Raw genomic sequence first — 144,179 nt, 5'->3', positions numbered from 1 at the left:
TTCTGCCTTGCTTCCAACATTAGAATCATATCTTAAGCAATTGACTGTTTCATGGCCCCTCCTTGCATCAATCATATCTTTCGATGGATAATTCGTCGAACGAGGTCGAAGATATGATCACTGTGCTACAGTGGAACTGCCGTAGTCTAGTGCCTAAACTAGACTCGTTCAAATTTTTACTTCACAATTCTGACTGTGATATATTTGCTCTCTGTGAAACATGGCTTTCTTCCGATAAAGAACTCAACTTCCACGATTTTAACATTATACGCCTGGATAGAGACGATTCTTATGGAGGAGTACTTTTAGGGATCAAAAAGTGCTACCCTTTCTACAAAATTTCCCTTCCAGCTCTATCCGGCGTCGAAATCGTTGCTTGCCAAATAAATGTGAAGAACAAAGATCTTTGCATAGCTTCAGTATACGTTCCACCAAGAACCTCCATTAGCCGTAGTCAACTCTGGAATCTAGTTTCGATTCTTCCATCCCCAGTATTAATTCTGGGTGATATGAACTCCCATGGTACTGGGTGGGGCGATCTATATGACGACAATAGAGCGGCTATTTTTTACGATTTATGTGACGATTTCAATTTGACTATTTTGAACACTGGTGAAGCGACACGTATAGCAAAACCTCCGGCTCGAGAAAGCCGACTCGACCTATCTTTGTGTTCAAGATCGCTATCGTTGGATTGTCAGTGGAAGGTTATCAATGATCCCCATGGTAGCGATCATTTGCCAATCATCATTTCAATAAAGTGTGGCCCTCACTCTGCAGAACCATCTCGGGTTCCATTTGATCTTACAAGGAACATCGACTGGCAGAAATATGCAACGGCGGTGACAATCGGTGTCGAATCAATAGATGCGCTTCCACCATTGGAAGAATATCGATTCCTAGCCGATTTGATTTACAAAAGCTCACTGGAAGCACAAAAAAGAAAAGTTCCAAGTGCACCCTTTAAAAGGAGACCAGCCACACCTGGTTGGGACGAAGAATGCACAAAATTGTATGTAGAAAAATCTGATGCTTTCAAAGCTTTTCGTAGACACAAAACCTCCACATACTTCGAGGAATATTCAAAGCTTGAGACAAAGCTGAAACAATTAATCAAACAAAAAAACGCGGTTATTGGCGCAATTTCGTCGAGGGACTCTCACGAGAAACCTCAATGAACACCTTGTGGAGGGTGGCTCGCAACATGCGTAACCGCTCATCTTTCAATGAGAGTGAAGAATACTCCAACCGATGGATATTCGATTTCGCTAAAAAGGTCTGTCCGGACTCAGTTCCAGCACAAAATATTCTTCGAGAAGCGTCTCCTAGCGGCGGCTCTCTGGATAGACCATTCTCAATGCTGGATTTCTCTATGGCTCTTCTTTCATCGAACAACTCCTCACCGGGAAGCGATATGATTAAATTCAATCTTCTGAAAAATCTCCCAGATATCGCTAAAAGACGCTTGCTAGATTTATTCAATTCCTTGCTAGAAAACAACATTGTACCGCCTGAATGGAGACAGGTCAAATTAATAGCCATTAAAAAACCTGGCAAATCAGCGTCTGACCATAACTCATACCGTCCGATTGCTATGCTTTCGTGCATTAGGAAATTGTTGGAGAAAATGATCCTTCGGAGACTCGATCACTGGGTCGAATCAAATAACTTGCTATCAAATACACAGTTTGGGTTCCGCAAGAGCAAAGGAACAAACGATTGTCTAGCGCTGCTTTCCACAGATATTCAACTGGCCTTTGCACACAAGGAGCAATTGGCTTCAGTATTCTTGGACATTAAGGGGGCTTTTGATTCAGTTTCCATTGAAATTCTGTCAGACAATCTGCACAGATGTGGACTTTCTGGAATTTTAAATAATTTCTTGTACAATTTGTTGTCAGAAAAGCAAATGAACTTTTCCCTTGGACAACTGACAACTTCCAGAATTAGTTACATGGGCCTGCCCCAAGGCTCATGTCTCAGCCCTCTTCTTTATAACTTTTACGTCAAAGATATCGACAACTGTTTGGCAGAACAATGCACGCTAAGACAACTTGCAGATGACGGTGTGGTTTCCGTAAGAGGTCCACATGCCGTGGACTTGCAAGGACCATTGCAAAATTCCTTAGATAATTTGTCTTCTTGGGCTATGAATCTAGGGATCGAATTCTCGCCGCAGAAAACTGAACTGGTAGTGTAAGCGGTACCCAGCCCAAATGCAGCTTAATCAGCATTACCCAATCATTGTCTTTCAAGTACCTTGGGGTCTGGTTTGATTCAAAGTGCACTTGGAATGCCCATATTACGTATTTGAAGCAAAAATGTTAGCAGAGGATCAACTTTCTCCGTTCAATTTGCGGCACATGGTGGGGTGCTCATCCGGGAGACCTCATAACGCTTTTTAAAACAACTATTCTCTCTGTTCTAGAGTACGGCGCTTTCTGCTTTCTCTCGGCAAGAAAAAGTCACCTAATAAAATTGGAACGAATTCAATATCGTTGTCTGCGTATTGCTCTAGGCTGTATGCACTCAACGCATAACATGAGTCTCGAGGTTCTGGCAGGAGTAACACCCCTCCAGAACCGTTTCTGGGAGCTCTCTCTCAGAATACTAATCAAATGCGGAGTGACGAACACACTTATAATTGCTAATTTTGAAGAAATTCTTGGGCTGAATCTCGATTTATGAGAATCTACCACCACTACATATCATCAGATATGTGTCTTCCTTGTTATACTCCAGACCGTGTTCACTTCACCAATCGCAGTTCCTCAATTGAATATGATCTGACCATGAAACAAGCAACTCATGGGATTCCCGATCAACTTCGACCTATTATTATTCCGCGTATTTTTACTGAAAAGTACCAACAAGTCAATTGCATGAAAAGATATTTTACAGACGGGTCCCGTCTCAATGGATCCACTGGCTTCGGTGTCTTCAATGAAAACTCTAGCGCCTTCCGCAAACTTCAGGAACCTTGTTCCGTTTTTGTTGCTGAGCTGGCAGCAATCAACTTCGCATTGGGGATGATTTCCAACATGCCCGCAGACCATTACTTCATCTTCTCGGATAGTCTCAGTTCCATTGAGGCTATTCGGTCGATGAAACCAAGTAGGCACTCATCTTATTTCCTTTCAAAGGTAAGGGAGCAGATGTGTGTGCTGGTCGAAAGATCATATATGATTACCTTTGTATGGGTCCCCTCACATTGCTCAATCCCAGGCAATGAGAAGGCGGACTCTCTCGCAAAGGTGTATGACAGGCAAATTTCACACGATGAATTTTAACATTTAGTGCGTCAGAGTACCTTTTCGAGTTGGCAAACCGATTGGGACACTGGAAATCTTGGACGGTGGTTACATTCAATTATTCCTAATGTTTATTCGAGAGCGTGGTTTAAAGGCTTGGGCTTAAGTCGTGACTTCATTCGCGTGATGAGTAGACTTATGTCCAACCACTACTCGCTAGATGCTCATCTCAATAGAATAAACCTCGTGGACAGCAACATCTGTCGGTGTGGAAACGGTTACGATGACATCGAACACGCAGTTTGGCAATGTACGGATAATGACGCCGCCAGAGAGCGACTTTTGAATACCCTCGAGGCCCAAGGAAGACAACCCTATGTTCCTATCAGAGACGTGTTGGCAACCCGTGATCTCTGCTATATGCAGTCCGTTTATGTTTTTCTTCAAATTTCTAGTATAAGAATTTAATTCCTTTTGTCTTTTGTCTCTCTTTATTAGTTTTTGTTTGTCTTGTCCCCCCGTCTCGATGAGTCACATCGTCGCCCACTGGTCACCCACCATAGCCGGTCGAACTCCGGACGAAGCTAGAACAGCACTACCGTTCATACTGGCGACAACGCTCTGATGAGACAACGAAACCCTACCCCAAGCTCCTCCCCTGATCCTATCCTTCGAAAATGTACCCTTCTAACCTCGAGTAAGCCGCGAGTAATCGGCCCAACTCCTACTAGACATAGAATTAAGTGAATCTTGTTACACACAGTGAACAATGAATTATCGGCTCCGTAAAGCTAACGCGATTGAGCCTTCCAAATAAATGAACTAGATAAAAAAAAAAAAAAAATTAATTTTTTTTTCCATTTTCGATGCCAGCCACACAAAAAAATCATCGAAAAATAAAAAAATGGAAAAAAAAATATTTATTTTTTTTCCATTTTCGATGCCAGCCACAAAAAAATCATCGAAAAATAAAAATAGGCGAAAATTTTTTTTTTAATTTTTTTTTTCCATTTTCGATGCCAGCCACAAAAAAAAATCATCGAAAAATAAAAAAGGCAAAAAAAAATTCTTGATTTTTTTTCCCTTTTTCGGTGCCAGCCACACAAAAAAATCATCGAAAAATAAAAAAATTGATTTTTTTTTTCATTTTTGATGCCAGCCACACCAAAAAATCATCGAAAAATAAAAGAGGCGAAAATTTTTTTTTAATTTTATTTTTCCATTTTCGATGCCAGCCACAAAAAAAATCATCGAAAAATAAAAAAAGACAAAAAAAAATAAATCTTGAATTTTTTTCCTTTTTTCGGTGCCAGCCACACAAAAAAAAACATCGAAAAATAAAAAAAAGGTGAAAAAAAATTCTTACATATGTTTTCCCATTTTCGATGCCAGCCACACAAAAAAAAATCATCGAAAAATATAAAATGCAAAAAAAAAATTTTAATTTTTTTTTTCCATTTTCGATGCCAGCCACAAAAAAAAAATCATCAAAAAATAAAAAAAAGACCAAAAAAAAAATTCTTAAATTTGTTTTTCCATTTTCGATGCCAGCCACTCAAAAAAATCATCGAAAAATAAAAAAGGCGGAAAAAATTTTTTTTTTTTTTTTTCCATTTACGATGCCAGCCACAAAAAAAAATCATCGAAAAATAAAAAAAGGCGAAAAAAAAAATTCTTAAATTTTATTTTTCCCATTTTCGATTTCCACACCAAAAAATCATCGAAAAATAAAAAAAGGCGAAATTTTTTTTTTTTTTTTTTCCATTTTCGATGCCAGCCACACCAAAAAATCATCGAAAAATAAAAAAAAGGCGAAAAAAAAATTTTAATTTTTTTTTTCCATTTTCGATGCCAGCCATAAAAAAAATCATCGAAAACTAAAAAAGGCAAAAAAATATTCTTGAATTTTTTTCCCTTTTCGGTGCCAGCCACACAAAAAAATCATCGAAAAATAAAAAAATGGATTTTTTTTTTTCATTTTCGATGCCAGCCACAAAAAAAATCATCAAAAAATAAGAAAATGGAAAAAAAAAATTTAAATTTTTTTTTCCATTTTCGAAGCCAGCCACAAAAAAAATCATCGAAAAATAAAAAAGACAAAAAAAAAATTCTTGATTTTTTTTCCCTTTTTCGGTGCCAGCCACACAAAAAAATCATCGAAAAATAAAAAAAAGGCGAAAAAAAAAATCTTAAATTTGTTTTCCCATTTTCGATGCCAGCCAAACAACAAAATCATCGAAAAATAAAAAAGGCGAAAAAAAAAATTATTTTTTTCTGCGAGTAAATAACCTAGCTCTTACGTGAAGAAATGGAAGGTCGAAGGTCACACCTTTGAAACAAATAACTACACCCAGATTGGAGCTTTTCGTAGTTTGAGTGTCTAAGATAAGAGAGAAGCGGACTGGTTGATATTACTCAACTGTCAAAGCCAGAACCAATCGAGCAACGCACGTCTTGATTGAAATGGCAGTGTTGCTAGAAACCACCTAGGCATAGGTTGCCAAGGTCGTTGGTTTTGAATACGTTTTTCTCTTATCCCAAAAACCCTCTCTTCGTAGCACCTTTGGCTTTTGCGTTGCGCTATATAAGTAAAGAACGTCGTACATTCGGTAGTCAAGATGCTGTTTAAACGAGTGGTGCGACAGTCAACATTGCTCAGGTGTTACTATTTCTTCAACTCCGACTTGGACACCTGATGCTCAAAAAATGCTTCCGATTCTGACTCCACATCCCTGGTTGTTGGTTATTTGAGTTGTATTTAATTGAAGGCGTCTGTACAATAGTGCATTTCTTAAAATTCCTACGTACAGTATTTGGAAAACAAATCAATAAATATTTCACCAAACATAATAGGTAACCATCATGGCTAACCCTCCTCAATTCAAATCAATTCCGTCCCGTTACATCATTTACCACCGGAATCACGCGAACGCTGCCAAGTTTGTCACGACTGGGATAAAGTCTGTAGTATCAAAATATGTCCAAACAGAATCATAGTATCTATATGGATAACGCTTATTTATTTTACGTATACCAGATGATTTAGGCTCTCCAAATCGTCCTGCAGTTCAGATGATTTGTTTTACTAGATCAACAAAGACTGGGATAATATCTATAGTATCGAAATATCGATATGGAAAGCCTAGAACATTTGGCATACACGAAAATAGGTTATCATGAACCACATAGACACTTTGAATCTGTTTGGACATGTTTCGATACTACAGATATTGAATTAGTCTTGGGTGATCTAGTAGAAAAATAATCTGATCTCCAGAATGATTTCATAACTTATAACACCTATGGGGCGACCCCGGCGTAGTGGTTAGCATCCATACCTCTCACGCCAAAGTCACGAGTTCAAATCTCACCCCCGGACAAGTCACGAATGACCCAAGAGCGTTAAAGTGGCTATAATAATAATAATAATAAAAAAAAACCTATAACATCTTGTATACGTAGCAAGTCCAGTCCAAGCAAATCAACGCATGCCTACGCATCTACATGTAATTAAACCAGCGAGTGTGGGACACTAGGATACCCTAGGTCAAGGAAATGAACAACACGGCGTTGTATTCCTTCATCGTCTGGAGAAACTTTCCATCGAAGCGAGGGACCACTATAGAAGATAAGTTGGAGGAGCATAGAAAAGTGTACAACTTACAGTTCAAGAAGTTTGCATCAGCTTATGAGGTCGGCCAGAAGGTTTTCAAACGGAATTTGCGTCAATCGTCAATCTGGGAGTTTTTTCAGCCAGCGTTATCCGTCCGGGAAAAAAGACTCCACGTCGTTCTTCTGGGTGATTCCTTAAAAAAAGAAAAGTTTTAGTTTCTGTCTTAAATTGCGCCTAAATCAGAAACAACTTACCGTACTAACACGTGTAGCATTATGGCACGTGTGAAGATGTAGTCCATAGGTCATCAATGTTGTCCAAAGGCTGTGATTCCTTCGTCAGAGAGGATGAATTTTACAGCATCTTATCATCATCGTCATCTCATCAGTCCGGTAGGGTCGTCGTTGATGAAGATGGAATGCTGAAAAAGAGAAAGAGAAAGATATATAATTATTGTTACCGGTAACAGAATTTCAGTCCGGATTGAAAAGGTGCACAAACAAAAGCCAACGACAAGGAAAAGACTAGTGCCTCTAAATAGGAGAGATGGCACCGTCAGCGTTGACGGCAAATAACTCACGAACACTAGCGGACCGTGAGTACTGTGCCACCTATGCATCCTTCCATCTTGATCTTGGAATGAATACGAATCCATCTTCACATTATAGCCACTAGGAATTCCAGCTTCACCGTTAATTATTGTGTAGATTCCAATCGGTACTCACCAGCAAGCACACTTCACAAGTACCACCTAACTTTGTCACACATTTAAGACCCCAACAATCCTGCACCACTGTCCGTTACAATTTTTTCAGTTGATGATGCATCGTTTAAAAAATTGACGTTTCAATGAAGAAAAAAACATGCACGCCTACGTTGATCAAAATTTCGATTTTCACGACTTTCACCCACTGCGCATCCCCTTCCATAGTCGCTACCATAGCAACACCATTAACACCGAATAGGGACTTTTTGGTGAATAAAAAATTCGTTTAGGGACCGTGCTTTCGAGCAAACCAATCGATGTGGCAGAATGCTATCATCGAAGATCTTTTTGTTTATGGAGTTCGAAGGACCACTACCGTGAGCTCGATCGTTGCATTTCAGAGTAGTAGTGATAGGCTTTAGATATAGTACCAATTTTTGTAGAAAAAAAAAAATCAGCTAGATTGATAGGAGCTAGGGCAGGAGCACATATGTGATTGGCAGGGAATGTGGTTGGAGTTTAAAGGTACTGAAAAATCACCCCTAATGATGATTTTGATTGAAACTGAAAATCGGTTTCGATCGAAATTAGTAATAGAGGTGACTTTTCAGTACATTTAACGAGGGCTTATCACATATGTGCTCCTTTTAGCTTGTTAGTTAGCTACCTCAAAATTTACCATTCACTTATAGTAGCTAGCTAGTTAAAAGAGTGGTATCATATTTCCCGGATTTTAATTTCAGATTGGGCCATTGATCAGTTTGACGTTTAAGATAAATCCAAGAAATTAGAACGTAACAACAATAAATTTCAGATGACGACCTTTCGTTTGAGCTTATTGCCAAAACGTCAACCCAATCACGTAAGTTTAACGATAAACCTGGTGCACAATGACAATGCATTAATCTGCGAGTAAATAACCTAGCTCACCTACTCACCAGCAAGCACACTTACGTGAAGAAATGGAAGGTCGAAGGTCACACCTTTGAAACAAATAACTACACCAAGATTGGAGCTTTTCGTAGCTTTAGAGAGTGTCTAGGATAAGAGAGAAGCGGACTGGTTGATTTTACTCAACTGTCAAAGCCAGAACCAATCGAGCAACGCATGTCTTGATTGAAATGGCAGTGTTGCTAGAAACCACCTAGGCATAGGTTGCCAAGGTCGTTGGTTTTGAATATGTTTTTCTCTTATCCCAAAAACCCTCTTTACGTAGCACCTTTGGCTGTTGCGTTGCGCTATATAAGTAAAGAACGTCGTACCTTCGGTAGTCAAGATGCTGTTTAAACGAGTGGTGCGACAGTCAACATTGCTCAGGTGTTACTATTTCTTCGACTCCAACTTGGACACCTGATGCTCAAAAAATGCTTCCGATTCTGACTCCACATCCCTGGTTGTTGGTTATTTAAGTTGTATTTAATTAAAGGCGTCTGTACAATAGTGCATTTCTTAAAATTCCTACGTACAGTATTTGGAAAACAAATCAATAAATATGTCACCAAACATAATAGGTAACCATCATGGCTAACCCTCCTCAATTCAAATCAATTCCGTCCCGTTACATCATTTACCACCGGAATCACGCGAACGGTGCCAAGTTTGTCACGACTGGGATAAAGTCTGTAGTATCAAAATATGTCCAAACAGAATCATAGTATCTATATGGATAATGCTTATTTATTCCCACGTATACCAGATGATTTAGGCTCTCCAAATCGTACTGCAGTTCAGATGATTTGTTTTACTAGATCAACAAAGACTGGGATAATATCTATAGTATCGAAATATCGATATGGAAAGCCTAGAACATTTGGCATACACGAAAATAGGTTGTCATGAGCCACATAGACACTTTGAATCTGTTTGGACATGTTTCGATACTACAGATATTGAATTAGTCTTGGGTGATCTAGTAGAAAAATAATCTGATCTCCATCTATGGGGCGACCCCGGCGTAGTGGTTAGCATCCATACCTCTCACGCCAAAGTCACGAGTTCAAATCTCACCTCCGGACAAGTCACGAATGACCCAAGAGCGTTGAAGTGACTATAATAATAAAAAAAAAACTTCTAACATCTTGTATACGTAGCAAGTCCAGTCCAAGCAAATCAATGCATGCCTACGCATCTACATGTAATTAAACCAGCGAGTGTGGGACACTAGGATACCCTAGGTCAAGGAAATGAACAACACGGCGTTGTATTCCTTCATCGTCTGGAGAGAGATGAAGGTGAACTTTCCATCGAAGCGAGGGACCACTATAGAAGATAAGTTGGAGGAGCATAGAAAAGTGTACAACTTACAGTTCAAGAAGTTTGCATCAGCTTATGAGGTCAGCCAGAAGGTTTTCAAACGGAATTTGCGTCAATCGTCAATCTGGGAGTTTTTTCAGCCAGCGTTATCCGTCCGGGAAAAAAGACTCCACGTCGTTCTTCTGGGTGATTCCTTAAAAAAAAAGAAAAGTTTTAGTTTCTGTCTTAAATTGCGCCTAAATCAGAAACAACTTACCGTACTAACACGTGTAGCATTATGGCACGTGTGAAGATGTAGTCCATAGGTCATCAATGTTGTCCAAAGGCTGTGATTCCTTCGTCAGAGAGGATGAATTTTACAGCATCTTATCATCATCGTCATCTCATCAATCCGGTAGGGTCGACGTTGATGAAGATGGAATGCTGAAAAAGAGAAAGAGAAAGATATATAATTATTGTTACCGGTAACAGAATTTCAGTCTGGATTGAAAAGGTGCACAAACAAAAGCCAACGACAAGGAAAAGACTAGTGCCTCTAAGTAGGAGAGATGGCACCGTCAGCGTTGACGGCAAATAACTCACGAACACTAGCGGACCGTGAGTACTGTGCCACCTATGCATCCTTCCATCTTGATCTTGGAATGAATACGAATCCATCTTCACATTATAGCCACTAGGAATTCCAGCTTCACCGTTAATTATTGTGTAGATTCCAATCGGTACTCACCAGCAAGCACACTACACAAGTACCACCTAACTTTGTCACACATTTAAGACCCCAACAATCCTGCACCACTGTCCGTTACAATTTTTTCAGTTGATGATGCATCGTTTAAAAAATTGACGTTTCAATGAAGAAAAAAACATGCACGCCTACGTTGATCAAAATTTCGATTTTCACGACTTTCACCCACTGCGCATCCCCTTCCATAGTCGCTACCATAGCAACACCATTAACACCGAATAGGGACTTTTTGGTGAATAAAAAATTCGTTTAGGGACCGTGCTTTCGAGCAAACCAATCGATGTGGCAGAATGCTATCATCGAAGATCTTTTTGTTTATGGAGTTCGAAGGACCACTACCGTGAGCTCGATCGTTGCATTTCAGAGTAGTAGTGATATGCTTTAGATATAGTACCAATTTTTGTAGAAAAAAAAAATCAGCTAGATTGATAGGAGCTAGGGCAGGAGCACATATGTGATTGGCGGGAATGTGGTTGGAGTTTAAAGGTACTGAAAAATCACCCCTAATGATGATTTTGATTGAAACTGAAAATCGGTTTCGATCGAAATTAGTAATAGAGGTGACTTTTCAGTACATTTAACGAGGGCTTATCACATATGTGCTCCTTTTAGCTTGTTAGTTAGCTACCTCAAAATTTACCATTCACTTATAGTAGCTAGCTAGTTAAAAGAGTGGTATCATATTTCCCGGATTTTAATTTCAGATTGGGCCATTGATCAGTTTGACGTTTAAGATAAATCCAAGAAATTAGAACGTAACAACAATAAATTTCAGATGACGACCTTTCGTTTGAGCTTATTGCCAAAACGTCAACCCAATCACGTAAGTTTAACGATAAACCTGGTGCACAATGACAATGCATTAATCTGCGAGTAAATAACCTAGCTCTTACGTGAAGAAATGGAAGGTCGAAGGTCACACCTTTGAAACAAATAACTACACCAAGATTGGAGCTTTTCGTAGCTTTAGAGAGTGTCTAGGATAAGAGAGAAGCGGACTGGTTGATTTTACTCAACTGTCAAAGCCAGAACCAATCGAGCAACGCATGTCTTGATTGAAATGGCAGTATTGCTAGAAACCACCTAGGCATAGGTTGCCAAGGTCGTTGGTTTTGAATATGTTTTTCTCTTATCCCAAAAACCCTCTTTACGTAGCACCTTTGGCTGTTGCGTTGCGCTATATAAGTAAAGAACGTCGTACCTTCGGTAGTCAAGATGCTGTTTAAACGAGTGGTGCGACAGTCAACATTGCTCAGGTGTTACTGATGCTCAAAAAATGCTTCCGATTCTGACTCCACATCCCTGGTTGTTGGTTATTTAAGTTGTATTTAATTAAAGGCGTCTGTACAATAGTGCATTTCTTAAAATTCCTACGTACAGTATTTGGAAAACAAATCAATAAATATTTCACCAAACATAATAGGTAACCATCATGGCTAACCCTCCTCAATTCAAATCAATTCCGTCCCGTTACATCATTTACCACCGGAATCACGCGAACGGTGCCAAGTTTGTCACGACTGGGATAAAGTCTGTAGTATCAAAATATGTCCAAACAGAATCATAGTGTCTATATGGATAATGCTTATTTATTCCCACGTATACAAGATGATTTAGGCTCTCCAAATCGTACTGCAGTTCAGATGATTTGTTTTACTAGATCAACAAAGACTGGGATAATATCTATAGTATCGAAATATCGATATGGAAAGCCTAGAACATTTGGCATACACGAAAATAGGTTGTCATGAGCCACATAGACACTTTGAATCTGTTTGGACATGTTTCGATACTACAGATATTGAATTAGTCTTGGGTGATCTAGTAGAAAAATAATCTGATCTCCATCTATGGGGCGACCCCGGCGTAGTGGTTAGCATCCATACCTCTCACGCCAAAGTCACGAGTTCAAATCTCACCTCCGGACAAGTCACGAATGACCCAAGAGCGTTGAAGTGACTATAATAATAATAAAAAAACTTATAACATCTTGTATACGTAGCAAGTCCAGTCCAAGCAAATCAACGCATGCCTACGCATCTACATGTAATTAAACCAGCGAGTGTGGGACACTAGGATACCCTAGGTCAAGGAAATGAACAACACGGCGTTGTATTCCTTCATCGTCTGGAGAGGGATGAAGGTGAACTTTCCATCGAAGCGAGGGACCACTATAGAAGATAAGTTGGAGGAGCATAGAAAAGTGTACAACTTACAGTTCAAGAAGTTTGCATCAGCTTATGAGGTCGGCCAGAAGGTTTTCAAACGGAATTTGCGTCAATCGTCAATCTGGGAGTTTTTTTCAGCCAGCGTTATCCGTCCGGGAAAAAAGACTCCACGTCGTTCTTCTGGGAGATTCCTTAAAAAAAAAAGAAAAGTTTTAGTTTCTGTCTTAAATTGCGCCTAAATCAGAAACAACTTACCGTACTAACACGTGTAGCATTATGGCACGTGTGAAGATGTAGTCCATAGGTCATCAATGTTGTCCAAAGGCTGTGATTCCTTCGTCAGAGAGGATGAATTTTACAGCATCTTATCATCATCGTCATCTCATTAGTCCGGTAGGGTCGTCGTTGATGAAGATGGAATGCTGAAAAAGAGAAAGAGAAAGATATATAATTATTGTTACCGGTAACAGAATTTCAGTCTGGATTGAAAAGGTGCACAAACAAAAGCCAACGACAAGGAAAAGACTAGTGCCTCTAAGTAGGAGAGATGGCACCGTCAGCGTTGACGGCAAATAACTCACGAACACTAGCGGACCGTGAGTACTGTGCCACCTATGCATCCTTCCATCTTGATCTTGGAATGAATACGAATCCATCTTCACATTATAGCCACTAGGAATTCCAGCTTCACCGTTAATTATTGTGTAGATTCCAATCGGTACTCACCAGCAAGCACACTTCACAAGTACCACCTAACTTTGTCACACATTTAAGACCCCAACAATCCTGCACCACTGTCCGTTACAATTTTTTCAGTTGATGATGCATCGTTTAAAAAATTGACGTTTCAATGAAGAAAAAAACATGCACGCCTACGTTGATCAAAATTTCGATTTTCACGACTTTCACCCACTGCGCATCCCCTTCCATAGTCGCTACCATAGCAACACCATTAACACCGAATAGGAACTTTTTGGTGAATAAAAAATTCGTTTAGGGACCGTGCTTTCGAGCAAACCAATCGATGTGGCAGAATGCTATCATCGAAGATCTTTTTGTTTATGGAGTTCGAAGGACCACTACCGTGAGCTCGATCGTTGCATTTCAGAGTAGTAGTGATAGGCTTTAGATATAGTACCAATTTTTGTAGAAAAAAAATCAGCTAGATTGATAGGAGCTAGGGCAGGAGCACATATGTGATTGGCAGGGAATGTGGTTGGAGTTTAAAGGTACTGAAAAATCACCCCTAATGATGATTTTGATTGAAACTGAAAATCGGTTTCGATCGAAATTAGTAATAGAGGTGACTTTTCAGTACATTTAACGAGGGCTTATCACATATGTGCTCCTTTGAGCTTGTTAGTTAGCTACCTCAAAATTTACCATTCACTTATAGTAGCTAGCTAGTTAAAAGAGTGGTATCATATTTCCCGGATTTTAATTTCAGATTGGGCCATTGATCAGTTTGACGTTTAAGATAAATCCAAGAAATTAGAACGTAACAACAATAAATTTCAGATGACGACCTTTCGTTTGAGCTTATTGCCAAAACGTCAACCCAATCACGTAAGTTTAACGATAAACCTGGTGCACAATGACAATGCATTAATCTGCGAGTAAATAACCTAGCTCTTACGTGAAGAAATGGAAGGTCGAAAGTCACACCTTTGAAACAAATAACTACACCAAGATTGGAGCTTTTCGTAGCTTTAGAGAGTGTCTAGGATAAGAGAGAAGCGGACTGGTTGATTTTACTCAACTGTCAAAGCCAGAACCAATCGAGCAACGCATGTCTTGATTGAAATGGCAGTATTGCTAGAAACCACCTAGGCATAGGTTGCCAAGGTCGTTGGTTTTGAATATGTTTTTCTCTTATCCCAAAAACCCTCTTTACGTAGCACCTTTGGCTGTTGCGTTGCGCTATATAAGTAAAGAACGTCGTACCTTCGGTAGTCAAGATGCTGTTTAAACGAGTGGTGCGACAGTCAACATTGCTCAGGTGTTACTGATGCTCAAAAAATGCTTCCGATTCTGACTCCACATCCCTGGTTGTTGGTTATTTAAGTTGTATTTAATTAAAGGCGTCTGTACAATAGTGCATTTCTTAAAATTCCTACGTACAGTATTTGGAAAACAAATCAATAAATATTTCACCAAACATAATAGGTAACCATCATGGCTAACCCTCCTCAATTCAAATCAATTCCGTCCCGTTACATCATTTACCACCGGAATCACGCGAACGGTGCCAAGTTTGTCACGACTGGGATAAAGTCTGTAGTATCAAAATATGTCCAAACAGAATCATAGTGTATATATGGATAATGCTTATTTATTCCCACGTATACCAGATGATTTAGGCTCTCCAAATCGTACTGCAGTTCAGATGATTTGTTTTACTAGATCAACAAAGACTGGGATAATATCTATAGTATCGAAATATCGATATGGAAAGCCTAGAACATTTGGCATACACGAAAATAGGTTGTCATGAGCCACATAGACACTTTGAATCTGTTTGGACATGTTTCGATACTACAGATATTGAATTAGTCTTGTGTGATCTAGTAGAAAAATAATCTGATCTCCATCTATGGGGCGACCCCGGCGTAGTGGTTAGCATCCATACCTCTCACGCCAAAGTCACGAGTTCAAATCTCACCTCCGGACAAGTCACGAATGACCCAAGAGCGTTAAAGTGACTATAATAATAATAAAAAAAACTTCTAACATCTTGTATACGTAGCAAGTCCAGTCCAAGCAAATCAATGCATGCCTACGCATCTACATGTAATTAAACCAGCGAGTGTGGGACACTAGGATACCCTAGGTGAAGGAAATGAACAACACGGCGTTGTATTCCTTCATCGTCTGGAGAGGGATGAAGGTGAACTTTCCATCGAAGCGAGGGACCACTATAGAAGATAAGTTGGAGGAGCATAGAAAAGTGTACAACTTACAGTTCAAGAAGTTTGCATCAGCTTATGAGGTCGGCCAGAAGGTTTTCAAACGGAATTTGCGTCAATCGTCAATCTGGGAGTTTTTTCAGCCAGCGTTATCCGTCCGGGAAAAAAGACTCCACGTCGTTCTTCTGGGTGATTCCTTAAAAAAAAAAGAAAATTTTAGTTTCTGTCTTAAATTGCGCCTAAATCAGAAACAACTTACCGTACTAACACGTGTAGCATTATGGCACGTGTGAAGATGTAGTCCATAGGTCATCAATGTTGTCCAAAGGCTGTGATTCCTTCGTCAGAGAGGATGAATTTTACAGCATCTTATCATCATCGTCATCTCATCAGTCCGGTAGGGTCGTCGTTGATGAAGATGGAATGCTGAAAAAGAGAAAGAGAAAGATATATAATTATTGTTACCGGTAACAGAATTTCAGTCTGGATTGAAAAGGTGCACAAACAAAAGCCAACGACAAGGAAAAGACTAGTGCCTCTAAGTAGGAGAGATGGCACCGTCAGCGTTGACGGCAAATAACTCACGAACACTAGCGGACCGTGAGTACTGTGCCACCTATGAATCCTTCCATCTTGATCTTGTAATGAATACGAATCCATCTTCACATTATAGCCACTAGGAATTCCAGCTTCACCGTTAATTATTGTGTAGATTCCAATCGGTACTCACCAGCAACACATTTAAGACCCCAACAATCCTGCACCACTGTCCGTTACAATTTTTTCAGTTGATGATGCATCGTTTAAAAAATTGACGTTTCAATGAAGAAAAAAACATGCACGCCTACGTTGATCAAAATTTCGATTTTCACGACTTTCACCCACTGCGCATCCCCTTCCATAGTCGCTACCATAGCAACACCATTAACACCGAATAGGGACTTTTTGGTGAATAAAAAATTCGTTTAGGGACCGTGCTTTCGAGCAAACCAATCGATGTGGCAGAATGCTATCATCGAAGATCTTTTTGTTTATGGAGTTCGAAGGACCACTACCGTGAGCTCGATCGTTGCATTTCAGAGTAGTAGTGATAGGCTTTAGATATAGTACCAATTTTTGTAGAAAAAAAAAAATCAGCTAGATTGATAGGAGCTAGGGCAGGAGCACATATGTGATTGGCAGGGAATGTGGTTGGAGTTTAAAGGTACTGAAAAATCACCCCTAATGATGATTTTGATTGAAACTGAAAATCTGTTTCGATCGAAATTAGTAATAGAGGTGACTTTTCAGTACATTTAACGAGGGCTTATCACATATGTGCTCCTTTTAGCTTGTTAGTTAGCTACCTCAAAATTTACCATTCACTTATAGTAGCTAGCTAGTTAAAAGAGTGGTATCATATTTCCCGGATTTTAATTTCAGATTGGGCCATTGATCAGTTTGACGTTTAAGTTAAATCCAAGAAATTAGAACGTAACAACAATAAATTTCAGATGACGACCTTTCGTTTGAGCTTATTGCCAAAACGTCAACCCAATCACGTAAGTTTAACGATAAACCTGGTGCACAATGACAATGCATTAATCTGCGAGTAAATAACCTAGCTCTTACGTGAAGAAATGGAAGGTCGAAAGTCACACCTTTGAAACAAATAACTACACCAAGATTGGAGCTTTTCGTAGTTTTAGAGAGTGTCTAGGATAAGAGAGAAGCGGACTGGTTGATTTTACTCAACTGTCAAAGCCAGAACCAATCGAGCAACGCATGTCTTGATTGAAATGGCAGTGTTGCTAGAAACCACCTAGGCATAGGTTGCCAAGGTCGTTGGTTTTGCATATGTTTTTCTCTTATCCCAAAAACCCTCTTTACGTAGCACCTTTGGCTGTTGCGTTGCGCTATATAAGTAAAGAACGTCGTACCTTCGGTAGTCAAGATGCTGTTTAAACGAGTGGTGCGACAGTCAACATTGCTCAGGTGTTACTATTTCTTCGACTCCAACTTGGACACCTGATGCTCAAAAAATGCTTCCGATTCTGACTCCACATCCCTGGTTGTTGGTTATTTAAGTTGTATTTAATTAAAGGCGTCTGTACAATAGTGCATTTCTTAAAATTCCTACGTACAGTATTTGGAAAACAAATCAATAAATATTTCACCAAACATAATAGGTAACCATCATGGCTAACCCTCCTCAATTCAAATCAATTCCGTCCCGTTACATCATTTACCACCGGAATCACGCGAACGGTGCCAAGTTTGTCACGACTGGGATAAAGTCTGTAGTATCAAAATATGTCCAAACAGAATCATAGTGTCTATATGGATAATGCTTATTTATTCCCACGTATACCAGATGATTTAGGCTCTCCAAATCGTACTGCAGTTCAGATGATTTGTTTTACTAGATCAACAAAGACTGGGATAATATCTATAGTATCGAAATATCGATATGGAAAGCCTAGAACATTTGGCATACACGAAAATAGGTTGTCATGAGCCACATAGACACTTTGAATCTGTTTGGACATGTTTCGATACTACAGATATTGAATTAGTCTTGTGTGATCTAGTAGAAAAATAATCTGATCTCCATCTATGGGGCGACCCCGGCGTAGTGGTTAGCATCCATACCTCTCACGCCAAAGTCACGAGTTCAAATCTCACCTCCGGACAAGTCACGAATGACCCAAGAGCGTTAAAGTGACTATAATAATAATAAAAAAAACTTCTAACATCTTGTATACGTAGCAAGTCCAGTCCAAGCAAATCAATGCATGCCTACGCATCTACATGTAATTAAACCAGCGAGTGTGGGACACTAGGATACCCTAGGTGAAGGAAATGAACAACACGGCGTTGTATTCCTTCATCGTCTGGAGAGGGATGAAGGTGAACTTTCCATCGAAGCGAGGGACCACTATAGAAGATAAGTTGGAGGAGCATAGAAAAGTGTACAACTTACAGTTCAAGAAGTTTGCATCAGCTTATGAGGTCGGCCAGAAGGTTTTCAAACGGAATTTGCGTCAATCGTCAATCTGGGAGTTTTTTCAGCCAGCGTTATCCGTCCGGGAAAAAAGACTCCACGTCGTTCTTCTGGGTGATTCCTTAAAAAAAAAGAAAAATTTTAGTTTCTGTCTTAAATTGCGCCTAAATCAGAAACAACTTACCGTACTAACACGTGTAGCATTATGGCACGTGTGAAGATGTAGTCCATAGGTCATCAATGTTGTCCAAAGGCTGTGATTCCTTCGTCAGTTAGGATAAATTTTACAGCTTCTTATCATCATCGTCATCTCATCAGTCCGGTAGGGTCGTCGTTGATGAAGATGGAATGCTGAAAAAGAGAAAGAGAAAGATATATAATTATTGTTACCGGTAACAGAATTTCAGTCTGGATTGAAAAGGTGCACAAACAAAAGCCAACGACAAGGAAAAGACTAGTGCCTCTAAGTAGGAGAGATGGCACCGTCAGCGTTGACGGCAAATAACTCACGAACACTAGCGGACCGTGAGTACTGTGCCACCTATGAATCCTTCCATCTTGATCTTGTAATGAATACGAATCCATCTTCACATTATAGCCACTAGGAATTCCAGCTTCACCGTTAATTATTGTGTAGATTCCAATCGGTACTCACCAGCAAGCACACTTCACAAGTACCACCTAACTTTGTCACACATTTAAGACCCCAACAATCCTGCACCACTGTCCGTTACAATTTTTTCAGTTGATGATGCATCGTTTAAAAAATTGACGTTTCAATGAAGAAAAAAACATGCACGCCTACGTTGATCAAAATTTCGATTTTCACGACTTTCACCCACTGCGCATCCCCTTCCATAGTCGCTACCATAGCAACACCATTAACACCGAATAGGGACTTTTTGGTGAATAAAAAATTCGTTTAGGGACCGTGCTTTCGAGCAAACCAATCGATGTGGCAGAATGCTATCATCGAAGATCTTTTTGTTTATGGAGTTCGAAGGACCACTACCGTGAGCTCGATCGTTGCATTTCAGAGTAGTAGTGATAGGCTTTAGATATAGTACCAATTTTTGTAGAAAAAAAAAATCAGCTAGATTGATAGGAGCTAGGGCAGGAGCACATATGTGATTGGCAGGGAATGTGGTTGGAGTTTAAAGGTACTGAAAAATCACCCCTAATGATGATTTTGATTGAAACTGAAAATCTGTTTCGATCGAAATTAGTAATAGAGGTGACTTTTCAGTACATTTAACGAGGGCTTATCACATATGTGCTCCTTTGAGCTTGTTAGTTAGCTACCTCAAAATTTACCATTCACTTATAGTAGCTAGCTAGTTAAAAGAGTGGTATCATATTTCCCGGATTTTAATTTCAGATTGGGCCATTGATCAGTTTGACGTTTAAGATAAATCCAAGAAATTAGAACGTAACAACAATAAATTTCAGATGACGACCTTTCGTTTGAGCTTATTGCCAAAACGTCAACCCAATCACGTAAGTTTAACGATAAACCTGGTGCACAATGACAATGCATTAATCTGCGAGTAAATAACCTAGCTCTTACGTGAAGAAATGGAAGGTCGAAAGTCACACCTTTGAAACAAATAACTACACCAAGATTGGAGCTTTTCGTAGCTTTAGAGAGTGTCTAGGATAAGAGAGAAGCGGACTGGTTGATTTTACTCAACTGTCAAAGCCAGAACCAATCGAGCAACGCATGTCTTGATTGAAATGGCAGTATTGCTAGAAACCACCTAGGCATAGGTTGCCAAGGTCGTTGGTTTTGAATATGTTTTTCTCTTATCCCAAAAACCCTCTTTACGTAGCACCTTTGGCTGTTGCGTTGCGCTATATAAGTAAAGAACGTCGTACCTTCGGTAGTCAAGATGCTGTTTAAACGAGTGGTGCGACAGTCAACATTGCTCAGGTGTTACTGATGCTCAAAAAATGCTTCCGATTCTGACTCCACATCCCTGGTTGTTGGTTATTTAAGTTGTATTTAATTAAAGGCGTCTGTACAATAGTGCATTTCTTAAAATTCCTACGTACAGTATTTGGAAAACAAATCAATAAATATTTCACCAAACATAATAGGTAACCATCATGGCTAACCCTCCTCAATTCAAATCAATTCCGTCCCGTTACATCATTTACCACCGGAATCACGTGAACGGTGCCAAGTTTGTCACGACTGGGATAAAGTCTGTAGTATCAAAATATGTCCAAACAGAATCATAGTGTCTATATGGATAATGCTTATTTATTCCCACGTATACCAGATGATTTAGGCTCTCCAAATCGTACTGCAGTTCAGATGATTTGTTTTACTAGATCAACAAAGACTGGGATAATATCTATAGTATCGAAATATCGATATGGAAAGCCTAGAACATTTGGCATACACGAAAATAGGTTGTCATGAGCCACATAGACACTTTGAATCTGTTTGGACATGTTTCGATACTACAGATATTGAATTAGTCTTGTGTGATCTAGTAGAAAAATAATCTGATCTCCATCTATGGGGCGACCCCGGCGTAGTGGTTAGCATCCATACCTCTCACGCCAAAGTCACGAGTTCAAATCTCACCTCCGGACAAGTCACGAATGACCCAAGAGCGTTAAAGTGACTATAATAATAATAAAAAAAACTTCTAACATCTTGTATACGTAGCAAGTCCAGTCCAAGCAAATCAATGCATGCCTACGCATCTACATGTAATTAAACCAGCGAGTGTGGGACACTAGGATACCCTAGGTGAAGGAAATGAACAACACGGCGTTGTATTCCTTCATCGTCTGGAGAGGGATGAAGGTGAACTTTCCATCGAAGCGAGGGACCACTATAGAAGATAAGTTGGAGGAGCATAGAAAAGTGTACAACTTACAGTTCAAGAAGTTTGCATCAGCTTATGAGGTCGGCCAGAAGGTTTTCAAACGGAATTTGCGTCAATCGTCAATCTGGGAGTTTTTTCAGCCAGCGTTATCCGTCCGGGAAAAAAGACTCCACGTCGTTCTTCTGGGTGATTCCTTAAAAAAAAAGAAAAATTTTAGTTTCTGTCTTAAATTGCGCCTAAATCAGAAACAACTTACCGTACTAACACGTGTAGCATTATGGCACGTGTGAAGATGTAGTCCATAGGTCATCAATGTTGTCCAAAGGCTGTGATTCCTTCGTCAGAGAGGATGAATTTTACAGCATCTTATCATCATCGTCATCTCATCAGTCCGGTAGGGTCGTCGTTGATGAAGATGGAATGCTGAAAAAGAGAAAGAGAAAGATATATAATTATTGTTACCGGTAACAGAATTTCAGTCTGGATTGAAAAGGTGCACAAACAAAAGCCAACGACAAGGAAAAGACTAGTGCCTCTAAGTAGGAGAGATGGCACCGTCAGCGTTGACGGCAAATAACTCACGAACACTAGCGGACCGTGAGTACTGTGCCACCTATGAATCCTTCCATCTTGATCTTGTAATGAATACGAATCCATCTTCACATTATAGCCACTAGGAATTCCAGCTTCACCGTTAATTATTGTGTAGATTCCAATCGGTACTCACCAGCAAGCACACTTCACAAGTACCACCTAACTTTGTCACACATTTAAGACCCCAACAATCCTGCACCACTGTCCGTTACAATTTTTTCAGTTGATTATGCATCGTTTAAAAAATTGACGTTTCAATGAAGAAAAAAACATGCACGCCTACGTTGATCAAAATTTCGATTTTCACGACTTTCACCCACTGCGCATCCCCTTCCATAGTCGCTACCATAGCAACACCATTAACACCGAATAGGGACTTTTTGGTGAATAAAAAATTCGTTTAGGGACCGTGCTTTCGAGCAAACCAATCGATGTGGCAGAATGCTATCATCGAAGATCTTTTTGTTTATGGAGTTCGAAGGACCACTACCGTGAGCTCGATCGTTGCATTTCAGAGTAGTAATGATAGGCTTTAGATATAGTACCAATTTTTGTAGAAAAAAAAAATCAGCTAGATTGATAGGAGCTAGGGCAGGAGCACATATGTGATTGGCAGGGAATGTGGTTGGAGTTTAAAGGCACTGAAAAATCACCCCTAATGATGATTTTGATTGAAACTGAAAATCTGTTTCGATCGAAATTAGTAATAGAGGTGACTTTTCAGTACATTTAACGAGGGCTTATCACATATGTGCTCCTTTTAGCTTGTTAGTTAGCTACCTCAAAATTTACCATTCACTTATAGTAGCTAGCTAGTTAAAAGAGTGGTATCATATTTCCCGGATTTTAATTTCAGATTGGGCCATTGATCAGTTTGACGTTTAAGATAAATCCAAGAAATTAGAACGTAACAACAATAAATTTCAGATGACGACCTTTCGTTTGAGCTTATTGCCAAAACGTCAACCCAATCACGTAAGTTTAACGATAAACCTGGTGCACAATGACAATGCATTAATCTGTGAGTAAATAACCTAGCTCTTACGTGAAGAAATGGAAGGTCGAAAGTCACACCTTTGAAACAAATAACTACACCAAGATTGGAGCTTTTCGTAGTTTTAGAGAGTGTCTAGGATAAGAGAGAAGCGGACTGGTTGATTTTACTCAACTGTCAAAGCCAGAACCAATCGAGCAACGCATGTCTTGATTGAAATGGCAGTGTTGCTAGAAACCACCTAGGCATAGGTTGCCAAGGTCGTTGGTTTTGAATATGTTTTTCTCTTATCCCAAAAACCCTCTTTACGTAGCACCTTTGGCTGTTGCGTTGCGCTATATAAGTAAAGAACGTCGTACCTTCGGTAGTCAAGATGCTGTTTAAACGAGTGGTGCGACAGTCAACATTGCTCAGGTGTTACTATTTCTTCGACTCCAACTTGGACACCTGATGCTCAAAAAATGCTTCCGATTCTGACTCCACATCCCTGGTTGTTGGTTATTTAAGTTGTATTTAATTAAAGGCGTCTGTACAATAGTGCATTTCTTAAAATTCCTACGTACAGTATTTGGAAAACAAATCAATAAATATTTCACCAAACATAATAGGTAACCATCATGGCTAACCCTCCTCAATTCAAATCAATTCCGTCCCGTTACATCACGCGAACGGTGCCAAGTTTGTCACGACTGGGATAAAGTATGTAGTATCAAAATATGTCCAAACAGAATCATAGTGTCTATATGGATAATGCTTATTTATTCCCATGTATACCAGATGATTTAGGCTCTCCAAATCGTATTGCAGTTCAGATGATTTGTTTTACTAGATCAACAAAGACTGGGATAATATCTATAGTATCGAAATATCGATATGGAAAGCCTAGATCATTTGGCATACACGAAAATAGGTTGTCATGAGCCACATAGACACTTTGAATCTGTTTGGACATGTTTCGATACTACAGATATTGAATTAGTCTTGGGTGATCTAGTAGAAAAATAATCTGATCTCCATCTATGGGGCGACCCCGGCGTAGTGGTTAGCATCCATACCTCTCACGCCAAAGTCACGAGTTCAAATCTCACCTCCGGACAAGTCACGAATGACCCAAGAGCGTTAAAGTGACTATAATAATAAAAAAAAAACTTCTAACATCTTGTATACGTAGCAAGTCCAGTCCAAGCAAATCAATGCATGCCTACGCATCTACATGTAATTAAACCAGCGAGTGTGGGACACTAGGATACCCTAGGTGAAGGAAATGAACAACACGGCGTTGTATTCCTTCATCGTCTGGAGAGGGATGAAGGTGAACTTTCCATCGAAGCGAGGGACCACTATAGAAGATAAGTTGGAGGAGCATAGAAAAGTGTACAACTTACAGTTCAAGAAGTTTGCATCAGCTTATGAGGTCAGCCAGAAGGTTTTCAAACGGAATTTGCGTCAATCGTCAATCTGGGAGTTTTTTCAGCCAGCGTTATCCGTCCGGGAAAAAAGACTCCACGTCGTTCTTCTGGGTGATTCCTTAAAAAAAAAGAAAAGTTTTAGTTTCTGTCTTAAATTGCGCCTAAATCAGAAACAACTTACCGTACTAACACGTGTAGCATTATGGCACGTGTGAAGATGTAGTCCATAGGTCATCAATGTTGTCCAAAGGCTGTGATTCCTTCGTCAGAGAGGATGAATTTTACAGCATCTTATCATCATCGTCATCTCATCAGTCCGGTAGGGTCGTCGTTGATGAAAATGGAATGCTGAAAAAGAGAAAGAGAAAGATATATAATTATTGTTACCGGTAACAGAATTTCAGTCTGGATTGAAAAGGTGCACAAACAAAAGCCAACGACAAGGAAAAGACTAGTGCCTCTAAGTAGGAGAGATGGCACCGTCAGCGTTGACGGCAAATAACTCACGAACACTAGCGGACCGTGAGTACTGTGCTACCTATGCATCCTTCCATCTTGATCTTGGAATGAATACGAATCCATCTTCACATTATAGCCACTAGGAATTCCAGCTTCACCGTTAATTATTGTGTAGATTCCAATCGGTACTCACCAGCAAGCACACTTCACAAGTACCACCTAACTTTGTCACACATTTAAGACCCCAACAATCCTGCAGCACTGTCCGTTACAATTTTTTCAGTTGATGATGCATCGTTTAAAAAATTGACGTTTCAATGAAGAAAAAAACATGCACGCCTACGTTGATCAAAATTTCGATTTTCACGACTTTCACCCACTGCGCATCCCCTTCCATAGTCGCTACCATAGAGCATTTCCAGCCCAAAACGCAAACCGGTTGGTCATGAGTGTTTCCGATTTGAATGAAACATTTCTCACGTGTTCGCTGCTACTAATGGTTGCATTTTTCATTTAAATATGATTTTTTCCTCCAGAGTAACTTTTGAAAAGGGCGTATAAAAAAATGGATTATTTTTTTTTCAAAAAATCATAACTTGAAAACTATTGATCTGATCAAAATGGCATATGAGAAGAAGTTTTAGGTAGTTAAATTATCTTTGCGGAAAAAAATACACTGAAAGAAAAACTTAGTAAATTAGTATCTAAAAAACGTAAAACGATGATTATCTCAAAACACCCCCCCTTCGATCTTTATAATTTTTTTTTTCAAGAAAACTGAAAAAATGCCCTAATATTTGGTGAAGATTGTATACTGGTAACTTTCTTTAAAAAAAAATTATAATTTTTGAAATTTTTGTTGGTTTTTACAAGTTGGTGAAATTGCATATTTTTTAGTAAAATAGTAATTTATTTGGATTCTACGCATAATTTTCAAAAACATTGCACATAGAAACTTTTTTTCTAAATCCAGCCGTTCTCAAGTTAGTGCAATTAAAAAAAATAATTATAATAATTTTCTACATTTTGGGCCATTTTCAAATGTTAGTCGTGATGTCCAGCAACGAGATGTTTTTCCATGAATATATATTAAAAAACAGACAATTCATTCTCAAATATGGTAGCTGTCAGACTTACCCGTTTCTATTTAGACGCAGCGGAAAAGAAACAAGTTTATAAGTAAATACCCTCAAATATACCCAAATAATCAACAAACCCACTCATGTGCCTTTTTTCTGTCCTCTATTAGTTGTATACCTGGATAGAATTGTGTATGTCATAACAGAGGCTCAAAACATAAACAGGTAAACAAATATGTTATTAAACCTGTAATTGAGATAAATTCTCTAGGTACTTCTCTGACGTATACCATATTGTGCCTTAAGAGCTCATCCCGCGATATCACAACTACATAAAAAGGCACTCCGTGGAGGCTTCTTACACTCACACTTAAAAAAGTTTGCTATAATCAATTGTACCTAATGAAGATAGGTATAATGTCAACATTGTAATTATTCTGCTACATATATATATATATTGGGACGATCTTCACCTGTTCCATTCAGTTCATCTCTCTTAGCGTTTCAAGTTAAAAAGCAAGTAGTTTTTTACGATGGATAACAATTTCAAGTGTTGTAAACCTCCACCTAAATCAATTTCAAAGCATGACACAGTAGCAGTTCAGTTGTTTATCTCAAAATTATTAGAATTTTTAAAGTTGCAAATAACAGTCCAAAAGTGTATTTTTATGTCAGATGGAGCAGCATCACAATACAAAAACATAAAAATTTTTGCTAGCATTTGTGGATTTAAAGATAAGCATAATGTAGAAATTGAATGGCATTTTTTTGCAACTTCACACGGCAAAGGTCATTGTTATGTGATTGGCGGTACCCTTAAGAGAATGGCAACCAGAGCAAGTTTAGCTAAGCAACACGAGCACCCTATAACGAACCATTAACAACTGTACGACTGGGCAAATAGTCGTAAAGAAGATCTTCAAACAAAAATGTCATTTTGTTATGTTTCTACGGAAGAATACGAAAAGGCTGACACGGAATTTGATCCAATTTTTAAGAAAGTGAAACCAATTCCTGGAACTCGAAAATATCATTGCTATATTCCAGTTTCAAACAACCAAATTTCAGTAAAAATATTCTCTAATTCAAACGATACACCCAAATTATTCAATGTATTCAAATAATATGAGTTGTAAAATAAAATAATAAATATATACTGTTTTTTATCTCAACAAATCTTTCATTTGACCATATCAACGTGCTTCTCTTCCGCTGCCTCTAGATAGAAACGGGTAAGTCTGACAGCTACCATATCTGAGAATGAATTGTTTGTTTTTTTTAATATACAATCAAGAAATAAAATCTCGTTGCTGGACATCTCGACAAACATTTGAAAATGGCCAATAATGTTGAAAATTGTTATAATTATATTTTTTTTAATTTGCATTAACTTGAGAACGGCTGGACTAAGGAAAAAAATTTCTATATGCAAAGTTATCGAAAATTATGCGTAGAATCCAAATAAATTGTTATTTTTCAAAAAAATATGCATTTTCATCAACTTGTAAAAATCAACAAAAATTTAAAAAATTATAGATTTCTTTTTAAGGAAGTTACCAGCATACACTTTTCACGAAATTCAAGGGTATTCCATCAATTTTCTTGAAAAAAAAATTTATAAAGATCGAAGGGGGGGTGTTTTGAGATAATCATCGTTTTACGTTTTTAAATACTAATTTACGAAGTTTTTTCTTTCAGTGTATTTTTTCCGCAAAAATAATTTAACTACCTAAAACTTCTTCTCATATGCCGTTTTGATCAGATCAATAGTTTTCAAGTTATGATTTTTTGAATAAAAAATAATCCATTTTTTTATACGCCCTTTTCAAAAGTTACTCTGGAGGAAAAAATGATATTTAAATGAAAAATGCAACCATTAGTAGCAGCGAACACGTGAGCAATGTTTCATTCAAATCAGAAGGGGTCGAGACAAAATTGACATTTTTTTTAACGATTTGAGCTAGAAATGCTCCATAGCAACACCATTAACACCGAATAGGGACTTTTTGGTGAATAAAAAATTCGTTTAGGGACCGTGCTTTCGAGCAAACCAATCGATGTGGCAGAATGCTATCATCGAAGATCTTTTTGTTTATGGAGTTCGAAGGACCACTACCGTGAGCTCGATCGTTGCATTTCAGAGTAGTAGTGATAGGCTAGTACCAATTTTTGTAGAAAACAAAAATCAGCTAGATTGATAGGAGCTAGGGCAGGAGCACATATGTGATTGGCAGGGAATGTGGTTGGAGTTTAAAGGTACTGAAAAATCACCCCTAATGATGATTTTGATTGAAACTGAAAATCGGTTTCGATCGAAATTAGTAATAGAGGTGACTTTTCAGTACATTTAACGAGGGCTTATCACATATGTGCTCCTTTTAGCTTGTTGGTTAGCTACCTCAAAATTTACCATTCACTTATAGTAGCTAGCTAGTTAAAAGAGTGGTATCATATTTCCCGGATTTTAATTTCAGATTGGGCCATTGATCAGTTTGACGTTTAAGATAAATCCAAGAAATTAGAACGTAACAACAATAAATTTCAGATGACGACCTTTCGTTTGAGCTTATTGCCAAAACGTCAACCCAATCACGTAAGTTTAACGATAAACCTGGTGCACAATGACAATGCATTAATCTGCGAGTAAATAACCTAGCTCTTACGTGAAGAAATGGAAGGTCGAAGGTCATACCTTTGAAACAAATAACTACATCAAGATTGGAGCTTTTCGTAGCTTTAGAGAGTGTCTAGGATAAGAGAGAAGCGGACTGGTTGATTTTACTCAACTGTCAAAGCCAGAACCAATCGAGCAACGCATGTCTTGATTGAAATGGCAGTGTTGCTAGAAACCACCTAGGCATAGGTTGCCAAGGTCGTTGGTTTTGAATATGTTTTTCTCTTATCCCAAAAACCCTCTTTACGTAGCACCTTTGGCTGTTGCGTTGCGCTATATAAGTAAAGAACGTCGTACCTTCGGTAGTCAAGATGCTGTTTAAACGAGTGGTGCGACAGTCAACATTGCTCAGGTGTTACTATTTCTTCGACTCCAACTTGGACACCTGATGCTCAAAAAATGCTTCCGATTCTGACTCCACATCCCTGGTTGTTGGTTATTTAAGTTGTATTTAATTAAAGGCATCTGTACAATAGTGCATTTCTTAAAATTCCTACGTACAGTATTTGGAAAACAAATCAATAAATATTTCACCAAACATAATAGGTAACCATCATGGCTAACCCTCCTCAATTCAAATCAATTCCGTCCCGTTACATCATTTACCACCGGAATCACGTGAACGGTGCCAAGTTTGTCACGACTGGGATAAAGTCTGTACATAGTATCAAAATATGTCCAAACAGAATCATAGTGTCTATATGGATAATGCTTATTTATTCCCACGTATACCAGATGATTTAGGCTCTCCAAATCGTACTGCAGTTCAGATGATTTGTTTTACTAGATCAACAAAGACTGGGATAATATCTATAGTATCGAAATATCGATATGGAAAGCCTAGAACATTTGGCATACACGAAAATAGGTTGTCATGAGCCACATAGACACTTTGAATCTGTTTGGACATGTTTCGATACTACAGATATTGAATTAGTCTTGGGTGATCTAGTAGAAAAATAATCTGATCTCCATCTATGGGGCGATCCCGGCGTAGTGGTTAGCATCCATACCTCTCACGCCAAAGTCACGAGTTCAAATCTCACCTCCGGACAAGTCACGAATGACCCAAGAGCGTTAAAGTGACTATAATAATAAAAAAAAAACTTCTAACATCTTGTATACGTAGCAAGTCCAGTCCAAGCAAATCAATGCATTGCTACGCATCTACATGTAATTAAACCAGCGAGTGTGGGACACTAGGATACCCTAGGTGAAGGAAATGAACAACACGGCGTTGTATTCCTTCATCGTCTGGAGAGAGATGAAGGTGAACTTTCCATCGAAGCGAGGGACCACTATAGAAGATAAGTTGGAGGAGCATAGAAAAGTGTACAACTTACAGTTCAAGAAGTTTGCATCAGCTTATGAGGTCAGCCAGAAGGTTTTCAAACGGAATTTGCGTCAATCGTCAATCTGGGAGTTTTTTCAGCCAGCGTTATCCGTCCGGGAAAAAAGACTCCACGTCGTTCTTCTGGGTGATTCCTTAAAAAAAAAGAAAAGTTTTAGTTTCTGTCTTAAATTGCGCCTAAATCAGAAACAACTTACCGTACTAACACGTGTAGCATTATGGCACGTGTGAAGATGTAGTCCATAGGTCATCAATGTTGTCCAAAGGCTGTGATTCCTTCGTCAGAGAGGATGAATTTTACAGCATCTTATCATCATCGTCATCTCATCAGTCCGGTAGGGTCGTCGTTGATGCAAATGGAATGCTGAAAAAGAGAAAGAGAAAGATATATAATTATTGTTACCGGTAACAGAATTTCAGTCTGGATTGAAAAGGTGCACAAACAAAAGCCAACGACAAGGAAAAGACTAGTGCCTCTAAGTAGGAGAGATGGCACCGTCAGCGTTGACGGCAAATAACTCACGAACACTAGCGGACCGTGAGTACTGTGCTACCTATGCATCCTTCCATCTTGATCTTGGAATGAATACGAATCCATCTTCACATTATAGCCACTAGGAATTCCAGCTTCACCGTTAATTATTGTGTAGATTCCAATCGGTACTCACCAGCAAGCACACTTCACAAGTACCACCTAAATTTGTCACACATTTAAGACCCCAACAATCCTGCACCACTGTCCGTTACAATTTTTTCAGTTGATGATGCATCGTTTAAAAAATTGACGTTTCAATGAAGAAAAAAACATGCACGCCTACGTTGATCAAAATTTCGATTTTCACGACTTTCACCCACTGCGCATCCCCTTCCATAGTCGCTACCATAGCAACACCATTAACACCGAATAGGGACTTTTTGGTGAATAAAAAATTCGTTTAGGGACCGGCTTTCGAGCAAACCAATCGATGTGGCAGAATGCTATCATCGAAGATCTTTTTGTTTATGGAGTTCGAAGGACCACTACCGTGAGCTCGATCGTTGCATTTCAGAGTAGTAGTGATAGGCTTTAGATATAGTACCAATTTTTGTAGAAAAAAAAAATCAGCTAGATTGATAGGAGCTAGGGCAGGAGCACATATGTGATTGGCAGGGAATGTGGTTGGAGTTTAAAGGTACTGAAAAATCACCCCTAATGATGATTTTGATTGAAACTGAAAATCGGTTTCGATCGAAATTAGTAATAGAGGTGACTTTTCAGTACATTTAACGAGGGCTTATCACATATGTGCTCCTTTTAGCTTGTTGGTTAGCTACCTCAAAATTTACCATTCACTTATAGTAGCTAGCTAGTTAAAAGAGTGGTATCATATTTCCCGGATTTTAATTTCAGATTGGGCCATTGATCAGTTTGACGTTTAAGATAAATCCAAGAAATTAGAACGTAACAACAATAAATTTCAGATGACGACCTTTCGTTTGAGCTTATTGCCAAAACGTCAACCCAATCACGTAAGTTTAACGATAAACCTGGTGCACAATGACAATGCATTAATCTGCGAGTAAATAACCTAGCTCTTACGTGAAGAAATGGAAGGTCGAAGGTCATACCTTTGAAACAAATAACTACATCAAGATTGGAGCTTTTCGTAGCTTTAGAGAGTGTCTAGGATAAGAGAGAAGCGGACTGGTTGATTTTACTCAACTGTCAAAGCCAGAACCAATCGAGCAACGCATGTCTTGATTGAAATGGCAGTGTTGCTAGAAACCACCTAGGCATAGGTTGCCAAGGTCGTTGGTTTTGAATATGTTTTTCTCTTATCCCAAAAACCCTCTTTACGTAGCACCTTTGGCTGTTGCGTTGCGCTATATAAGTAAAGAACGTCGTACCTTCGGTAGTCAAGATGCTGTTTAAACGAGTGGTGCGACAGTCAACATTGCTCAGGTGTTACTATTTCTTCGACTCCAACTTGGACACCTGATGCTCAAAAAATGCTTCCGATTCTGACTCCACATCCCTGGTTGTTGGTTATTTAAGTTGTATTTAATTAAAGGCATCTGTACAATAGTGCATTTCTTAAAATTCCTACGTACAGTATTTGGAAAACAAATCAATAAATATTTCACCAAACATAATAGGTAACCATCATGGCTAACCCTCCTCAATTCAAATCAATTCCGTCCCGTTACATCATTTACCACCGGAATCACGCGAACGGTGCCAAGTTTGTCACGACTGGGAATCAAAATATAAAAATATGTCCAAACAGAATCATAGTGTCTATATGGATAATGCTTATTTATTCCCACGTATACCAGATGATTTAGGCTCTCCAAATCGTACTGCAGTTCAGATGATTTGTTTTACTAGATCAACAAAGACTGGGATAATATCTATAGTATCGAAATATCGATATGGAAAGCCTAGAACATTTGGCATACACGAAAATAGGTTGTCATGAGCCACATAGACACTTTGAATCTGTTTGGACATGTTTCGATACTACAGATATTGAATTACTCACCAGCAAGCACACTTCAGTACTTTTAACGGGGCTTCTCACATATGCGCTCCTTTATTCTTGAAACTGTATTTAGTAGAAAAGAGCTAGGGCCGGAACAAGAATTTAATGAGCAGGAATTGCAGTCCCACATTTAAGATGTGCTACAACATTTTTCGTTGTCAATCAAAATTGCAATTGTGCATTTCAGGGTAATATTTTCAAGTAAAAAAACAATCCCATAAATGAAAGTGTATCAATTAAGTGGTGTTGCTTAATTTGGTTGAACTAAGTGTTCAAGGCTTCAAAAGATCCTGTTGACAAATGATAATTTAAATAGTATTACCTAACTAAAGCTAACCAAGACACCATTGTGGAATGCTCTTCGGCAGGGGAACTATGCCATTAGCGCGAAGCATTTTTAAACCACTGATGCTGGCGCCAACTAGTATTGTCTTTACTATCTGGTCATCACATGATGCAATAGGATCAGATCCACCGTTAGCATAAGATGGGTAAGTGTGTCCGTTTTTGATGGATTGCTGCTTCTTTTTTTTCAGACATCATACCAATTTGACGTATGCATCAGTTTAAGATAAATCCAAGAAATTAGAACGTAACAACAATAAATTTCAGATGACGACCTTTCGTTTGAGCTTATTGCCAAAACGTCAACCCAATCACGTAAGTTTAACGATAAACCTGGTGCACAATGACAATGCATTAATCTGCGAGTAAATAACCTAGCTCTTACGTGAAGAAATGGAAGGTCGAAGGTCACACCTTTGAAACAAATAACTACACCCAGATTGGAGCTTTTCGTAGCTTGAGTGTCTAAGATAGGAGAGAAGCGGACTGGTTGATATTACTCAACTGTCAAAGCCAGAACCAATCGAGCAACGCACGTCTTGATTGAAATGGCAGTGTTGCTAGAAACCACCTAGGCATAGGTTGCCAAGGTCGTTGGTTTTGAATACGTTTTTCTCTTATCCCAAAAACCCTCTCTACGTAGCACCTTTGGCTGTTGCGTTGCGCTATATAAGTAAAGAACGTCGTACCTTCGGTAGTCAAGATGCTGTTTAAACGAGTGGTGCGACAGTCAACATTGCTCAGGTGTTACTATTTCTTCAACTCCGACTTGGACACCTGATGCTCAAAAAATGCTTCCGATTCTGACTCCACATCCCTGGTTGTTGGTTATTTGAGTTGTATTTAATTAAAGGCGTCTGTACAATAGTGCATTTCTTAAAATTCCTACGTACAGTATTTGGAAAACAAATCAATAAATATTTCACCAAACATAATAGGTAACCATCATGGCTAACCCTCCTCAATTCAAATCAATTCCGTCCCGTTACATCATTTACCACCGGAATCACGCGAACGCTGCCAAGTTTGTCACGACTGGGAATCAAAATATAAAAATATGTCCAAACAGAATCATAGTGTCTATATGGATAATGCTTATTTATTCCCACGTATACCAGATGATTTAGGCTCTCCAAATCGTACTGCAGTTCAGATGATTTGTTTTACTAGATCAACAAAGACTGGGATAATATCTATAGTATCGAAATATCGATATGGAAAGCCTAGAACATTTGGCATACACGAAAATAGGTTGTCATGAGCCACATAGACACTTTGAATCTGTTTGGACATGTTTCGATACTACAGATATTGAATTAGTCTTGGGTGATCTAGTAGAAAAATAATCTGATCTCCATCTATGGGGCGACCCCGGCGTAGTGGTTAGCATCCATACCTCTCACGCCAAAGTCACGAATGACCCAAGAGCGTTGAAGTGACTATAATAATAATAAAAAAAAACTTATAACATCTTGTATACGTAGCAAGTCCAGTCCAAGCAAATCAACGCATGCCTACGCATCTACATGTAATTAAACCAGCGAGTGTGGGACACTAGGATACCCTAGGTCAAGGAAATGAACAACACGGCGTTGTATTCCTTCATCGTCTGGAGTCCATCGAAGCGAGGGACCACTATAGAAGATAAGTTGGAGGAGCATAGAAAAGTGTACAACTTACAGTTCAAGAAGTTTGCATCAGCTTATGAGGTCGGCCAGAAGGTTTTCAAACGGAATTTGCGTCAATCGTCAATCTGGGAGTTTTTTCAGCCAGCGTTATCCGTCCGGGAAAAAAGACTCCACGTCGTTAAAAAAAAAAGAAAAGTTTTAGTTTCTGTCTTAAATTGCGCCTAAATCAGAAACAACTTACCGTACTAACACGTGTAGCATTATGGCACGTGTGAAGATGTAGTCCATAGGTCATCAATGTTGTCCAATGGCTGTGATTCCTTCGTCAGAGAGGATGAATTTTACAGCATCTTATCATCATCGTCATCTCATCAGTCCGGTAGGGTCGACGTTGATGAAGATGGAATGCTGAAAAAGAGAAAGAGAAAGATATATAATTATTGTTACCGGTAACAGAATTTCAGTCTGGATTGAAAAGGTGCACAAACAAAAGCCAACGACAAGGAAAAGACTAGTGCCTCTAAGTAGGAGAGATGGCACCGTCAGCGTTGACGGCAAATAACTCACGAACACTAGCGGACCGTGAGTACTGTGCCACCTATGCATCCTTCCATCTTGATCTTGGAATGAATACGAATCCATCTTCACATTATAGCCACTAGGAATTCCAGCTTCACCGTTAATTATTGTGTAGATTCCAATCGGTACTCACCAGCAAGCACACTACACAAGTACCACCTAACTTTGTCACACATTTAAGACCCCAACAATCCTGCACCACTGTCCGTTACAATTTTTTCAGTTGATGATGCATCGTTTAAAAAATTGACGTTTCAATGAAGAAAAAAACATGCACGCCTACGTTGATCAAAATTTCGATTTTCACGACTTTCACCCACTGCGCATCCCCTTCCATAGTCGCTACCATAGCAACACCATTAACACCGAATAGGGACTTTTTGGTGAATAAAAAATTCGTTTAGGGACCGTGCATTCGAGCAAACCAATCGATGTGGCAGAATGCTATCATCGAAGATCTTTTTGTTTATGGAGTTCGAAGGACCACTACCGTGAGCTCGATCGTTGCATTTCAGAGTAGTAGTGATAGGCTTTAGATATAGTACCAATTTTTGTAGAAAAAAAAATCAGCTAGATTGATAGGAGCTAGGGCAGGAGCACATATGTGATTGGCAGGGAATGTGGTTGGAGTTTAAAGGTACTGAAAAATCACCCCTAATGATGATTTTGATTGAAACTGAAAATCGGTTTCGATCGAAATTAGTAATAGAGGTGACTTTTCAGTACATTTAACGAGGGCTTGTTAGTTAGCTACCTCAAAATTTACCATTCACTTATAGTAGCTAGCTAGTTAAAAGAGTGGTATCATATTTCCCGGATTTTAATTTCAGATTGGGCCATTGATCAGTTTGACGTTTAAGATAAATCCAAGAAATTAGAACGTAACAACAATAAATTTCAGATGACGACCTTTCGTTTGAGCTTATTGCCAAAACGTCAACCCAATCACGTAAGTTTAACGATAAACCTGGTGCACAATGACAATGCATTAATCTGCGAGTAAATAACCTAGCTCTTACGTGAAGAAATGGAAGGTCGAAAGTCACACCTTTGAAACAAATAACTACACCAAGATTGGAGCTTTTCGTAGTTTTAGAGAGTGTCTAGGATAAGAGAGAAGCGGACTGGTTGATTTTACTCAACTGTCAAAGCCAGAACCAATCGAGCAACGCATGTTTTGATTGAAATGGCAGTGTTGCTAGAAACCACCTAGGCATAGGTTGCCAAGGTCGTTGGTTTTGAATATGTTTTTCTCTTATCCCAAAAACCCTCTTTACGTAGCACCTTTGGCTGTTGCGTTGCGCTATATAAGTAAAGAACGTCGTACCTTCGGTAGTCAAGATGCTGTTTAAACGAGTGGTGCGACAGTCAACATTGCTCAGGTGTTACTATTTCTTCGACTCCAACTTGGACACCTGATGCTCAAAAAATGCTTCCGATTCTGACTCCACATCCCTGGTTGTTGGTTATTTAAGTTGTATTTAATTAAAGGCGTCTGTACAATAGTGCATTTCTTAAAATTCCTACGTACAGTATTTGGAAAACAAATCAATAAATATTTCACCAAACATAATAGGTAACCATCATGGCTAACCCTCCTCAATTCAAATCAATTCCGTCCCGTTACATCATTTACCACCGGAATCACGCGAACGGTGCCAAGTTTGTCACGACTGGGATAAAGTCTGTAGTACCAAAATATGTCCAAACAGAATCATAGTGTCTATATGGATAATGCTTATTTATTCCCACGTATACCAGATGATTTAGGCTCTCCAAATCGTACTGCAGTTCAGATGATTTGTTTTACTAGATCAACAAAGACTGGGATAATATCTATAGTATCGAAATATCGATATGGAAAGCCTAGAACATTTGGCATACACGAAAATAGGTTGTCATGAGCCACATAGACACTTTGAATCTGTTTGGACATGTTTCGATACTACAGATATTGAATTAGTCTTGGGTGATCTAGTAGAAAAATAATCTGATCTCCATCTATGGGGCGACCCCGGCGTAGTGGTTAGCATCCATACCTCTCACGCCAAAGTCACGAGTTCAAATCTCACCTCCGGACAAGTCACGAATGACCCAAGAGCGTTAAAGTGACTATAATAATAATAAAAAAAAACTTCTAACATCTTGTATACGTAGCAAGTCCAGTCCAAGCAAATCAATGCATGCCTACGCATCTACATGTAATTAAACCAGCGAGTGTGGGACACTAGGATACCCTAGGTGAAGGAAATGAACAACACGGCGTTGTATTCCTTCATCGTCTGGAGAGGGATGAAGGTGAACTTTCCATCGAAGCGAGGGACCACTATAGAAGATAAGTTGGAGGAGCATAGAAAAGTGTACAACTTACAGTTCAAGAAGTTTGCATCAGCTTATGAGGTCGGCCAGAAGGTTTTCAAACGGAATTTGCGTCAATCGTCAATCTGGGAGTTTTTTCAGCCAGCGTTATCCGTCCGGGAAAAAAGACTCCACGTCGTTCTTCTGGGTGATTCCTTAAAAAAAAGAAAAGTTTTAGTTTCTGTCTTAAATTGCGCCTAAATCAGAAACAACTTACCGTACTAACACGTGTAGCATTATGGCACGTGTGAAGATGTAGTCCATAGGTCATCAATGTTGTCCAAAGACTGTGATTCCTTCGTCAGAGAGGATAAATTTTACAGCATCTTATCATCATCGTCATCTCATCAGTCCGGTAGGGTCGTCGTTGATGAAGATGGAATGCTGAAAAAAAGAAAGAGAAAGATATATAATTATTGTTACCGGTAACAGAATTTCAGTCTGGATTGAAAAGGTGCACAAACAAAAGCCAACGACAAGGAAAAGACTAGTGCCTCTAAGTAGGAGAGATGGCACCGTCAGCGTTGACGGCAAATAACTCACGAACACTAGCGGACCGTGAGTACTGTGCCACCTATGCAACCTTCCATCTTGATCTTGGAATGAATACGAATCCATCTTCACATTATAGCCACTAGGAATTCCAGCTTCACCGTTAATTATTGTGTAGATTCCAATCGGTACTCACCAGCAAGCACACTTCACAAGTACCACCTAACTTTGTCACACATTTAAGACCCCAACAATCCTGCACCACTGTCCGTTACAATTTTTTCAGTTGATGATGCATCGTTTAAAAAATTGACGTTTCAATGCAGAAAAAAACATGCACGCCTACGTTGATCAAAATTTCGATTTTCACGACTTTCACCCACTGCGCATCCCCTTCCATAGTCGCTACCATAGCAACACCATTAACACCGAATAGGGACTTTTTGGTGAATAAAAAATTCGTTTAGGGACCGTGCTTTCGAGCAAACCAATCGATGTGGCAGAATGCTATCATCGAAGATCTTTTTGTTTATGGAGTTCGAAGGACCACTACCGTGAGCTCGATCGTTGCATTTCAGAGTAGTAGTGATAGGCTTTAGATATACATAGTACCAATTTTTGTAGAAAAAAAAAAAATCAGCTAGATTGATAAGAGCTAGGGCAGGAGCACATATGTGATTGGCGGGAATGTGGTTGGAGTTTAAAGGTACTGAAAAATCACCCCTAATGATGATTTTGATTGAAACTGAAAATCGGTTTCGATCGAAATTAGTAATAGAGGTGACTTTTCAGTACATTTAACGAGGGCTTATCACATATGTGCTCCTTTTAGCTTGTTAGTTAGCTACCTCAAAATTTACCATTCACTTATAGTAGCTAGCTAGTTAAAAGAGTGGTATCATATTTCCCGGATTTTAATTTCAGATTGGGCCATTGATCAGTTTGACGTTTAAGATAAATCCAAGAAATTAGAACGTAACAACAATAAATTTCAGATGACGACCTTTCGTTTGAGCTTATTGCCAAAACGTCAACCCAATCACGTAAGTTTAACGATAAACCTGGTGCACAATGACAATGCATTAATCTGCGAGTAAATAACCTAGCTCTTACGTGAAGAAATGGAAGGTCGAAAGTCACACCTTTGAAACAAATAACTACACCAAGATTGGAGCTTTTCGTAGTTTTAGAGAGTGTCTAGGATAAGAGAGAAGCGGACTGGTTGATTTTACTCAACTGTCAAAGCCAGAACCAATCGAGCAACGCATGTTTTGATTGAAATGGCAGTGTTGCTAGAAACCACCTAGGCATAGGTTGCCAAGGTCGTTGGTTTTGAATATGTTTTTCTCTTATCCCAAAAACCCTCTTTACGTAGCACCTTTGGCTGTTGCGTTGCGCTATATAAGTAAAGAACGTCGTACCTTCGGTAGTCAAGATGCTGTTTAAACGAGTGGTGCGACAGTCAACATTGCTCAGGTGTTACTATTTCTTCGACTCCAACTTGGACACCTGATGCTCAAAAAATGCTTCCGATTCTGACTCCACATCCCTGGTTGTTGGTTATTTAAGTTGTATTTAATTAAAGGCGTCTGTACAATAGTGCATTTCTTAAAATTCCTACGTACAGTATTTGGAAAACAAATCAATAAATATTTCACCAAACATAATAGGTAACCATCATGGCTAACCCTCCTCAATTCAAATCAATTCCGTCCCGTTACATCATTTACCACCGGAATCACGCGAACGGTGCCAAGTTTGTCACGACTGGGATAAAGTCTGTAGTACCAAAATATGTCCAAACAGAATCATAGTGTCTATATGGATAATGCTTATTTATTCCCACGTATACCAGATGATTTAGGCTCTCCAAATCGTACTGCAGTTCAGATGATTTGTTTTACTAGATCAACAAAGACTGGGATAATATCTATAGTATCGAAATATCGATATGGAAAGCCTAGAACATTTGGCATACACGAAAATAGGTTGTCATGAGCCACATAGACACTTTGAATCTGTTTGGACATGTTTCGATACTACAGATATTGAATTAGTCTTGGGTGATCTAGTAGAAAAATAATCTGATCTCCATCTATGGGGCGACCCCGGCGTAGTGGTTAGCATCCATACCTCTCACGCCAAAGTCACGAGTTCAAATCTCACCTCCGGACAAGTCACGAATGACCCAAGAGCGTTAAAGTGACTATAATAATAAAAAAAAAACTTCTAACATCTTGTATACGTAGCAAGTCAAGTCCAAGCAAATCAATGCATGCCTACGCATCTACATGTAACCAAACCAGCGAGTGTGGGACACTAGGATACCCTAGGTGAAGGAAATGAACAACACGGCGTTGTATTCCTTCATCGTCTGGAGAGGGATGAAGGTGAACTTTCCATCGAAGCGAGGGACCACTATAGAAGATAAGTTGGAGGAGCATAGAAAAGTGTACAACTTACAGTTCAAGAAGTTTGCATCAGCTTATGAGGTCAGCCAGAAGGTTTTCAAACGGAATTTGCGTCAATCGTCAATCTGGGAGTTTTTTCAGCCAGCGTTATCCGTCCGGGAAAAAAGACTCCACGTCGTTCTTCTGGGAGATTCCTTAAAAAAAAAGAAAAGTTTTAGTTTCTGTCTTAAATTGCGCCTAAATCAGAAACAACTTACCGTACTAACACGTGTAGCATTATGGCACGTGTGAAGATGTAGTCCATAGGTCATCAATGTTGTCCAAAGGCTGTGATTCCTTCGTCAGAGAGGATGAATTTTACAGCATCTTATCATCATCGTCATCTCATCAGTCCGGTAGGGTCGTCGTTGATGAAGATGGAATGCTGAAAAAGAGAAAGAGAAAGATATATAATTATTGTTACCGGTAACAGAATTTCAGTCTGGATTGAAAAGGTGCACAAACAAAAGCCAACGACAAGGAAAAGACTAGTGCCTCTAAGTAGGAGAGATGGCACCGTCAGCGTTGACGGCAAATAACTCACGAACACTAGCGGACCGTGAGTACTGTGCCACCTATGCATCCTTCCATCTTGATCTTGGAATGAATACGAATCCATCTTCACATTATAGCCACTAGGAATTCCAGCTTCACCGTTAATTATTGTGTAGATTCCAATCGGTACTCACCAGCAAGCACACTTCACAAGTACCACCTAACTTTGTCACACATTTAAGACCCCAACAATCCTGCACCACTGTCCGTTACAATTTTTTCAGTTGATGATGCATCGTTTAAAAAATTGACGTTTCAATGAAGAAAAAAACATGCACGCCTACGTTGATCAAAATTTCGATTTTCACGACTTTCACCCACTGCGCATCCCCTTCCATAGTCGCTACCATAGCAACACCATTAACACCGAATAGGGACTTTTTGGTGAATAAAAAATTCGTTTAGGGACCGTGCTTTCGAGCAAACCAATCGATGTGGCAGAATGCTATCATCGAAGATCTTTTTGTTTATGGAGTTCGAAGGACCACTACCGTGAGCTCGATCGTTGCATTTCAGAGTAGTAGTGATAGGCTTTAGATATAGTACCAATTTTTGTAGAAAAAAAATCAGCTAGATTGATAGGAGCTAGGGCAGGAGCACATATGTGATTGGCAGGGAATGTGGTTGGAGTTTAAAGGTACTGAAAAATCACCCCTAATGATGATTTTGATTGAAACTGAAAATCGGTTTCGATCGAAATTAGTAATAGAGGTGACTTTTCAGTACATTTAACGAGGGCTTATCACATATGTGCTCCTTTGAGCTTGTTAGTTAGCTACCTCAAAATTTACCATTCACTTATAGTAGCTAGCTAGTTAAAAGAGTGGTATCATATTTCCCGGATTTTAATTTCAGATTGGGCCATTGATCAGTTTGACGTTTAAGATAAATCCAAGAAATTAGAACGTAACAACAATAAATTTCAGATGACGACCTTTCGTTTGAGCTTATTGCCAAAACGTCAACCCAATCACGTAAGTTTAACGATAAACCTGGTGCACAATGACAATGCATTAATCTGCGAGTAAATAACCTAGCTCTTACGTGAAGAAATGGAAGGTCGAAAGTCACACCTTTGAAACAAATAACTACACCAAGATTGGAGCTTTTCGTAGCTTTAGAGAGTGTCTAGGATAAGAGAGAAGCGGACTGGTTGATTTTACTCAACTGTCAAAGCCAGAACCAATCGAGCAACGCATGTCTTGATTGAAATGGCAGTATTGCTAGAAACCACCTAGGCATAGGTTGCCAAGGTCGTTGGTTTTGAATATGTTTTTCTCTTATCCCAAAAACCCTCTTTACGTAGCACCTTTGGCTGTTGCGTTGCGCTATATAAGTAAAGAACGTCGTACCTTCGGTAGTCAAGATGCTGTTTAAACGAGTGGTGCGACAGTCAACATTGCTCAGGTGTTACTGATGCTCAAAAAATGCTTCCGATTCTGACTCCACATCCCTGGTTGTTGGTTATTTAAGTTGTATTTAATTAAAGGCGTCTGTACAATAGTGCATTTCTTAAAATTCCTACGTACAGTATTTGGAAAACAAATCAATAAATATTTCACCAAACATAATAGGTAACCATCATGGCTAACCCTCCTCAATTCAAATCAATTCCGTCCCGTTACATCATTTACCACCAGAATCACGCGAACGGTGCCAAGTTTGTCACGACTGGGATAAAGTCTGTAGTATCAAAATATGTCCAAACAGAATCATAGTGTCTATATGGATAATGCTTATTTATTCCCACGTATACCAGATGATTTAGGCTCTCCAAATCGTACTGCAGTTCAGATGATTTGTTTTACTAGATCAACAAAGACTGGGATAATATCTATAGTATCGAAATATCGATATGGAAAGCCTAGAACATTTGGCATACACGAAAATAGGTTGTCATGAGCCACATAGACACTTTGAATCTGTTTGGACATGTTTCGATACTACAGATATTGAATTAGTCTTGTGTGATCTAGTAGAAAAATAATCTGATCTCCATCTATGGGGCGACCCCGGCGTAGTGGTTAGCATCCATACCTCTCACGCCAAAGTCACGAGTTCAAATCTCACCTCCGGACAAGTCACGAATGACCCAAGAGCGTTAAAGTGACTATAATAATAATAAAAAAAAACTTCTAACATCTTGTATACGTAGCAAGTCCAGTCCAAGCAAATCAATGCATGCCTACGCATCTACATGTAATTAAACCAGCGAGTGTGGGACACTAGGATACCCTAGGTGAAGGAAATGAACAACACGGCGTTGTATTCCTTCATCGTCTGGAGAGGGATGAAGGTGAACTTTCCATCGAAGCGAGGGACCACTATAGAAGATAAGTTGGAGGAGCATAGAAAAGTGTACAACTTACAGTTCAAGAAGTTTGCATCAGCTTATGAGGTCGGCCAGAAGGTTTTCAAACGGAATTTGCGTCAATCGTCAATCTGGGAGTTTTTTCAGCCAGCGTTATCCGTCCGGGAAAAAAGACTCCACGTCGTTCTTCTGGGTGATTCCTTAAAAAAAAAGAAAAATTTTAGTTTCTGTCTTAAATTGCGCCTAAATCAGAAACAACTTACCGTACTAACACGTGTAGCATTATGGCACGTGTGAAGATGTAGTCCATAGGTCATCAATGTTGTCCAAAGGCTGTGATTCCTTCGTCAGAGAGGATGAATTTTACAGCATCTTATCATCATCGTCATCTCATCAGTCCGGTAGGGTCGTCGTTGATGAAGATGGAATGCTGAAAAAGAGAAAGAGAAAGATATATAATTATTGTTACCGGTAACAGAATTTCAGTCTGGATTGAAAAGGTGCACAAACAAAAGCCAACGACAAGGAAAAGACTAGTGCCTCTAAGTAGGAGAGATGGCACCGTCAGCGTTGACGGCAAATAACTCACGAACACTAGCGGACCGTGAGTACTGTGCCACCTATGAATCCTTCCATCTTGATCTTGTAATGAATACGAATCCATCTTCACATTATAGCCACTAGGAATTCCAGCTTCACCGTTAATTATTGTGTAGATTCCAATCGGTACTCACCAGCAAGCACACTTCACAAGTACCACCTAACTTTGTCACACATTTAAGACCCCAACAATCCTGCACCACTGTCCGTTACAATTTTTTCAGTTGATGATGCATCGTTTAAAAAATTGACGTTTCAATGAAGAAAAAAACATGCACGCCTACGTTGATCAAAATTTCGATTTTCACGACTTTCACCCAATGCGCATCCCCTTCCATAGTCGCTACCATAGCAACACCATTAACACCGAATAGGGACTTTTTGGTGAATAAAAAATTCGTTTAGGGACCGTGCTTTCGAGCAAACCAATCGATGTGGCAGAATGCTATCATCGAAGATCTTTTTGTTTATGGAGTTCGAAGGACCACTACCGTGAGCTCGATCGTTGCATTTCAGAGTAGTAGTGATAGGCTTTAGATATAGTACCAATTTTTGTAGAAAAAAAAAATCAGCTAGATTGATAGGAGCTAGGGCAGGAGCACATATGTGATTGGCAGGGAATGTGGTTGGAGTTTAAAGGTACTGAAAAATCACCCCTAATGATGATTTTGATTGAAACTGAAAATCTGTTTCGATCGAAATTAGTAATAGAGGTGACTTTTCAGTACATTTAACGAGGGCTTATCACATATGTGCTCCTTTTAGCTTGTTAGTTAGCTACCTCAAAATTTACCATTCACTTATAGTAGCTAGCTAGTTAAAAGAGTGGTATCATATTTCCAGGATTTTAATTTCAGATTGGGCCATTGATCAGTTTGACGTTTAAGTTAAATCCAAGAAATTAGAACGTAACAACAATAAATTTCAGATGACGACCTTTCGTTTGAGCTTATTGCCAAAACGTCAACCCAATCACGTAAGTTTAACGATAAACCTGGTGCACAATGACAATGCATTAATCTGTGAGTAAATAACCTAGCTCTTACGTGAAGAAATGGAAGGTCGAAAGTCACACCTTTGAAACAAATAACTACACCAAGATTGGAGCTTTTCGTAGCTTTAGAGAGTGTCTAGGATAAGAGAGAAGCGGACTGGTTGATTTTACTCAACTGTCAAAGCCAGAACCAATCGAGCAACGCATGTCTTGATTGAAATGGCAGTGTTGCTAGAAACCACCTAGGCATAGGTTGCCAAGGTCGTTGGTTTTGAATATGTTTTTCTCTTATCCCAAAAACCCTCTTTACGTAGCACCTTTGGCTGTTGCGTTGCGCTATATAAGTAAAGAACGTCGTACCTTCGGTAGTCAAGATGCTGTTTAAACGAGTGGTGCGACAGTCAACATTGCTCAGGTGTTACTATTTCTTCGACTCCAACTTGGACACCTGATGCTCAAAAAATGCTTCCGATTCTGACTCCACATCCCTGGTTGTTGGTTATTTAAGTTGTATTTAATTAAAGGCGTCTGTACAATAGTGCATTTCTTAAAATTCCTACGTACAGTATTTGGAAAACAAATCAATAAATATTTCACCAAACATAATAGGTAACCATCATGGCTAACCCTCCTCAATTCAAATCAATTCCGTCCCGTTACATCACGCGAACGGTGCCAAGTTTGTCACGACTGGGATAAAGTCTGTAGTATCAAAATATGTCCAAACAGAATCATAGTGTCTATATGGATAATGCTTATTTATTCCCACGTATACCAGATGATTTAGGCTCTCCAAATCGTATTGCAGTTCAGATGATTTGTTTTACTAGATCAACAAAGACTGGGATAATATCTATAGTATCGAAATATCGATATGGAAAGCCTAGATCATTTGGCCCTAGAACATTTGGCATACACGAAAATAGGTTGTCATGAGCCACATAGACACTTTGAATCTGTTTGGACATGTTTCGATACTACAGATATTGAATTAGTCTTGGGTGATCTAGTAGAAAAATAATCTGATCTCCATCTATGGGGCGATCCCGGCGTAGTGGTTAGCATCCATACCTCTCACGCCAAAGTCACGAGTTCAAATCTCACCTCCGGACAAGTCACGAATGACCCAAGAGCGTTAAAGTGACTATAATAATAATAAAAAAAAAACTTCTAACATCTTGTATACGTAGCAAGTCCAGTCCAAGCAAATCAATGCATTGCTACGCATCTACATGTAATTAAACCAGCGAGTGTGGGACACTAGGATACCCTAGGTGAAGGAAATGAACAACACGGCGTTGTATTCCTTCATCGTCTGGAGAGGGATGAAGGTGAACTTTCCATCGAAGCGAGGGACCACTATAGAAGATAAGTTGGAGGAGCATAGAAAAGTGTACAACTTACAGTTCAAGAAGTTTGCATCAGCTTATGAGGTCAGCCAGAAGGTTTTCAAACGGAATTTGCGTCAATCGTCAATCTGGGAGTTTTTTCAGCCAGCGTTATCCGTCCGGGAAAAAAGACTCCACGTCGTTCTTCTGGGAGATTCCTTAAAAAAAAAAGAAAAGTTTTAGTTTCTGTCTTAAATTGCGCCTAAATCAGAAACAACTTACCGTACTAACACGTGTAGCATTATGGCACGTGTGAAGATGTAGTCCATAGGTCATCAATGTTGTCCAAAGGCTGTGATTCCTTCGTCAGAGAGGATAAATTTTACAGCATCTTATCATCATCGTCATCTCATCAGTCCGGTAGGGTCGTCGTTGATGAAGATGGAATGCTGAAAAAGAGAAAGAGAAAGATATATAATTATTGTTACCGGTAACAGAATTTCAGTCCGGATTGAAAAGGTGCACAAACAAAAGCCAACGACAAGGAAAAGACTAGTGCCTCTAAGTAGGAGAGATGGCACCGTCAGCGTTGACGGCAAATAACTCACGAACACTAGCGGACCGTGAGTACTGTGCCACCTATGCATCCTTCCATCTTGATCTTGGAATGAATACGAATCCATCTTCACATTATAGCCACTAGGAATTCCAGCTTCACCGTTAATTATTGTGTAGATTCCAATCGGTACTCACCAGCAAGCACACTTCACAAGTACCACCTAACTTTGTCACACATTTAAGACCCCAACAATCCTGCACCACTGTCCGTTACAATTTTTTCAGTTGATGATGCATCGTTTAAAAAATTGACGTTTCAATGAAGAAAAAAACATGCACGCCTACGTTGATCAAAATTTCGATTTTCACGACTTTCACCCACTGCGCATCCCCTTCCATAGTCGCTACCATAGCAACACCATTAACACCGAATAGGGACTTTTTGGTGAATAAAAAATTCGTTTAGGGAACGTGCTTCCGAGCAAACCAATCGATGTGGCAGAATGCTATCATCGAAGATCTTTTTGTTTATGGAGTTCGAAGGACCACTACCGTGAGCTCGATCGTTGCATTTCAGAGTAGTAGTGATATGCTTTAGATATAGTACCAATTTTTGTAGAAAAAAAAATCAGCTAGATTGATAGGAGCTAGGGCAGGAGCACATATGTGATTGGCAGGGAATGTGGTTGGAGTTTAAAGGTACTGAAAAATCACCCCTAATGATGATTTTGATTGAAACTGAAAATCGGTTTCGATCGAAATTAGTAATAGAGGTGACTTTTCAGTACATTTAACGAGGGCTTATCACATATGTGCTCCTTTTAGCTTGTTAGTTAGCTACCTCAAAATTTACCATTCACTTATAGTAGCTAGCTAGTTAAAAGAGTGGTATCATATTTCCCGGATTTTAATTTCAGATTGGGCCATTGATCAGTTTGACGCTTAAGATAAATCCAAGAAATTAGAACGTAACAACAATAAATTTCAGATGACGACCTTTCGTTTGAGCTTATTGCCAAAACGTCAACCCAATCACGTAAGTTTAACGATAAACCTGGTGCACAATGACAATGCATTAATCTGCGAGTAAATAACCTAGCTCTTACGTGAAGAAATGGAAGGTCGAAGGTCACACCTTTGAAACAAATAACTACATCAAGATTGGAGCTTTTCGTAGCTTTAGAGAGTGTCTAGGATAAGAGAGAAGCGGACTGGTTGATTTTACTCAACTGTCAAAGCCAGAACCAATCGAGCAACGCATGTCTTGATTGAAATGGCAATGTTGCTAGAAACCACCTAGGCATAGGTTGCCAAGGTCGTTGGTTTTGAATATGTTTTTCTCTTATCCCAAAAACCCTCTTTACGTAGCACCTTTGGCTGTTGCGTTGCGCTATATAAGTAAAGAACGTCGTACCTTCGGTAGTCAAGATGCTGTTTAAACGAGTGGTGCGAGTCAACATTGCTCAGGTGTTACTATTTCTTCGACTCCAACTTGGACACCTGATGCTCAAAAAATGCTTCCGATTCTGACTCCACATCCCTGGTTGTTGGTTATTTAAGTTGTATTTAATTAAAAGCGTCTGTACAATAGTGCATTTCTTAAAATTCCTACGTACAGTATTTGGAAAACAAATCAATAAATATTTCACCAAACATAATAGGTAACCATCATGGCTAACCCTCCTCAATTCAAATCAATTCCGTCCCGTTACATCATTTACCACCGGAATCACGTGAACGGTGCCAAGTTTGTCACGACTGGGATAAAGTCTGTAGTATCAAAATATGTCCAAACAGAATCATAGTGTCTATATGGATAATGCTTATTTATTCCCACGTATACCAGATGATTTAGGCTCTCCAAATCGTACTGCAGTTCAGATGATTTGTTTTACTAGATCAATAAAGACTGGGATAATATCTATAGTATCGAAATATCGATATGGAAAGCCTAGAACATTTGGCATACACGAAAATAGGTTGTCATGAGCCACATAGACACTTTGAATCTGTTTGGACATGTTTCGATACTACAGATATTGAATTAGTCTTGGGTGATCTAGTAGAAAAATAATCTGATCTCCATCTATGGGGCGATCCCGGCGTAGTGGTTAGCATCCATACCTCTCACGCCAAAGTCACGAGTTCAAATCTCACCTCCGGACAAGTCACGAATGACCCAAGAGCGTTAAAGTGACTATAATAATAAAAAAAAAACTTCTAACATCTTGTATACGTAGCAAGTCCAGTCCAAGCAAATCAATGCATTGCTACGCATCTACATGTAATTAAACCAGCGAGTGTGGGACACTAGGATACCCTAGGTGAAGGAAATGAACAACACGGCGTTGTATTCCTTCATCGTCTGGAGAGGGATGAAGGTGAACTTTCCATCGAAGCGAGGGACCACTATAGAAGATAAGTTGGAGGAGCATAGAAAAGTGTACAACTTACAGTTCAAGAAGTTTGCATCAGCTTATGAGGTCGGCCAGAAGGTTTTCAAACGGAATTTGCGTCAATTTTTTCAGCCAGCGTTATCCGTCCGGGAAAAAAGACTCCACGTCGTTCTTCTGGGTGATTCCTTAAAAAAAAAGAAAAGTTTTAGTTTCTGTCTTAAATTGCGCCTAAATCAGAAACAACTTACCGTACTAACACGTGTAGCATTATGGCACGTGTGAAGATGTAGTCCATAGGTCATCAATGTTGTCCAAAGGCTGTGATTCCTTCGTCAGAGAGGATAAATTTTACAGCATCTTATCATCATCGTCATCTCATCAGTCCGGTAGGGTCGTCGTTGATGAAGATGGAATGCTGAAAAAGAGAAAGATATATAATTATTGTTACCGGTAACAGAATTTCAGTCTGGATTGAAAAGGTGCACAAACAAAAGCCAACGACAAGGAAAAGACTAGTGCCTCTAAGAGGAGAGATGGCACCGTCAGCGTTGACGGCAAATAACTCACGAACACTAGCGGACCGTGAGTACTGTGCCACCTATGCATCCTTCCATCTTGATCTTGGAATGAATACGAATCCATCTTCACATTATAGCCACTAGGAATTCCAGCTTCACCGTTAATTATTGTGTAGATTCCAATCGGTACTCACCAGCAAGCACACTTCACAAGTACCACCTAACTTTGTCACACATTTAAGACCCCAACAATCCTGCACCACTGTCCGTTACAATTTTGTCAGTTGATGATGCATCGTTTAAAAAATTGACGTTTCAATGAAGAAAAAAACATGCACGCCTACGTTGATCAAAATTTCGATTTTCACGACTTTCACCCACTGCGCATCCCCTTCCATAGTCGCTACCATAGCAACACCATTAACACCGAATAGGGACTTTTTGGTGAATAAAAAATTCGTTTAGGGACCGTGCTTTCGAGCAAACCAATCGATGTGGCAGAATGCTATCATCGAAGATCTTTTTGTTTATGGAGTTCGAAGGACCACTACCGTGAGCTCGATCGTTGCATTTCAGAGTAGTAGTGATAGGCTTTAGATATAGTACCAATTTTTGTAGAAAAAAAATCAGCTAGATTGATAGGAGCTAGGGCAGGAGCACATATGTGATTGGCAGGGAATGTGGTTGGAGTTTAAAGGTACTGAAAAATCACCCCTAATGATGATTTTGATTGAAACTGAAAATCGGTTTCGATCGAAATTAGTAATAGAGGTGACTTTTCAGTACATTTAACGAGGGCTTATCACATATGTGCTCCTTTTAGCTTGTTAGTTAGCTACCTCAAAATTTACCATTCACTTATAGTAGCTAGCTAGTAAAAAGAGTGGTATCATATTTCCCGGATTTTAATTTCAGATTGGGCCATTGATCAGTTTGACGTTTAAGATAAATCCAAGAAATTAGAACGTAACAACAATAAATTTCAGATAACGACCTTTCGTTTGAGCTTATTGCCAAAACGTCAACCCAATCACGTAAGTTTAACGATAAACCTGGTGCACAATGACAATGCATTAATCTGCGAGTAAATAACCTAGCTCTTACGTGAAGAAATGGAAGGTCGAAGGTCACACCTTTGAAACAAATAACTACACCAAGATTGGAGCTTTTCGTAGCTTTAGAGAGTGTCTAGGATAAGAGAGAAGCGGACTGGTTGATTTTACTCAACTGTCAAAGCCAGAACCAATCGAGCAACGCATGTCTTGATTGAAATGGCAGTGTTGCTAGAAACCACCTAGGCATAGGTTGCCAAGGTCGTTGGTTTTGAATATGTTTTTCTCTTATCCCAAAAACCCTCTTTACGTAGCACCTTTGGCTGTTGCGTTGCGCTATATAAGTAAAGAACGTCGTACCTTCGGTAGTCAAGATGCTGTTTAAACGAGTGGTGCGACAGTCAACATTGCTCAGGTGTTACTATTTCTTCGACTCCAACTTGGACACCTGATGCTCAAAAAATGCTTCCGATTCTGACTCCACATCCCTGGTTGTTGGTTATTTAAGTTGTATTTAATTAAAGGCGTCTGTACAATAGTGCATTTCTTAAAATTCCTACGTACAGTATTTGGAAAACAAATCAATAAATATTTCACCAAACATAATAGGTAACCATCATGGCTAACCCTCCTCAATTCAAATCAATTCCGTCCCGTTACATCATTTACCACCGGAATCACGCGAACGGTGCCAAGTTTGTCACGACTGGGATAAAGTCTGTAGTATCAAAATATGTCCAAACAGAATCATAGTGTCTATATGGATAATGCTTATTTATTCCCACGTATACCAGATGATTTAGGCTCTCCAAATCGTACTGCAGTTCAGATGATTTGTTTTACTAGATCAACAAAGACTGGGATAATATCTATAGTATCGAAATATCGATATGGAAAGCCTAGAACATTTGGCATACACGAGAATAGGTTGTCATGAGCCACATAGACACTTTGAATCTGTTTGGACATGTTTCGATACTACAGATATTGAATTAGTCTTGGGTGATCTAGTAAAAAAATAATCTGATCTCCATCTATGGGGCGACCCCGGCGTAGTGGTTAGCATCCATACCTCTCACGCCAAAGTCACGAGTTCAAATCTCACCTCCGGACAAGTCACGAATGACCCAAGAGCGTTAAAGTGACTATAATAATAAAAAAAAAACTTCTAACATCTTGTATACGTAGCAAGTCCAGTCCAAGCAAATCAATGCATGCCTACGCATCTACATGTAATTAAACCAGCGAGTGTGGGACACTAGGATACCCTAGGTGAAGGAAATGAACAACACGGCGTTGTATTCCTTCATCGTCTGGAGAGGGATGAAGGTGAACTTTCCATCGAAGCGAGGGACCACTATAGAAGATAAGTTGTAGGAGCATAGAAAAGTGTACAACTTACAGTTCAAGAAGTTTGCATCAGCTTATGAGGTCAGCCAGAAGGTTTTCAAACGGAATTTGCGTCAATCGTCAATCTGGGAGTTTTTTCAGCCAGCGTTATCCGTCCGGGAAAAAAGACTCCACGTCGTTCTTCTGGGTGATTCCTTAAAAAAAAGAAAAGTTTAAGTTTCTGTCTTAAATTGCGCCTAAATCAGAAACAACTTACCGTACTAACACGTGTAGCATTATGGCACGTGTGAAGATGTAGTCCATGGGTCATCAATGTTGTCCAAAGGCTGTGATTCCTTCGTCAGAGAGGATGAATTTTACAGCATCTTATCATCATCGTCATCTCATCAGTCCGGTAGGGTCGTCGTTGATGAAGATGGAATGCTGAAAAAGAGAAAGAGAAAGATATATAATTATTGTTACCGGTAACAGAATTTCAGTCTGGATTGAAAAGGTGCACAAACAAAAGCCAACGACAAGGAAAAGACTAGTGCCTCTAAGTAGGAGAGATGGCACCGTCAGCGTTGACGGCAAATAACTCACGAACACTAGCGGACCGTGAGTACTGTGCCACCTATGCATCCTTCCATCTTGATCTTGGAATGAATACGAATCCATCTTCACATTATAGCCACTAGGAATTCCAGCTTCACCGTTAATTATTGTGTAGATTCCAATCGGTACTCACCAGCAAGCACACTTCACAAGTACCACCTAACTTTGTCACACATTTAAGACCCCCACAATCCTGCACCACTGTCCGTTACAATTTTTTCAGTTGATGATGCATCGTTTAAAAAATTGACGTTTCAATGAAGAAAAAAACATGCACGCCTACGTTGATCAAAATTTCGATTTTCACGACTTTCACCCACTGCGCATCCCCTTCCATAGTCGCTACCATAGCAACACCATTAACACCGAATAGGGACTTTTTGGTGAATAAAAAATTCGTTTAGGGACCGTGCTTTCGAGCAAACCAATCGATGTGGCAGAATGCTATCATCGAAGATCTTTTTGTTTATGGAGTTCGAAGGACCACTACCGTGAGCTCGATCGTTGCATTTCAGAGTAGTAGTGATAGGCTTTAGATATAGTACCAATTTTTGTAGAAAAAAAAAATCAGCTAGATTGATAAGAGCTAGGGCAGGAGCACATATGTGATTGGCGGGAATGTGGTTGGAGTTTAAAGGTACTGAAAAATCACCCCTAATGATGATTTTGATTGAAACTGAAAATCGGTTTCGATCGAAATTAGTAATAGAGGTGACTTTTCAGTACATTTAACGAGGGCTTATCACATATGTGCTCCTTTTAGCTTGTTAGTTAGCTACCTCAAAATTTACCATTCACTTATAGTAGCTAGCTAGTTAAAAGAGTGGTATCATATTTCCCGGATTTTAATTTCAGATTGGGCCATTGATCAGTTTGACGTTTAAGATAAATCCAAGAAATTAGAACGTAACAACAATAAATTTCAGATGACGACCTTTCGTTTGAGCTTATTGCCAAAACGTCAACCCAATCACGTAAGTTTAACGATAAACCTGGTGCACAATGACAATGCATTAATCTGCGAGTAAATAACCTAGCTCTTACGTGAAGAAATGGAAGGTCGAAGGTCACACCTTTGAAACAAATAACTACACCAAGATTGGAGCTTTTCGTAGCTTTAGAGAGAAGCGGACTGGTTGATTTTACTCAACTGTCAAAGCCAGAACCAATCGAGCAACGCATGTCTTGATTGAAATGGCAGTGTTGCTAGAAACCACCTAGGCATAGGTTGCCAAGGTCGTTGGTTTTGAATATGTTTTTCTCTTATCCCAAAAACCCTCTTTACGTAGCACCTTTGGCTGTTGCGTTGCGCTATATAAGTAAAGAACGTCGTACCTTCGGTAGTCAAGATGCTGTTTAAACGAGTGGTGCGACAGTCAACATTGCTCAGGTGTTACTATTTCTTCGACTCCAACTTGGACACCTGATGCTCAAAAAATGCTTCCGATTCTGACTCCACATCCCTGGTTGTTGGTTATTTAAGTTGTATTTAATTAAAGGCGTCTGTACAATAGTGCATTTCTTAAAATTCCTACGTACAGTATTTGGAAAACAAATCAATAAATATTTCACCAAACATAATAGGTAACCATCATGGCTAACCCTCCTCAATTCAAATCAATTCCGTCCCGTTACATCATTTACCACCGGAATCACGTGAACGGTGCCAAGTTTGTCACGACTGGGATAAAGTCTGTACATAGTATCAAAATATGTCCAAACAGAATCATAGTGTCTATATGGATAATGCTTATTTATTCCCACGTATACCAGATGATTTAGGCTCTCCAAATCGTACTGCAGTTCAGATGATTTGTTTTACTAGATCAACAAAGACTGGGATAATATCTATAGTATCGAAATATCGATATGGAAAGCCTAGAACATTTGGCATACACGAAAATAGGTTGTCATGAGCCACATAGACACTTTGAATCTGTTTGGACATGTTTCGATACTACAGATATTGAATTAGTCTTGGGTGATCTAGTAGAAAAATAATCTGATCTCCATCTATGGGGCGATCCCGGCGTAGTGGTTAGCATCCATACCTCTCACGCCAAAGTCACGAGTTCAAATCTCACCTCCGGACAAGTCACGAATGACCGAAGAGCGTTAAAGTGACTATAATAATAAAAAAAAAACTTCTAACATCTTGTATACGTAGCAAGTCCAGTCCAAGCAAATCAATGCATTGCTACGCATCTACATGTAATTAAACCAGCGAGTGTGGGACACTAGGATACCCTAGGTGAAGGAAATGAACAACACGGCGTTGTATTCCTTCATCGTCTGGAGAGGGATGAAGGTGAACTTTCCATCGAAGCGAGGGACCACTATAGAAGATAAGTTGGAGGAGCATAGAAAAGTGTACAACTTACAGTTCAAGAAGTTTGCATCAGCTTATGAGGTCAGCCAGAAGGTTTTCAAACGGAATTTGCGTCAATCGTCAATCTGGGAGTTTTTTCAGCCAGCGTTATCCGTCCGGGAAAAAAGACTCCACGTCGTTCTTCTGGGTGATTCCTTAAAAAAAAAGAAAAGTTTTAGTTTCTGTCTTAAATTGCGCCTAAATCAGAAACAACTTACCGTACTAACACGTGTAGCATTATGGCACGTGTGAAGATGTAGTCCATAGGTCATCAATGTTGTCCAAAGGCTGTGATTCCTTCGTCAGAGAGGATAAATTTTACAGCATCTTATCATCATCGTCATCTCATCAGTCCGGTAGGGTCGTCGTTGATGAAGATGGAATGCTGAAAAAGAGAAAGAGAAAGATATATAATTATTGTTACCGGTAACAGAATTTCAGTCCGGATTGAAAAGGTGCACAAACAAAAGCCAACGACAAGGAAAAGACTAGTGCCTCTAAGTAGGAGAGATGGCACCGTCAGCGTTGACGGCAAATAACTCACGAACACTAGCGGACCGTGAGTACTGTGCCACCTATGCATCCTTCCATCTTGATCTTGGAATGAATACGAATCCATCTTCACATTATAGCCACTAGGAATTCCAGCTTCACCGTTAATTATTGTGTAGATTCCAATCGGTACTCACCAGCAAGCACACTTCACAAGTACCACCTAACTTTGTCACACATTTAAGACCCCAACAATCCTGTACCACTGTCCGTTACAATTTTTTCAGTTGATGATGCATCGTTTAAAAAATTGACGTTTCAATGAAGAAAAAAACATGCACGCCTACGTTGATCAAAATTTCGATTTTCACGACTTTCACCCACTGCGCATCCCCTTCCATAGTCGCTACCATAGCAACACCATTAACACCGAATAGGGACTTTTTGGTGAATAAAAAATTCGTTTAGGGACCGTGCTTTCGAGCAAACCAATCGATGTGGCAGAATGCTATCATCGAAGATCTTTTTGTTTATGGAGTTCGAAGGACCACTACCGTGAGCTTTATCGTTGCATTTCAGAGTAGTAGTGATAGGCTTTAGATATAGTACCAATTTTTGTAGAAAAAAAAAATCAGCTAGATTGATAGGAGCTAGGGCAGGAGCACATATGTGATTGGCAGGGAATGTGGTTGGAGTTTAAAGGTACTGAAAAATCACCCCTAATGATGATTTTGATTGAAACTGAAAATCGGTTTCGATCGAAATTAGTAATAGAGGTGACTTTTCAGTACATTTAACGAGGGCTTATCACATATGTGCTCCTTTTAGCTTGTTAGTTAGCTACCTCAAAATTTACCATTCACTTATAGTAGCTAGCTAGTTAAAAGAGTGGTATCATATTTCCCGGATTTTAATTTCAGATTGGGCCATTGATCAGTTTGACGTTTAAGTAGTCAAGTTTCGGTAGTCAAGATGCTGTTTAAACGAGTGGTGCGACAGTCAACATTGCTCAGGTGTTACTATTTCTTCGACTCCAACTTGGACACCTGATGCTCAAAAAATGCTTCCGATTCTGACTCCACATCCCTGGTTGTTGGTTATTTAAGTTGTATTTAATTAAAGGCGTCTGTACAATAGTGCATTTCTTAAAATTCCTACGTACAGTATTTGGAAAACAAATCAATAAATATTTCACCAAACATAATAGGTAACCATCATGGCTAACCCTCCTCAATTCAAATCAATTCCGTCCCGTTACATCATTTACCACCGGAATCACGCGAACGGTGCCAAGTTTGTCACGACTGGGATAAAGTCTGTAGTATCAAAATATGTCCAAACAGAATCATAGTGTCTATATGGATAATGCTTATTTATTCCCACGTATACCAGATGATTTAGGCTCTCCAAATCGTACTGCAGTTCAGATGATTTGTTTTACTAGATCAACAAAGACTGGGATAATATCTATAGTATCGAAATATCGATATGGAAAGCCTAGAACATTTGGCATACACGAAAATAGGTTGTCATGAGCCACATAGACACTTTGAATCTGTTTGGACATGTTTCGATACTACAGATATTGAATTAGTCTTGTGTGATCTAGTAGAAAAATAATCTGATCTCCATCTATGGGGCGACCCCGGCGTAGTGGTTAGCATCCATACCTCTCACGCCAAAGTCACGAGTTCAAATCTCACCTCCGGACAAGTCACGAATGACCCAAGAGCGTTAAAGTGACTATAATAATAATAAAAAAAAACTTCTAACATCTTGTATACGTAGCAAGTCCAGTCCAAGCAAATCAATGCATGCCTACGCATCTACATGTAATTAAACCAGCGAGTGTGGGACACTAGGATACCCTAGGTGAAGGAAATGAACAACACGGCGTTGTATTCCTTCATCGTCTGGAGAGGGATGAAGGTGAACTTTCCATCGAAGCGAGGGACCACTATAGAAGATAAGTTGGAGGAGCATAGAAAAGTGTACAACTTACAGTTCAAGAAGTTTGCATCAGCTTATGAGGTCGGCCAGAAGGTTTTCAAACGGAATTTGCGTCAATCGTCAATCTGGGAGTTTTTTCAGCCAGCGTTATCCGTCCGGGAAAAAAGACTCCACGTCGTTCTTCTGGGTGATTCCTTAAAAAAAAAGAAAAATTTTAGTTTCTGTCTTAAATTGCGCCTAAATCAGAAACAACTTACCGTACTAACACGTGTAGCATTATGGCACGTGTGAAGATGTAGTCCATAGGTCATCAATGTTGTCCAAAGGCTGTGATTCCTTCGTCAGAGAGGATGAATTTTACAGCATCTTATCATCATCGTCATCTCATCAGTCCGGTAGGGTCGTCGTTGATGAAGATGGAATGCTGAAAAAGAGAAAGAGAAAGATATATAATTATTGTTACCGGTAACAGAATTTCAGTCTGGATTGAAAAGGTGCACAAACAAAAGCCAACGACAAGGAAAAGACTAGTGCCTCTAAGTAGGAGAGATGGCACCGTCAGCGTTGACGGCAAATAACTCACGAACACTAGCGGACCGTGAGTACTGTGCCACCTATGAATCCTTCCATCTTGATCTTGTAATGAATACGAATCCATCTTCACATTATAGCCACTAGGAATTCCAGCTTCACCGTTAATTATTGTGTAGATTCCAATCGGTACTCACCAGCAAGCACACTTCACAAGTACCACCTAACTTTGTCACACATTTAAGACCCCAACAATCCTGCACCACTGTCCGTTACAATTTTTTCAGTTGATGATGCATCGTTAAAAATTTGACGTTTCAATGAAGAAAAAAACATGCACGCCTACGTTGATCAAAATTTCGATTTTCACGACTTTCACCCAATGCGCATCCCCTTCCATAGTCGCTACCATAGCAACACCATTAACACCGAATAGGGACTTTTTGGTGAATAAAAAATTCGTTTAGGGACCGTGCTTTCGAGCAAACCAATCGATGTGGCAGAATGCTATCATCGAAGATCTTTTTGTTTATGGAGTTCGAAGGACCACTACCGTGAGCTCGATCGTTGCATTTCAGAGTAGTAGTGATAGGCTTTAGATATAGTACCAATTTTTGTAGAAAAAAAAAATCAGCTAGATTGATAGGAGCTAGGGCAGGAGCACATATGTGATTGGCAGGGAATGTGGTTGGAGTTTAAAGGTACTGAAAAATCACCCCTAATGATGATTTTGATTGAAACTGAAAATCTGTTTCGATCGAAATTAGTAATAGAGGTGACTTTTCAGTACATTTAACGAGGGCTTATCACATATGTGCTCCTTTTAGCTTGTTAGTTAGCTACCTCAAAATTTACCATTCACTTATAGTAGCTAGCTAGTTAAAAGAGTGGTATCATATTTCCAGGATTTTAATTTCAGATTGGGCCATTGATCAGTTTGACGTTTAAGTTAAATCCAAGAAATTAGAACGTAACAACAATAAATTTCAGATGACGACCTTTCGTTTGAGCTTATTGCCAAAACGTCAACCCAATCACGTAAGTTTAACGATAAACCTGGTGCACAATGACAATGCATTAATCTGTGAGTAAATAACCTAGCTCTTACGTGAAGAAATGGAAGGTCGAAAGTCACACCTTTGAAACAAATAACTACACCAAGATTGGAGCTTTTCGTAGCTTTAGAGAGTGTCTAGGATAAGAGAGAAGCGGACTGGTTGATTTTACTCAACTGTCAAAGCCAGAACCAATCGAGCAACGCATGTCTTGATTGAAATGGCAGTGTTGCTAGAAACCACCTAGGCATAGGTTGCCAAGGTCGTTGGTTTTGAATATGTTTTTCTCTTATCCCAAAAACCCTCTTTACGTAGCACCTTTGGCTGTTGCGTTGCGCTATATAAGTAAAGAACGTCGTACCTTCGGTAGTCAAGATGCTGTTTAAACGAGTGGTGCGACAGTCAACATTGCTCAGGTGTTACTATTTCTTCGACTCCAACTTGGACACCTGATGCTCAAAAAATGCTTCCGATTCTGACTCCACATCCCTGGTTGTTGGTTATTTAAGTTGTATTTAATTAAAGGCGTCTGTACAATAGTGCATTTCTTAAAATTCCTACGTACAGTATTTGGAAAACAAATCAATAAATATTTCACCAAACATAATAGGTAACCATCATGGCTAACCCTCCTCAATTCAAATCAATTCCGTCCCGTTACATCACGCGAACGGTGCCAAGTTTGTCACGACTGGGATAAAGTCTGTAGTATCAAAATATGTCCAAACAGAATCATAGTGTCTATATGGATAATGCTTATTTATTCCCACGTATACCAGATGATTTAGGCTCTCCAAATCGTATTGCAGTTCAGATGATTTGTTTTACTAGATCAACAAAGACTGGGATAATATCTATAGTATCGAAATATCGATATGGAAAGCCTAGATCATTTGGCCCTAGAACATTTGGCATACACGAAAATAGGTTGTCATGAGCCACATAGACACTTTGAATCTGTTTGGACATGTTTCGATACTACAGATATTGAATTAGTCTTGGGTGATCTAGTAGAAAAATAATCTGATCTCCATCTATGGGGCGATCCCGGCGTAGTGGTTAGCATCCATACCTCTCACGCCAAAGTCACGAGTTCAAATCTCACCTCCGGACAAGTCACGAATGACCCAAGAGCGTTAAAGTGACTATAATAATAAAAAAAAAAAACTTCTAACATCTTGTATACGTAGCAAGTCCAGTCCAAGCAAATCAATGCATTGCTACGCATCTACATGTAATTAAACCAGCGAGTGTGGGACACTAGGATACCCTAGGTGAAGGAAATGAACAACACGGCGTTGTATTCCTTCATCGTCTGGAGAGGGATGAAGGTGAACTTTCCATCGAAGCGAGGGACCACTATAGAAGATAAGTTGGAGGAGCATAGAAAAGTGTACAACTTACAGTTCAAGAAGTTTGCATCAGCTTATGAGGTCAGCCATAAGGTTTTCAAACGGAATTTGCGTCAATCGTCAATCTGGGAGTTTTTTCAGCCAGCGTTATCCGTCCGGGAAAAAAGACTCCACGTCGTTCTTCTGGGTGATTCCTTAAAAAAAAAGAAAAGTTTTAGTTTCTGTCTTAAATTGCGCCTAAATCAGAAACAACTTACCGTACTAACACGTGTAGCATTATGGCACGTGTGAAGATGTAGTCCATAGGTCATCAATGTTGTCCAAAGGCTGTGATTCCTTCGTCAGAGAGGATAAATTTTACAGCATCTTATCATCATCGTCATCTCATCAGTCCGGTAGGGTCGTCGTTGATGAAGATGGAATGCTGAAAAAGAGAAAGAGAAAGATATATAATTATTGTTACCGGTAACAGAATTTCAGTCCGGATTGAAAAGGTGCACAAACAAAAGCCAACGACAAGGAAAAGACTAGTGCCTCTAAGTAGGAGAGATGGCACCGTCAGCGTTGACGGCAAATAACTCACGAACACTAGCGGACCGTGAGTACTGTGCCACCTATGCATCCTTCCATCTTGATCTTGGAATGAATACGAATCCATCTTCACATTATAGCCACTAGGAATTCCAGCTTCACCGTTAATTATTGTGTAGATTCCAATCGGTACTCACCAGCAAGCACACTTCACAAGTACCACCTAACTTTGTCACACATTTAAGACCCCAACAATCCTGCACCACTGTCCGTTACAATTTTTTCAGTTGATGATGCATCGTTTAAAAAATTGACGTTTCAATGAAGAAAAAAACATGCACGCCTACGTTGATCAAAATTTCGATTTTCACGACTTTCACCCACTGCGCATCCCCTTCCATAGTCGCTACCATAGCAACACCATTAACACCGAATAGGGACTTTTTGGTGAATAAAAAATTCGTTTAGGGAACGTGCTTCCGAGCAAACCAATCGATGTGGCAGAATGCTATCATCGAAGATCTTTTTGTTTATGGAGTTCGAAGGACCACTACCGTGAGCTCGATCGTTGCATTTCAGAGTAGTAGTGATATGCTTTAGATATAGTACCAATTTTTGTAGAAAAAAAAATCAGCTAGATTGATAGGAGCTAGGGCAGGAGCACATATGTGATTGGCAGGGAATGTGGTTGGAGTTTAAAGGTACTGAAAAATCACCCCTAATGATGATTTTGATTGAAACTGAAAATCGGTTTCGATCGAAATTAGTAATAGAGGTGACTTTTCAGTACATTTAACGAGGGCTTATCACATATGTGCTCCTTTTAGCTTGTTAGTTAGCTACCTCAAAATTTACCATTCACTTATAGTAGCTAGCTAGTTAAAAGAGTGGTATCATATTTCCCGGATTTTAATTTCAGATTGGGCCATTGATCAGTTTGACGTTTAAGATAAATCCAAGAAATTAGAACGTAACAACAATAAATTTCAGATGACGACCTTTCGTTTGAGCTTATTGCCAAAACGTCAACCCAATCACGTAAGTTTAACGATAAACCTGGTGCACAATGACAATGCATTAATCTGCGAGTAAATAACCTAGCTCTTACGTGAAGAAATGGAAGGTCGAAGGTCACACCTTTGAAACAAATAACTACATCAAGATTGGAGCTTTTCGTAGCTTTAGAGAGTGTCTAGGATAAGAGAGAAGCGGACTGGTTGATTTTACTCAACTGTCAAAGCCAGAACCAATCGAGCAACGCATGTCTTGATTGAAATGGCAATGTTGCTAGAAACCACCTAGGCATAGGTTGCCAAGGTCGTTGGTTTTGAATATGTTTTTCTCTTATCCCAAAAACCCTCTTTACGTAGCACCTTTGGCTGTTGCGTTGCGCTATATAAGTAAAGAACGTCGTACCTTCGGTAGTCAAGATGCTGTTTAAACGAGTGGTGCGAGTCAACATTGCTCAGGTGTTACTATTTCTTCGACTCCAACTTGGACACCTGATGCTCAAAAAATGCTTCCGATTCTGACTCCACATCCCTGGTTGTTGGTTATTTAAGTTGTATTTAATTAAAAGCGTCTGTACAATAGTGCATTTCTTAAAATTCCTACGTACAGTATTTGGAAAACAAATCAATAAATATTTCACCAAACATAATAGGTAACCATCATGGCTAACCCTCCTCAATTCAAATCAATTCCGTCCCGTTACATCATTTACCACCGGAATCACGTGAACGGTGCCAAGTTTGTCACGACTGGGATAAAGTCTGTAGTATCAAAATATGTCCAAACAGAATCATAGTGTCTATATGGATAATGCTTATTTATTCCCACGTATACCAGATGATTTAGGCTCTCCAAATCGTACTGCAGTTCAGATGATTTGTTTTACTAGATCAACAAAGACTGGGATAATATCTATAGTATCGAAATATCGATATGGAAAGCCTAGAACATTTGGCATACACGAAAATAGGTTGTCATGAGCCACATAGACACTTTGAATCTGTTTGGACATGTTTCGATACTACAGATATTGAATTAGTCTTGGGTGATCTAGTAGAAAAATAATCTGATCTCCATCTATGGGGCGATCCCGGCGTAGTGGTTAGCATCCATACCTCTCACGCCAAAGTCACGAGTTCAAATCTCACCTCCGGACAAGTCACGAATGACCCAAGAGCGTTAAAGTGACTATAATAATAAAAAAAAAACTTCTAACATCTTGTATACGTAGCAAGTCCAGTCCAAGCAAATCAATGCATTGCTACGCATCTACATGTAATTAAACCAGCGAGTGTGGGACACTAGGATACCCTAGGTGAAGGAAATGAACAACACGGCGTTGTATTCCTTCATCGTCTGGAGAGGGATGAAGGTGAACTTTCCATCGAAGCGAGGGACCACTATAGAAGATAAGTTGGAGGAGCATAGAAAAGTGTACAACTTACAGTTCAAGAAGTTTGCATCAGCTTATGAGGTCGGCCAGAAGGTTTTCAAACGGAATTTGCGTCAATTTTTTCAGCCAGCGTTATCCGTCCGGGAAAAAAGACTCCACGTCGTTCTTCTGGGTGATTCCTTAAAAAAAAGAAAAGTTTTAGTTTCTGTCTTAAATTGCGCCTAAATCAGAAACAACTTACCGTACTAACACGTGTAGCATTATGGCACGTGTGAAGATGTAGTCCATAGGTCATCAATGTTGTCCAAAGGCTGTGATTCCTTCGTCAGAGAGGATAAATTTTACAGCATCTTATCATCATCGTCATCTCATCAGTCCGGTAGGGTCGTCGTTGATGAAGATGGAATGCTGAAAAAGAGAAAGATATATAATTATTGTTACCGGTAACAGAATTTCAGTCTGGATTGAAAAGGTGCACAAACAAAAGCCAACGACAAGGAAAAGACTAGTGCCTCTAAGTAGGAGAGATGGCACCGTCAGCGTTGACGGCAAATAACTCACGAACACTAGCGGACCGTGAGTACTGTGCCACCTATGCATCCTTCCATCTTGATCTTGGAATGAATACGAATCCATCTTCACATTATAGCCACTAGGAATTCCAGCTTCACCGTTAATTATTGTGTAGATTCCAATCGGTACTCACCAGCAAGCACACTTCACAAGTACCACCTAACTTTGTCACACATTTAAGACCCCAACAATCCTGCACCACTGTCCGTTACAATTTTGTCAGTTGATGATGCATCGTTTAAAAAATTGACGTTTCAATGAAGAAAAAAACATGCACGCCTACGTTGATCAAAATTTCGATTTTCACGACTTTCACCCACTGCGCATCCCCTTCCATAGTCGCTACCATAGCAACACCATTAACACCGAATAGGGACTTTTTGGTGAATAAAAAATTCGTTTAGGGACCGTGCTTTCGAGCAAACCAATCGATGTGGCAGAATGCTATCATCGAAGATCTTTTTGTTTATGGAGTTCGAAGGACCACTACCGTGAGCTCGATCGTTGCATTTCAGAGTAGTAGTGATAGGCTTTAGATATAGTACCAATTTTTGTAGAAAAAAAAATCAGCTAGATTGATAGGAGCTAGGGCAGGAGCACATATGTGATTGGCAGGGAATGTGGTTGGAGTTTAAAGGTACTGAAAAATCACCCCTAATGATGATTTTGATTGAAACTGAAAATCGGTTTCGATCGAAATTAGTAATAGAGGTGACTTTTCAGTACATTTAACGAGGGCTTATCACATATGTGCTCCTTTTAGCTTGTTAGTTAGCTACCTCAAAATTTACCATTCACTTATAGTAGCTAGCTAGTAAAAAGAGTGGTATCATATTTCCCGGATTTTAATTTCAGATTGGGCCATTGATCAGTTTGACGTTTAAGATAAATCCAAGAAATTAGAACGTAACAACAATAAATTTCAGATAACGACCTTTCGTTTGAGCTTATTGCCAAAACGTCAACCCAATCACGTAAGTTTAACGATAAACCTGGTGCACAATGACAATGCATTAATCTGCGAGTAAATAACCTAGCTCTTACGTGAAGAAATGGAAGGTCGAAGGTCACACCTTTGAAACAAATAACTACACCAAGATTGGAGCTTTTCGTAGCTTTAGAGAGTGTCTAGGATAAGAGAGAAGCGGACTGGTTGATTTTACTCAACTGTCAAAGCCAGAACCAATCGAGCAACGCATGTCTTGATTGAAATGGCAGTGTTGCTAGAAACCACCTAGGCATAGGTTGCCAAGGTCGTTGGTTTTGAATATGTTTTTCTCTTATCCCAAAAACCCTCTTTACGTAGCACCTTTGGCTGTTGCGTTGCGCTATATAAGTAAAGAACGTCGTACCTTCGGTAGTCAAGATGCTGTTTAAACGAGTGGTGCGACAGTCAACATTGCTCAGGTGTTACTATTTCTTCGACTCCAACTTGGACACCTGATGCTCAAAAAATGCTTCCGATTCTGACTCCACATCCCTGGTTGTTGGTTATTTAAGTTGTATTTAATTAAAGGCGTCTGTACAATAGTGCATTTCTTAAAATTCCTACGTACAGTATTTGGAAAACAAATCAATAAATATTTCACCAAACATAATAGGTAACCATCATGGCTAACCCTCCTCAATTCAAATCAATTCCGTCCCGTTACATCATTTACCACCGGAATCACGCGAACGGTGCCAAGTTTGTCACGACTGGGATAAAGTCTGTAGTATCAAAATATGTCCAAACAGAATCATAGTGTCTATATGGATAATGCTTATTTATTCCCACGTATACCAGATGATTTAGGCTCTCCAAATCGTACTGCAGTTCAGATGATTTGTTTTACTAGATCAACAAAGACTGGGATAATATCTATAGTATCGAAATATCGATATGGAAAGCCTAGAACATTTGGCATACACGAGAATAGGTTGTCATGAGCCACATAGACACTTTGAATCTGTTTGGACATGTTTCGATACTACAGATATTGAATTAGTCTTGGGTGATCTAGTAGAAAAATAATCTGATCTCCATCTATGGGGCGATCCCGGCGTAGTGGTTAGCATCCATACCTCTCACGCCAAAGTCACGAGTTCAAATCTCACCTCCGGACAAGTCACGAATGACCCAAGAGCGTTAAAGTGACTATAATAATAAAAAAAAAAAACTTCTAACATCTTGTATACGTAGCAAGTCCAGTCCAAGCAAATCAATGCATTGCTACGCATCTACATGTAATTAAACCAGCGAGTGTGGGACACTAGGATACCCTAGGTGAAGGAAATGAACAACACGGCGTTGTATTCCTTCATCGTCTGGAGAGGGATGAAGGTGAACTTTCCATCGAAGCGAGGGACCACTATAGAAGATAAGTTGGAGGAGCATAGAAAAGTGTACAACTTACAGTTCAAGAAGTTTGCATCAGCTTATGAGGTCAGCCAGAAGGTTTTCAAACGGAATTTGCGTCAATCGTCAATCTGGGAGTTTTTTCAGCCAGCGTTATCCGTCCGGGAAAAAAGACTCCACGTCGTTCTTCTGGGTGATTCCTTAAAAAAAAAGAAAAGTTTTAGTTTCTGTCTTAAATTGCGCCTAAATCAGAAACAACTTACCGTACTAACACGTGTAGCATTATGGCACGTGTGAAGATGTAGTCCATAGGTCATCAATGTTGTCCAAAGGCTGTGATTCCTTCGTCAGAGAGGATAAATTTTACAGCATCTTATCATCATCGTCATCTCATCAGTCCGGTAGGGTCGTCGTTGATGAAGATGGAATGCTGAAAAAGAGAAAGATATATAATTATTGTTACCGGTAACAGAATTTCAGTCTGGATTGAAAAGGTGCACAAACAAAAGCCAACGACAAGGAAAAGACTAGTGCCTCTAAGTAGGAGAGATGGCACCGTCAGCGTTGACGGCAAATAACTCACGAACACTAGCGGACCGTGAGTACTGTGCCACCTATGCATCCTTCCATCTTGATCTTGGAATGAATACGAATCCATCTTCACATTATAGCCACTAGGAATTCCAGCTTCACCGTTAATTATTGTGTAGATTCCAATCGGTACTCACCAGCAAGCACACTTCACAAGTACCACCTAACTTTGTCACACATTTAAGACCCCAACAATCCTGCACCACTGTCCGTTACAATTTTGTCAGTTGATGATGCATCGTTTAAAAAATTGACGTTTCAATGAAGAAAAAAACATGCACGCCTACGTTGATCAAAATTTCGATTTTCACGACTTTCACCCACTGCGCATCCCCTTCCATAGTCGCTACCATAGCAACACCATTAACACCGAATAGGGACTTTTTGGTGAATAAAAAATTCGTTTAGGGACCGTGCTTTCGAGCAAACCAATCGATGTGGCAGAATGCTATCATCGAAGATCTTTTTGTTTATGGAGTTCGAAGGACCACTACCGTGAGCTCGATCGTTGCATTTCAGAGTAGTAGTGATAGGCTTTAGATATAGTACCAATTTTTGTAGAAAAAAAAATCAGCTAGATTGATAGGAGCTAGGGCAGGAGCACATATGTGATTGGCAGGGAATGTGGTTGGAGTTTAAAGGTACTGAAAAATCACCCCTAATGATGATTTTGATTGAAACTGAAAATCGGTTTCGATCGAAATTAGTAATAGAGGTGACTTTTCAGTACATTTAACGAGGGCTTATCACATATGTGCTCCTTTTAGCTTGTTAGTTAGCTACCTCAAAATTTACCATTCACTTATAGTAGCTAGCTAGTAAAAAGAGTGGTATCATATTTCCCGGATTTTAATTTCAGATTGGGCCATTGATCAGTTTGACGTTTAAGATAAATCCAAGAAATTAGAACGTAACAACAATAAATTTCAGATAACGACCTTTCGTTTGAGCTTATTGCCAAAACGTCAACCCAATCACGTAAGTTTAACGATAAACCTGGTGCACAATGACAATGCATTAATCTGCGAGTAAATAACCTAGCTCTTACGTGAAGAAATGGAAGGTCGAAGGTCACACCTTTGAAACAAATAACTACACCAAGATTGGAGCTTTTCGTAGCTTTAGAGAGTGTCTAGGATAAGAGAGAAGCGGACTGGTTGATTTTACTCAACTGTCAAAGCCAGAACCAATCGAGCAACGCATGTCTTGATTGAAATGGCAGTGTTGCTAGAAACCACCTAGGCATAGGTTGCCAAGGTCGTTGGTTTTGAATATGTTTTTCTCTTATCCCAAAAACCCTCTTTACGTAGCACCTTTGGCTGTTGCGTTGCGCTATATAAGTAAAGAACGTCGTACCTTCGGTAGTCAAGATGCTGTTTAAACGAGTGGTGCGACAGTCAACATTGCTCAGGTGTTACTATTTCTTCGACTCCAACTTGGACACCTGATGCTCAAAAAATGCTTCCGATTCTGACTCCACATCCCTGGTTGTTGGTTATTTAAGTTGTATTTAATTAAAGGCGTCTGTACAATAGTGCATTTCTTAAAATTCCTACGTACAGTATTTGGAAAACAAATCAATAAATATTTCACCAAACATAATAGGTAACCATCATGGCTAACCCTCCTCAATTCAAATCAATTCCGTCCCGTTACATCATTTACCACCGGAATCACGCGAACGGTGCCAAGTTTGTCACGACTGGGATAAAGTCTGTAGTATCAAAATATGTCCAAACAGAATCATAGTGTCTATATGGATAATGCTTATTTATTCCCACGTATACCAGATGATTTAGGCTCTCCAAATCGTACTGCAGTTCAGATGATTTGTTTTACTAGATCAACAAAGACTGGGATAATATCTATAGTATCGAAATATCGATATGGAAAGCCTAGAACATTTGGCATACACGAGAATAGGTTGTCATGAGCCACATAGACACTTTGAATCTGTTTGGACATGTTTCGATACTACAGATATTGAATTAGTCTTGGGTGATCTAGTAAAAAAATAATCTGATCTCCATCTATGGGGCGACCCCGGCGTAGTGGTTAGCATCCATACCTCTCACGCCAAAGTCACGAGTTCAAATCTCACCTCCGGACAAGTCACGAATGACCCAAGAGCGTTAAAGTGACTATAATAATAAAAAAAAAACTTCTAACATCTTGTATACGTAGCAAGTCCAGTCCAAGCAAATCAATGCATGCCTACGCATCTACATGTAATTAAACCAGCGAGTGTGGGACACTAGGATACCCTAGGTGAAGGAAATGAACAACACGGCGTTGTATTCCTTCATCGTCTGGAGAGGGATGAAGGTGAACTTTCCATCGAAGCGAGGGACCACTATAGAAGATAAGTTGTAGGAGCATAGAAAAGTGTACAACTTACAGTTCAAGAAGTTTGCATCAGCTTATGAGGTCAGCCAGAAGGTTTTCAAACGGAATTTGCGTCAATCGTCAATCTGGGAGTTTTTTCAGCCAGCGTTATCCGTCCGGGAAAAAAGACTCCACGTCGTTCTTCTGGGTGATTCCTTAAAAAAAAAGAAAAGTTTAAGTTTCTGTCTTAAATTGCGCCTAAATCAGAAACAACTTACCGTACTAACACGTGTAGCATTATGGCACGTGTGAAGATGTAGTCCATGGGTCATCAATGTTGTCCAAAGGCTGTGATTCCTTCGTCAGAGAGGATGAATTTTACAGCATCTTATCATCATCGTCATCTCATCAGTCCGGTAGGGTCGTCGTTGATGAAGATGGAATGCTGAAAAAGAGAAAGAGAAAGATATATAATTATTGTTACCGGTAACAGAATTTCAGTCTGGATTGAAAAGGTGCACAAACAAAAGCCAACGACAAGGAAAAGACTAGTGCCTCTAAGTAGGAGAGATGGCACCGTCAGCGTTGACGGCAAATAACTCACGAACACTAGCGGACCGTGAGTACTGTGCCACCTATGCATCCTTCCATCTTGATCTTGGAATGAATACGAATCCATCTTCACATTATAGCCACTAAGAATTCCAGCTTCACCGTTAATTATTGTGTAGATTCCAATCGGTACTCACCAGCAAGCACACTTCACAAGTACCACCTAACTTTGTCACACATTTAAGACCCCCACAATCCTGCACCACTGTCCGTTACAATTTTTTCAGTTGATGATGCATCGTTTAAAAAATTGACGTTTCAATGAAGAAAAAAACATGCACGCCTACGTTGATCAAAATTTCGATTTTCACGACTTTCACCCACTGCGCATCCCCTTCCATAGTCGCTACCATAGCAACACCATTAACACCGAATAGGGACTTTTTGGTGAATAAAAAATTCGTTTAGGGACCGTGCTTTCGAGCAAACCAATCGATGTGGCAGAATGCTATCATCGAAGATCTTTTTGTTTATGGAGTTCGAAGGACCACTACCGTGAGCTCGATCGTTGCATTTCAGAGTAGTAGTGATAGGCTTTAGATATAGTACCAATTTTTGTAGAAAAAAAAAATCAGCTAGATTGATAAGAGCTAGGGCAGGAGCACATATGTGATTGGCGGGAATGTGGTTGGAGTTTAAAGGTACTGAAAAATCACCCCTAATGATGATTTTGATTGAAACTGAAAATCGGTTTCGATCGAAATTAGTAATAGAGGTGACTTTTCAGTACATTTAACGAGGGCTTATCACATATGTGCTCCTTTTAGCTTGTTAGTTAGCTACCTCAAAATTTACCATTCACTTATAGTAGCTAGCTAGTTAAAAGAGTGGTATCATATTTCCCGGATTTTAATTTCAGATTGGGCCATTGATCAGTTTGACGTTTAAGATAAATCCAAGAAATTAGAACATAACAACAATAAATTTCAGATGACGACCTTTCGTTTGAGCTTATTGCCAAAACGTCAACCCAATCACGTAAGTTTAACGATAAACCTGGTGCACAATGACAATGCATTAATCTGCGAGTAAATAACCTAGCTCTTACGTGAAGAAATGGAAGGTCGAAGGTCACACCTTTGAAACAAATAACTACACCAAGATTGGAGCTTTTCGTAGCTTTAGAGAGAAGCGGACTGGTTGATTTTACTCAACTGTCAAAGCCAGAACCAATCGAGCAACGCATGTCTTGATTGAAATGGCAGTGTTGCTAGAAACCACCTAGGCATAGGTTGCCAAGGTCGTTGGTTTTGAATATGTTTTTCTCTTATCCCAAAAACCCTCTTTACGTAGCACCTTTGGCTGTTGCGTTGCGCTATATAAGTAAAGAACGTCGTACCTTCGGTAGTCAAGATGCTGTTTAAACGAGTGGTGCGACAGTCAACATTGCTCAGGTGTTACTATTTCTTCGACTCCAACTTGGACACCTGATGCTCAAAAAATGCTTCCGATTCTGACTCCACATCCCTGGTTGTTGGTTATTTAAGTTGTATTTAATTAAAGGCGTCTGTACAATAGTGCATTTCTTAAAATTCCTACGTACAGTATTTGGAAAACAAATCAATAAATATTTCACCAAACATAATAGGTAACCATCATGGCTAACCCTCCTAAATTCAAATCAATTCCGTCCCGTTACATCATTTACCACCGGAATCACGTGAACGGTGCCAAGTTTGTCACGACTGGGATAAAGTCTGTACATAGTATCAAAATATGTCCAAACAGAATCATAGTGTCTATATGGATAATGCTTATTTATTCCCACGTATACCAGATGATTTAGGCTCTCCAAATCGTACTGCAGTTCAGATGATTTGTTTTACTAGATCAACAAAGACTGGGATAATATCTATAGTATCGAAATATCGATATGGAAAGCCTAGAACATTTGGCATACACGAAAATAGGTTGTCATGAGCCACATAGACACTTTGAATCTGTTTGGACATGTTTCGATACTACAGATATTGAATTAGTCTTGGGTGATCTAGTAGAAAAATAATCTGATCTCCATCTATGGGGCGATCCCGGCGTAGTGGTTAGCATCCATACCTCTCACGCCAAAGTCACGAGTTCAAATCTCACCTCCGGACAAGTCACGAATGACCGAAGAGCGTTAAAGTGACTATAATAATAAAAAAAAAACTTCTAACATCTTGTATACGTAGCAAGTCCAGTCCAAGCAAATCAATGCATTGCTACGCATCTACATGTAATTAAACCAGCGAGTGTGGGACACTAGGATACCCTAGGTGAAGGAAATGAACAACACGGCGTTGTATTCCTTCATCGTCTGGAGAGGGATGAAGGTGAACTTTCCATCGAAGCGAGGGACCACTATAGAAGATAAGTTGGAGGAGCATAGAAAAGTGTACAACTTACAGTTCAAGAAGTTTGCATCAGCTTATGAGGTCAGCCAGAAGGTTTTCAAACGGAATTTGCGTCAATCGTCAATCTGGGAGTTTTTTCAGCCAGCGTTATCCGTCCGGGAAAAAAGACTCCACGTCGTTCTTCTGGGTGATTCCTTAAAAAAAAAGAAAAGTTTTAGTTTCTGTCTTAAATTGCGCCTAAATCAGAAACAACTTACCGTACTAACACGTGTAGCATTATGGCACGTGTGAAGATGTAGTCCATAGGTCATCAATGTTGTCCAAAGGCTGTGATTCCTTCGTCAGAGAGGATAAATTTTACAGCATCTTATCATCATCGTCATCTCATCAGTCCGGTAGGGTCGTCGTTGATGAAGATGGAATGCTGAAAAAGAGAAAGAGAAAGATATATAATTATTGTTACCGGTAACAGAATTTCAGTCTGGATTGAAAAGGTGCACAAACAAAAGCCAACGACAAGGAAAAGACTAGTGCCTCTAAGTAGGAGAGATGGCACCGTCAGCGTTGACGGCAAATAACTCACGAACACTAGCGGACCGTGAGTACTGTGCCACCTATGCATCCTTCCATCTTGATCTTGGAATGAATACGAATCCATCTTCACATTATAGCCACTAGGAATTCCAGCTTCACCGTTAATTATTGTGTAGATTCCAATCGGTACTCACCAGCAAGCACACTTCACAAGTACCACCTAACTTTGTCACACATTTAAGACCCCAACAATCCTGTACCACTGTCCGTTACAATTTTTTCAGTTGATGATGCATCGTTTAAAAAATTGACGTTTCAATGAAGAAAAAAACATGCACGCCTACGTTGATCAAAATTTCGATTTTCACGACTTTTACCCACTGCGCATCCCCTTCCATAGTCGCTACCATAGCAACACCATTAACACCGAATAGGGACTTTTTGGTGAATAAAAAATTCGTTTAGGGACCGTGCTTTCGAGCAAACCAATCGATGTGGCAGAATGCTATCATCGAAGATCTTTTTGTTTATGGAGTTCGAAGGACCACTACCGTGAGCTTTATCGTTGCATTTCAGAGTAGTAGTGATAGGCTTTAGATATAGTACCAATTTTTGTAGAAAAAAAAAATCAGCTAGATTGATAGGAGCTAGGGCAGGAGCACATATGTGATTGGCAGGGAATGTGGTTGGAGTTTAAAGGTACTGAAAAATCACCCCTAATGATGATTTTGATTGAAACTGAAAATCGGTTTCGATCGAAATTAGTAATAGAGGTGACTTTTCAGTACATTTAACGAGGGCTTATCACACATGTGCTCCTTTTAGCTTGTTAGTTAGCTACCTCAAAATTTACCATTCACTTATAGTAGCTAGCTAGTTAAAAGAGTGGTATCATATTTCCCGGATTTTAATTTCAGATTGGGCCATTGATCAGTTTGACGTTTAAGTAGTCAAGTTTCGGTAGTCAAGATGCTGTTTAAACGAGTGGTGCGACAGTCAACATTGCTCAGGTGTTACTATTTCTTCGACTCCAACTTGGACACCTGATGCTCAAAAAATGCTTCCGATTCTGACTCCACATCCCTGGTTGTTGGTTATTTAAGTTGTATTTAATTAAAGGCGTCTGTACAATAGTGCATTTCTTAAAATTCCTACGTACAGTATTTGGAAAACAAATCAATAAATATTTCACCAAACATAATAGGTAACCATCATGGCTAACCCTCCTCAATTCAAATCAATTCCGTCCCGTTACATCATTTACCACCGGAATCACGCGAACGGTGCCAAGTTTGTCACGACTGGGATAAAGTCTGTAGTATCAAAATATGTCCAAACAGAATCATAGTGTCTATATGGATAATGCTTATTTATTCCCACGTATACCAGATGATTTAGGCTCTCCAAATCGTACTGCAGTTCAGATGATTTGTTTTACTAGATCAACAAAGACTGGGATAATATCTATAGTATCGAAATATCGATATGGAAAGCCTAGAACATTTGGCATACACGAAAATAGGTTGTCATGAGCCACATAGACACTTTGAATCTGTTTGGACATGTTTCGATACTACAGATATTGAATTAGTCTTGGGTGATCTAGTAGAAAAATAATCTGATCTCCATGTATGGGTCGACCCGGGCGTAGTGGTTAGCATCCATACCTCTCACGCCAAAGTCACGAGTTCAAATCTCACCTCCGGAGAGCGTTAAAGTGACTATAATAATAAAAAAAAACTTCTAACATCTTGTATACGTAGCAAGTCCAGTCCAAGCAAATCAATGCATGCCTACGCATCTACATGTAATTAAACCAGCGAGTGTGGGACACTAGGATACCCTAGGTCAAGGAAATGAACAACACGGCGTTGTATTCCTTCATCGTCTGGAGAGGGATGAAGGTGAACTTTCCATCGAAGCGAGGGACCACTATAGAAGATAAGTTGGAGGAGCATAGAAAAGTGTACAACTTACAGTTCAAGAAGTTTGCATCAGCTTATGAGGTCAGCCAGAAGGTTTTCAAACGGAATTTGCGTCAATCGTCAATCTGGGAGTTTTTTTCAGCCAGCGTTATCCGTCCGGGAAAAAAGACTCCACGTCGTTCTTCTGGGTGATTCCTTAAAAAAAAGAAAAGTTTTAGTTTATGTCTTAAATTGCGCCTAAATCAGAAACAACTTACCGTACTAACACGTGTAGCATTATGGCACGTGTGAAGATGTAGTCCATAGGTCATCAATGTTGTCCAAAGGCTGTGATTCCTTCGTCAGAGAGGATGAATTTTACAGCATCTTATCATCATCGTCATCTCATCAGTCCGGTAGGGTCGTCGTTGATGAAGATGGAATGCTGAAAAAGAGAAAGAGAAAGATATATAATTATTGTTACCGGTAACAGAATTTCAGTCTGGATTGAAAAGGTGCACAAACAAAAGCCAACGACAAGGAAAAGACTAGTGCCTCTAAGTAGGAGAGATGGCACCGTCAGCGTTGACGGCAAATAACTCACGAACACTAGCGGACCGTGAGTACTGTGCCACCTATGCATCCTTCCATCTTGATCTTGGAATGAATACGAATCCATCTTCACATTATAGCCACTAGGAATTCCAGCTTCACCGTTAATTATTGTGTAGATTCCAATCGGTACTCACCAGCAAGCACACTTCACAAGTACCACCTAACTTTGTCACACATTTAAGACCCCAACAATCCTGCACCACTGTCCGTTACAATTTTTTCAGTTGATGATGCATCGTTTAAAAAATTGACGTTTCAATGAAGAAAAAAACATGCACGCCTACGTTGATCAAAATTTCGATTTTCACGACTTTCACCCACTGCGCATTCCCTTCCATAGTCGCTACCATAGCAACACCATTAACACCGAATAGGGACTTTTTGGTGAATAAAAAATTCGTTTAGGGACCGTGCTTTCGAGCAAACCAATCGATGTGGCAGAATGCTATCATCGAAGATCTTTTTGTTTATGGAGTTCGAAGGACCACTACCGTGAGCTCGATCGTTGCATTTCAGAGTAGTAGTGATAAGCTTTAGATATAGTACCAATTTTTGTAGAAAAAAAAATCAGCTAGATTGATAGGAGCTAGGGCAGGAGCACATATGTGATTGGCAGGGAATGTGGTTGGAGTTTAAAGGTACTGAAAAATCCCCCCTAATGATGATTTTGATTGAAACTGAAAATCGGTTTCGATCGAAATTAGTAATAGAGGTGACTTTTCAGTACATTTAACGAGGGCTTATCACATATGTGCTCCTTTTAGCTTGTTAGTTAGCTACCTCAAAATTTACCATTCACTTATAGTAGCTAGCTAGTTAAAAGAGTGGTATCATATTTCCCGGATTTTAATTTCAGATTGGGCCATTGATCAGTTTGACGTTTAAGATAAATCCAAGAAATTAGAACGTAACAACAATAAATTTCAGATGACGACCTTTCGTTTGAGCTTATTGCCAAAACGTCAACCCAATCACGTAAGTTTAACGATAAACCTGGTGCACAATGACAATGCATTAATCTGCGAGTAAATAACCTAGCTCTTACGTGAAGAAATGGAAGGTCGAAGGTCACACATTTGAAACAAATAACTACACCAAGATTGGAGCTTTTCGTAGCTTTAGAGAGTGTCTAGGATAAGAGAGAAGCGGACTGGTTGATTTTACTCAACTGTCAAAGCCAGAACCAATCGGTTTCGATCGAAATTAGTAATAGAGGTGACTTTTTAGTACATTTAACGAGGGCTTATCACATATGTGCTCTTTTTAGCTTGTTAGTTAGCTACCTCAAAATTTACCATTCACTTATAGTAGCTAGCTAGTTAAAAGAGTGGTATCATATTTCCCGGATTTTAATTTCAGATTGGGCCATTGATCAGTTTGACGTTTAAGATAAATCCAAGAAATTAGAACGTAACAACAATAAATTTCAGATGACGACCTTTCGTTTGAGCTTATTGCCAAAACGTCAACCCAATCACGTAAGTTTAACGATAAACCTGGTGCACAATGACAATGCATTAATCTGCGAGTAAATAACCTAGCTCTTACGTGAAGAAATGGAAGGTCGAAGGTCACACATTTGAAACAAATAACTACACCAAGATTGGAGCTTTTCGTAGCTTTAGAGAGTGTCTAGGATAAGAGAGAAGCGGACTGGTTGATTTTACTCAACTGTCAAAGCCAGAACCAATCGAGCAACGCATGTCTTGATTGAAATGGCAGTGTTGCTAGAAACCACCTAGGCATAGGTTGCCAAGGTCGTTGGTTTTGAATATGTTTTTCTCTTATCCCAAAAACCCTCTTTACGTAGCACCTTTGGCTGTTGCGTTGCGCTATATAAGTAAAGAACGTCGTACCTTCGGTAGTCAAGATGCTGTTTAAACGAATGGTGCGACAGTCAATATTGCTCAGGTGTTACTATTTCTTCGACTCCAACTTGGACACCTGATGCTCAAAAAATGCTTCCGATTCTGACTCCACATCCCTGGTTGTTGGTTATTTAAGTTGTATTTAATTAAAGGCGTCTGTACAATAGTGCATTTCTTAAAATTCCTACGTACAGTATTTGGAAAACAAATCAATAAATATTTCACCAAACATAATAGGTAACCATCATGGCTAACCCTCCTCAATTCAAATCAATTCCGTCCCGTTACATCATTTACCACCGGAATCACGCGAACGGTGCCAAGTTTGTCACGACTGGGATAAAGTCTGTAGTATCAAAATATGTCCAAACAGAATCATAGTGTCTATATGGATAATGCTTATTTATTCCCACGTATACCAGATGATTTAGGCTCTCCAAATCGTACTGCAGTTCAGATGATTTGTTTTACTAGATCAACAAAGACTGGGATAATATCTATAGTATCGAAATATCGATATGGAAAGCCTAGAACATTTGGCATACACGAAAATAGGTTGTCATGAGCCACATAGACACTTTGAATCTGTTTGGACATGTTTCGATACTACAGATATTGAATTAGTCTTGGGTGATCTAGTAGAAAAATAATCTGATCTCCATGTATGGGGCGACCCCGGCGTAGTGGTTAGCATCCATACCTCTCACGCCAAAGTCACGAGTTCAAATCTCACCTCCGGACAAGTCACGAATGACCCAAGAGCGTTAAAGTGACTATAATAATAAAAAAAAAAACTTCTAACATCTTGTATACGTAGCAAGTCCAGTCCAAGCAAATCAATGCATGCCTACGCATCTACATGTAATTAAACCAGCGAGTGTGGGACACTAGGATACCCTAGGTGAAGGAAATGAACAACACGGCGTTGTATTCCTTCATCGTCTGGAGAGGGATGAAGGTGAACTTTCCATCGAAGCGAGGGACCACTATAGAAGATAAGTTGGAGGAGCATAGAAAAGTGTACAACTTACAGTTCAAGAAGTTTGCATCAGCTTATGAGGTCAGCCAGAAGGTTTTCAAACGGAATTTGCGTCAATCGTCAATCTGGGAGTTTTTTCAGCCAGCGTTATCCGTCCGGGAAAAAAGACTCCACGTCGTTCTTCTGGGTGATTCCTTAAAAAAAAGAAAAGTTTTAGTTTCTGTCTTAAATTGCGCCTAAATCAGAAACAACTTACCGTACTAACACGTGTAGCATTATGGCACGTGTGAAGATGTAGTCCATAGGTCATCAATGTTGTCCAAAGGCTGTGATTCCTTCGTCAGAGAGGATGAATTTTACAGCATCTTATCATCATCGTCATCTCATCAGTCCGGTAGGGTCGTCGTTGATGAAGATGGAATGCTGAAAAAGAGAAAGAGAAAGATATATAATTATTGTTACCGGTAACAGAATTTCAGTCTGGATTGAAAAGGTGCACAAACAAAAGCCAACGACAAGGAAAAGACTAGTGCCTCTAAGTAGGAGAGATGGCACCGTCAGCGTTGACGGCAAATAACTCACGAACACTAGCGGACCGTGAGTACTGTGCCACCTATGCATCCTTCCATCTTGATCTTGGAATGAATACGAATCCATCTTCACATTATAGCCACTAGGAATTCCAGCTTCACCGTTAATTATTGTGTAGATTCCAATCGGTACTCACCAGCAAGCACACTTCACAAGTACCACCTAACTTTGTCACACATTTAAGACCCCAACAATCCTGCACCACTGTCCGTTACATTTTTTTCAGTTGATGATGCATCGTTTAAAAAATTGACGTTTCAATGAAGAAAAAAACATGCACGCCTACGTTGATCAAAATTTCGATTTTCACGACTTTCACCCACTGCGCATCCCCTTCCATAGTCGCTACCATAGCAACACCATTAACACCGAATAGGGACTTTTTGGTGAATAAAAAATTCGTTTAGGGACCGTGCTTTCGAGCAAACCAATCGATGTGGCAGAATGCTATCATCGAAGATCTTTTTGTTTATGGAGTTCGAAGGACCACTACCGTGAGCTCGATCGTTGCATTTCAGAGTAGTAGTGATAGGCTTTAGATATAGTACCAATTTTTGTAGAAAAAAAAAAACAGGTAGATTGATAGGAGCTAGGGCAGGAGCACATATGTGATTGGCAGGGAATGTGGTTGGAGTTTAAAGGTACTGAAAAATCACCCCTAATGATGATTTTGATTGAAACTGAAAATCGGTTTCGATCGAAATTAGTAATAGAGGTGACTTTTCAGTACATTTAACGAGGGCTTATCACATATGTGCTCCTTTTAGCTTGTTAGTTAGCTACCTCAAAATTTACCATTCACTTATAGTAGCTAGCTAGTTAAAAGAGTGGTATCATATTTCCCGGATTTTAATTTCAGATTGGGCCATTGATCAGTTTGACGTTTAAGATAAATCCAAGAAATTAGAACGTAACAACAATAAATTTCAGATGACGACTTTTCGTTTGAGCTTATTGCCAAAACGTCAACCCAATCACGTAAGTTTAACGATAAACCTGGTGCACAATGACAATGCATTAATCTGCGAGTAAATAACCTAGCTCTTACGTGAAGAAATGGAAGGTCGAAGGTCACACCTTTGAAACAAATAACTACACCAAGATTGGAGCTTTTCGTAGCTTTAGAGAGTGTCTAGGATAAGAGAGAAGCGGACTGGTTGATTTTACTCAACTGTCAAAGCCAGAACCAATCGAGCAACGCATGTCTTGATTGAAATGGCAGTGTTGCTAGAAACCACCTAGACATAGGTTGCCAAGGTCGTTGGTTTTGAATATGTTTTTCTCTTATCCCAAAAACCCTCTTTACGTAGCACCTTTGGCTGTTGCGTTGCGCTATATAAGTAAAGAACGTCGTACCTTCGGTAGTCAAGATGCTGTTTAAACGAGTGGTGCGACAGTCAACATTGCTCAGGTGTTACTATTCCTTCGACTCCAACTTGGACACCTGATGCTCAAAAAATGCTTCCGATTCTGACTCCACATCCCTGGTTGTTGGTTATTTAAGTTGTATTTAATTAAAGGCGTCTGTACAATAGTGCATTTCTTAAAATTCCTACGTACAGTATTTGGAAAACAAATCAATAAATATTTCACCAAACATAATAGGTAACCATCATGGCTAACCCTCCTCAATTCAAATCAATTCCGTCCCGTTACATCATTTACCACCGGAATCACGCGAACGGTGCCAAGTTTGTCACGACTGGGATAAAGTCTGTAGTATCAAAATATGTCCAAACAGAATCATAGTGTCTATATGGATAATGCTTATTTATTCCCACGTATACCAGATGATTTAGGCTCTCCAAATTGTACTGCAGTTCAGATGATTTGTTTTACTAGATCAACAAAGACTGGGATAATATCTATAGTATTGAAATATCGATATGGAAAGCCTAGAACATTTGGCATACACGAAAATAGGTTGTCATGAGCCACATAGACACTTTGAATCTGTTTGGACATGTTTCGATACTACAGATATTGAATTAGTCTTGGGTGATCTAGTAGAAAAATAATCTGATCTCCATCTATGGGGTGACCCCGGCGTAGTGGTTAGCATCCATACCTCTCACGCCAAAGTCACGAGTTCAAATCTCACCTCCGGACAAGTCACGAATGACCCAAGAGCGTTGAAGTGACTATAATAATAATAAAAAAAAACTTATAACATCTTGTATACGTAGCAAGTCCAGTCCAAGCAAATCAACGCATGCCTACGCATCTACATGTAATTAAACCAGCGAGTGTGGGACACTAGGATACCCTAGGTCAAGGAAATGAACAACACGGCGTTGTATTCCTTCATCGTCTGGAGAGGGATGAAGGTGAACTTTCCATCGAAGCGAGGGACCACTATAGAAGATAAGTTGGAGGAGCATAGAAAAGTGTACAACTTACAGTTCAAGAAGTTTGCATCAGCTTATGAGGTCGGCCAGAAGGTTTTCAAACGGAATTTGCGTCAATCGTCAATCTGGGAGTTTTTTCAGCCAGCGTTATCCGTCCGGGAAAAAAGACTCCACGTCGTTCTTCTGGGTGATTCCTTAAAAAAAAGAAAAGTTTTAGTTTCTGTCTTAAATTGCGCCTAAATCAGAAACAACTTACCGTACTAACACGTGTAGCATTATGGCACGTGTGAAGATGTAGTCCATAGGTCATCAATGTTGTCCAAAGACTGTGATTCCTTCGTCAGAGAGGATAAATTTTACAGCATCTTATCATCATCGTCATCTCATCAGTCCGGTAGGGTCGTCGTTGATGAAGATGGAATGCTGAAAAAGAGAAAGAGAAAGATATATAATTATTGTTACCGGTAACAGAATTTCAGTCTGGATTGAAAAGGTGCACAAACAAAAGCCAACGACAAGGAAAAGACTAGTGCCTCTAAGTAGGAGAGATGGCACCGTCAGCGTTGACGGCAAATAACTCACGAACACTAGCGGACCGTGAGTACTGTGCCACCTATGCAACCTTCCATCTTGATCTTGGAATGAATACGAATCCATCTTCACATTATAGCCACTAGGAATTCCAGCTTCACCGTTAATTATTGTGTAGATTCCAATCGGTACTCACCAGCAAGCACACTTCACAAGTACCACCTAACTTTGTCACACATTTAAGACCCCAACAATCCTGCACCACGGTCCGTTACAATTTTTTCAGTTGATGATGCATCGTTTAAAAAATTGACGTTTCAATGAAGAAAAAAACATGCACGCCTACGTTGATCAAAATTTCGATTTTCACGACTTTCACCCACTGCGCATCCCCTTCCATAGTCGCTACCATAGCAACACCATTAACACCGAATAGGGACTTTTTGGTGAATAAAAAATTCGTTTAGGGACCGTGCTTTCGAGCAAACCAATCGATGTGGCAGAATGCTATCATCGAAGATCTTTTTGTTTATGGAGTTCGAAGGACCACTACCGTGAGCTCGATCGTTGCATTTCAGAGTAGTAGTGATAGGCTTTAGATATAGTACCAATTTTTGTAGAAAAAAAAAAACAGGTAGATTGATAGGAGCTAGGGCAGGAGCACATATGTGATTGGCAGGGAATGTGGTTGGAGTTTAAAGGTACTGAAAAATCACCCCTAATGATGATTTTGATTGAAACTGAAAATCGGTTTCGATCGAAATTAGTAATAGAGGTGACTTTTCAGTACATTTAACGAGGGCTTATCACATATGTGCTCCTTTTAGCTTGTTAGTTAGCTACCTCAAAATTTACCATTCACTTATAGTAGCTAGCTAGTTAAAAGAGTGGTATCATATTTCCCGGATTTTAATTTCAGATTGGGCCATTGATCAGTTTGACGTTTAAGATAAATCCAAGAAATTAGAACGTAACAACAATAAATTTCAGATGACGACCTTTCGTTTGAGCTTATTGCCAAAACGTCAACCCAATCACGTAAGTTTAACGATAAACCTGGTGTACAATGACAATGCATTAATCTGCGAGTAAATAACCTAGCTCTTACGTGAAGAAATGGAAGGTCGAAGGTCACACCTTTGAAACAAATAACTACACCAAGATTGGAGCTTTTCGTAGCTTTAGAGAGTGTCTAGGATAAGAGAGAAGCGGACTGGTTGATTTTACTCAACTGTCAAAGCCAGAACCAATCGAGCAACGCATGTCTTGATTGAAATGGCAGTGTTGCTAGAAACCACCTAGGCATAGGTTGCCAAGGTCGTTGGTTTTGAATATGTTTTTTTCTTATCCCAAAAACCCTCTTTACGTAGCACCTTCGGCTGTTGCGTTGCGCTATATAAGTAAAGAACGTCGTACCTTCGGTAGTCAAGATGCTGTTTAAACGAGTGGTGCGACAGTCAACATTGCTCAGGTGTTACTATTTCTTCGACTCCAACTTGGACACCTGATGCTCAAAAAATGCTTCCGATTCTGACTCCACATCCCTGGTTGTTGGTTATTTAAGTTGTATTTAATTAAAGGCGTCTGTACAATAGTGCATTTCTTAAAATTCCTACGTACAGTATTTGGAAAACAAATCAATAAATATTTCACCAAACATAATAGGTAACCATCATGGCTAACCCTCCTCAATTCAAATCAATTCCGTCCCGTTACATCATTTACCACCGGAATCACGTGAACGGTGCCAAGTTTGTCACGACTGGGATAAAGTCTGTACATAGTATCAAAATATGTCCAAACAGAATCATAGTGTCTATATGGATAATGCTTATTTATTCCCACGTATACCAGATGATTTAGGCTCTCCAAATCGTACTGCAGTTCAGATGATTTGTTTTACTAGATCAACAAAGACTGGGATAATATCTATAGTATCGAAATATCGATATGGAAAGCCTAGAACATTTGGCATACACGAAAATAGGTTGTCATGAGCCACATAGACACTTTGAATCTGTTTGGACATGTTTCGATACTACAGATATTGAATTAGTCTTGGGTGATCTAGTAGAAAAATAATCTGATCTCCATCTATGGGGCGATCCCGGCGTAGTGGTTAGCATCCATACCTCTCACGCCAAAGTCACGAGTTCAAATCTCACCTCCGGACAAGTCACGAATGACCGAAGAGCGTTAAAGTGACTATAATAATAAAAAAAAAACTTCTAACATCTTGTATACGTAGCAAGTCCAGTCCAAGCAAATCAATGCATTGCTACGCATCTACATGTAATTAAACCAGCGAGTGTGGGACACTAGGATACCCTAGGTGAAGGAAATGAACAACACGGCGTTGTATTCCTTCATCGTCTGGAGAGGGATGAAGGTGAACTTTCCATCGAAGCGAGGGACCACTATAGAAGATAAGTTGGAGGAGCATAGAAAAGTGTACAACTTACAGTTCAAGAAGTTTGCATCAGCTTATGAGGTCGGCCAGAAGGTTTTCAAACGGAATTTGCGTCAATCGTCAATCTGGGAGTTTTTTCAGCCAGCGTTATCCGTCCGGGAAAAAAGACTCCACGTCGTTCTTCTGGGTGATTCCTTAAAAAAAAAGAAAAGTTTTAGTTTCTGTCTTAAATTGCGCCTAAATCAGAAACAACTTACCGTACTAACACGTGTAGCATTATGGCACGTGTGAAGATGTAGTCCATAGGTCATCAATGTTGTCCAAAGGCTGTGATTCCTTCGTCAGAGAGGATAAATTTTACAGCATCTTATCATCATCGTCATCTCATCAGTCCGGTAGGGTCGTCGTTGATGAAGATGGAATGCTGAAAAAGAGAAAGAGAAAGATATATAATTATTGTTACCGGTAACAGAATTTCAGTCCGGATTGAAAAGGTGCACAAACAAAAGCCAACGACAAGGAAAAGACTAGTGCCTCTAAGTAGGAGAGATGGCACCGTCAGCGTTGACGGCAAATAACTCACGAACACTAGCGGACCGTGAGTACTGTGCCACCTATGCAACCTTCCATCTTGATCTTGGAATGAATACGAATCCATCTTCACATTATAGCCACTAGGAATTCCAGCTTCACCGTTAATTATTGTGTAGATTCCAATCGGTACTCACCAGCAAGCACACTTCACAAGTACCACCTAACTTTGTCACACATTTAAGACCCCAACAATCCTGCACCACTGTCCGTTACAATTTTTTCAGTTGATGATGCATCGTTTAAAAAATTGACGTTTCAATGCAGAAAAAAACATGCACGCCTACGTTGATCAAAATTTCGATTTTCACGACTTTCACCCACTGCGCATCCCCTTCCATAGTCGCTACCATAGCAACACCATTAACACCGAATAGGGACTTTTTGGTGAATAAAAAATTCGTTTAGGGACCGTGCTTTCGAGCAAACCAATCGATGTGGCAGAATGCTATCATCGAAGATCTTTTTGTTTATGGAGTTCGAAGGACCACTACCGTGAGCTCGATCGTTGCATTTCAGAGTAGTAGTGATAGGCTTTAGATATAGTACCAATTTTTGTAGAAAAAAAAAAACAGGTAGATTGATAGGAGCTAGGGCAGGAGCACATATGTGATTGGCAGGGAATGTGGTTGGAGTTTAAAGGTACTGAAAAATCACCCCTAATGATGATTTTGATTGAAACTGAAAATCGGTTTCGATCGAAATTAGTAATAGAGGTGACTTTTCAGTACATTTAACGAGGGCTTATCACATATGTGCTCCTTTTAGCTTGTTAGTTAGCTACCTCAAAATTTACCATTCACTTATAGTAGCTAGCTAGTTAAAAGAGTGGTATCATATTTCCCGGATTTTAATTTCAGATTGGGCCATTGATCAGTTTGACGTTTAAGATAAATCCAAGAAATTAGAACGTAACAACAATAAATTTCAGATGACGACCTTTCGTTTGAGCTTATTGCCAAAACGTCAACCCAATCACGTAAGTTTAACGATAAACCTGGTGTACAATGACAATGCATTAATCTGCGAGTAAATAACCTAGCTCTTACGTGAAGAAATGGAAGGTCGAAGGTCACACCTTTGAAACAAATAACTACACCAAGATTGGAGCTTTTCGTAGCTTTAGAGAGTGTCTAGGATAAGAGAGAAGCGGACTGGTTGATTTTACTCAACTGTCAAAGCCAGAACCAATCGAGCAACGCATGTCTTGATTGAAATGGCAGTGTTGCTAGAAACCACCTAGGCATAGGTTGCCAAGGTCGTTGGTTTTGAATATGTTTTTTTCTTATCCCAAAAACCCTCTTTACGTAGCACCTTCGGCTGTTGCGTTGCGCTATATAAGTAAAGAACGTCGTACCTTCGGTAGTCAAGATGCTGTTTAAACGAGTGGTGCGACAGTCAACATTGCTCAGGTGTTACTATTTCTTCGACTCCAACTTGGACACCTGATGCTCAAAAAATGCTTCCGATTCTGACTCCACATCCCTGGTTGTTGGTTATTTAAGTTGTATTTAATTAAAGGCGTCTGTACAATAGTGCATTTCTTAAAATTCCTACGTACAGTATTTGGAAAACAAATCAATAAATATTTCACCAAACATAATAGGTAACCATCATGGCTAACCCTCCTCAATTCAAATCAATTCCGTCCCGTTACATCATTTACCACCGGAATCACGCGAACGGTGCCAAGTTTGTCACGACTGGGATAAAGTCTGTAGTATCAAAATATGTCCAAACAGAATCATAGTGTCTATATGGATAATGCTTATTTATTCCCACGTATACCAGATGATTTAGGCTCTCCAAATCGTACTGCAGTTCAGATGATTTGTTTTACTAGATCAACAAAGACTGGGATAATATCTATAGTATCGAAATATCGATATGGAAAGCCTAGAACATTTGGCATACACGAAAATAGGTTGTCATGAGCCACATAGACACTTTGAATCTGTTTGGACATGTTTCGATACTACAGATATTGAATTAGTCTTGGGTGATCTAGTAGAAAAATAATCTGATCTCCATCTATGGGGCGACCCCGGCGTAGTGGTTAGCATCCATACCTCTCACTCCAAAGTCACGAGTTCAAATCTCACCTCCGGACAAGTCACGAATGACCCAAGAGCGTTAAAGTGACTATAATAATAAAAAAAAAACTTCTAACATCTTGTATACGTAGCAAGTCCAGTCCAAGCAAATCAATGCATTGCTACGCATCTACATGTAATTAAACCAGCGAGTGTGGGACACTAGGATACCCTAGGTGAAGGAAATGAACAACACGGCGTTGTATTCCTTCATCGTCTGGAGAGGAATGAAGGTGAACTTTCCATCGAAGCGAGGGACCACTATAGAAGATAAGTTGGAGGAGCATAGAAAAGTGTACAACTTACAGTTCAAGAAGTTTGCATCAGCTTATGAGGTCAGCCAGAAGGTTTTCAAACGGAATTTGCGTCAATCGTCAATCTGGGAGTTTTTTCAGCCAGCGTTATCCGTCCGGGAAAAAAGACTCCACGTCGTTCTTCTGGGTGATTCCTTAAAAAAAAAGAAAAGTTTTAGTTTCTGTCTTAAATTGCGCCTAAATCAGAAACAACTTACCGTACTAACACGTGTAGCATTATGGCACGTGTGAAGATGTAGTCCATAGGTCATCAATGTTGTCCAAAGGCTGTGATTCCTTCGTCAGAGAGGATGAATTTTACAGCATCTTATCATCATCGTCATCTCATCAGTCCGGTTGGGTCGTCGTTGATGAAGATGGAATGCTGAAAAAGAGAAAGAGAAAGATATATAATTATTGTTACCGGTAACAGAATTTCAGTCTGGATTGAAAAGGTGCACAAACAAAAGCCAACGACAAGGAAAAGACTAGTGCCTCTAAGTAGGAGATATGGCACCGTCAGCGTTGACGGCAAATAACTCACGAACACTAGCGGACCGTGAGTACTGTGCCACCTATGCATCCTTCCATCTTGATCTTGGAATGAATACGAATCCATCTTCACATTATAGCCACTAGGAATTCCAGCTTCACCGTTAATTATTGTGTAGATTCCAATCGGTACTCACCAGCAAGCACACTTCACAAGTACCACCTAACTTTGTCACACATTTAAGACCCCAACAATCCTGCACCACGGTCCGTTACAATTTTTTCAGTTGATGATGCATCGTTTAAAAAATTGACGTTTCAATGAAGAAAAAAACATGCACGCCTACGTTGATCAAAATTTCGATTTTCACGACTTTCACCCACTGCGCATCCCCTTCCATAGTCGCTACCATAGCAACACCATTAACACCGAATAGGGACTTTTTGGTGAATAAAAAATTCGTTTAGGGACCGTGCTTTCGAGCAAACCAATCGATGTGGCAGAATGCTATCATCGAAGATCTTTTTGTTTATGGAGTTCGAAGGACCACTACCGTGAGCTCGATTGTTGCATTTCAGAGTAGTAGTGATAGGGTTTAGATATAGTACCAATTTTTGTAGAAAAAAAAATCAGTTAGATTGATAGGAGCTAGGGCAGGAGCACGTATGTGATTGGCAGGGAATGTGTTTGGAGTTTAAAGCTACTGAAAAATACCCCCTTTTGATGATTTTGATTGAAACTGAAAATCGGTTTCGATCGAAATTAGTAATAGAGGTGACTTTTCAGTACATTTAACGGGGCTTATCACATATGTGCTCCTTTTAGCTTGTTAGTTAGCTACCTCAAAATTTACCATTCACTTATAGTAGCTAGCTAGTTAAAAGAGTGGTATCATATTTCCCGGATTTTAATTTCAGATTGGGCCATTGATCAATTTGACGTTTTCGGCAAAATTTTCGTTTAAGAATTTTTAAATCAGGAATGTTTTCTTCTTTGAGTGTTCATTGCGTTGTTTTATTATTTTTTGTTTTTATCTTTTTCGTTTGCTTTTTCTTTAATTGAATATTTGAATAAAGAAGGCAATATTCCGAGTAGCAAAATTTTAAATAAAGGAATAACTTTTTCCATTTTGAAAGCACATGATTTCATACTTTCATGTGAATGGTCCATTTTGGGAAATGAATCTCCGGGAAATGTGATACCATCCTGAGAAGCATTTTTAGTCAGTTAGGAGCTAGAACAGGAGCACATATGTGATTGGCAGGGTTTGTGGCGGGAGTTTAAGGGTACTGGATTCTTTGTTCAGTACTTTTAACGGGGCTTCTCACATATGCGCTCCTTTATTCTTGAAACACAGAATAGAAAGTTGGTAGTTTGAGTGAAACTGTATTTAGTAGAAAAGAGCTAGGGCCGGAACAAGAATTTAATGAGCAGGAATTGCAGTCCCACATTTGAGATGTGCTACAACATTTTTCGTTGTCAATCAAAATTGCAATTGTGCATTTCAGGGTATATTTTCAAGTAAAAAAACAATCCCATAAATGAAAGTGTATCAATTAAGTGGTGTTGCTTAATTTGGTTGAACTAAGTGTTCAAGGCTTCAAAAGATCCTGTTGACAAATGATAATTTAAATAGTATTACCTAACTAAAGCTAACCAAGACACCATTGTGGAATGCTCTTCGGCAGGGGAACTATGCCATTAGCGCGAAGCATTTTTAAACCACTGATGCTGGCGCCAACTAGTATTGTCTTTACATGATGCAATAGGATCAGATCCACCGTTAGCATAAGATGGGTAAGTGTGTCCGTTTTTGATGGATTGCTGCTTTATCTTTTTCAGACATCATACCAATTTGACGTATGCATCAGTTTAAGATAAATCCAAGAAATTAGAACGTAACAACAATAAATTTCAGATGACGACCTTTCGTTTGAGCTTATTGCCAAAACGTCAACCCAATCACGTAAGTTTAACATTAAAACTGGTGCACAATGACAATGCATTAATCTGCGAGTAAATAACCTAGCTCTTACGTGAAGAAATGGAAGGTCGAAGGTCACACCTTTGAAACAAATAACTACACCCAGATTGGAGCTTTTCGTAGCTTGAGTGTCTAGGATAAGAGAGAAGCGGACTGGTTGATATTACTCAACTGTCAAAGCCAGAACCAATCGAGCAACGCACGTCTTGATTGAAATGGCAGTGTTGCTAGAAACCACCTAGGCATAGGTTGCCAAGGTCGTTGGTTTTGAATACGTTTTTCTCTTATCCCAAAAACCCTCTCTACGTAGCACCTTTGGCTTTTGCGTTGCGCTATATAAGTAAAGAACGTCGTACCTTCGGTAGTCAAGATGCTGTTTAAACGAGTGGTGCGACAGTCAACATTGCTCAGGTGTTACTATTTCTTCAACTCCGACTTGGACACCTGATCTTGGGTGATCTAGTAGAAAAATAATCTGATCTCCATCTATGGGGCGACCCCGGCGTAGTGGTTAGCATCCATACCTCTCACGCCAAAGTCACGAGTTCAAATCTCACCCCCGGACAAGTCACGAATAACCCAAGAGCGTTAAAGTGACTATAATAATAATAATAAAAAAAAAAACTTATAACATCTTGTATACGTAGTAACTAGTCCAAGCAAATCAACGCATGCCTACGCACCTACATGTAATTAAACCAGCGAGTGCGGGACACTAGGATACCCTAGGTCAAGGAAATGAACAACACGGCGTTGTATTCCTTCATCGTCTGGAGAGGGATGAAGGTGAACTTTCCATCGAAGCGAGGGACCACTATAGAAGATAAGTTGGAGGAGCATAGAAAAGTGTACAACTTACAGTTCAAGAAATTTGCATCATGAGGTTATGAGGTCAGCCAGAAGGTTTTCAAACGGAATTTGCGTCAATCGTCAATCTGGGAGTTTTTTCAGCCAGCGTTATCCGTCCGGGAAAAAAGACTCCACGTCGTTCTTCTGGGTGATTCCTTAAAAAAAAAAGAAAAGTTTTAGTTTCTGTCTTAAATTGCGCCTAAATCAGAAACAACTTACCGTACTAACACGTGTAGCATTATGGCACGTGTGAAGATGTAGTCCATAGGTCATCAATGTTGTCCAAAGGCTGTGATTCCTTCGTCAGAGAGGATGAATTTTACAGCATCTTATCATCATCGTCATCTCATCAGTCCGGTAGGGTCGTCGTTGATGAAGATGGAATGCTGAAAAAGAGAAAGAGAAAGATATATAATTATTGTTACCGGTAACAGAATTTCAGTCTGGATTGAAAAGGTGCACAAACAAAAGCCAACGACAAGGAAAAGACTAGTGCCTCTAAGTAGGAGAGATGGCACCGTCAGCGTTGACGGCAAATAACTCACGAACACTAGCGGACCGTGAGTACTGTGCCACCTATGCATCCTTCCATCTTGATCTTGGAATGAATACGAATCCATCTTCACATTATAGCCACTAGGAATTCCAGCTTCACCGTTAATTATTGTGTAGATTCCAATCGGTACTCACCAGCAAGCACACTTCACAAGTACCACCTAACTTTGTCACACATTTAAGACCCCAACAATCCTGCACCACTGTCCGTTACAATTTTTTCAGTTGATGATGCATCGTTTAAAAAATTGACGTTTCAATGAAGAAAAAAACATGCACGCCTACGTTGATCAAAATTTCGATTTTCACGACTTTCACCCACTGCGCATCCCCTTCCATAGTCGCTACCATAGCAACACCATTAACACCGAATAGGGACTTTTTGGTGAATAAAAAATTCGTTTAGGGACCGTGCTTTCGAGCAAACCAATCGATGTGGCAGAATGCTATCATCGAAGATCTTTTTGTTTATGGAGTTCGAAGGACCACTACCGTGAGCTCGATCGTTGCATTTCAGAGTAGTAGTGATAGGGTTTAGATATAGTACCAATTTTTGTAGAAAAAAAAATCAGTTAGATTGATAGGAGCTAGGGCAGGAGCACGTATGTGATTGGCAGGGAATGTGGTTGGAGTTTAAAGCTACTGAAAAATCACCCCTTTTGATGATTTTGATTGAAACTGAAAATCGGTTTCGATCGAAATTAGTAATAGAGGTGACTTTTCAGTACATTTAACGGGGCTTATCACATATGTGCTCCTTTTAGCTTGTTAGTTAGCTACCTCAAAATTTACCATTCACTTATAGTAGCTAGCTAGTTAAAAGAGTGGTATCATATTTCCCGGATTTTAATTTCAGATTGGGCCATTGATCAGTTTGACGTTTAAGATAAATCCAAGAAATTAGAACGTAACAACAATAAATTTCAGATGACGACCTTTCGTTTGAGCTTATTGCCAAAACGTCAACCCAATCACGTAAGTTTAACGATAAACCTGGTGCACAATGACAATGCATTAATCTGCGAGTAAATAACCTAGCTCTTACGTGAAGAAATGGAAGGTCGAAGGTCACACCTTTGAAACAAATAACTACACCAAGATTGGAGCTTTTCGTAGCTTTAGAGAGTGTCTAGGATAAGAGAGAAGCGGACTGGTTGATTTTACTCAACTGTCAAAGCCAGAACCAATCGAGCAACGCATGTCTTGATTGAAATGGCAGTGTTGCTAGAAACCACCTAGGCATAGGTTGCCAAGGTCGTTGGTTTTGAATATGTTTTTCTCTTATCCCAAAAACCCTCTTTACGTAGCACCTTTGGCTGTTGCGTTGCGCTATATAAGTAAAGAACGTCGTGCCTTCGGTAGTCAAGATGCTGTTTAAACGAGTGGTGCGACAGTCAACATTGCTCAGGTGTTACTATTTCTTCGACTCCAACTTGGACACCTGATGCTCAAAAAATGCTTCCGATTCTGACTCCACATCCCTGGTTGTTGGTTATTTAAGTTGTATTTAATTAAAGGCGTCTGTACAATAGTGCATTTCTTAAAATTCCTACGTACAGTATTTGGAAAACAAATCAATAAATATTTCACCAAACATAATAGGTAACCATCATGGCTAACCCTCCTCAATTCAAATCAATTCCGTCCCGTTACATCATTTACCACCGGAATCACGCGAACGGTGCCAAGTTTGTCACGACTGGGATAAAGTCTGTAGTATCAAAATATGTCCAAACAGAATCATAGTGTCTATATGGATAATGCTTATTTATTCCCACGTATACCAGATGATTTAGGCTCTCCAAATCGTACTGCAGTTCAGATGATTTGTTTTACTAGATCAACAAAGACTGGGATAATATCTATAGTATCGAAATATCGATATGGAAAGCCTAGAACATTTGGCATACACGAAAATAGGTTGTCATGAGCCACATAGACACTTTGAATCTGTTTGGACATGTTTCGATACTACAGATATTGAATTAGTCTTGGGTGATCTAGTAGAAAAATAATCTGATCTCCATCTATGGGGTGACCCCGGCGTAGTGGTTAGCATCCATACCTCTCACGCCAAAGTCACGAGTTCAAATCTCACCTCCGGACAAGTCACGAATGACCCAAGAGCGTTAAAGTGACTATAATAATAAAAAAAAACTTCTAACATCTTGTATACGTAGCAAGTCCAGTCCAAGCAAATCTACATGTAATTAAACCAGCGAGTGTGGGACACTAGGATACCCTAGGTGAAGGAAATGAACAACACGGCGTTGTATTCCTTCATCGTCTGGAGAGGGATGAAGGTGAACTTTCCATCGAAGCGAGGGACCACTATAGAAGATAAGTTGGAGGAGCATAGAAAAGTGACAACTTACAGTTCAAGAAGTTTGCATCAGCTTATGAGGTCAGCCAGAAGGTTTTCAAACGGAATTTGCGTCAATCGTCAATCTGGGAGTTTTTTCAGCCAGCGTTATCCGTCCGGGAAAAAAGACTCCACGTCGTTCTTCTGGGTGATTCCTTAAAAAAAAAGAAAAGTTTTAGTTTCTGTCTTAAATTGCGCCTAAATCAGAAACAACTTACCGTACTAACACGTGTAGCATTATGGCACGTGTGAAGATGTAGTCCATAGGTCATCAATGTTGTCCAAAGGCTGTGATTCCTTCGTCAGAGAGGATGAATTTTACAGCATCTTATCATCATCGTCATCTCATCAGTCCGGTAGGGTCGTCGTTGATGAAGATGGAATGCTGAAAAAGAGAAAGAGAAAGATATATAATTATTGTTACCGGTAACAGAATTTCAGTCTGGATTGAAAAGGTGCACAAACAAAAGCCAACGACAAGGAAAAGTGACTATAATAATAATAAAAAAAAACTTATAACATCTTGTATACGTAGTAACCAGTCCAAGCAAATCAACGCATGCCTACGCATCTACATGTAATTAAACCAGCGAGTGCGGGACACTAGGATACCCTAGGTCAAGGAAATGAACAACACGGCGTTGTATTCCTTCATCGTCTGGAGAGGGATGAAGGTGAACTTTCCATCGAAGCGAGGGACCACTATAGAAGATAAGTTGGAGGAGCATAGAAAAGTGTACAACTTACAGTTCAAGAAGTTTGCATCAGCTTATGAGGTCGGCCAGAAGGTTTTCAAACGGAATTTGCGTCAATCGTCAATCTGGGAGTTTTTTTCAGCCAGCGTTATCCGTCCGGGAAAAAAGACTCCACGTCGTTCTTCTGGATGATTCCTTAAAAAAAAAGAAAAGTTTTAGTTTTTGTCTTAAATTGCGCCTAAATCAGAAACAACTTACCGTACTAACACGTGTAGCATTATGGCACGTGTGAAGATGTAGTCCATGGGTCATCAATGTTGTCCAAAGGCTGTGATTCCTTCGTCAGAGAGGATGAATTTTACAGCATCTTATCATCATCGTCATCTCATCAGTCCGTTAGGGTCGTCGTTGATGAAGATGGAATGCTGAAAAAGAGAGAGAGAAAGATATATAATTATTGTTACCGGTAACAGAATTTCAGTCCGGATCGATACAACGACAAGGAAAAGACTAGTGCCTCTAAGTAGGAGAGATGGCAAGTTAAGCGGCACCGTCAGCGTTGACGGCAAATAACTCACGAACACTAGCGGACCGTGAGTACTGTGCCACCTATGCATCCTTCCATCTTGATCTTGGAATGAATACGAATCCATCTTCACATTATAGCCACTAGGAATTCCAGCTTCACCGTTAATTATTGTGTAGATTCCAATCGGTACTCACCAGCAAGCACACTTCACAAGTACCACTTAACTTTGTCACACATTTAAGACCCCAACAATCCTGCACCACTGTCCGTTACAATTTTTTCAGTTGATGATGCATCGTTTAAAAAATTGACGTTTCAATGAAGAAAAAAACATGCACGCCTACGTTGATCAAAATTTCGATTTTCACGACTTTCACCCACTGCGCATTCCCTTCCATAGTCGCTACCATAGCAACACCATTAACACCGAGTAGGGACTTTTTGGTGAATACAAAATTCGTTTAGGGACCGTGCTTTCGAGCAAACCAATCGATGTGGCAGAATGCTATCATCGAAGATCTTTTTGTTTATGGAGTTCGAAGGACCACTACCGTGAGCTCGATCGTTGCATTTCAGAGTAGTAGTGATAGGGTTTAGATATAGTACCAATTTTTGTAGAAAAAAAAATCAGTTAGATTGATAGGAGCTAGGGCAGGAGCACATATGTGATTGGCAGGGAATGTGGTTTGAGTTTAAAGGTACTGAAAAATCACCCCTTCTGATGATTTTGATTGAAACTGAAAATCGGTTTCGATCGAAATTAGTAATAGAGGTGACTTTTCAGTACATTTAACGGGGCTTATCACATATGTGCTCCTTTTAGCTTGTTAGTTAGCTAACTCAAAATTTACCATTCACTTATAGTAGCTAGCTAGTTAAAAGAGTGGTATCATATTTCCCGGATTTTAATTTCAGATTGGGCCATTGATCAATTTGACGTTTAAGATAAATCCAAGAAATTAGAACGTAACAACAATAAATTTCAGATGACGACCTTTCGTTTGAGCTTATTGCCAAAACGTTAACCCAATCACGTAAGTTTAACGTGAAAACTGGTGCACAATGACAATGCATTAATCTGCGAGTAAATAACCTAGCTCTTACGTGAAGAAATGGAAGGTCGAAGGTCACACCTTTGAAACAAATAACTACACCCAGATTGGAGCTTTTCGTAGCTTTAGAGAGTGTCTAGGATAAGAGAGAAGCGGACTGGTTGATTTTACTCAACTGTCAAAGCCAGAACCAATCGAGCAACGCATGTCTTGATTGAAATGGCAGTGTTGCTAGAAACCACCTAGGCATAGGTTGCCAAGGTCGTTGGTTTTGAATATGTTTTTCTCTTATCCCAAAAACCCTCTCTACGTAGCACCTTTGGCTGTTGCGTTGCGCTATATAAGTAAAGAACGTCGTACCTTCGGTAGTCAAGATGCTGTTTAAACGAGTGGTGCGACAGTCAACATTGCTCAGGTGTTACTATTTCTTCGACTCCGACTTGGACACCTAATGCTCAAAAAATGCTTCCGATTCTGACTCCACATCCCTGGTTGTTGGTTATTTAAGTTGTATTTAATTAAAGGCGTCTGTACAATAGTGCATTTCTTAAAATTCCTACGTACAGTATTTGGAAAACAAATCAATAAATAAATATTTCACCAAACATCATTCCTAATTGAACACTCAGTCGGTTAACAACGTCCCGGTCTCAGTCGCGCGGCATCTAGTTTTTTCGGTGTTTTTTCCACCCGAGCGGTTTTTTCAACCCCCCCCCCCCCCATTGGGTGCCCCAAGTGACCAGTGTGCAACAGAGGAAGTGGAATTCCATGGGCCGAGCCCCTTGGAGTTGACATCCAACTTTAATTCACCCCGGTAATCCATCCGGTCGTCAAGCCATTTTTTCATCATCGTGCCGACCCACCAACACCAACTATCACCACCAGCAGCAGCAAACGGACCATCTAGCTGCAACGGCTGATAGGTTGTTTACAACCGGCATAAGTATTAGACAATACATTTTGCAAGTCCATTGCCTCCCTATTGTAGTTAAATTTTGCCTCGTGGCGCGTGACTCTGTCTCTCACCCCTGGTAGGGGAGTATGGGTCATAGTGAGACAACTTTTTGCAAGTAGATATAAGTTTTTTTGTTTTTTTTGTTTCGATTTTTTTTTCTTTTTGATTTGTTCGTACGTCGGGCAAAAAAATTTAATTACTAGTAATTAAAATTAATTAATTAGTGAAGGTTTTAATTTTTAATTTTTTTTTAATTTTTTTTTTCCTTCTTAAGTGGTTGCGCACCGCTTTTGCGCAACACTTATGGCATCTTCCGATGCCTACGTTACGCGAACCAGATACTATGAACCGTCTTCGAAAGGACCATGGGTTGTCTTTTTTCGGCCCAAAAATAAACCTTTGAAAACTCTCGACATAACGAGAGATTTGCTGCGTAAGTATCCGGGAATCTTGGTACACAAAGAAAGATTCAACAAACTGCGTGTAGAAGCACCGACTTATGATGTGGCAAATAAAATTGCTGATCACGAGCTTTTTAGTGTTGAGTATAACATCTACATCCCTTCTCGAGATGTGGAGATAGAAGGCGTGGTCTCCGACGCGAGTCTGACTGTCGAGGACTTGAAACATGCCTCGGGAACTTTTAAAAACTCGACATTTGCTACCGCGCTAGTGAAGATACTGGATGTAAGGCAACTGCATTCAGCATCTTTGCTAGACAGTAAAAAAGTTTATAAACATTCAGACTCGTTCCGGGTGACTTTCGCAGGTTCAGTTCTCCCAAACTTTGTTAAAATTGATGGTGCTTTTTTTCCGGTGCGGTTATTTGTACAGAGGGTATATAATTGTACCAACTGCAAAAGGCTGGGACACTCGGCCAGCCATTGCGGCAACAAAACTCGTTGTGGCAAATGTGGTGAAAACCACAAAGAGGATTCTTGCCACAAAGAATCAGTAAAATGCGCTTATTGTGGCGAGAATCCTCACCCCTTGCAGGAGTGCCCGATGTACAAACAGCACTCCGATAAAGTGCAGCGTTCAATCTCTGGACGCTCCAAGCAGACATATGCTCAAATGTTGAAGGCTGCATCAGCCGTCCAAGATGCAAACCAATTTTCGGTTTTGTCAGTTGAAGAATCGGACTCTGACTCATCCGATGAAGGTGATTCTACGGTGGTACACGCACTTTCAAAAATGGACGGTTCCTCAAAAAGAAAATGCCCCTCGCCGAAAGTGCGCCGTAAGAAAACTAAAGTCACCTCCAGACGATTGCCAAATTCCCAGGGTAATGGGGATGAAAAAACAAAACCGAAGGCTCCTGTTGATCCAATCCCTGGATGCAGCAAGAATTTTCCGCCATTGCCCAACAAAGATAAAAAAAATAAAAAAGCTGCTCCTCAAACTTCTCAAAAGAAATCCAAGTCCGAACGAGGTTTGCTAGCTTTTTCGGACATTGTGGAATTCATATTAAACATGTTCAACATACAAGACCCTCTAAGAAGCTTAGTTTCTGCCTTGCTTCCAACATTAGAATCATATCTTAAGCAATTGACTGTCATGGCCCCTCCTTGCATCAATCATATCTTTCGATGGATAATTCGTCGAACGAGGTCGAAGATATGATCACTGTGCTACAGTAGAACTGCCGTAGTCTAGTGCCTAAACTAGACTCGTTCAAATTTTTACTTCACAATTCTGACTGTGATATATTTGCTCTCTGTGAAACATGGCTTTCTTCCGATAAAGAACTCAACTTCCACGATTTTAACATTATACGCCTGGATAGAGACGATTCTTATGGAGGAGTACTTTTAGGGATCAAAAAGTGCTACCCTTTCTACAAAATTTCCCTTCCAGCTCTATCCGGCGTCGAAATCGTTGCTTGCCAAATAAATGTGAAGAACAAAGATCTTTGCATAGCTTCAGTATACGTTCCACCAAGAACCTCCATTAGCCGTAGTCAACTCTGGAATCTAGTTTCGATTCTTCCATCCCCAGTATTAATTCTGGGTGATATGAACTCCCATGGTACTGGGTGGGGCGATCTATATGACGACAATAGAGCGGCTATTTTTTACGATTTATGTGACGATTTCAATTTGACTATTTTGAACACTGGTGAAGCGACACGTATAGCAAAACCTCCGGCTCGAGAAAGCCGACTCGACCTATCTTTGTGTTCAAGATCGCTATCGTTGGATTGTCAGTGGAAGGTTATCAATGAGCCCCATGGTAGCGATCATTTGCCAATCATCATTTCAATAAAGTGTGGCCCTCACTCTGCAGAACCATCTCGGGTTCCATTTGATCTTACAAGGAACATCGACTGGCAGAAATATGCAACGGCGGTGACAATCGGTGTCGAATCAATAGATGCGCTTCCACCATTGGAAGAATATCGATTTACAAAAGCTCACTGGAAGCACAAAAAAGAAAAGTTCCAAGTGCACCCTTTAAAAGGAGACCAGCCACACCTGGTTGGGACGAAGAATGCACAAAATTGTATGTAGAAAAATCTGATGCTTTCAAAGCTTTTCGTAGACACAAAACCTCCACATACTTCGAGGAATATTCAAAGCTTGAGACAAAGCTGAAACAATTAATCAAAGCAAAAAAACGCGGTTATTGGCGCAATTTCGTCGAGGGACTCTCACGAGAAACCTCAATGAACACCTTGTGGAGGGTGGCTCGCAACATGCGTAACCGCTCATCTTTCAATGAGAGTGAAGAATACTCCAACCGATGGATATTCGATTTCGCTAAAAAGGTCTGTCCGGACTCAGTTCCAGCCAAAAATTTTCTTCGAGAAGCGTCGCCTAGCGCCAATTTTAAGATTTTTTTTCGCCTTTTTTATTTTTCGATGATTTTTTTGTGTGGCTGGCACCGAAAAAGGGAAAAAAATTATCGAAAAATAAAAAAAAGGCGGAAAAAAAAAATCTTAAAATTGGTTTTCCCATTTTCGGCCAGCCAAACAAAAAAATCATCGAAAAATAAAAAAAGGCAAAAAAAAAAATTTTACTTTTTTTCCATTTTGGATGCCAGCCACAAAAAAAAATCATCGAAAAATAAAACAATGGAAAAAAAAATTTTAAATTTTTTTTTTCCATTTTCGATGCCAGCCACAAAAAAAAATCATCGAAAAATAAAAAAAGGCGAAATAAAAATTCTTAAATTTTATTTTCCCATTTTCGATGCCAGCCACACCAAAAAATCATCGAAAAATAAAAAAAAAGCGAAAAAAATTTTTTGTTATTTTTTTTTTCCATTTTTGATGCCAGCCACACCAAAAAATCATCGAAAAATAAAAAAGGCAAAAAAAAATTCTTGATTTTTTTTTCCCTTTTTCGGTGCCAGCCACACAAAAAAATCATCGAAAAATAAAAAAATGGATTTTTTTTTTCATTTTCGATGCCAGCCACAAAAAAAAATCATCGAAAAATAAAAAAAATGGAAAAAAAATTTTAAATTTTTTTTTCCATTTTCGATGACAGCCACAAAAAAAAATCATCGAAAAATAAAAAAGACAAAAAAAAAGTTCTTGAATTTTTTTCCCTTTTTTGGTGCCAGCCACACAAAAAAATCATTGAAAAATAAAAAAAGGCGAAAAAAAAAATTCTTAAATTTGTTTTCCCATTTTCGATGCCAGCCACACAAAAAAATCATCGAAAAATAAAAAAGGCGAAAAAAAAATTTTTAAATTTTTTTTTTTTCCATTTTCGATGCCAGCTACAAAAATAAATCATCGAAAAATAAAAAAGACAAAAAAAAAATTCTTGAATTTTTTTCCCTTTTTCGGTGCCAGCCACACAAAAAAATCATCGAAAAATGAAAAAAGGCGAAAAAAAAATTCTTAAATTTGTTTTCCCATTTTCGATGCCAGCCACACAAAAAAAATCATCGAAAAATAAAAAAAAAAGCGAAAAAAAAATTTTTAATTTTTTTTTTTTCCATTTTTGATGCCAGCCACGCAAAAAAATCATCGAAAAATAAAAAATGGAAAAAAAAAATTTAATTTTTTTTCCCTTTTTCGGTGCCAGCCACACAAAAAAATCATCGAAAAATAAAAAAAAGGAATTTAAAATTTTTTTTTCCATTTTCGATCCCAGCCACAAAAAAAAATCATCGAAAAATAAAGAAGACAAAAAAAAATTCTTGAATTTTTTTCCCTTTTTCGGTGCCAGCCACACAAAAAAATCATCGTTAAATAAAAAAAAATCTTAAATTTGTTTTCCCATTTTCGATGGCAGCCACACAAAAAAATCATCGAAAAATAAAAAAGGCGAAAAAAAAAATTTAATTTTTTTTTCCATTTTCGATGCCAGCTACAAAAAAAAATCATCGAAAAATTAAAAAAAAGCGAAAAAAAAATTCTTAAATTTTATTTTTCCATTTTTGATGCCAGCCACACAAAAAAATCATCGAAAAATAAAAAGAAGGCGAAAAAAATTTTTTTAATTTTTTTTTTTCCATTTTCGATGCCAGCCACACCAAAAAATCATCGAAAAATAAAAAAGGCGAAAAAAAAAATCATCGAAAAATAAAAAAGGCAAAAAAAAATTCTTGAATTTTTTTCCCTTTTTCGGTGCCAGCCACACACAAAAATCATCGAAAAATAAAAAAAAGGCGAAAAAAAAATTCTTAAATTTGTTTTCCCATTTTCGATGCCAGCCACACAAAAAAATCATCGAAAAATAAAAAAGGTGAAAAAAAAATTTTTAATTTTTTTTTCCATTTTCGATGCCAGCCACAAACAAAAATCATCGAAAAATAAAATAGGCAAAAAAAAATTCTTGAATTTTTTTCCCTTTTTCGGTGTCAGCCACACAAAAAAATCAACGAAAAATAAAAATAAATGGAATTTTTTTTTTTTTTTCATTTTCGATGCCAGCCACAAAAAAAAATCATCGAAAAATAAAAAAATGGAAAAAAAAATTATTTTTTTTTTGTCTTTTTTTATTTTTTTTTCCATTTTCGATGTCAGCCACAAAAAAAAATCAACGAAAAATAAAAAAAGACAAAAAAAAAATCTTGAATTTTTTTCCCTTTTTCGGTGCCAGCCGCACAAAAAAATCATCGAAAAATAAAAAAAAGGCGAAAAAAAAATTCTTAAATTTGTTTTCCCATTTTCGATGCCAGCCACACAAAAAAATCATCGAAAAATAAAAAAGGTGAAAAAAAAAATTTTAATTTTTTTTTCCATTTTCGATGCCAGCCACAAACAAAAATCATCGAAAAATAAAATAGGCAAAAAAAAATTCTTGAATTTTTTTCCCTTTTTCGGTGTCAGCCACACAAAAATATCAACGAAAAATAAAAATAAATGGAATTTTTTTTTTTTTTTTCATTTTCGATGCCAGCCACAAAAAAAAATCATCGAAAAATAAAAAAATGGAAAAAAAATTTATTTTTTTTTTTGTCTTTTTTTATTTTTTTTTCCATTTTCGATGTCAGCCACAAAAAAAAATCAACGAAAAATAAAAAAAGACAAAAAAAAAATCTTGAATTTTTTTCCCTTTTTCGGTGCCAGCCGCACAAAAAAATCATCGAAAAATAAAAAAAAGGCGAAAAAAAAATTCTTTAATTTGTTTTCCCATTTTCGATGCCAGCCACACAAAAAAAAATCATCGAAAAATAAAAAAGGCGAAAAAAAAATTTTATGTTTTTTTTTCCATTTTCGATGCCAGCCACAAAAAAAATCATCAAAAAATAAAAAAAATGGAAAAATGGAAAAAAAAATCATCGAAAAAAAATGGATTTTTTTTTTTTCATTTTCGATGCCAGCCACAAAAAAAATCATCGAAAAATAAAAAAATGGAAAAAAAAAATTTAAATTTTTTAGTTCCATTTTCGATGCCAGCTACAAAAAAAATCATCGAAAAATAAAAAAGACAAAACAAAAATTCTTGAATTTTTTTCTCTTTTTTGGTGCCAGCCACACAAAAAAATCATCGAAAAATAAAAAAAGGCGAAAAAAAACTTCTTAAATTTGTTTCCGTTTCGTTGCCAGTCACACAAAAAAATCATCGAAAAATAAAAATAAAGGCGAAAAAAAAATTCTTAAATTTGTTTTCCCATTTTCGATGCCAGCCACACAAAAAAATCATCGAAAAATAAAAAAAGCGAAAAAAAAATTCTTAAATTTGTTTTCCCATTTTCGATGCCAGCCACAAAAAAAATCATTGAAAAATTAAAAAAAAAAAAAAAAATATCTTGAATTTTTTTTTTCCCTTTTTCGGTGCCAGCCACACAAAAAAATCATCGAAAAATAAAAAAAAGGCGAAAAAAAACTTCTTAAATTTGTTTTCGTTTCGTTGCCAGTCACACAAAAAAATCATCGAAAAATAAAAATAAAGGCGAAAAAAAAATTCTTAAATTTGTTTTCCCATTTTCGATGCCAGCCACACAAAAAAATCATCGAAAAATAAAAAAAGCGAAAAAAAAAAATTTAAATTTTTTTTTCCATTTTCGATGCCAGCTACAAAAAAAATATCATCGAAAAATAAAAAAAGGCGAAAAAAAACATTCTTAAATTTTATTTTCCCATTTTTGATGCCAGCCACACCAAAAAATCATCAAAAAATAAAAAGAGGCGAAACATTTTTTTTTTCCATTTTCGATGCCAGCCACACCAAAAAATCATCGAAAAATAAAAAAAGGCGAGAAAAAAATTTTAATTTAATTTAATTTAATTTTTTTCCACAAAAAAAAATCATCGAAAAATAAAAAAAGACAAAATATAAATTTTTGAATTTTTTTCCCTTTTTCGGTGCCAGCCACACAAAAAAATCATCGAAAAATAAAAAAAGGCGAAAAAAAAATTCTTAAATTTGTTTTCGTTTCGTTGCCAGTCACACAAAAAAATCATCGAAAAATAAAAATAAAGGCGAAAAAAAATTCTTAATTTTGTTTTCCCATTTTCGATGCCAGCCACACAAAAAAATCATCGAAAAATAAAAAAAGCGAAAAAAAAAAAATTTAATTTTTTTTTTCCATTTTCGATGCCAGCTACAAAAAAAAAAATCATCGAAAAATAAAAAAAAGGCGAAAAAAAAACATTCTTAAATTTTTACATTAAAATTTTTGATGCCAGCCACACCAAAAAAATCATCGAAAAATAAAAAAGGCGAAAAATTTTTTTTTTCCATTTTCGATGCCAGCCACACCAAAAAATCATCGAAAAATAAAAAAAGGCGAGAAAAAATTCTTAAATTTGTTTTCCCATTTTCGATGCCAGCCACACAAAAAAATCATCGAAAAATAAAAAAGGCGAAAAAAAAAATTTTAATATTTTTTTCCATTTTCGATGCCAGCCACAAAAAAAAATCATCGAAAAATAAAAAAAGACAAAAAAAAAAAATCTTGAATTTTTTTCCCTTTTTCGGTGCCAGCCACACACAAAAATCATCGAAAAATAAAAAAAGGCGAAAAAAAAATTCTTAAATTTGTTTTCCCATTTTCGATGCCAGCCACACAAAAAAATCATCGAAAAATAAAAAAGGCGAAAAAAAAATTTTAATTTTTTTTTCCATTTTCGATGCCAGCCACAAAAAAACATCATCGAAAAAAAAAATAGGCAAAAAAAAATTCTTGAATTTTTTTTCCATTTTCGATGCCAGCCACAAAAAAAAAATTATCGAAAAATAAAAAAAGAGGAAAAAAAAAAATTCACAAAAAAATCATCGAAAAATAAAAAAAGGCGAAAAAAAAATTCTTAAATTTGTTTTCCCATTTTCGATGCCAGCCACGCAAAAAAATCATCGAAAAATAAAAAAGGCGAAAAAAAAATTAAAATTTTTTTTTTTTCCATTTTCGATGCCAGCTACAAAATAAAAAAACATCGAAAAATAAAAAAAAAAGGCGAAAAAAAAAATTCTTAAATTGTATTTTCCCATTTTCGATGCCAGCCACAAAAAAAATCATCGAAAAATAAAAAAAGGCGAAAAAAAAATTCTTAAATTTGTTTTCCCATTTTTGATGCCAGTCACACAAAAAAATCATCGAAAAATAAAAAAGGCGAAAAAAAAAAATTTTAATTTTTTTTTCCATTTTCGATGCCAGCCACAAAAAAAATCATCGAAAAATAAAAAAATGGAAAAAAAAATTTAAAATTTTTTTTTTCCATTTTCGATGCCAGCCACAAAAAAAATCATCGAAAAATAAAAAAGACAAAAAAAAAATTCTTAAATTTGTTTTCCCATTTTCGATGGCAGCCACACAAAAAAATCATCGAAAAATAAAAAAGGCGAAAAAAAAATTTTAATTTTTCTTTCCATTTTCGATGCCAGCTACAAAAAAAAAATCATCGAAAAATTAAAAAAGGCGAAAAAAAAATTCTAAAATTTTATTTTCCCATTTTCGATGCCAGCCACACAAAAAAATTATCGAAAAATAAAAAGAAGGCGAAAAAATTTTTTTTTTATTTTTTTTTTTTTTCTATTTTAAATGCCAGCCACACCAAAAAATCATCGAAAAATAAAAAAAGCGAAAAAAAAAATCATCGAAAAATAAAAAAAATGGAAAAAAAATTTAATTTTTTTTTTCCATTTCGATGCCAGCCACAAAAAAAATCATCGAAAAATAAAAAAGGCAAAAAAAAATTCTTGAATTTGTTTCCCTTTTTCGGTGCCAGCCACACACAAAAATCATCGAAAAATAAAAAAAGGCGAAAAAAAAATTCTTAAATTTGTTTTCCCATTTTCGATGCCAGCCACACCAAAAAATCATCGAAAAATAAAAAAGGCGAAAAAAAAAATTTAATTTTTTTTTTCCATTTTCGATGCCAGCCACAAAAAAAAATCATCGAAAAATAAAATAGGCAAAAAAAAATTCTTGATTTTTTTTCCCTTTTTCGGTGCCAGCCACACAAAAAAATCAACGAAAAATAAAAAAAAATGGAAATTTTTTTTTTTTTTTTTCGGTGCCAGCCACAAAAAAAATCATCGGAAAATAATTTTTTTTATTTTTTTTTTCCATTTTCGATGCCAGCCACAAAAAAAAATCAACGAAAAATAAAAAAAGACAAAAAAAAAATCTTGAATTTTTTTCGCTTTTTCGGTGCCAGCCGCAAAAAAAAAATCATCGAAAAATAAAAAAAGGCGAAAAAAAAAAATTCTTAAATTTGTTTTCCCATTTTCGATGCCAGCCACACAAAAAAAATCATCGAAAAATAAAAAAGGCGAAAAAAAAATTTTAATTTTTTTTTTCCATTTTCGATGCCAGCCACAAAAAAAATCATCAAAAAATAAAAAAAATGGAAAAAAAAATATTTTAAATTTTTTTTTCCATTTTCGATGCCAGCCACAAAAAAAAAATCATTGACAAATAAAAAAAGGCGAAAAAAAAATTCTTAAATTTTATTTTCCCATTTTCGATGCCAGCCACACCAAAAAATCATCGAAAAATAAAAAAAGGCGAAAATTTTTTTTTTTAATTTTTTTTTCATTTTTGATGCCAGCCACACAAAAAAATCATCGAAAAATAAAAAAAATGGAAAAAAAAATCATCGAAAATAAAATGGATTTTTTTTTTTTTCATTTTCGATGCCAGCCACAAAAAAAAATCATCGAAAAATAAAAAAATGGAAAAAAAAATTTTAATTTTTTTTTTCCATTTTCGATGCCAGCCACAAAAAAAATCATCGAAAAATAAAAAAGACAAAAAAAAAAAATCTTGAATTTTTTTCCCTTTTTTGGTGCCAGCCACACACAAAAATCATCGAAAAATAAAAAAAGGCGAAAAAAAAATTCTTAAATTTGTTTTCCCATTTTCGATGCCACACAAAAAAATCATCGAAAAATAAAAAAATGGAATTTTTTTTTTTCATTTTCGATGCCAACCACAAAAAAAAATCATCGAAAAATAAAAAAAAATGGAAAATTTTTTTATTATTTTTTTCCATTTTCGATGCCAGCCACAAAAAAAAAATCATCGAAAAATAAAAAAAGACAAAAAAAAAAATCTTGAATTTTTTTCCCTTTTTCGGTGCCAGCCACACAAAAAAATCATCGAAAATGAAAAAAAGGCGAAAAAAAAAATTCTTAAATTTGTTTTCCCATTTTCGATGCCAGCCACACAAAAAAAATCATCGCAAAATAAAAAAGGCGAAAAAAAATTTTAATTTTTTTTTTCTATTTTCGATGCCAGCCACAAAAAAAAATCATCGAAAAATAAAAAAAATGAAAAAAAATATTTTAATTTTTTTTTTCCATTTTCGATGCCAGCCACAAAAAAAAATCATTGAAAAATAAAAAAAGGCGAAAAAAAATTCTTAAATTTTATTTTCCCATTTTCGATGCCAGCCACACCAAAAAATCATCGAAAAATAAAAAAGGCGAAAAAAAAATTTTAATTTTTTTTTTCCATTTTCGATGCCAGCCGCAAAGAAAAATCATCGAAAAATAAAACAGGCAAAAAAAAATTCTTGAATTTTTTTTCCCTTTTTCGGTGAAACAACCAGCCACACAAAAAAAAATCATCGAAAAATAAAAAAAGCGAAAAAAAAATTTTTTAATTTTTTTTTCCATTTTCGATGCCAGCCACAAAAAAAAAATTATCAAAAAATAAAAAAAGAGGAAAAAAAAAATTCACAAAAAAATCATCGAAAAATAAAAAAAGGCGAAAAAAAAATTCTTAAATTTGTTTTCCCATTTTCGATGCCAGCCACACAAAAAAATCATCGAAAAATAAAAAAGGCGAAAAAAAAATTAAAATTTTTTTTTTCCATTTTCGATGCCAGCTACAAAATAAAAAAACATCGAAAAATAAAAAAAAAAGGCGAAAAAAAAAATTCTTAAATTGTATTTTCCCATTTTCGATGCCAGCCACAAAAAAAATCATCGAAAAATAAAAAAAGGCGAATAAAAAAATTCTTAAATTTGTTTTCCCATTTTTGATGCCAGTCACACAAAAAAATCATCGAAAAATAAAAAAGGCGAAAAAAAAAAATTTTAATTTTTTTTTCCATTTTCGATGGCAGCCACACAAAAAAATCATCAAAAAATAAAAAAGGCGAAAAAAAAATTTTAATTTTTTTTTTCCATTTTCGATGCCAGCTACAAAAAAAAAATCATCGAAAAATTAAAAAAGGCGAAAAAAAAATTCTAAAATTTTATTTTCCCATTTTCGATGCCAGCCACACAAAAAAATTATCGAAAAATAAAAAGAAGGCGAAAAAATTTTTTTTTTATTTTTTTTTTCCATTTTCAATGCCAGCCACACCAAAAAATCATCGAAAAATAAAAAAGGCGAAAAAAAAATCATCGAAAAATAAAAAAAATGGAAAAAAAATTTAATTTTTTTTTTTCCATTTCGATGCCAGCCACAAAAAAAATCATCGAAAAATAAAAAAGGCAAAAAAAAATTCTTGAATTTGTTTCCCTTTTTCGGTGCCAGCCACACACAAAAATCATCGAAAAATAAAAAAAGGCGAAAAAAAAATTCTTAAATTTGTTTTCCCATTTTCGATGCCAGCCACACAAAAAAATCATCGAAAAATAAAAAAGGCGAAAAAAAAAATTTAAATTTTTTTTTCCATTTTCGATGCCAGCCACAAAAAAAAATAATCGAAAAATAAAATAGGCAAAAAAAAATTCTTGATTTTTTTTCCCTTTTTCGGTGCCAGTCACACAAAAAAATCAACGAAAAATAAAAAAAATGGAAATTTTTTTTTTTTTTCATTTTCGATGCCAGCAACAAAAAAAATCATCGGAAAATAAAAAAATGGAAAAAAAATTTATTTTTTTTTTCCATTTTCGATGCCAGCCACAAAAAAAAATCAACGAAAAATAAAAAAAAGACAAAAAAAAAAAATCTTGAATTTTTTTCCCTTTTTCGGTGCCAGCCGCACAAAAAAAATCATCGAAAAATAAAAAAAAGGCGAAAAAAAAAATTCTTAAATTTGTTTTCCCATTTTCGATGCCAGCCACACCAAAAAATCATCGAAAAATAAAAAAAGGCGAAAATTTTTTTTTTTAATTTTTTTTTCTTTTTTGATGCCAGCCACACAAAAAAATCATCGAAAAATAAAAAAAAATGGAAAAAAAAAATCATCGAAAAAAAATGGATTTTTTTTTTTTCATTTTCGATGCCAGCCACAAAAAAAAATCATCGAAAAATAAAAAAATGGAAAAAAAAAATTTTAATTTTTTTTTTTCCATTTTCGATGCCAGCCACAAAAAAAAAACATCGAAAAATAAAAAAGACAAAAAAAAAATTCTTGAATTTTTTTCCCTTTTTTGGTGCCAGCCACACACAAAAATCATCGAAAAATAAAAAAAGGCGAAAAAAAAATTCTTAAATTTGTTTTCCCATTTTCGATGCCACACAAAAAAATCATCGAAAAATAAAAAAATTGAATTTTTTTTTTTCATTTTCGATGCCGACCACAAAAAAAAATAATCGAAAAATAAAAATAATGGAAAAATTTTTTATTTTTTTTTTCCATTTTCGATGCCAGCCACAAAAAAAAAATCATCGAAAAATAAAAAAAGACAAAAAAAAAAATCTTGAATTTTTTTCCCTTTTTCGGTGCCAGCCACACAAAAAAATCATCGAAAAATGAAAAAAAGGCGAAAAAAAAAATCTTAAATTTGTTTTCCCATTTTCGATGCCAGCCACACAAAAAAAATCATCGAAAAATAAAAAAGGCGAAAAAAAATTTTTAATTTTTTTTTTCTATTTTCGATGCCAGCCACAAAAAAAAATCATCGAAAAATAAAAAAAATGAAAAAAAATATTTTAAATTTTTTTTTTCCATTTTCGATGCCAGCCACAAAAAAAAATCATTGACAAATAAAAAAAGGCGAAAAAAAAATTCTTAAATTTTATTTTCCCATTTTCGATGCCAGCCACACCAAAAAATCATCGAAAAATAAAAAAAGGCGAAAAAAAAATTCTTAAATTTGTTTTCCCATTTTCGATGCCAGCCACACAAAAAAATCATCGAAAAATAAAAAAGGCGAAAAAAAAAATTTAAATTTTTTTTTCCATTTTCGATGCCAGCCACAAAAAAAAATAATCGAAAAATAAAATAGGCAAAAAAAAATTCTTGATTTTTTTTCCCTTTTTCGGTGCCAGTCACACAAAAAAATCAACGAAAAATAAAAAAAATGGAAATTTTTTTTTTTTTTCATTTTCGATGCCAGCAACAAAAAAAATCATCGGAAAATAAAAAAATGGAAAAAAAAATTATTTTTTTTTTCCATTTTCGATGCCAGCCACAAAAAAAATCATCAAAAAATAAAAAAAATGGAAAAAAAAATATTTTAAATTTTTTTTTTCCATTTTCGATGCCAGCCACAAAAAAAAATCATTGACAAATAAAAAAAGGCGAAAAAAAAATTCTTAAATTTTATTTTCCCATTTTCGATGCCAGCCACACCAAAAAATCATCGAAAAATAAAAAAAGGCGAAAATTTTTTTTTTAATTTTTTTTTCTTTTTTGATGCCAGCCACACAAAAAAATCATCGAAAAATAAAAAAAAATGGAAAAAAAAAATCATCGAAAAAAAATGGATTTTTTTTTTTTTCATTTTCGATGCCAGCCACAAAAAAAAAATCATCGAAAAATAAAAAAATGGAAAAAAAAAATTTTAATTTTTTTTTTTCCATTTTCGATGCCAGCCACAAAAAAAAACATCGAAAAATAAAAAAGACAAAAAAAAAATTCTTGAATTTTTTTCCCTTTTTTGGTGCCAGCCACACACAAAAATCATCGAAAAATAAAAAAAGGCGAAAAAAAAATTCTTAAATTTGTTTTCCCATTTTCGATGCCACACAAAAAAATCATCGAAAAATAAAAAAATTGAATTTTTTTTTTTCATTTTCGATGCCGACCACAAAAAAAAATAATCGAAAAATAAAAATAATGGAAAAATTTTTTATTTTTTTTTTCCATTTTCGATGCCAGCCACAAAAAAAAAATCATCGAAAAATAAAAAAAGACAAAAAAAAAAATCTTGAATTTTTTTCCCTTTTTCGGTGCCAGCCACACAAAAAAATCATCGAAAAATGAAAAAAAGGCGAAAAAAAAAATCTTAAATTTGTTTTCCCATTTTCGATGCCAGCCACACAAAAAAAATCATCGAAAAATAAAAAAGGCGAAAAAAAATTTTTAATTTTTTTTTTCTATTTTCGATGCCAGCCACAAAAAAAAATCATCGAAAAATAAAAAAAATGAAAAAAAATATTTTAAATTTTTTTTTTCCATTTTCGATGCCAGCCACAAAAAAAAATCATTGAAAAATAAAAAAAGGCGAAAAAAAATTCTTAAATTTTTGTTTCCCATTTTCGATGCCAGCCACACCAAAAAATCATCGAAAAATAAAAAAAAGGCGAAAAAATTTTTTTTTAATTTTTTTTTCATTTTTGATGCCAGCCACACAAAAAAATCATCAAAAAATAAAAAAAATGGAAAAAAAAATTAATTTTTTTTCCATTTTCGATGCCAGCCACAAAAAAAAATCATCGAAAAATAAAAAAAGGCAAAAAAAAATTCTTGAATTTTTTTTCCCTTTTTCGGTACCAGCCACACAAAAAAATCATCAAAAAATAAAAAAATGGAATTTTTTTTTTTTTTCATTTTCGATGCCAGCCACAAAAAAAAATCATTGAAAAATAAAAAAAAAAAAAAATCTTGAATTTTTTTTCCCTTTTTCGATGCCAGCCACACAAAAAAATCATCGAAAAATAAAAAAAGGCGAAAAAAAAATTCTTAAATTTGTTTTCCCATTTTCGATGCCAGCCACACAAAAAAATCATCGAAAAATAAAAAAAGCGAAAAAAAAAAATTTTAAATTTTTTTTTCCGTTTTCGATGCCAGCCACAAAAAAAAATCATCGAAAAATAAAAAAGGTGAAAAAAAACATTCTTAAATTTGATTTTCCCATTTTTGATGCCAGCCACACCAAAAATTTAATTTTTTTTTTCCATTTTCGATGCCAGCCACACAAAAAAATTATCGAAAAATAAAAAAAGTCGAAAAAAAAAAATCTTAAATTTGTTTTCCATTTTCGATGCCAGCCACAAAAAAAAATCATCGAAAAATAAAAACAGGCGAAAAAAAAAATCATAAGTTTTATTTTCCCATTTTCGATGCCAGCCACACCAAAAAATCATCGAAAAATAAAAAAAGGCGAGAAAAAAATTTTAATTTTTTTTTTCCATTTTCGATGCCAGCCACACAAAAAAATCATCGAAAAATAAAAAAATGGAAAAAAAAATTAATTTTTTTTTTCCATTTTCGATGCCAGCTACAAAAAAAATCATCGAAAAATAAAAAAGGCAAAAAAAAATCATGAATTTTTTTTCCCTTTTCGGTGCCAGCCACACAAAAAAATCATCGAAAAATAAAAAAAATGGATTTTTTTTTTTCATTTTTGATGCCAGCCACAAAAAAAATCATCGAAAAATAAAAAAAATGGAAAAAAATTTTTAATTTTTTTTTCTATTTTCGATGCCAGCCACAAAAAAAATCATCGAAAAATAAAAAAGACAAAAAAAAAAAATTCCTAAATTTTTTCCCTTTTTCGGTGCCAGCCACACAAAAAAATCATCGAAAAATAAAAAAAGGCGAAAAAAAAAATCTTTAATTTGTTTTCCAATTTTCGATGCCAGCCACAAAAAAAAAAATCATTGAAAAATAAAAAAAAGGCGAAAAAAAAATTCTTAAATTTTATTTTCCCATTTTCGATGCCAGCCACACCAAAAAATCATCGAAAAATAAAAAGAGGCGAAAATTTTTTTTTTATTTTTTTTTTTCATTTTCGATGCCAGCCACAAAAAAAAATCATCGAAAAATAAAAAAAGGCAAAAAAAAATTCTTAAATTTTTTTTCCCTTTTTCGGTGCCAGCCACACAAAAAAATCATCAAAAAATAAAAATATGGATTTTTTTTTTTTTTTTTTTTATTTTCGATGCCAGCCACAAAAAAAAACATCGATAAATAAAAAAAAGGAAAAAAAAAATTAATTTTTTTTTTCCATTTTCGATGCCAGCCACAAAAAAAAATCATCGAAAAATAAAAAAGACAAAAAAAATTCTTGAATTTTTTTCCCTTTTTCGGTGCCAGCCACAAAAAAAAACTTTAAATTTTTTTTTCCATTTTCGATGCCAGCCACAAAAAAAAATCATCGAAAAATAAAAAAGACAAAAAAAAAATTCTTGAATTTTTTTTCCTTTTTCGGTGCCTGCCACACAAAAAAATCATCGAAAAATAAAAAAAGGCGAAAAAAAATTCTTAAATTTGTTTTCCCATTTTCGATGCCAGCCACACAAAAAAATCATCGAAAAATAAAAAAGGCGAAAAAAAAAATTTAAATTTTTTTTTCCATTTTCGATGCCAGCCACAAAAAAAAATCATCGAAAAATAAAATAGGCAAAAAAAAATTCTTGATTTTTTTTCCCTTTTTCGGTGCCAGCCACACACAAAAATCATCGAAAAATAAAAAAAGGCGAAAAAAAAATTCTTAAATTTGTTTTCCCATTTTCGATGCCAGCCACACAAAAAAATCATCGAAAAATAAAAAAGGCGAAAAAAAAAATTTAAATTTTTTTTTCCATTTTCGATGCCAGCCACACAAAAAAATCATCGAAAAATAAAAAAGGTAAAAAAAAATTCTTGAATTGTTTTCCCTTTTTCGGTGCCAGCCACAAAAAAAAATCATCGAAAAATAAAAAAATGGAAAAAAAAATTTAAAATTTTTTTTTTCCATTTTCGATGCCAGCCACAAAAAAAATTCATCGAAAAATAAAAAAGAAAAAAAAAATTCTTGATTTTTTTTCCCTTTTTCGGTGCCAGCCACACAAAAAAATCATCGAAAAATAAAAAAAAGGCAAAAAAAAATTCTTAAATTTGTTTTCCCATTTTCGATGCCAGCCACACAAAAAAATCATCGAAAAATAAAAAAGGCGAAAAAAAAAATTTAAATTTTTTTTCCATTTTCGATGCCAGCCACAAAAAAAATCATCGAAAAATAAAATAGGCAAAAAAAAATTCTTGATTTTTTTTCCCTTTTTCGGTGCCAGCCACACACAAAAATCATCGAAAAATAAAAAAAGGCGAAAAAAAAATTCTTAAATTTGTTTTCCCATTTTCGATGCCAGCCACACAAAAAAATCATCGAAAAATAAAAAAGGCGAAAAAAAAAATTTAAATTTTTTTTTCCATTTTCGATGCCAGCCACAAAAAAAAATCATCGAAAAATAAAATAGGCAAAAAAAAATTCTTGATTTTTTTTCCCTTTTTCGGTGCCAGCCACACAAAAAAATCAACGAAAAATAAAAAAAAATGGAAATTTTTTTTTTTTTCATTTTCGGTGCCAGCCACAAAAAAAATCATCGGAAAATAAATTTTTTTATTTTTTTTTTTCCATTTTCGATGCCAGCCACAAAAAAAAATCAACGAAAAATAAAAAAAGACAAAAAAAAAATCTTGAATTTTTTTCGCTTTTTCGGTGCCAGCCGCACAAAAAAAATCATCGAAAAATAAAAAAAAGGCGAAAAAAAAAATTCTTAAATTTGTTTTCCCATTTTCGATGCCAGCCACACAAAAAAAATCATCGAAAAATAAAAAAGGCGAAAAAAAAATTTTAATTTTTTTTTTCCATTTTCGATGCCAGCCACACAAAAAATCATCAAAAAATAAAAAAAATGGAAAAAAAATATTTTAAATTTTTTTTTTTTCCATTTTCGATGCCAGCCACAAAAAAAAATCATTGACAAATAAAAAAAGGCGAAAAAAAAATTCTTAAATTTTATTTTCCCATTTTCGATGCCAGCCACACCAAAAAATCATCGAAAAATAAAAAAAGGCGAAAATTTTTTTTTTTAATTTTTTTTTCATTTTTGATGCCAGCCACACAAAAAAATCATCGAAAAATAAAAAAAATGGAAAAAAAAATCATCGAAAATAAAATGGATTTTTTTTTTTCATTTTCGATGCCAGCCACAAAAAAAAATCATCGAAAAATAAAAAAATGGGAAAAAAAATTTTAATTTTTTTTTTCCATTTTCGATGCCAGCCACAAAAAAAATCATCGAAAAATAAAAAAGACAAAAAAAAAAATTCTTGAATTTTTTTCCCTTTTTTGGTGCCAGCCACACACAAAAATCATCGAAAAATAAAAAAAGGCGAAAAAAAAATTCTTAAATTTGTTTTCCCATTTTCGATGCCACACAAAAAAATCATCGAAAAATAAAAAAATGGAATTTTTTTTTTTTTTCATTTTCGATGCCAACCACAAAAAAAAATCATCGAAAAATAAAAAAAAATGGAAAATTTTTTTATTTTTTTTTCCATTTTCGATGCCAGCCACAAAAATAAAATCATCGAAAAATAAAAAAAGACAAAAAAAAAAATCTTAAATTTTTTTCCCTTTTTCGGTGCCAGCCACACAAAAAAATCATCGAAAATGAAAAAAAGGCGAAAAAAAAAATTCTTAAATTTGTTTTCCCATTTTCGATGCCAGCCACACAAAAAAAATCATCGAAAAATAAAAAAGGCGAAAAAAATTTTTAATTTTTTTTTTCTATTTTCGATGCCAGCCACAAAAAAAAATCATCGAAAAATAAAAAAAATGAAAAAAAATATTTAAAATTTTTTTTTCCATTTTCGATGCCAGCCACAAAAAAAAATCATTGAATAATAATAAAAGGCGAAAAAAAATTCTTAAATTTTATTTTCCCATTTTCGATGCCAGCCACACCAAAAAATCATCGAAAAATAAAAAAAGCGAAAAAAAAAATTTTTAATTTTTTTTTCCGTTTTCGATGCCAGCCACAAAAAAAAAATCATCGAAAAATAAAAAAGGCGAAAAAAAAAATTTTAATTTTTTTTTCCATTTTCGATGCCAGCCACAAAAAAAAATCATCGAAAAATAAAATAGGCAAAAAAAATTCTTGAATTTTTTTTCCCTTTTTCGGTGCCAGCCACACAAAAAAAAATCATCGAAAAATAAAAAAAAGCGAAAAAAAAAATTTTTAATTTTTTTTTCCATTTTTGATGCTAGCCACAAAAAAAAAAATTATCAAAAAATAAAAAAAGAGGAAAAAAAAATTCACAAAAAAATCATCGAAAAATAAAAAAAGGCGAAAAAAAAATTCTTAAATTTGTTTTCCCATTTTCGATGCCAGCCACACAAAAAAATCATCGAAAAATAAAAAAGGCGAAAAAAAAAAATTTTAATTTTTTTTTCCATTTTCGATGCCAGCTACAAAATAAAAAAACATCGAAAAATAAAAAAAAAGGCGAAACAAAAAATTCTTAAATTGTATTTTCCCATTTTCGATGCCAGCCACAAAAAAAATCATCGAAAAATAAAAAAAGGCGAATAAAAAAATTCTTAAATTTGTTTTCCCATTTTCGATGCCAGTCACACAAAAAAATCATCGAAAAATAAAAAAGGCGAAAAAAAAAAATTTTAATTTTTTTTTCCATTTTCGATGCCAGCCACAAAAAAAAACATCGATAAATAAAAAAAAGGAAAAAAAAAAATTAATTTTTTTTTTTCCATTTTCGATGCCAGCCACAAAAAAAAATCATCGAAAAATAAAAAAGACAAAAAAAATTCTTGAATTTTTTTCCCTTTTTCGGTGCCAGCCACAAAAAAAATCATCGAAAAATAAAAAAATGGAATTTTTTTTTTTTTTCATTTTCGATGCCAGCCACAAAAAAAAATCATTGAAAAATAAAAAAAAAAAAAAATCTTGAATTTTTTTTCCCTTTTTCAATGCCAGCCACACAAAAAAATCATCGAAAAATAAAAAAAGGCGAAAAAAAAATTCTTAAATTTGTTTTCCCATGTTCGATGCCAGCCACACAAAAAAATCATCAAAAAATAAAAAAAGCGAAAAAAAAAATTTTAAATTTTTTTTTCCGTTTTCGATGCCAGCCACAAAAAAAAATCATCGAAAAATAAAAAAGGTGAAAAAAAACATTCTTAAATTTGATTTTCCCATTTTTGATGCCAGCCACACCAAAAATTTAATTTTTTTTTTCCATTTTCGATGCCAGCCACACAAAAAAATCATCGAAAAATAAAAAAAAGGCGAATAAAAAAATTCTTAAATTTGTTTTCCCATTTTTGATGCCAGTCACACAAAAAAATCATCGAAAAATAAAAAAGGCGAAAAAAAAAAATTTTAATTTTTTTTTCCATTTTCGATGCCAGCCACAAAAAAAAACATCGATAAATAAAAAAAAGGAAAAAAAAAAATTAATTTTTTTTTTCCATTTTCGATGCCAGCCACAAAAAAAAATCATCGAAAAATAAAAAAGACAAAAAAAATTCTTGAATTTTTTTCCCTTTTTCGGTGCCAGCCACAAAAAAAAATCATCGAAAAATAAAAAAAAAACTTTAAATTTTTTTTTCCATTTTCGATGCCAGCCACAAAAAAAAATCATCGAAAAATAAAAAAGACAAAAAAAAAATTCTTGAATTTTTTTTCCTTTTTCGGTGCCAGCCACACAAAAAAATCATCGAAAAATAAAAAAAAGGCGAAAAAAAATTCTTAAATTTGTTTTCCCATTTTCGATGCCAGCCACACAAAAAAATCATCGAAAAATAAAAAAGGCGAAAAAAAAAATTTAAATTTTTTTTTCCATTTTCGATGCCAGCCACAAAAAAAAATCATCGAAAAATAAAATAGGCAAAAAAAAATTCTTGATTTTTTTTCCCTTTTTCGGTGCCAGCCACACACAAAAATCATCGAAAAATAAAAAAAGGCGAAAAAAAAATTCTTAAATTTGTTTTCCCATTTTCGATGCCAGCCACACAAAAAAATCATCGAAAAATAAAAAAGGCGAAAAAAAAAATTTAAATTTTTTTTTCCATTTTCGATGCCAGCCACACAAAAAAATCATCGAAAAATAAAAAAGGTAAAAAAAAATTCTTGAATTGTTTTCCCTTTTTCGGTGCCAGCCACAAAAAAAAATCATCGAAAAATAAAAAAATGGAAAAAAAAAATTTAAAATTTTTTTTTTTCCATTTTCGATGCCAGCCACAAAAAAAATTCATCGAAAAATAAAAAAGAAAAAAAAAATTCTTGATTTTTTTTTCCCTTTTTCGGTGCCAGCCACACAAAAAAATCATCGAAAAATAAAAAAGGCAAAAAAAAATTCTTAAATTTGTTTTCCCATTTTCGATGCCAGCCACACAAAAAAATCATCGAAAAATAAAAAAGGCGAAAAAAAAAATTTAAATTTTTTTTTCCATTTTCGATGCCAGCCACAAAAAAAAATCATCGAAAAATAAAATAGGCAAAAAAAAATTCTTGATTTTTTTTCCCTTTTTCGGTGCCAGCCACACACAAAAATCATCGAAAAATAAAAAAAAGGCGAAAAAAAAATTCTTAAATTTGTTTTCCCATTTTCGATGCCAGCCACACAAAAAAATCATCGAAAAATAAAAAAGGCGAAAAAAAAAATTTAAATTTTTTTTTCCATTTTCGATGCCAGCCACAAAAAAAAATCATCGAAAAATAAAATAGGCAAAAAAAAATTCTTGATTTTTTTTTCCCTTTTTCGGTGCCAGCCACACAAAAAAATCAACGAAAAATAAAAAAAAATGGAAATTTTTTTTTTTTTCATTTTCGGTGCCAGCCACAAAGAAAATCATCGGAAAATAAATTTTTTTATTTTTTTTTTTCCATTTTCGATGCCAGCCACAAAAAAAAAATCAACGAAAAATAAAAAAAGACAAAAAAAAAATCTTGAATTTTTTTCGCTTTTTCGGTGCCAGCCGCACAAAAAAAATCATCGAAAAATAAAAAAAAGGCGAAAAAAAAAATTCTTAAATTTGTTTTCCCATTTTCGATGCCAGCCACACAAAAAAAATCATCGAAAAATAAAAAAGGCGAAAAAAAATTTTTAATTTTTTTTTTCCATTTTCGATGCCAGCCACAAAAAAAATCATCAAAAAATAAAAAAAATGGAAAAAAAATATTTTAAATTTTTTTTTTCCATTTTCGATGCCAGCCACAAAAAAAAATCATTGACAAATAAAAAAAGGCGAAAAAAAAATTCTTAAATTTTATTTTCCCATTTTCGATGCCAGCCACACCAAAAAATCATCGAAAAATAAAAAAAGGCGAAAATTTTTTTTTTTAATTTTTTTTTCATTTTTGATGCCAGCCACACAAAAAAATCATCGAAAAATAAAAAAAATGGAAAAAAAAATCATCGAAAATAAAATGGTTTTTTTTTTTTTTTTTCATTTTCGATGCCAGCCACAAAAAAAAATCATCGAAAAATAAAAAAATGGGAAAAAATTTTTTAATTTTTTTTTTCCATTTTCGATGCCAGCCACAAAAAAAATCATCAAAAAATAAAAAAAATGGAAAAAAAATATTTTAAATTTTTTTTTTCCATTTTCGATGCTAGCCACAAAAAAAAAAATTATCAAAAAATAAAAAAAGAGGAAAAAAAAAAATTCACAAAAAAAACATCGAAAAATAAAAAAAGGCGAAAAAAAAAATTCTTAAATTTGTTTTCCCATTTTCGATGCCAGCCACACAAAAAAATCATCGAAAAATAAAAAAGGCGAAAAAAAAAAATTTTAATTTTTTTTTCCATTTTCGATGCCAGCTACAAAATAAAAAAACATCGAAAAATAAAAAAAAAGGCGAAAAAAAAAATTCTTAAATTGTATTTTCCCATTTTCGATGCCAGCCACAAAAAAAATCATCGAAAAATAAAAAAAGGCGAATAAAAAAATTCTTAAATTTGTTTTCCCATTTTTGATGCCAGTCACACAAAAAAATCATCGAAAAATAAAAAAGGCGAAAAAAAAAAATTTTAATTTTTTTTTTTATTTTCGATGCCAGCCACAAAAAAAAACATCGATAAATAAAAAAAAGGAAAAAAAAAAATTAATTTTTTTTTTCCATTTTCGATGCCAGCCACAAAAAAAAATCATCGAAAAATAAAAAAGACAAAAAAAATTCTTGAATTTTTTTCCCTTTTTCGGTGCCAGCCACAAAAAAAATCATCGAAAAATAAAAAAATGGAAAAAAAAAACTTTAAATTTTTTTTTCCATTTTCGATGCCAGCCACAAAAAAAAATCATCGAAAAATAAAAAAGACAAAAAAAAAATTCTTGAATTTTTTTTCCTTTTTCGGTGCCAGCCACACAAAAAAATCATCGAAAAATAAAAAAAGGCGAAAAAAAATTCTTAAATTTGTTTTCCCATTTTCGATGCCAGCCACACAAAAAAATCATCGAAAAATAAAAAAGGCGAAAATTTTTTTTTTTCCATTTTCGATGGCAGCCACACCAAAAAATCATCGAAAAATAAAAAAAAGGCGAAAAAAAAAATTTAATATTTTTTTTCCATTTTCGATGCCAGCCACACAAAAAAATCATCGAAAAATAAAAAAGGTAAAAAAAAATTCTTGAATTGTTTTCCCTTTTTCGGTGCCAGCCACACAAAAAAATCATCGAAAAATAAAAAAATGGATTTTTTTTTTTTTTCATTTTTGATGCCAGCCACAAAAAAAAAATCATCAAAAAATAAAAAAATGGAAAAAAAAATTAATTTTTTTTTTCATTTTCGATGCCAGCCACAAAAAAAAATCATCGGAAAATAAAAAAGACAAAAAAAAAATTCTTGAATTTTTTTTCCCTTTTTCGGTGCCAGCCACAAAAAAAAATCATCGAAAAATAAAAAAATGGAAAAAAAAAAACTAAGAAAGGCAAAAAAATATTCTTGAATTTTTTTCCCTTTTTCGGTGCCAACCACACAAAAAAATCATCGAAAAATAAAAAAATGGATTTTTTTTTTTCATTTTCGATGCCAGCCACAAAAAAATCATCGAAAAATAAGAAAATGGAAAAAAAAAAATTTTATTTTTTTTTTCCATTTTCGATGCCAGCCACAAAAAAAATCATCGAAAAATAAAAAAGACAAAAAAAAAATTTTTGAATTTTTACCCTTTTTCGGTGCCAGCCACACAAAAAAATCATCGAAAAATAAAAAAAGACAAAAAAAAATTCTTGAATTTTTTTTCCCTTTTTCGGTGCCAGCCACACAAAAAAATCATCGAAAAATAAAAAAAAAATCTTAAATTTCTTTTCCCATTTTCGATGCCAGCCACACAAAAAAATCATCGAAAAATAAAAAAGGCGAAAAAAAAAATTTTAATTTTTGTTTCCATTTTCGATGCCAGCCACAAAAAAATCATCGAAAAATAAATAAATGGAAAAAAAAAATTTTAATTTTTTTTTTCCATTTTCGATGCCAGCCACAAAAAAAATCATCGAAAAATAAAAAAGACATTAAAAAAATTCTTGAATTTTTTCCTCTTTTACGGTGCCAGCCACACAAAAAAATCATCGAAAAATAAAAAAAAGGCGACAAAAAAAATCTTAAATATGTTTTCCCATTTTCGATGCCAGCCACACAAAAAATTCATCGAAAAATAAAAAAGGCGAAAAAAAAATTTAATTTTTTTTTTTCATTTTCGATGCCAGCCACAAAAAAAATCATCGAAAAATAAAAAAATGGAAAAAAAATTTTTAAATTTTTTTCTTCCATTTTTGATGCCAGCCACAAAAAAAATCATCGAAAAATAAGAAAAGGCAAAAAAAAAATCTTGAATTTTTTTCCCTTTTTCGGTGCCAGCCACACAAAAAAATCATCGAAAAATAAAAAAAGGCGAAAAAAAAATTCTTAAATTTGTTTTCCCATTTTCGAATGCCAGCCACACAAAAAAATCATCGAAAAATAAAAAAAAGGCGAAAATTTTTTTTTTAATTTTTTTTTTCCATTTTCGATGCCAGCCACACAAAAAAATCATCGAAAAATAAAAAAGACAAAAAAAAAATTCTTGAATTTTTTTCCCTTTTTCGGTGCCAGCCACACAAAAAAATCATCGAAAAATAAAAAAAGGCGAAAAATTTTTTTTATTTTTTTTTTTCCATTTTCGATGCCAGCCACACAAAAAATCATTGAAAAATAAAAAAGGCAAAAAAAAATTCTTGATTTTTTTTTCCCTTTTTCGGTGCAAGCAACACAAAAAAATCATCGAAAAATAAAAAAATGGAAAAAAAAATATTTAATTTTTTTTTCCATTTTCGATGCCAGCCACAAAAAAAAATCATCGAAAAATAAAAAGACAAAAAAAAATTCTTGAATTTTTTTCCCTTTTTCGGTGCCAGCCACACAAAAAAATCATCGAAAAATAAAAAAAGGCGAAAAAAAATCTTAAATTTGTTTTCACATTTTCGATGCCAGCCAAACAAAAAAATCATTGAAAAATAAAAAAGGCAAAAAAAAAAAATTTTAATTTTTTTTTTCCATTTTCGATGCCAGCCACACAAAAAAATCATCGAAAAATAAAAAAGCCGAAAAAAAAATTTAAATTTTTTTTTTCCATTTTCGATGCCAGCCACAAAAAAAAATCATCGAAAAATAAATAAAAAGCCAAAAAAAAATTCTTAAAAAAAAATCATCGAAAAATAAAAAAAGGCGAAAAAAAAAATTCTTGAATTTTATTTTCCCATTTTCGATGCCAGCCACACCAAAAAATCATCGAAAAATAAAAAAGCCGAAAAAAAAATTTAAATTTTTTTTTTTCCATTTTCGATGCCAGCCACAAAAAAAATCATCGAAAAATAAAAAAATGGAAAAAAAAATTTTAAATTTTTTTCTTCCATTTTTGATGCCAGCCACAAAAAAAATCATCGAAAAATAAGAAAAGGCAAAAAAAAAATCTTGAATTTTTTTCCCTTTTTCGGTGCCAGCCACACAAAAAAATCATCGAAAAATAAAAAAAGGCGAAAAAAAAATTCTTAAATTTGTTTTCCCATTTTCGAATGCCAGCCACACAAAAAAATCATCGAAAAATAAAAAAAAGGCGAAAATTTTTTTTTTAATTTTTTTTTTCCATTTTCGATGCCAGCCACACAAAAAAATCATCGAAAAATAAAAAAGACAAAAAAAAAATTCTTGAATTTTTTTCCCTTTTTCGGTGCCAGCCACACAAAAAAATCATCGAAAAATAAAAAAAGGCGAAAAATTTTTTTTATTTTTTTTTTTCCATTTTCGATGCCAGCCACACAAAAAATCATTGAAAAATAAAAAAGGCAAAAAAAAATTCTTGATTTTTTTTTCCCTTTTTCGGTGCAAGCAACACAAAAAAATCATCGAAAAATAAAAAAATGGAAAAAAAAATATTTAATTTTTTTTTCCATTTTCGATGCCAGCCACAAAAAAAAATCATCGAAAAATAAAAAGACAAAAAAAAATTCTTGAATTTTTTTCCCTTTTTCGGTGCCAGCCACACAAAAAAATCATCGAAAAATAAAAAAAAGCGAAAAAAAATCTTAAATTTGTTTTCACATTTTCGATGCCAGCCAAACAAAAAAATCATTGAAAAATAAAAAAGGCAAAAAAAAAAAATTTTAATTTTTTTTTTCCATTTTCGATGCCAGCCACACAAAAAAATCATCGAAAAATAAAAAAGCCGAAAAAAAAATTTAAATTTTTTTTTTCCATTTTCGATGCCAGCCACAAAAAAAAATCATCGAAAAATAAATAAAAAGCCAAAAAAAAATTCTTAAAAAAAAATCATCGAAAAATAAAAAAAGGCGAAAAAAAAAAATTCTTGAATTTTATTTTCCCATTTTCGATGCCAGCCACACCAAAAAATCATCGAAAAATAAAAAAGCCGAAAAAAAAATTTAAATTTTTTTTTCCATTTTCGATGCCAGCCACAAAAAAAAATCATCGAAAAATAAATAAAAAGCCAAAAAAAAATTCTTAAAAAAAAATCATCGAAAAATAAAAAAAGGCGAAAAAAAAAATTCTTGAATTTTATTTTCCCATTTTCGATGCCAGCCACACCAAAAAATCATCGAAAAATAAAAAAAGGCGAAATTTTTTTTTTTAATTTTTTTTTTTCCATTTTCGATGCCAGCCACAAAAAAAAAATCATCGAAAAATAAAAAAAGACAAAAAAAAAAATCTTGAATTTTTTTCCCTTTTTCGGTGCCAGCCACACAAAAAAATCATCGAAAAATGAAAAAAAGGCGAAAAAAAAAAATCTTAAATTTGTTTTCCCATTTTCGATGCCAGCCACACAAAAAAAATCATCGAAAAATAAAAAAGGCGAAAAAAAATTTTTAATTTTTTTTTTTCTATTTTCGATGCCAGCCACAAAAAAAAATCATCGAAAAATAAAAAAAATGAAAAAAAATATTTTAAATTTTTTTTTTCCATTTTCGATGCCAGCCACAAAAAAAAATCATTGAAAAATAAAAAAAGGCGAAAAAAAATTCTTAAATTTTTGTTTCCCATTTTCGATGCCAGCCACACCAAAAAATCATCGAAAAATAAAAAAAAGGCGAAAAAATTTTTTTTTAATTTTTTTTTCATTTTTGATGCCAGCCACACAAAAAAATCATCAAAAAATAAAAAAAATGGAAAAAAAATTAATTTTTTTTCCATTTTCGATGCCAGCCACAAAAAAAAATCATCGAAAAATAAAAAAAGGCAAAAAAAAATTCTTGAATTTTTTTTCCCTTTTTCGGTACCAGCCACACAAAAAAATCATCAAAAAATAAAAAAATGGAATTTTTTTTTTTTTTCATTTTCGATGCCAGCCACAAAAAAAAATCATTGAAAAATAAAAAAAAAAAAAAAATCTTGAATTTTTTTTCCCTTTTTCGATGCCAGCCACACAAAAAAATCATCGAAAAATAAAAAAAGGCGAAAAAAAAATTCTTAAATTTGTTTTCCCATTTTCGATGCCAGCCACACAAAAAAATCATCGAAAAATAAAAAAAGCGAAAAAAAAAAATTTTAAATTTTTTTTTCCGTTTTCGATGCCAGCCACAAAAAAAAATCATCGAAAAATAAAAAAGGTGAAAAAAAACATTCTTAAATTTGATTTTCCCATTTTTGATGCCAGCCACACCAAAAATTTAATTTTTTTTTTCCATTTTCGATGCCAGCCACACAAAAAAATTATCGAAAAATAAAAAAAGTCGAAAAAAAAAAATCTTAAATTTGTTTTCCATTTTCGATGCCAGCCACAAAAAAAAATCATCGAAAAATAAAAACAGGCGAAAAAAAAAATCATAAGTTTTATTTTCCCATTTTCGATGCCAGCCACACCAAAAAATCATCGAAAAATAAAAAAAGGCGAGAAAAAAATTTTAATTTTTTTTTTCCATTTTCGATGCCAGCCACACAAAAAAATCATCGAAAAATAAAAAAATGGAAAAAAAAATTAATTTTTTTTTTCCATTTTCGATGCCAGCCACAAAAAAAATCATCGAAAAATAAAAAAGGCAAAAAAAAAATCATGAATTTTTTTTCCCTTTTCGGTGCCAGCCACACAAAAAAATCATCGAAAAATAAAAAAAATTGATTTTTTTTTTTTCATTTTTGATGCCAGCCACAAAAAAAAATCATCGAAAAATAAAAAAAATGGAAAAAAATTTTTAATTTTTTTTTCTATTTTCGATGCCAGCCACAAAAAAAATCATCGAAAAATAAAAAAGACAAAAAAAAAAAATTCTTAAATTTTTTCCCTTTTTCGGTGCCAGCCACACAAAAAAATCATCGAAAAATAAAAAAAGGCGAAAAAAAAAAATCTTAAATTTGTTTTCCAATTTTCGATGCCAGCCACAAAAAAAAAATCATTGAAAAAAAAAAAAAGGCGAAAAAAAAATTCTTAAATTTTATTTTCCCATTTTCGATGCCAGCCACACCAAAAAATCATCGAAAAATAAAAAGAGGCGAAAATTTTTTTTTTATTTTTTTTTTTCATTTTCGATGCCAGCCACAAAAAAAAATCATCGAAAAATAAAAAAAGGCAAAAAAAAATTCTTAAATTTTTTTTCCCTTTTTCGGTGCCAGCCACACAAAAAAATCATCAAAAAATAAAAATATGGATTTTTTTTTTTTTTTTTTTATTTTCGATGCCAGCCACAAAAAAAACATCGATAAATAAAAAAAAGGAAAAAAAAAATTAATTTTTTTTTCCATTTTCGATGCCAGCCACAAAAAAAAATCATCGAAAAATAAAAAAGACAAAAAAAATTCTTGAATTTTTTTCCCTTTTTCGGTGCCAGCCACAAAAAAAAACTTTAAATTTTTTTTTTTCCATTTTCGATGCCAGCCACAAAAAAAAATCATCGAAAAATAAAAAAGACAAAAAAAAAATTCTTGAATTTTTTTTCCTTTTTCGGTGCCAGCCACACAAAAAAATCATCGAAAAATAAAAAAAGGCGAAAAAAAATTCTTAAATTTGTTTTCCCATTTTCGATGCCAGCCACACAAAAAAATCATCGAAAAATAAAAAAGGCGAAAAAAAAATTTAAATTTTTTTTTCCATTTTCGATGCCAGCCACAAAAAAAAATCATCGAAAAATAAAATAGGCAAAAAAAAATTCTTGATTTTTTTTCCCTTTTTCGGTGCCAGCCACACACAAAAATCATCGAAAAATAAAAAAAGGCGAAAAAAAAATTCTTAAATTTGTTTTCCCATTTTCGATGCCAGCCACACAAAAAAATCATCGAAAAATAAAAAAGGCGAAAAAAAAAATTTAAATTTTTTTTTCCATTTTCGATGCCAGCCACACAAAAAAATCATCGAAAAATAAAAAAGGTAAAAAAAAATTCTTGAATTGTTTTCCCTTTTTCGGTGCCAGCCACAAAAAAAAATCATCGAAAAATAAAAAAATGGAAAAAAAAAATTTAAAATTTTTTTTTTCCATTTTCGATGCCAGCCACAAAAAAAATTCATCGAAAAATAAAAAAGAAAAAAAAAATTCTTGATTTTTTTTTCCCTTTTTCGGTGCCAGCCACACAAAAAAATCATCGAAAAATAAAAAAAGGCAAAAAAAAATTCTTAAATTTGTTTTCCCATTTTCGATGCCAGCCACACAAAAAAATCATCGAAAAATAAAAAAGGCGAAAAAAAAAATTTAAATTTTTTTTTCCATTTTCGATGCCAGCCACAAAAAAAAATCATCGAAAAATAAAATAGGCAAAAAAAAATTCTTGATTTTTTTTCCCTTTTTCGGTGCCAGCAACACACAAAAATCATCGAAAAATAAAAAAAGGCGAAAAAAAAATTCTTAAATTTGTTTTCCCATTTTCGATGCCAGCCACACAAAAAAATCATCGAAAAATAAAAAAGGCGAAAAAAAAAATTTAAATTTTTTTTTCCATTTTCGATGCCAGCCACAAAAAAAAATCATCGAAAAATAAAATAGGCAAAAAAAAATTCTTGATTTTTTTTCCCTTTTTCGGTGCCAGCCACACAAAAAAATCAACGAAAAATAAAAAAAAATGGAAATTTTTTTTTTTTTTTCATTTTCGGTGCCAGCCACAAAAAAAATCATCGGAAAATAATTTTTTTTATTTTTTTTTTTCCATTTTCGATGCCAGCCACAAAAAAAAATCAACGAAAAATAAAAAAAGACAAAAAAAAAATCTTGAATTTTTTTTGCTTTTTCGGTGCCAGCCGCACAAAAAAAATCATCTAAAAATAAAAAAAAGGCGAAAAAAAAAATTCTTAAATTTGTTTTCCCATTTTCGATGCCAGCCACACAAAAAAAAATCATCGAAAAATAAAAAAGGCGAAAAAAAATTTTTAATTTTTTTTTTCCATTTTCGATGCCAGCCACAAAAAAAATCATCAAAAAATAAAAAAAATGGAAAAAAAATATTTTAAATTTTTTTTTTTCCATTTTCGATGCCAGCCACAAAAAAAAATCATTGACAAATAAAAAAAGGCGAAAAAAAAATTCTTAAATTTTATTTTCCCATTTTCGATGCCAGCCACACCAAAAAATCATCGAAAAATAAAAAAAGGCGAAAATTTTTTTTTTTAATTTTTTTTTCATTTTTGATGCCAGCCACACAAAAAAATCATCGAAAAATAAAAAAAATGGAAAAAAAAATCATCGAAAATAAAATGGATTTTTTTTTTTTCATTTTCGATGCCAGCCACAAAAAAAAATCATCGAAAAATAAAAAAATGGGAAAAAAAATTTTAATTTTTTTTTTCCATTTTCGATGCCAGCCACAAAAAAAAATCATCGAAAAATAAAAAAGACAAAAAAAAAAATTCTTGAATTTTTTTCCCTTTTTTGGTGCCAGCCACACACAAAAATCATCGAAAAATAAAAAAAGGCGAAAAAAAAATTCTTAAATTTGTTTTCCCATTTTCGATGCCACACAAAAAAATCATCGAAAAATAAAAAAATGGAATTTTTTTTTTTCATTTTCGATGCCAACCACAAAAAAAAATCATCGAAAAATAAAAAAAAATGGAAAATTTTTTTATTTTTTTTTCCATTTTCGATGCCAGCCACAAAAATAAAATCATCGAAAAATAAAAAAAGACAAAAAAAAAAATCTTGAATTTTTTTCCCTTTTTCGGTGCCAGCCACACAAAAAAATCATCGAAAATGAAAAAAAGGCGAAAAAAAAAATTCTTAAATTTGTTTTCCCATTTTCGATGCCAGCCACACAAAAAAAATCATCGAAAAATAAAAAAGGCGAAAAAAAAAATCATAAGTTTTATTTTCCCATTTTCGATGCCAGCCACACCAAAAAATCATCGAAAAATAAAAAAAGGCGAGAAAAAAATTTTAATTTTTTTTTTCCATTTTCGATGCCAGCCACACAAAAAAATCATCGAAAAATAAAAAAGGCAAAAAAAAAATCATGAATTTTTTTTCCCTTTTCGGTGCCAGCCACACAAAAAAATCATCGAAAAATAAAAAAAATGGATTTTTTTTTTTTCATTTTTGATGCCAGCCACAAAAAAAAATCATCGAAAAATAAAAAAAATGGAAAAAAAATTTTAATTTTTTTTTCTATTTTCGATGCCAGCCACAAAAAAAATCATCGAAAAATAAAAAAGACAAAAAAAAAAAATTCTTAAATTTTTTCCCTTTTTCGGTGCCAGCCACACAAAAAAATCATCGAAAAATAAAAAAGGCGAAAAATTTTTTTTTTAATTTTTTTTTCATTTTTGATGCCAGCCACACAAAAAAATCATCAAAAAATAAAAAAAATGGAAAAAAAAATTAATTTTTTTTCCATTTTCGATGCCAGCCACAAAAAAAAATCATCGAAAAATAAAAAAAGGCAAAAAAAAATTCTTGAATTTTTTTTCCCTTTTTCGGTACCAGCCACACAAAAAAATCATCAAAAAATAAAAAAATGGAATTTTTTTTTTTTTTCATTTTCGATGCCAGCCACAAAAAAAAATCATTGAAAAATAAAAAAAAAAAAAATCTTGAATTTTTTTTCCCTTTTTCGATGCCAGCCACACAAAAAAATCATCGAAAAATAAAAAAAGGCGAAAAAAAAATTCTTAAATTTGTTTTCCCATTTTCGATACCAGCCACACAAAAAAATCATCGAAAAATAAAAAAAGCGAAAAAAAAAAATTTTAAATTTTTTTTTCCGTTTTCGATGCCAGCCACAAAAAAAAATCATCGAAAAATAAAAAAGGTGAAAAAAAACATTCTTAAATTTGATTTTCCCATTTTTGATGCCAGCCACACCAAAAATTTAATTTTTTTTTTCCATTTTCGATGCCAGCCACACAAAAAAATTATCGAAAAATAAAAAAAGTCGAAAAAAAAAAATCTTAAATTTGTTTTCCATTTTCGATGCCAGCCACAAAAAAAAATCATCGAAAAATAAAAACAGGCGAAAAAAAAAATCATAAGTTTTATTTTCCCATTTTCGATGCCAGCCACACCAAAAAATCATCGAAAAATAAAAAAAGGCGAGAAAAAAATTTTAATTTTTTTTTTCCATTTTCGATGCCAGCCACACAAAAAAATCATCGAAAAATAAAAAAATGGAAAAAAAAATTAATTTTTTTTTTCCATTTTCGATGCCAGCCACAAAAAAAATCATCGAAAAATAAAAAAGGCAAAAAAAAAATCATGAATTTTTTTTCCCTTTTCGGTGCCAGCCACACAAAAAAATCATCGAAAAATAAAAAAAATGGATTTTTTTTTTTCATTTTTGATGCCAGCCACAAAAAAAAATCATCGAAAAATAAAAAAAATGGAAAATTTTTTTTAATTTTTTTTCTATTTTCGATGCCAGCCACAAAAAAAATCATCGAAAAATAAAAAAGACAAAAAAAAAAAATTCTTAAATTTTTTCCCTTTTTCGGTGCCAGCCACACAAAAAAATCATCGAAAAATAAAAAAAGGCGAAAAAAAAAAATCTTAAATTTGTTTTCCAATTTTCGATGCCAGCCACAAAAAAAAAATCATTGAAAAATAAAAAAAAGGCGAAAAAAAAATTCTTAAATTTTATTTTCCCATTTTCGATGCCAGCCACACCAAAAAATCATCGAAAAATAAAAAGAGGCGAAAATTTTTTTTTTATTTTTTTTTTTCATTTTCGATGCCAGCCACAAAAAAAAATCATCGAAAAATAAAAAAAGGCAAAAAAAAATTCTTAAATTTTTTTTCCCTTTTTCGGTGCCAGCCACACAAAAAAATCATCAAAAAATAAAAAAATGGATTTTTTTTTTTTTTTTTTTTATTTTCGATGCCAGCCACAAAAAAAAACATCGATAAATAAAAAAAAGGAAAAAAAAAAATTAATTTTTTTTTTTCCATTTTCGATGCCAGCCACAAAAAAAAATCATCGAAAAATAAAAAAGACAAAAAAAATTCTTGAATTTTTTTCCCTTTTTCGGTGCCAGCCACAAAAAAAAATCATCGAAAAATAAAAAAAAAACTTTAAATTTTTTTTTCCATTTTCGATGCCAGCCACAAAAAAAAATCATCGAAAAATAAAAAAGACAAAAAAAAAATTCTTGAATTTTTTTTTCCTTTTTCGGTGCCAGCCACACAAAAAAATCATCGAAAAATAATAAAGGCGAAAAAAAATTCTTAAATTTGTTTTCCCATTTTCGATGCCAGCCACACAAAAAAATCATCGAAAAATAAAAAAGGCGAAAAAAAAAATTTAGATTTTTTTTTCCATTTTCGATGCCAGCCACAAAAAAAAAATCATCGAAAAATAAAATAGGCAAAAAAAAATTCTTGATTTTTTTTCCCTTTTTCGGTGCCAGCCACACACAAAAATCATCGAAAAATAAAAAAAGGCAAAAAAAAATTCTTAAATTTGTTTTCCCATTTTCGATGCCAGCCACACAAAAAAATCATCGAAAAATAAAAAAGGCGAAAAAAAAAATTTAAATTTTTTTTTCCATTTTCGATGCCAGCCACACAAAAAAATCATCGAAAAATAAAAAAGGTAAAAAAAAATTCTTGAATTGTTTTCCCTTTTTCGGTGCCAGCCACAAAAAAAAATCATCGAAAAATAAAAAAATGGAAAAAAAAAATTTAAATTTTTTTTTTTCCATTTTCGATGCCAGCCACAAAAAAAATTCATCGAAAAATAAAAAAGAAAAAAAAAATTCTTGATTTTTTTTTCCCTTTTTCGGTGCCAGCCACACAAAAAAATCATCGAAAAATAAAAAAAGGCAAAAAAAAATTCTTAAATTTGTTTTCCCATTTTCGATGCCAGCCACACAAAAAAATCATCGAAAAATAAAAAAGGCGAAAAAAAAAATTTAAATTTTTTTTTCCATTTTCGATGCCAGCCACAAAAAAAAATCATCGAAAAATAAAATAGGCAAAAAAAAATTCTTGATTTTTTTTCCCTTTTTCGGTGCCAGCCACACACAAAAATCATCGAAAAATAAAAAAAGGCGAAAAAAAAATTCTTAAATTTGTTTTCCCATTTTCGATGCCAGCCACACAAAAAAATCATCGAAAAATAAAAAAGGCGAAAAAAAAAATTTAAATTTTTTTTTCCATTTTCGATGCCAGCCACAAAAAAAAATCATCGAAAAATAAAATAGGCAAAAAAAAATTCTTGATTTTTTTTCCCTTTTTCGGTGCCAGCCACACAAAAAAATCAACGAAAAATAAAAAAAAATGGAAATTTTTTTTTTTTTCATTTTCGGTGCCAGCCACAAAAAAAATCATCGGAAAATAAATTTTTTTATTTTTTTTTTTTCCATTTTCGATGCCAGCCACAAAAAAAAATCAACGAAAAATAAAAAAAGACAAAAAAAAAATCTTGAATTTTTTTCGCTTTTTCGGTGCCAGCCGCACAAAAAAAATGATCGAAAAATAAAAAAAAGGCGAAAAAAAAAAATTCTTAAATTTGTTTTCCCATTTTCGATGCCAGCCACACAAAAAAAATCATCGAAAAATAAAAAAGGCGAAAAAAAATTTTTAATTTTTTTTTTCCATTTTCGATGCCAGCCACAAAAAAAAATCATCAAAAAATAAAAAAAATGGAAAAAAAATATTTTAAATTTTTTTTTTTTCCATTTTCGATGCCAGCCACAAAAAAAAAATCATTGACAAATAAAAAAAGGCGAAAAAAAAATTCTTAAATTTTATTTTCCCATTTTCGATGCCAGCCACACCAAAAAATCATCGAAAAATAAAAAAAGGCGAAAATTTTTTTTTTTAATTTTTTTTTCATTTTTGATGCCAGCCACACAAAAAAATCATCGAAAAATAAAAAAAATGGAAAAAAAATCATCGAAAATAAAATGGATTTTTTTTTTTTTTTTCATTTTCGATGCCAGCCACAAAAAAAAATCATCGAAAAATAAAAAAATGGGAAAAAAAAATTTAATTTTTTTTTTCCATTTTCGATGCCAGCCACAAAAAAAATCATCGAAAAATAAAAAAGACAAAAAAAAAAATTCTTGAATTTTTTTCCCTTTTTTGGTGCCAGCCACACACAAAAATCATCGAAAAATAAAAAAAGGCGAAAAAAAAATTCTTAAATTTGTTTTCCCATTTTCGATGCCACACAAAAAAATCATCGAAAAATAAAAAAATGGAATTTTTTTTTTTTCATTTTCGATGCCAACCACAAAAAAAAATCATCGAAAAATAAAAAAAAATGGAAAATTTTTTTATTTTTTTTTCCATTTTCGATGCCAGCCACAAAAATAAAATCATCGAAAAATAAAAAAAGACAAAAAAAAAAATCTTGAATTTTTTTCCCTTTTTCGGTGCCAGCCACACAAAAAAATCATCGAAAATGAAAAAAAGGCGAAAAAAAAAATTCTTAAATTTGTTTTCCCATTTTCGATGCCAGCCACACAAAAAAAATCATCGAAAAATAAAAAAGGCGAAAAAAAATTTTTAATTTTTTTTTTCTATTTTCGATGCCAGCCACAAAAAAAAATCATCGAAAAATAAAAAAAATGAAAAAAAATATTTAAAATTTTTTTTTCCATTTTCGATGCCAGCCACAAAAAAAAATCATTGAATAATAATAAAAGGCGAAAAAAAATTCTTAAATTTTATTTTCCCATTTTCGATGCCAGCCACACCAAAAAATCATCGAAAAATAAAAAAAGCGAAAAAAAAAATTTTTAACTTTTTTTTCCGTTTTCGATGCCAGCCACAAAAAAAAATCATCGAAAAATAAAAAAGGCGAAAAAAAAAATTTTAATTTTTTTTCCATTTTCGATGCCAGCCACAAAAAAAAATCATCGAAAAATAAAATAGGCAAAAAAAAATTCTTGAATTTTTTTTCCCTTTTTCGGTGCCAGCCACACAAAAAAAAATCATCGAAAAATAAAAAAAGCGAAAAAAAAAATTTTTAATTTTTTTTTCCATTTTTGATGCTAGCCACAAAAAAAAAATTATCAAAAAATAAAAAAAGAGGAAAAAAAAAATTCACAAAAAATCATCGAAAAATAAAAAAAGGCGAAAAAAAAATTCTTAAATTTGTTTTCCCATTTTCGATGCCAGCCACACAAAAAAATCATCGAAAAATAAAAAAGGCGAAAAAAAAAAATTTTAATTTTTTTTTCCATTTTCGATGCCAGCTACAAAATAAAAAAACATCGAAAAATAAAAAAAAAGGCGAAAAAAAAAATTCTTAAATTGTATTTTCCCATTTTCGATGCCAGCCACAAAAAAAATCATCGAAAAATAAAAAAAGGCGAATAAAAAAATTCTTAAATTTGTTTTCCCATTTTTGATGCCAGTCACACAAAAAAATCATCGAAAAATAAAAAAGGCGAAAAAAAAAAAATTTTAATTTTTTTTTCCATTTTCGATGCCAGCCACAAAAAAAAACATCGATAAATAAAAAAAAGGAAAAAAAAAATTAATTTTTTTTTTTTCCATTTTCGATGCCAGCCACAAAAAAAAAATCATCGAAAAATAAAAAAGACAAAAAAAATTCTTGAATTTTTTTCCCTTTTTCGGTGCCAGCCACAAAAAAAATCATCGAAAAATAAAAAAATGGAAAAAAAAAACTTTAAATTTTTTTTCCATTTTCGATGCCAGCCACAAAAAAAAATCATCGAAAAATAAAAAAGACAAAAAAAAAATTCTTGAATTTTTTTTCCTTTTTCGGTGCCAGCCACACAAAAAAATCATCGAAAAATAAAAAAAGGCGAAAAAAAATTCTTAAATTTGTTTTCCCATTTTCGATGCCAGCCACACAAAAAAATCATCGAAAAATAAAAAAGGCGAAAATTTTTTTTTTTCCATTTTCGATGGCAGCCACACCAAAAAATCATCGAAAAATAAAAAAAAGGCGAAAAAAAAATTTTAATATTTTTTTTCCATTTTCGATGCCAGCCACACAAAAAAATCATCGAAAAATAAAAAAGGTAAAAAAAAATTCTTGAATTGTTTTCCCTTTTTCGGTGCCAGCCACACAAAAAAATCATCGAAAAATAAAAAAATTGATTTTTTTTTTTTTTTTCATTTTTGATGCCAGCCACAAAAAAAATATCATCAAAAAATAAAAAAATGGAAAAAAAAATTAATTTTTTTTTTCATTTTCGATGCCAGCCACAAAAAAAAATCATCGGAAAATAAAAAAGACAAAAACAAAATTCTTGAATTTTTTTTTCCCTTTTTCGGTGCCAGCCACAAAAAAAAATCATCGAAAAATAAAAAAATGGAAAAAAAAAAACTAAGAAAGGCAAAAAAATATTCTTGAATTTTTTTCCCTTTTTCGGTGCCAACCACACAAAAAAATCATCGAAAAATAAAAAAATGGATTTTTTTTTTTCATTTTCGATGCCAGCCACAAAAAAATCATCGAAAAATAAGAAAATGGAAAAAAAAAAATTTTATTTTTTTTTTCCATTTTCGATGCCAGCCACAAAAAAAATCATCGAAAAATAAAAAAGACAAAAAAAAAATTTTTGAATTTTTACCCTTTTTCGGTGCCAGCCACACAAAAAAATCATCGAAAAATAAAAAAAGACAAAAAAAAATTCTTGAATTTTTTTTCCCTTTTTCGGTGCCAGCCACACAAAAAAATCATCGAAAAATAAAAAAAAAATCTTAAATTTCTTTTCCCATTTTCGATGCCAGCCACACAAAAAAATCATCGAAAAATAAAAAAGGCGAAAAAAAAAATTTTAATTTTTGTTTCCATTTTCGATGCCAGCCACAAAAAAATCATCGAAAAATAAATAAATGGAAAAAAAAAATTTTAATTTTTTTTTTCCATTTTCGATGCCAGCCACAAAAAAAATCATCGAAAAATAAAAAAAGACAAAAAAAAAATCTTGAATTTTTTTCCCTTTTTCGGTGCCAGCCACACAAAAAAATCATCGAAAAATAAAAAAAGGCGAAAAAAAATTCTTAAATTTGTTTTCCCATTTTCGAATGCCAGCCACACAAAAAAATCATCGAAAAATAAAAAAAGGCGAAAAATTTTTTTTTCCATTTTCGATGCCAGCCACACAAAAAAATCATCGAAAAATAAAAAAGACAAAAAAAAAATTCTTGAATTTTTTTCCCTTTTTCGGTGCCAGCCACACAAAAAAATCATCGAAAAATAAAAAAAGGCGAAACATTTTTTTAATTTTTTTTTTCCATTTTCGATGCCAGCCACAAAAAAAATCATCGAAAAATAAATAAATGGAAAAAAAAAAATTAAATTTTTTTTTCCATTTTCGATGCCAGCCACAAAAAAAATCATCGAAAAATAAAAAAGACATTAAAAAAATTCTTGAATTTTTTCCCCTTTTACGGTGCCAGCCACACAAAAAAATCATCGAAAAATAAAAAAAAAGGCGAAAAAAAAATTCTTAAATATGTTTTCCCATTTTCGATGCCAGCCACACAAAAAATTCATCGAAAAATAAAAAAGGCGAAAAAAAAAATTTAATTTTTTTTTTCATTTTCGATGCCAGCCACAAAAAAAATCATCGAAAAATAAAAAAATGGAAAAAAAAAATTTAAATTTTTTTCTTCCATTTTTGATGCCAGCCACAAAAAAAATCATCGAAAAATAAAAAAAGACACAAAAAAAATCTTGAATTTTTTTCCCTTTTTCGGTGCCAGCCACACAAAAAAATCATCGAAAAATAAAAAAAAGGCGAAAAAAAAATTCTTAAATTTGTTTTCCCATTTTCGAATGCCAGCCACACAAAAAAATCATCGAAAAATAAAAAAAGGCGAAAAATTTTTTTTTAATTTTTTTTTTCCATTTTCGATGCCAGCCACACAAAAAAATCATCGAAAAATAAAAAAGACAAAAAAAAAATTCTTGAATTTTTTTTCCCTTTTTCGGTGCCAGCCACACAAAAAAATCATCGAAAAATAAAAAAAGGCGAAAAAATTTTTTTAATTTTTTTTTTCCATTTTCGATGCCAGCCACACAAAAAATCATTGAAAAATAAAAAAGGCAAAAAAAAATTCTTGATTTTTTTTTCCCTTTTTCGGTGCCAGCCACACAAAAAAATCATCGAAAAATAAAAAAATGGAAAAAAAAATATTTAATTTTTTTTCCATTTTCGATGCCAGCCACAAAAAAAAATCATCGAAAAATAATAAGACAAAAAAAAATTCTTGAATTTTTTTCCCTTTTTCGGTGCCAGCCACACAAAAAAATCATCGAAAAATAAAAAAAGGCGAAAAAAAATCTTAAATTTATTTTCACATTTTCGATGCCAGCCAAACAAAAAAATCATTGGAAAATAAAAAAGGCAAAAAAAAAAAAATTTAATTTTTTTTTTCCATTTTCGATGCCAGCCACACAAAAAAATCATCGAAAAATAAAAAAGCCGAAAAAAAAATTTATTTTTTTTTTTTCCATTTTCGATGCCAGCCACAAAAAAAAATCATCGAAAAATAAATAAAAAGCCAAAAAAAAATTCTTAAATTTTATTTTCCCATTTTCGATGCCAGCCACACCAAAAAATCATCGAAAAATAAAAAAAGGCGAAAATTTTTTTTTTAATTTTTTTTTTCCATTTTCGATGCCAGCCACACAAAAAAATCATCGAAAAAAAAAATCTTAAATTTGTTTTCCCATTTTCGATGCCAGCCACACAAAAAAATCATCGAAAAATAAAAAAGGCGAAAAAAAAAATCTTAAATTTGTTTTCCCATTTTCGATGCCAGCCACAAAAAAAAATCAACGAAAAATAAGAAAATGGAAAAAAAAAATTTTAATTTTTTTTTTCCATTTTTGATGCCAGCCACAAAAAAAAAATCATCGAAAAATAAAAAAGACAAAACAAAAATTCTTGAATTTTTTTCCCTTTTTCGGTGCCAGCCACACAAAAAAATCATCGAAAAATAAAAAAAGGCGAAAATTTTTTTTTAATTTTTTTTTCCATTTTCGATGCCAGCCACACAAAAAAATCATCGAAAAATAAAAGAGCCGAAAAAAAAATTTTAAATTTTTTTTTTCAATTTTCGATGCCAGCCACAAAAAAAAATCATCGAAAAATAAAAAAGGCGAAAAAAAAAATTCTTGAATTTTATTTTCCCATTTTCGATGCCAGCCACACAAAAAAATCATTGAAAAATAAAAAAGGCAAAAAAAATTCTTGATTTTTTTTTCCCTTTTTCGGTGCCAGCCACACAAAAAAATCATCAAAAATAAAAAAATGGAAAAAAAAATATTTAATTTTTTTTTTCCATTTTCGATGCCAGCCACAAAAAAAAAATCATCGAAAAATAAAAAGACAAAAAAAAAATTCTTGAATTTTTTCCCTTTTTCGGTGCCAGCCACACAAAAAAATCATCGAAAAATAAAAAAAAGGCGAAAAAAAAATCATAAATTTGTTTTCACATTTTCGATGCCAGCCAAACAAAAAAATCATCGAAAAATAAAAATTGGAAAAAAAAAAAATTTTAATTTTTTTTTTTCAATTTTTGATGCCAGCCACAAAAAAAAAATCATCGGAAAATAAAAAAAGGCGAAAAAAAAATTCTTAAATTTTATTTTCCCATTTTCGATGCCAGCCACACCAAAAAATCATCAAAAAATAAAAAAAAGGCGAAAAATTTTTTTTATTTTTTTTTTCCATTTTCGATGCCAGCCACACAAAAAAATCATCGAAAAATAAAAGAGCCGAAAAAAAAATTTTAAATTTTTTTTTTCAATTTTTGATGCCAGCCACAAAAAAAAATCATCGAAAAATAAAAAAGGCGAAAAAAAAATTCTTGAATTTTATTTTCCCATTTTCGATGCCAGCCACACAAAAAAATCATCGAAAAATAAAAAAGGCAAAAAAAATTCTTGATTTTTTTTCCCTTTTTCGGTGCCAGCCACACAAAAAAAATCATTGAAAAATAAAAAAAAAGAAAAAAAAAATCTTGAATTTGTTTTCCCTTTTTCGGTGCCAGCCACAAAAAAAAATCATCGAAAAATAAAAAAGGGCGAAAAAAAAAATCTTGAATTTTATTTTCCCATTTTCGATGCCAGCCACACAAAAAAATCATTGAAAAATAAAAAAGGCAAAAAAAAATTCTTGATTTTTTTTTCCCTTTTTCGGTGCCAGCCACACAAAAAAATCATCGAAAAATAAAAAAATGGAAAAAAAAATATTTAATTTTTTTTTTTTTCCATTTTCGATGCCAGCCACAAAAAAAAAATCATCGAAAAATAAAAAGACAAAAAAAAAATTCTTGAATTTTTTCCCTTTTTCGGTGCCAGCCACACAAAAAAATCATCGAAAAATAAAAAAAGGCGAAAAAAAAATTCTTAAATTTGTTTTCCCATTTTCGAATGCCAGCCACACAAAAAAATCATCGAAAAATAAAAAAAAGTCGAAAATTTTTTTTTTAATTTTTTTTTTTTCCATTTTCGATGCCAGCCACACAAAAAAATCATCGAAAAATAAAAAGACAAAAAAAAAATTCAAGAATTTTTTCCCTTTTTCGGTGCCAGCCACACAAAAAAAATCATCGAAAAATAAAAAAAGGCGAAAAAAAAATCATAAATTTGTTTTCACATTTTCGATGCCAGCCAAACAAAAAAATCATCGAAAAATAAAAATTGGAAAAAAAAATCTTGAATTTTTTTTCCCTTTTTCGGTGCCAGCCACAAAAAAAAATCATCGAAAAATAAAAAAGGGCGAAAAAAAAAATCTTGAATTTTATTTTCCCATTTTCGAATGCCAGCCACAAAAAAAAAATCATCGGAAAATAAAAAAAGGCGAAAAAAAAATTCTTAAATTTGTTTTCCCATTTTCGAATGCCAGCCACACAAAAAAATCATCGAAAAATAAAAAAAAGTCGAAAATTTTTTTTTTAATTTTTTTTTTTTCCATTTTCGATGCCAGCCACACAAAAAAATCATCGAAAAATAAAAAGACAAAAAAAAAATTCTTGAATTTTTTCCCTTTTTCGGTGCCAGCCACACAAAAAAATCATCGAAAAATAAAAAAAGGCGAAAAAAAAAATTCTTAAATTTGTTTTCCCATTTTCGAATGCCAGCCACACAAAAAAATCATCGAAAAATAAAAAAAAGTCGAAAATTTTTTTTTTAATTTTTTTTTTTTCCATTTTCGATGCCAGCCACACAAAAAAATCATCGAAAAATAAAAAAGGCAAAAAAAATTCTTGATTTTTTTTCCCTTTTTCGGTGCCAGCCACACAAAAAAATCATTGAAAAATAAAAAAAAAGAAAAAAAAAATCTTGAATTTTTTTTCCCTTTTTCGGTGCCAGCCACTAAAAAAAATCATCGAAAAATAAAAAAGGGCGAAAAAAAAAAATCTTGAATTTTATTTTCCCATTTTCGAATGCCAGCCACAAAAAAAAAATCATCGGAAAATAAAAAAAGGCGAAAAAAAAATTCTTAAATTTTATTTTCCCATTTTCGATGCCAGCCACACCAAAAAATCATCAAAAAATAAAAAAAAGGCGAAAAATTTTTTTTTTATTTTTTTTTCCATTTTTGATGCCAGCCACACAAAAAAAACATCGAAAAATAAAAAAAATGGAGAAAAAAAAATTAATTTTTTTTTCCATTTTCGATGCCAGCCACAAAAAAATCATCGAAAAATAAAACAAGGCAAAAAAAATTCTTGAATTTTTTTCCCTTTTTCGGTGCCAGCCACACAAAAAAATAATCAAAAAATAAAAAATAGGATTTTTTTTTCATTTTTGATGCCAGCCACAAAAAAAAATCATCGAAAAATAAGAAAATGGAAAAAAAAAATTTAATTATTTTTTTCCATTTTCGATGCCAGCCACAAAAAAAAATCATCGAAAAATAAAAAAGACAAAAAAAAAATTCTTGAATTTTTTACCCTTTTTCGGTGCCAGCCACACAAAAAAATCATCGAAAAATAAAAAAAGACAAAAAAAAAATTCTTGAATTTTTTTCCCTTTTTCGGTGCCAGCCACACAAAAAAATCATCGAAAAATAAAAAAAAAATTCTTAAAATTGTTTTCCCATTTTCGATGCCAGCCACACAAAATAATCATCGAAAAATAAAAAAGACCAAAAAACATTCTTAAATTTGTTTTCCATTTTTGATGCCAGCCACACAAAAAAATCATCGAAAAATAAAAAGGGCGAAAAAAAAATTTAATTTTTTTTTCCATTTTCGATGCCAGCCACAAAAAAAAATCATCGAAAAATAAAAAAAGGCGAAAAAAAAAATTCTTGAATTTTATTTTCCCATTTTTGATGCCAGCCACACAAAAAAATCATCGAAAAATAAAAAAAGGCGAAAATTTTTTTTTAATTTTTTTTTTCCATTTTCGATGCCAGCCACACAAAAAAATCATCGAAAAATAAAAGAGCCGAAAAAAAAATTTTAAATTTTTTTTTTCAATTTTCGATGCCAGCCACAAAAAAAAATCATCGAAAAATAAAAAAGGCGATAAAAAAAATTCTTGAATTTTATTTTCCCATTTTCGATGCCAGCCACACAAAAAAATCATCGAAAAATAAAAAAAGGCAAAAAAAATTCTTGATTTTTTTTTTCCCTTTTTCGGTGCCAGCCACACAAAAAAATCATCAAAAATAAAAAAATGGAAAAAAAAATATTTAATTTTTTTTTTCAATTTTCGATGCCAGCCACAAAAAAAAATCATCGAAAAATAAAAAAAGGCGAAAAAAAAATTCTTGAATTTTATTTTCCCATTTTCGATGCCAGCCACACAAAAAAATCATTGAAAAATTAAAAAGGCAAAAAAAAATTCTTGATTTTTTTTCCCTTTTTCGGTGCCAGCCACACAAAAAAATCATCGAAAAATAAAAAAATGGAAAAAAAAATATTTAATTTTTTTTTTCCATTTTCGATGCCAGCCACAAAAAAAAAATCATCGAAAAATAAAAAGACAAAAAAAAATTCTTGAATTTTTTCCCTTTTTCGGTGCCAGCCACACAAAAAAATCATCGAAAAATAAAAAAAGGCGAAGAAAAAATCATAAATTTGTTTTCACATTTTCGATGCCAGCCAAACAAAAAAATCATCGAAAAATAAAAATTGGAAAAAAAAAAAAAATTTTAATTTTTTTTTTTCCATTTTTGATGCCAGCCACAAAAAAAAATCATCGGAAAATAAAAAAAGGCGAAAAAAAAATTCTTAAATTTTATTTTCCCATTTTCGATGCCAGCCACACCAAAAAATCATCAAAAAATAAAAAAAAGGCGAAAAAATTTTTTTAATTTTTTTTTCCATTTTCGATGCCAGCCACACAAAAAAATCATCGAAAAATAAAAGAGCCGAAAAAAAAATTTTAAATTTTTTTTTTCAATTTTCGATGCCAGCCACAAAAAAAAATCATCGAAAAATAAAAAAGGCGAAAAAAAAAATTCTTGAATTTTATTTTCCCATTTTCGATGCCAGCCACACAAAAAAATCATCGAAAAATAAAAAAGGCAAAAAAAATTCTTGATTTTTTTTTCCCTTTTTCGGTGCCAGCCACACAAAAAAATCATTGAAAAATAAAAAAAAAGAAAAAAAAATCTTGAATTTTTTTTCCCTTTTTCGGTGCCAGCCACAAAAAAAAATCATCGAAAAATAAAAAAAGGCGAAAAAAAAATTCTTGAATTTTATTTTCCCATTTTCGATGCCAGCCACACAAAAAAATCATTGAAAAATAAAAAAGGCAAAAAAAAATTCTTGATTTTTTTTTCCCTTTTTCGGTGCCAGCCACACAAAAAAATCATCGAAAAATAAAAAAATGGAAAAAAAAATATTTAATTTTTTTTTTTTCCATTTTCGATGCCAGCCACAAAAAAAAAATCATCGAAAAATAAAAAGACAAAAAAAAAATTCTCGAATTTTTTCCCTTTTTCGGTGCCAGCCACACAAAAAAATCATCGAAAAATAAAAAAAAGGCGAAAAAAAAATTCTTAAATTTGTTTTCCCATTTTCGAATGCCAGCCACACAAAAAAATCATCGAAAAATAAAAATTGGAAAAAAAAAAAATTTTAATTTTTTTTTTCCATTTTTGATGCCAGCCACAAAAAAAATCATCGAAAAATAAAAAAATGGAAAAAAAAAATTTAATTTTTTTTTCCATTTTCGATGCCAGCCACAAAAAAAAATCATCGAAAAATAAAAAAAGACCAAAAAAAAATTCTTAAATTTTTTTCCCATTTTCGATGCCAGCCACACAAAAAAATCATCGAAATATAAAAAAGGCGAAAAAAAAAATTTAAAATTTTTTTTTCCATTCTCGATGCCAGCTACAAAAAAAAATCATCGAATAATAAAAAAATGGAAAAAAAAAATTATTTTTTTTTTCCATTTTTGATGCCAGCCACAAAAAAAAATCATCGAAAAATAAATAAGACAAAAAAAAAAATTCTTGAATTTTTTCCCTTTTTCGATGCCAGCCACACAATAAAATCATCGAAAATAAGGCGAAAAAAAATTTTAAATTTTTTTTTCCATTTTCGATGCCAGCCACAAAAAAAAATCATCGAAAAATAAAAAAAGACCAAAAAAAAATTCTTAAATTTTTTTCCCATTTTCGATGCCAGCCACACAAAAAAATCATCGAAAAATAAAAAAGGCGAAAAAAAAATTTATTTTTTGTTTCCATTTTCGATGCCAGCCAGAAAAAAAATCATCGAAAAAAAAAAAAATGGAAAAAAAAAATTTAATTTTTTTTTCCATTTTCGATGCCAGCCACAAAAAAAATCATCGAAATATAAAAAAGGCGAAAAAAAAAAATTAAAATTTTTTTTTCCATTCTCGATGCCAGCTACAAAAAAAAATCATCGAATAATAAAAAAATGGAAAAAAAAAATTATTTTTTTTTTCCATTTTTGATGCCAGCCACAAAAAAAATCATCGAAAAATAAATAAGACAAAAAAAAATTCTTGAATTTTTTCCCTTTCTCGATGCCAGCCACAAAAAAATTCATCGAAAAATAAATAAGACAAAAAAAAATTCTTGAATTTTTTCCCTTTTTCGATGCCAGCCACACAAAAAAATCATCGAAAAAAAGGCGAAAAAAATTTTTAAATTTTTTTTTCCATTTTCGATGGAAAAAAGGCGAAAAAAAAAATTAAAATTTTTTTTTTCCATTTTCGATGCCAGCTACAAAAAAAAAATCATCGAAAAATAAAAAAGACAAAAAAAAAATTCTTGAATTTTTTTCCCTTTTTCGGTACCAGCCACAAAAAAAATCATCGAAAAATAAAAAAAATGGAAAAAAAAAAATTTAATTTTTTTTTTCCATTTTCGATGCCAGCTACAAAAAAAAAATCATCGAAAAATAAAAAAGACAAAAAAAAATTCTTGAATTTTTTTTCCCTTTTTCGGTGCCAGCCACAAAAAAAATCATCGAAAAATAAAAAAAAATGGAAAAAAAAAAAATTAATTTTTTTTTTCCATTTTCGATGCCAGCCACAAAAAAAAAATCATCGAAAAATAAAAAAGACAAAAAAAAAAATTCTTGAATTTGTTTTCCCATTTTTGATGCCAGCCACACAAAAAAATCATCGAAAAATAAAAAAGGCGAAAAAAAAAATTAAAATTTTTTTTTTCCCATTTTCGATGCCAGCTACAAAAAAAAATCATCGAAAAATAAAAAAGACAAAAAAAAATTCTTGAATTTTTTCCCTTTTTCGGTGCCAGCCACACAAAAAAATCATCGAAAAATAAAAAAAGCGAAAAAAAAAAATTTTAATTTTTTTTTCCATTTTCGATGCCAGCCACAAAAATAAAAACATCGAAAAATAAAAAAAGGCGAAAAAAAAATTCTTAAATTTTATTTTCCCATTTTCGATGCCAGCCACACAAAAAAATCATTGAAAAATAAAAAAATAAAAAAAAAATTAAATTTTTTTTTTTCCATTTTCGATGCCAGCCACAAAAAAAATCATCGAAAAATAAAAAAGGCAAAAAATTTTTTTTAATTTTTTTCCCTTTTTCGGTGCCAGCCACACAAAAAAATCATCGAAAAATAAAAAAAATTGAATTTTTTTTTTTTTTTTCATTTTCGATGCCAGCCACAAAAAAAAATCATCGAAAAATAAAAAAATGGAAAAAAAAAATTTTAAATTTTTTTTTCCATTTTCGATGCCAGCCAAAAAGACAAATCATCAAAAAATAAAAAAGACAAAAAA

This window comes from Ochlerotatus camptorhynchus, unplaced genomic scaffold (assembly GCF_037179485.1).
Source record: "Ochlerotatus camptorhynchus isolate MF236.1 unplaced genomic scaffold, CSIRO-AGI_Acam_v1.1 ptg000076l, whole genome shotgun sequence".
Taxonomy (NCBI): Eukaryota; Metazoa; Arthropoda; class Insecta; order Diptera; family Culicidae; genus Ochlerotatus; species Ochlerotatus camptorhynchus.
This window is presented reverse-complemented; position numbering follows the sequence as displayed.